At 42.1% G+C, this 138,405-nt stretch overlaps 1 protein-coding gene across 1 annotated transcript; it reads right to left on the minus strand.

The window, feature by feature from the left end:
- Positions 1–59,296: 59,296 nt before the first annotated feature.
- LOC147678569 (extracellular calcium-sensing receptor-like) lies at positions 59,297–102,985 on the minus strand. Its single transcript, XM_086945697.1, has 6 exons — positions 102,747–102,985; positions 94,167–94,437; positions 71,467–72,288; positions 64,096–64,314; positions 60,361–60,484; positions 59,297–60,267 (listed from the first exon to the last, which is right to left on the minus strand). The coding sequence occupies exons 1-6, from the start codon at positions 102,983–102,985 to the stop codon at positions 59,297–59,299; spliced, it is 2,646 nt and encodes an 881-aa protein (XP_086801823.1).
- Between the last annotated feature and the right edge of the window lie 35,420 nt (positions 102,986–138,405).

The following is a 138,405-nucleotide window of genomic DNA, read 5'->3' on the forward strand; positions in this document are numbered from 1 at the left end:
ACGACCCTCACACACCCCCAAGTCTGAAAACCAGTAATTGGTGCCCATGCCACAGAGGCAGACAGGAGCGAAGGATAAAGGAAAGAGAGATTATTAAGATGAGGCAAAAGAAGGAAAAAGTAATGAGGTCAGGGAAGTCAAGGGACCAGCCGGCACTTGCTAATCCCATCAAAAGAACGCGGAGGGCCGACAAGAAACTCAAGAAGGACCTTATAAAGCTCAGTGAGGATGACCTGAGGAAGAAAGGGGAGGAGGAGGAGGGAGTAGCTCTCCTGATTTCACTCCTACTCACAAGTCCACAACCTTAGTTAAACATCAAGATGAGAGGGGCAGCAAGCGAACCTACCCTGAACAAGCCTGGCTATCGACCAAAAATGTATACAAAGTTCTCATCTATTAAAGATGCTGGTTCAACCCTCTGTCTAAACAGCAGCAATGCAAGCAACCTGCCAACCCTGCTGCAACCCAGCAAGGTCCCTTGAAGCAACAATCACAGTTGGAGTCTAGGAGAGAATCAGTTGAAGCCGGTGAAGGGGGGAACAGCGTAGAAGGGGAACTTCACGCAAGCAAAGGAGAGCGTAATAAGGGACTGCAAAATGCCACTCCACTGAGCCCAAAGATGCAGGACCAGGAGCAGGCAGACTCAAAGCTAAAGGTTAACAGGAGGGGAAGCAAAAATGAGTGTTAAAGCGGGTGTCCAGACCCCACCACAAACTCCGGAACCGCAACATAAAAATAATGGAAGAAGAGCCCTCCAAGTCCTCCAGGACTTGGAGCAGATGAACCTCTATATGAAGGACAAGGACCACCTGGAAAAACTGAGGGACAAGAGGTACCAGCATCCAGCAATCCCAGGAACTTTATCATGATGGACAGGGGTGACACAATATTCATGGAACATGGTGATTCACTATCTCAAGTAGAGTCTGTGCGTGACAAGCACATATCTACAACGCTAGATGGCATGTTGGTGCAGCAAGAGAACAACAAGGGAAAGAGAGAACTTATTGTATCGGCTGACACGACAGAGGGAAGGTCACCAAATAAATCAATCACACTGCAATCCACAGTACGAGAATGGCTTGCACCTCATATAAATGACCAACAACTTGAGCAACTTGAGCCGAGCCAAGCTCCCAGTCAAATTCATATTCTGGGCTCAGCCACCCCAGTCACTATACCATCGCATGCTATGGATTCCGAATCCTCATACCTCACTCCAGAGGAGTGGGAAGAACTGGTCCCCCATGAGAAACCAACAGGCTTGAATAACAGTGCTCCAAATTCCAACCCCGGCAAGGAAACACCACAAGTGAGAAAAGACATGGACTTATCTTTTGCATACAATGAAAATGTCCGTAAACGCCATCCATTATCAATCAGACAAGATGGATTTCCGACTGTCCTTCCTTAATTCACTTTCAATCTTCATTACTAATATTGATGACAAGCTAGCAGAGCTCATTAACCTGGTCAGAAGGACGCAAGCAGAGACACAACTCACACAAACCAACTGCTCCTGCATAACAATTGTGGATAAGCTAGCAACACTCCCAACTGCAATGAATAATCTCCTCTTTGACATTATGGAGGCTGCAAAAAATAATCCATTGAACAGATCTGCTCAGACGAGACGAGAAGTAAAGCTTGGCCAGGGACCCAGACCTACTAGGTTACTCTGCGGGGAAGGACCCTTGATGCAGAAAGTAAATGGGACTATTACAAACACTGCTACAGGTACGTGTTGTAGAAGCTGCTCATGTCGCTGCTAATTCTGTTGGGCCATTTTTATGTTCTTTTCTCTTCCTTTGGGCAATTGTTGTCTACCATTTTGGCATCTCCTCTGCTGCTAACCATGCAGTGTGTGACTAAAGGGCTACCCTATGACCTCCTGAGGCCCCCAGTGATGCACTTTGTCTCCCAAAGAGGGGTAAGGGGGGACTACTATGGATTGATGGATTGAGTGTATGATCAACCACAATTACTGAGACTGAGCACGCACAAGTACGTGGATAGTGACAGAATGCAAGTCATGTCGCCACCACACTACATTCACCACCTAGTCAGATGTGGTAATATTATATTGTATTATGTTCACATACCAGCTATCTGCCCTTACATAAAAGTCAAGAAACAAGGGTGGTTGGGCCCTGTGGGAAAGAGGGTAGGTCGGGCCAATATAATTAAAAAACAGGGGATTTTTACCTAAGCCTCTCAGGATTAATTCAAACAATGAATGTTCTTTGGATAAACGTAACTTTATTTGTTTACCTCGACAGTCGATTTTGTCTTTGGTTTCTTTTGATTTTTACCAATTTATCTTATCTTTTATACACAGAAAAAGAGCGCCATCAACCTCACATATAGCCATATGTGATATACAATACAAATATGTATATATTTACAAGAAGTGAATGAAACACAAAAATATGTGAAAACATTTACATCACAAAGGTGCTCATAATTATAACAAAAACATGGACAATGAAGTAACCATCAGAATTAGAAAAAACACATCATTTATCAGTATATGGGCTCAAGGGTAAGAGCTTTTCAAATGTGACCCCTGGCCACTCAGGCTGAACAAATCAGAATGTTTAAAGAGAAAATCCCATTTCATGCATCAATCGCTTTAAACTCAAATATCAAATACAGGATAAATGCCAAGATACAAAGCCGACGCGTTTCGAATCCTGTTTGGGAATTTGCAGGATTCTCATCAGGGCAGTGTAATTCTAATCCATGGACACTATTTACAAAATAAAGGAAAAGTTTGTTTTAATTGAAAGGGGTCCTCAAGCCAATTGTCTAATAAAATTATTAACATCACTAAAGGCGGCATACCTTGTGTGAATTATGTCCAAGGTTGCAATTGTTTCGGAAAAAGTCGTCTATGCCGTGAAACCGCGCTGAAACAGAACGGAGATTGGTTTAACCGGCAATTTAGGGGGGCAGAGAATAGTTGCCTGGATATGAGCGCAGTCAACAATGTTACCTGAAAACTTCTTACTCCGGCGGCTGGGCTGCCTGTGTCCGGAAAATAATTTGCGTTGTCCGAGTTACATTTCTGGGGGATTAAGTTTAAAAACGCAATGAGATCAGGGATTTACGCTGCTTCAGTGTAGTTTATGCAGGCACTCGGGGGACTTACTTGTCTGATTCAAAGGCGGCGCATAACATCCGCTCCGGGTTTATATATTCTTTCTGTTTGGAAGAAGGGGAAAGTGTCACTGCACTGAATCATGTGCGTGCATGTTTGGAAAAGGGTGAACGTCTTGCGGAGCTGAGGCTTACCAGCGTTGTTAGAGTTCTGACTTCTCACGTTCGCACTGCTGCACGGCCCACTCTGAATGTAGGTGTCCGCGGCTGTGCCTGGAATGAATACAACGGGGGTGTGATTCATGGTTAGCCAATCAGGGGCATGTTGGTCTTGATCGTCTGCAAGTGCCTTATGGGATATGGAGTTCCCAAATTGGGTCTCGTCTCTCAAGCCCTGTTAATTTCACTGAGACTATTTAAACCCTTGTTGACGCTGTCAAATTTTAATATGAGGTATGCCTCTTTGCGTAACAGCATGTTGTCAACATCGGACTGATGTTTTGAATCTATCTTGGCCAGTACCGTCCACTTAAAAACACTTTCACTGTGATTCTTGTCCATGAAATGGTCGACCATTGGCGTGGACAGGACTCTTTTTTTGATTCGGGAACGGTGTTGGGTTATTCTGACATTGACTGCTTGGCTCATTTTGCCAATGTACACTCTGTCGCACGGGCAGACCACAGCATAGACGACATTTTTCGTTTTGCAATTTGTAAATATTTGATGTTTCCATTGTGTGCCATTATGGGTAAACACACTGCCTTCAAGGGTAGTTGGACAAGAAACGCAATTACCACATTTGTGGTGCCCACATATTGGTTTAAGGTTCCACTGTGTTCTTAAATCACTTTTTTGTTGCGGAATGTAACTGTCCGCTTTTATGAGCTGTTGCCCTATGCTCGTGTTCTTACCCATGGCAAAAATTGGTTTGGCTAGGGGATACTCCAATGTTTCTAATAGGTGCCAATTTTTTAAAATAATGTGTTTGACAAAATCGACTGTCGAGGTAAACAAATAAAGTTACGTTTATCCAAAGAACATTCATTGTTTGAATTAATCCTGAGAGGCTTACATAAAAGTAGCATAGGGACCTCCCTTCTACAGCTTTTTCCAGGGAGGACTTGTTTCTGTGCCCTGAAGAAAGTCCGGGTCCTTTCTGGTGTACACTGGACTGAAACATGTTGGCATTTGGGTCATAGGACCATAATACTCCCACTGACCCTTTTTATTTACTTTTAATATTACTGACAGATCTACTAATAAAGAGACACGAGGATCTGTCTGAGGGTTTTTAATCTGTATACTCCCCCTGTATACTCCCCCTGGCCAAATCCCACTAAGAGTTCCCTGGAATATGGTCGAGCCCACCCTGACTTCTAGGCATCAGGGTGGCCCGATGATAAAGCATGCAAAAACCACAGTTGATGGACAGAATGCAGAACAATGTCATACATTCACCCCAGTACAGAGATCTGGACCTGAATACATAGTTTTTTGCACTCCACACCACCCCTGTTCAGTCATGGCCATATGCAAATCAGTCTGACCCTGTGCCTCATGGGATCAGTCCAGCCCGAACTACCAAGCCATGCCTTCCCTGGACCGGAAACAAGCTTCCGAGGACCGGTTTCTGGCATTCCAGCCGTCTTCACCCAGGATAGCTTGAATCCAGTGGTGTGGAGTGCATGGGACTCACGTCTGAGATCTGGGCCTAAATCTATCGTTTTTTTGCTTTTTTTTGGGGGGGGGGGGATTTAGTCCCAGATCTCTGTACTGGGGTGAATGTATGACATTGTTCTGCATTCTGTCCATCAACTGCGGTTTTTGCCGATGATAAAGCATGACACCACTAGGGTGTGTAAGGGTAATTAAAACAAAAGTTACCCTCCCCACTAGTGGGTACAGATTCATGTCTTCACTTATTGGCTACACTCTCTCAACTTACTTTAGATCGTGGACCTCTGTCACATTGTCGTGGAGTATTTTTTGTGGTTTAATACACAGAGGGTGTCATAATTAATATTATTCTTTTGCTCTGTCTGGTAAATAGTGACACCAGCACCAGGGATGGCTGGAAGCCAGTTTGGCAGCATCTGGAGAACGGCCGTGGAGTTTCATCCTGATTACTGCCCTCTACGGAGATGGATCAGAATCCAACTTGTAACCATTCAGTGAGCTTAGAATAGCTCTATTTTGCTTTTAAAGCCAGCATTTGGAGGGAATTGTTTATTTCGAGCACAAGCCAGTAAACCTCAAGCAACACGTTATATTGCATACATAAAAGCATGATAACTTTATGACCTCCCTTTCTTGTTTTGTGTTGCTTTTCTAACACGATAGTGCACTTCCAAAGGTATCAACCTGCAATCGAACCATACGTATTGTTGGAGCCCTGCTTGCTGTGGCAGCCTCCTGCACATACCGGTGACAGCAGTGTTGTCTAGTTAGATTAATATCAGTTTTGCTGATTAGGTGCTAATATAAGTGCACTTATTAGAGAGACTTACATAATCCCTGGTTTCCTCAGAGTTTATGGATTTCACACTGCTCTACAGACTTCCAGCAGAAAACAAACAGGCCCAGAGTGCAAGAGACAGTCCCCCACATGCATCATTGTTTCATTTTGCACTTCCTAATTTGCGATTTTTAGGGAATCGCAAATTAGGAAATGCAAAATGGGATGTATGTACATTTTCGGAAAATATTTGAGAATCGGTAAAAATCGTAATTTTTACCGATTCTCAAATATTATGCAATTAGCAAAGTGCGAATTCGCAATTCCCATTCATTCCTATGGGCTAAAATGCCCATAGGAATGAATGGGAATTGCGATTCTCCTATTATCATGCCTAGAGAATCTAGATTTCATTAAAGACACGGAGGCTCACATTATGCAATGACTTTTAATTGCAGATCCAAGCCAGTCGCATCACAATATAAAGGTTCCAATAAGAACACTGAGATAAAGTAAGACATTACACATAGCAATCATCAGCCTCTTTTAAATGCGGCTCCAAGCAGATAAGTAGCTCATTATCTTCTCTAAACCTACTTTCTCTAATATTGTGTTTTTGGTAACAATTTGGATTTATATTGGGGTTTATGTGAAGGGTGGCTTTATCCCCCCCCCCTCCTTCATGATCTGCAATTTATGGAGGTCATCCCCTCCCTCTGTTTGGATAACCTCTATTTACCAGGTTGTTGTTTAATAACGTGCATTTGCTCAGTGGTTTCGTTCAGTATGCCTTAGCCCAGGTAGTTTACTTTACTTTCCTTATTTTATTGTACATCCCGCTGTTGTTTGCCTTTTTTTCTGTCCAAAACCTTGTTTGAATAATGTATAGATATCAAACGCTGTATTCCTCATACCGTCAGCTCTCACAACGAACTGGCGTTTATGTAAATTAAACCAGCGTTGGTCTACTCACCCTGTTTCAGCCTGAAACTCCGCTCTTAATCTATCGGTTTTGTAACGCTTTTGCGTGCTTAGGACAAGCACTACCCTTCTCGCGCTCCCACCGAGTGATCCCACGCTCACCTTCTATCTTTGAACAAGCATTCAAAAGACAAGCGTTGTTCCGAGTTACTTGAACCTCTCCCCCATTTGGCCCGCAGTCTCCGTCCTCAAGGAAATGATATGTCATGCATTAGAGGAAAGTTCCTTGGCGAGAGCCACGCTTCATGCACGTTTCGACTAGAAGCTTTCCTCACTCTCTGACAGTTGAACATTAGCTGTTTGACTGCGTTTGTGAGGATTTATCGAACGAGCACTGGATACACTATAATTTAGCGAGCGGGCACTATATACATTATTTATAAGAATTACCAAATTAATGTACAATTCATTCTAAAATCTGGTTTTGGCAAATTGCAAAAGGGCCCCTTAACCCTAGGCATTTATATTCAGCCCCTTATAATTTGCCCTTGAGGGGAAAACTATCACTTATATTAACATATTTTTAAAGTGAGAGAATACATAGGGCGAATAGTTTTTTTACCATTTCTCTTACCTAAAAAAAAAAAAAAAAGAAGGGCAATATGGAAAATGTTTCTGACTCAGATTCAGATATAAACAATGCTACACTCCCTAATTTTAATAAGGAGGATTTTCGCATTATGATCCAGAAAGAAATGAAACCCTGTTTTAGGGAGACCTTTGCTCAGTTTGCTCCTTATAAGAGACCACTTCCTTCTCAAAAGATGTGTCTGCTGTTTTTATTCATGATAAAGTTGGAGCTAAACGTACCAGGAAAAGCAACCACACTGCTACCGAGACGCATGTGAGCACGGGAGGTCCTAGCACCTCTGATATTATTGGTGGTCTTAGCACCACAAATTTTTGGATGGTCTTCGCACCTCAAATAATAGAGATGTCTTTTATGACACACTTCATTCGGGTGCCCCTTACGGCCCAAATACCTTGGATGCCCCTAGCGGCTCATTGCTTTAAAGTGCTCAGGATTACCATGAGGGTTCAGATGAGGACGAGGATATAGACCCAGACGAATACGTTCTGCATTTAGATGATGAGGAAGTAGGAATTTTTGAAGCGGAGGATGAAACCCCTTCTACTTCCAAAGATAGTATTTTAAACCCCCTGGGGGAGGAGATGTTCTCCCCCCTAAATCTAAAACATCCCGTTCCTCACAATGGTCTCCCCAGGACCATGTCTCTAAATTTATTAAAAAATGGATTTGATTCCCTCTTGAAAGAGGGACAAGGAATATTCTAAGGGCTGAGTGTTCAAGACCCTCAATCGATGAGAAAGCTTGTTACACCCCTAATATGGACCCCAAATTAATTAAGTACCTTTTTAGACTTGGGCGCGACCCTAGGAAAGGTCTCGAAAAAAACTTTAAGGGTTGCCAAGATTGCCTATTGGACGTACTTGGTCCATTGAGCAGAATTCTTGACTCCGCTGAGGAATGTTACCTTAAAGGTACCCAGCTTGATACAGATCTAATAGGAGGTTGGAGTCAAAGAGCCCTCATTCTCCTAGGTAATGCTAATACTAGCATTAATGCTGAAAGGCGTAGGCTCAGCCTTTTTAAACTAGACCCTAAACTCAAAGATATGGCTGAAAAGGAACCTTCCTCAAATCCAAAAGCCCTGCTCTTTGGTGAAGAGCTTATAAGATCTTTAGGAAAGTACGTCTCAACTTTTACTGCTCTTGATAAGGCCCAAAAGAATATGAAGAGAGTATTCAGCAATAACGTTTTTGGAAGGGCCCGGAAGAAGGGGCCTTCCTTCCGGCCGCTATAACCAAAGACCCTACCAGAGATCCCGCCCCCCGCACTTAGAAAATCACAAATCCTGATTGCATTTCAAGGGTGGAGAGGGGGGTTCAAATGACCCCCCCTGCACCCATGAAATGTTGTTTTCGCATCATGTTGCACACACACATGTCCTAAGGACATGTGTGTCCGTAACATGAATGTGTAAAAAATGTGTTTGCAGCGTTTTTTACATTTTTTGCAAATTTACCGAGTTTTTCAACCACTCGGTAAATTTTACACCCTAATTGCGAATTCGCAATTATAAAAGTAATCATGCATTGCTTTTAAGAAATCGCAAATTTGCGATTTCTTAAAAGCAATCGCATTTTTAGAAATCGCAAAAATGTTGCGATTTCTAAAAATGCTTGATGCATTCCAAAAAGCATTTTTGGAATCGCAAACGGACGATTTTAAGGAATCGCACCGTTTGCGACTCCAAAAATGCTTGATGCATGTGGGGGCAAGTGAATAAGGCACCAACATGGGGAAAACGCTGCTACTGTGCTGCTGCCTTTAAAAAAACATCCTCACAGATGTGCACTGGCTGCCTTCAGGAAAAAAATTATAATGTTTTCACATGAGTGTAAACACACTGACCAAAGCAGATAGAGTTTAATTTTTGCACAAACGCAGTGTTCGAAAAACACTAATTCTCCCAGACTAAATAGTAGGTTTATAAACAAGGAAAGAATGCCATAAAGTGTAATGGCTCTGACTAGTCATTGAATATTCATCCTTACAATACAACTGGAGTGAACCATCTTGGGGCGTGGGTGTTTTCTTAGCTTTAATTAAGTTGCATTAGAGAAGCAAAATGTTACATTATAGAATGTGAAGTACTAGGAACATTTAAATAGCAACAAAATACAACATGATAGAGCATCACAGCTCGACATGAAAAAGTAACTATTAACAGAAGAAAAATATCAACGAACCAATATGCATGTTTACTTGCAGATTTGATATATGTGCTGTTCTAGGTGACTTTCAAACCAGCAGACCTTGCAACTGTGGACTGTTGTGGCTGAGGACTCATGCATAGTCAACAGTGCTTTTTTACATTGACGACAGCGGACCGTGCACAGTACTAGGTCTCTGCACCACCATCGTACATTGCTGCTGTCACCCTTGTTAATCACTGAGGGCTTTAGGGCTTCCGGGGTTCAGTTGATACAAGTATGTAAACACTGGGGTAGATTTACAAGCCCCATGCTCTGCCAGTACGTGACTTTTTGTGACACGCTGGCAGTGAATTTCTCTGCCCAATATTTACAAGGACAGGAAAAGCCACCCTGCGTGGCTTTTTCTGTCCTTTTGAATACAGCCCCTTTACACACAGCACTTTGTATGAAAGGGGCGCTCCATGGGTGTTGCTGTGGTTGTTCCACACACCAGATGAATCGTAAACCTGGAAATGCATCGGTATGGTACGGCACCCTAGCGGTGGCGTAGCGAGGCGCAACAAGAAGAAATGTTTTCATGTCTCCTCGTTTTTTTTCTCTTTCGATGCGTGCTGCATTGTACAGCACACATTGAAAGAGGGAAATGCCTGTAGTGATTGTTTTCATGCAGGAAGGTGGCACTTCCTGCACAAAAAAATCTCCCCATGGCGCAGGCCTCCTTGCATCATGGTGCCAGGGTGACAGCGCAGGTGCATGGCAGCTGTTTGTGCTCCAGCTCAGGGGAAGGCACAGGAATGCAACATATTATTGTAAATATGTTGCATTCCTGTGCTCTGAAAGTGCTGCAGTGTGGCACAGCCAAACAGCTTGTGGTGCCGCACTACAGCACATTCTTGTAAATTTGCCCCTGTGTTCACTAGTGAGTAGTAATGGACTTACGTCTGGCACCGGGCTGGCTCAGGTTCTTCTTGGAAGGTGATCTCCTTCTGTACCACAGAAAAGTGTACCGTGAAAATCCCAGCGATCAAGATGTCTCCTTTTCTTGAAAATCCAATTGCATTGCCTCTATTGAACTGGCACCCGGGCACCATGCTGTGGGCATCATACACTGGCATCAAGCAGGAAAAGAGGAGGTACAAGACTGCACAAATGCCCAGAAGACTGTTGATGAAGGCCATCAATGTCATAACTCTGCTTGTAGGAAAAAATGTGTTGTCCATTTTTTTGATAAATATGTCATTTAAAACGCTGCTATATTGAAGTGTGTTTGTGGCATTAAAGTTGAGGGTACTTGTTTTACCTCTTGCGATGGCTGTATGCCTTCTCATAGCACGTTATTGCATCATCACATTCAACTCCTGGCAATTCTCATACAATGTTATTACCAAACTAGAGGCAATGTGATGTACGAATGAATTGAAATGTATGTTATTATTAGAAATGTGTGAGTGGATGTCTTAGTGTGAGTGTGTGTTAGTATTTGTATGAGTGTCTTTATATGTAAGTTCATGTGTGTTTATTAATTTTAAGCAAAAAAGGGTATTTTCTTCAGTGGGTGATGTCAAATAGAAGCTGCAAATATCAATACAAAATCTACAGTCTAAAAAAGATTTTACTAATACTGTGTAGCTGTTCTACCTCACAGAGCGGTCATTTCTTTCTCTGTAAGGTGTTGTATGTTCTTTTATACCCTACAGTGCTTCCAAGAGAGACTGGAGTGTCCACAGAGGATGGTGGTAATTGTGTTTATTAACATGAGATCTTGAATGGTTGTTAAATCTCAAGTGAAGAGGTGTTCACTGAACAAATTGGAGTTGTGACATTTGCTCCCCAGAGTCTGTAATAGGTTCTGTCACTATTACACACACATACCTTCTTTGACCTGTGATCATTCATTCAACTAATTTTAGACTGAATGCAGAGAAATTGCCAGGGTTGAAAGAGGTAAGGCGGTGTATGAATTACAAAAAAGTATTTAAGTAGAAAATGAATATTAAACATATATTTCATTACTGCAATTTCTTTTTATATATTAACTTTAAACGTAGAACAAAAAAAGCTAGAGCACTATTAAATCAATATTGAAAAAAATGTTAATTCATTGAAATATACTAAATGAAATAAAAATTATTTTTCTAAGGTTTACATTTATACAATTAATTATCTTCTAAAGAAAAAAATAAATATTGTTCCACCCCACCCTACTAATCTATCCCTGAACAACCCACCCCACTCCAATCAAAACCACCCACTCTAATCCATTCCACTCCAATCAACCACACTCCAATCCTTCCAACCCACCTCACTCAAATCTGCTCCACTCAAATCTGCCTCCAACTCACCCCACTACATTCCAAAACAACCTGCCCCACTTCAAAACAATCTTCCACACTCCAATCCCAAAAAACTTGGTCCCACTCCAATCCGAAGCAATGAATCTCACTTCAGTCTGCCCCCTCCAATCTAAAACTGTACCCCACCCCAACATGCCTCATTCCAATCAAAAATAGTCTTCCCTCCTCTAATCGACCCAGCTCCAATCTAAAACAATCTTCCCAACCCCAATCTGCCCAACTCCAATCCAAGAAAATCTGCCCCACTCTCATCCAGCACCTTTCAATTCAAAGTAATTTGCCACACTACAGTCTGCCCCTCTCCAGTTTGCCCCATTCCAATCCTCCCCACTTCAATCCACCCACTCCAATCCCAAACAGTATACACACTCTAATCAACCCCACTCCAATGTGTCCTACTCCAATCCAAAACAAACTGCCCACTCCATAATGTGCACTCCAATTTGCCCCATTCCAATCCAAAACAATTGTTCCCATTCCAATTCATTCCACTGCAATCCAAACAATCTGACCCACTGCAATCCAAACAATCCGCCCACTCCAATCTACCCACTCTAATCTGCCCAACTTCAATCCAAAACAATGTGACCCATGTCAATTCAAAACAATCCGCATCTCTCCATCAGCCCCACTCCAATCCGATTTACCTCACCATACCCCAATCGAATCCACCTCACCCCAATACAATCCAACCCACTCCAATCTAATTGCTCAAACTGCATTCCAATGTAATCCACCCCTCCACACTCCAATCCAACCCAATCATGACAGATCCAATCTACCCCACTCCTATCCACTCCACCTAAAGCCAATTCACCCCCAATACAGTTAACCCTACCCAATCCACCTCACTCAATCCAATCCACCACACTCAATCCAATCCACCCCACTGCAATACAATCTAATCCAATCCACGCCTCCACCCCTCCCCATGCCAATACAATCTACCCGACTCCAATCTACTCAAATCCAATTCTCCCCACTCCATTTCATATCACTCCATTTCACTCCACCCCAGTTCACCCCACTCAATCCAATTGACCCCACTCTATTCAAATCCACACACTCCGGTCCCCCTACCTTACCCCATTCCAGCTCACTTCAATCTAATCCACCCCCCCCAGTCCACTCCACTCCAATCCAGTCCAGCTCATTCCACTGTAGTCCAATCCACACCACTCTACTTCAATTCATCCCACTCTACCCCAATCAAATCCAACCCAGCCCAGTTCAGTCCACCCCACTCAATCAAATCCACATAACCCTCCATACTTCAATTCACCCCAAATCAAATCAACCCAACTGCAGTCCAATCCACCTCACTCCTTTCCACCCCATTCCATTCCAATCTAATACACCCCCTCCAGTCCAGTCCACCCCTTCACTTCACTTTAATTCACCCCACCTCATAATCCAATACATCTAGCCCACCACACTCAATTCCACCCCTCTAATCCAATCTACTCCACCCCACCCCACCTCACTCCAATCCAAACTGTTCCACTCGTATCCACCCCACTCTCCACTCCAATCATCCTACTTCAATCCACTCCACCCTCCCCTGGTCCAAGCCACAACCATCCACTCTAATTAACCTACTCCAACCCACTCTATTCTAATCCATTCCACCCCACCCCACCCCAATCAAATCAACCCTACTCCAAAGCAATCTAATCCACCCCAATCCTATTCACCTCACCCCTTTTCAATCCATCCCACTCCAAGCCACCCCATCCAGTCCACCCACTCTAATCCACCCCACTCCACTCAATCCAACCCACTCTACCTCAATCCAACCCACCCGAATCTACTCCAATCCAATCCACTCCACTATCTCAATCCACTCCATCCTATTCCACCCCACTCCACTCTATGCCACTCCACTCTACAACACAGCGCTCTATGACACTGCACTAAACAACACTCTCTGCCACTGAACCACTGAAATCTACTCCCCTCTACTCAACTATACCACACTTTACTCCCCCTACTCCACGCTACAACACTATAATCCAACAAATACCCCCACTCCACTCTAGGAGACTCCATATTATTAACTTTGAGCCATGCTGAACAGCAGCCACACTGGTGTACACCATGGTAAAAACACATTGTCAAAGCAAATATCCCTTGCATTGGCGAGACCTAATGGCTTCGCCACAGCTTGTTTTTATAGTAATTGTATTTGGGAAAGACGTAAACTCACATGCTATAGTAGCTAAAAATTGGTCAATTGTAAGCCCTCATTTAGAATTTGACTTTTCTCTTAATAGCCATGCTCATTGGTTTTATATATAGGCAGACAGGTTTCTGGATGGATGAGATGATCTCTGAATGTGCAGTAAATGTATGCGGGCACAAGGTAAACAAAATGTGCAGGCTGAAAACAAACCCTGACAGCAGTATTGAGACACCAAAGCTACCATCCTGGCAGTCCTGTCTGCGAGACATTTTGACTGTGTTGGGGGAGAAGAAGGTCACTGTTGCAATTTGACAAACAGACTTTGAATTGTACATATTCTCACAGGATGTGTAGGTGTTACCTGTATCCGCCAAGGGCAAACAGGTTAAGCAGCAAAATATTGCTGTATTCCTCAGTGCTATGTTCTAAGGTTTTTGAATCGAAAGTACCTATTTATTACTGGAATAGGTATACAAAGAGAAACTGGCAAGAAGTAAATATCCAATCCCTGATTTGGTTGCAGAGGCATGCCTTGGGAAAAGATTTGTTTTAGTAACTCAAATAATGAGGCAAACTGGTATGTTCCTCACATACACTTATCATAAACTGCTTGAACAATGATGTTACATTTTAAATAAAGTGACTTCGAGATAGTAAAAACTCTGCATGGGGTCGTGGCTGTCAATCGGGATATATCTCATCAATGGTTACTACATCAGTGCAGTGTGTACAGACACACTACACCAGCTTCCATTTCATACCCATCCGCCGTGAAAAGAATCTGAGAACATTATTATGTCCAGGAAAATATGTGGTTAATAAAGGAAGCCTGTGTGAAATGTTTAAAGACTATGGTAGCAGTGCCATCTTAAGGATGTTTGGGGCCCAGGTTCAAATATATCTTGGGGTCACCTGTTCAAATGATCTTGAGCCAATTGAAGCCCTCTTGATGCCAATAATCTAGTGAAATTGCACTAAAAGTAAGCATAAACAAACATTGGTAAAGCCACATGTTGTTGTTGGTCTTATATGTTTGTCTTACAGTCTCTGGATAGGCAAAATTCAGTGCCTAACCAGCTATCCCTCGAATTTTATTAAAGCCACAGTAAGAGTGACTTGATGGACATTAAGGTCCTGCAAGCTACTTTACTGCACTGTGCTGCATGAAATGAAATGCACCTTATTTCACATAATACAATGGAATCCTTTCCTTTCCTAGTGCTGTCGCACTTTTGGCTGCCTACTGCCAATGCAGGCACAGTTCCTTCATGGTGCAAGGATACTTGCGTTGTAGGCAGGATTGTTTTTGTGCAGGAAGGATCCCTTTTATGCACAAAAAAATGCTCAGAGGCCTTTTCCTCTTTCTATGTGTGCTGCAGAATGCAGCACATGTAGAAAGAGGAAAAATGAGTAGAAAGAAATATATTTCTCCTTGTTACATCTCACCTGGGTAGACGTAGCATTTTGAGCATTCCCAGATCTACAGCTAATGGTAAATCTGGGAATGCAACACAATCCATGGTTGGATGTATGGGAACACCCACGCTCCACTCATGGAACTCCTTCCTGGGGCAGAGTAACACAAGGTAGCAATTTGCGCTGCCTCGCATTTCTCCAGATTTACCAACCCACACAGGGCCACACAAGGTGGTGTTGCCTGACATGATAATTTTCACTTAGGTTTTGCATTGCTCATGCGCCACCTTGCATGGCCCAAGCGTGAAACAAAACCTTGATGAATCTGCCCCTAAGTGAATAGCACATCATAGACATACTGCCATAGGACATAGAATAGAAGCATTATTTGCTGGATATTCATAATCACAAATATATCCCTGACATTCTGATTGCAACAGTGAAGATCAAAGCACTGGTCTGAGGATTGTCACCATTCCATAAAGTAAAATCTGGGAATTGTTATCCTAATTCTGTTGCCTTGTCTTGCCTCTCATTTTTTCTTTCTATTTCTACAAGTCTCTTGTTAGACACTGGCCTTTGGCTCTACTGAACCAGCAAAATGGGGGAATGGGGGTGCAAGAGGAAGCAGCAGAACAGAGAGGTAAAGAAAACAAATTTTGACAGATAAAGAAGAGAGGAAAGGGATGTAGAGATTGAGTTGAGTTAGAAGGAGATAGGTGAGAGATGTAAGGTAAAGATATAAAGCTGAGGTTACCATAAAGAAAAATGCAGAGAGGTGTAAAAATAAAATGTAGTAAAAGTGGGCGAGGGAGGAAGATTGGTACGTTTTAGAGTGAATTAGAAAGAGCTAGAGATAGACAGAAGGGACGGTAGAAATAGGGAGAGTGGTAGGACATACCAAGGGGTATCAGGGGGTTGCTTAGACAGTGTGGGTCCTTGTTGATGGCCCACGTTACTTTATCAGGGTGTTTCTTAGACAGTATGGGTCCTTGGTGATGGTCCACGTTACTTTATCAGGGGGTTTCTTAAATGGTATGGGTCCTTGGTGATATTCCACGTTAGCCATGCTTTAAAATTGCTCGGTATGGACAAACTTTTCTAAGTCTTTGAGTCTATTTGTGACTAAGTAAGGCAAAATATTTGTGTATGTCTCTATGCAATAAAGCAGTGCTTTGCTCCATACATAGGGGCCGATTATGATTGCGGTTTTGTCCGCATCCTCGGGCCGGCGGAAGCCACCGCCGGCCCGAGGATGCGGAAAAACCGCAGCGGACTGACCAAGGACCCACCGCCACATTAGGATGGCTGGTGGGTCCTGGTTTCTGTCCGCAGCTTTTCCGCCGCGGTCGGCTTACAACCGAGGCGGAAAAGCTCTGATATGGTGACGGTGTCTCTCAGACACCGTCCGCCATATCAGGATGGGCTTTAAAAAGTGCTTTTCCGCGGCGGGTTTTCCGCCGTGGAAAAGCATACGGATCTTCACTGTGGGGACCCGTTGCGGGCCCCCTAGGTGAAGGGGGGTAGGGGGTGCACATGGGGGGTACCTATGGTACCCCCCTTCATTTGCATGCAAAAAGCGGCAGGCACCGCGCTTTGCCTGCCTCTTTCTGCATGCAAATGCAATGCGTGCATTTTTAACATTGCCGCGGGTGCAGCTTGAAGCTGCACCCGCTGCAATGTTAAAAATAGAGGATGTGACCGCCAGGGTGGCGGTCACATCCTAATTGCACAGGAGGGAACTCCGCATGCCATGCGGAGGTTCCCTCCTGCTCTGGGGTCGCGGACGGACGCAAGTCCGTCCGCGATCCTAATCGACCCCTTAATGTGCAATGTATAGGTATCCTTGTGTGCTTGGGTGTGCATACATGTGTATATGAGTGAGCAGGCATATATTAGCATGTGGGAAAAAGACACATCTTGATAAAAACACTGCAGAATATGGAGAAAATGAAGGCGGACACCACATGTGCCACAAATGTATACAGGATGATTAATTCTGACTAAATCCATCAACCTGTGGGTGTCAATGACCAGGCACCTTATTATTGATAAAAGCGATACAAAAGGGGATGATGGACGGAGCGTTTGAGCAAATCAAACACTCACCCCCAGTCACTGATCTGGGTTTAATCCATCACCATTCTTTAGCCCACTCAGACACCCCAGTTTAGACATGGCCATATGTTAATCAGTCTGACCCTGTGCCTCATGGGAACAGTCCAGCACGAACTGCCAAGCCATGTCTTCCCTGGACCGGAAACAAGCATCCTGGGACCGGTTTCAGATTCATAATCCTCATCAGCCAGGCTATCTTGAATCCAGTGGCCAAGTGAGCAAGGGACTCACGTCTGAGCATACCCTGCCAACTTAGGGCGAACAGAGCGATACAAAAGGGGATGATGGACGGAGCGTTTGAGCAAATCAAACACTCACCCCCAGTCAACTGATCTGGGTTTAATCCATCACCATTCTTTAGCCCACTCAGCCACCCCAGTTCAGACATGGCCATATGCAAATCAGTCTGACCCTGTGCCTCATTGGAACAGTCCAGCCCGAACTGCCAAGCCATGTCTTCCCTGGACCGGAAACAAGCATCCTGGGACCGGTTTCGGATTCATAATCCTCATCAGCCAGGCTATCTTGAATCCAGTGGCCAAGTGAGCAAGGGACTCACGTCTGAGCATACCCTGCCAACTTAGGGCGAACAAAGCGATACAAAAGGGGATGATGGACGGAGCGTTTGAGCAAATCAAACACTCACCCCCAGTCAACTGATCTGGGTTTAATCCATCACCATTCTTTAGCCCACTCAGCCACCCCAGTTCTGACATGGCCATATGCAAATCAGTCTGACCCTGTGCCTCATGGGAACAGTCCAGCCCGAACTGCCAAGCTATGTCTTCCCTGGACCGGAAACAAGCATCCTGGGACCGGTTTCGGATTCATAATCCTCATCAACCAGGCTATCTTGAATCCTGTGATAGTCAATGTGTTATCAAGTAAAGAAAAATGTTTTCCCTATGGGAGATCCAAGAATCTCAATTCTGAACAGAATTCAGAGGCCTGTCTCACTCAGTCCACATCACTCATTCATCTATCAACATATAGCTCAGGGAACACTCACCAGAAAAAAACCAATGTTTATGTAAAAATATACATTTTATTTCAATAAAAACATATAATTTCCTATGTAATTCTAAATTAAAAACACATTCAATACGTCATAAAAAACCACCTAATGTGGAAATGGAGAAAGAATTGGAAAAGACATAAACAATTATCTTAATCTTGTTAATTCGAACCCCTGTCTGACAACACTGGGAAGGATTTCTTTTCCTTATAACCAATAAGTTTGTTGACACCACCAAATTTAACAATTTATAATTGCGTTGACGCGTTTCGGAAGCCTTGAATGATTATTGCCTCCTTCCTCAGGACAGTATCAATAGTTTTCTCCACACTTTGTATATCACCTATGCGAATGCATCTTGGTGAATTATATCAAATGTTTTTCTGAATATATATCTCTGTGGTCAGTGTTAGGAATTCTCACAATTTTCTGCTTTCCCAAAAATCCTCAATGTTTAAAAACGATGAGAGGTATCAAATGCGGTGTTATTCAGATTTTTACACTCGTTTTCATTTCTTCATTTGAAGACCTCCAGATATTCATATGTGGCAATGCTCTTGTCCACAAAGACGGGTATCCTTCCTGCTTCTTGTTCTGTTTTTTAAGATTAGTCCATATGTGTTTAAAATGTCTTGGTGCACCCGGGTAATCTACGTTCGTGGCTTGTTTTAAAGTACGAAACGTATTCCCGTAGTATTTCGCAGGCGTCAGTGCACCCGGGTAGTCTACGCTCGTGGCTTATTTCAATGCGCGGCACGTATTCCCGGAGTGCTTCACAGGCGTCAATCAGATCACCTTTAAAGCTCGAACATAGTCAATGTGTGTCATGCTATCATATGCTAACACCATTCTAACGCTTCCTATTGCACTTTTTGTGGTTGCAGAAACATATGAAAAAAATTCTCAAAGGGCGAGATGTATCAAGCAGTAAAAGGCCTTTTGGGATGTATATTCTCAAAAGGCATTCACAAAATAGGGAAGTGCCATTTTGCGACTACCTATTTTGCAAATGCATTTAAGGAATCGTAATTTGCGATTCCTTAAATGCAATGCAGGAAGCAAAAAAAGATTGTGACCTGACTTTAAGGAATCGCAAATTACCACCAACTTCACGTTGGTGGTAATTTGCAAATTCCAAGAAAAATTTACTTTTTTGCATTTTTCTAGGTACCATGTGGTGTACATACATGCCCTTAGCGCATGTATGTGCGCCAAATGTGCACACATGTATATTTCAGGGGTGCACCAGTGTGTCCAGTGTGTCCATTTGGCACCCTTGAAATTACATGTGCAATTTGCGAGTACCTATTAGGTACTCTCAAATTGCGCATGCAATTCCTATTAATTCCTGTGGGCCTCTAGGCCCACAGGAATGAATAGGAAGCCATTCTTTATTTGCGACTCGCAATTTGACAGCCGCAAATAAGGAATGCGTAGGAATCGAAATTTTATTTGCAAAACCTACATACATTGCATTTTTGAGAGTCGATAATAGCGAATCGGTAAAATTCGCTATTAACGACTCGTAAAATACAATGTTGATACATCTGGCGCAAAGACTTTTGAATGAAGCATCATGGCAAACAGTGGATAGGTGGCAGTGGGGAGTAAGAAAGTACTGGGACTGATTTAAAATATATGTAACATGCATTTTAAATCTACCTGTATTTCTTTATTTAACAGTGATACCGCACAGCTGCTCTAGAACAGCTTTAAAGTGCTCTTCATAGAAAATGTTTTGTGTTACACAAGAAAATAGCGATGAACAAATAAGAGATCCAGGGCTGGCGGACGCTCCTTCCAAGTCCTTGCTGCTAAGCTATGGAATTCCTTGCCTGTCCATATCCGGGCCATCGAGGGGCTCCTCGCTTTTAGGAAGGCGGTAAAAACCTTCCTTTTCCCCTTGGCGCCTTAGTTCTGTTGTTGTTGTGTTTTCTTCTGTTCGGTCCCCTGGCTTTTGTCCTCGCGCCAGGACGCCCCTTTGCTGGGGCAGCTGCGCGCGTAATAAATCCAGTTAACATAACATAACATAACAAAAGAGTGACTAATTCTATAGCATATGGAGCAGAGTTCAGTAGATTGGCTCTTGATCATTTGAATGTACAGAAAATGTCATGAATAATCCGAAGAGGGGAGTTTTTAAATATTTCCTGGAGGTGATGGGAGAAGGTTGGGCTCCTGGAGGTCTAAGTAAAAGTGAGTCTTTGCTTCTGGTTTCCTTAAGGTCTCCTGAGATTGTGAGTGGGTTTGTTAAGAAGGGAGGATTCTTTAAATGAATAGCTTTTGTAAAGCATGCATTAAGTTCCTGAATTTCTTTTCTGCTTCTATGAGTACCCTTGCTAGTGGTAAGATGGTAAGGCACAGTTGTTTTTATGTAGCCGGTCGAAGTCTATCTGTGGGGTCGATATCTGTTTTCAATGGGATGAGAAATGACTGGTTTAAAAGGGCATTACCAAAATCAAGGTGAGAAATGAAAAGTGTATGCTATAGTTTAGGGGTGTATATAACAAACAATGGTTCCTGTGGAATGATACTATAACCTATACTGGTAAAGATATGCACAATCACAATGAAAAAAGGGTTATGATGATGCCAAATTAAGAAGAGACCACTCACAACTCAGTTTCTATTTACAATATTTGTTTTATATGCTTCAACCAATTGCTCATATATATACAGAGAAGAAAAATAGTAGTGGGTAGTGTCCCCAGTGAAAACAGAACCTTTAAAGCAAGAGTGACATATTTGTGACATATGTAAAAAGGTTTCTACAATCTCCTAAAAGCCACCATCAATGAATCCACAATAGGAGCCACCTCTGTGTGCAATAATCAGGGCTAGTAAGAATGGTTTGCTTTAGCTGTCGACGACGTTTCGACCCTTTGTGCAGTGTAGTGTCTCTTCAGGACCTAAGGGTTTAGGGACATCTATAGTTAAAAAGGAAATACTATCACTATGGATACATAATTACGGCAACTGTACTTTGAAAGTAGTCTAAGGTGTCATCGGGAACCTGAGAACGGGGTTGCGCAGCCGCTTCAAGGAAGTGAAAGACCGGTCAAGTGAGCAAGAAATAGAAAGAATACTCACACGGGACACAGGCGGGTGCTGCACATGTGAGAAGGAAGATAAGAAAGTAAGAAAATACATTGAGCAGAGGAGCATATGTTAAAGCAGGCTACTATTGTCTGTAAATGGCTGAAAGAGGTTTACCCGGGTGTTACAGTGGGGGTGGGAAGGCTGGCGGATAAGGATAAGCACAACACATTGGGTGGCATTGGATGGGTAAAAGGGTAACCTGGAAACTCGGCCAAGAGGCGGTCCGAGTGGATATCCGTGGGTAAAAAATTGATCATCATTATTGCATATGCAATCATTCATGTACTTACACAGTACAGTCTCTAAAACTCATTGTGCACAGCAGAAAGGTTCCTACCAGAAAACAGGTGGTTCAATAGCTCCAATCTGTGTGTATAATGTTCAAACCGAGGACTCAATTAGTCCGTCGGAGCGAGTGTGGAATCTAAAGAATTTCAAGACGTGCAGTTAGTTTAAAGGAGCTAGGGCTGTGCATAGTAACAAAGTTAATTTGTAAACCAATTTAAAGTCTGGGCTGCGGGGATTCTTCCCTTCTAGTGAATAACTGATAGAGATCTGTAGCATGCAGCGGTAGAACTGCAAGCGTCTTGTGTGCCCTAACAGAGTGAGCTGGCGGTTACAGCGCCCTTATGTAGGCTGCGAGCATTTGCGAATTGGTTCTCATGACAGGCATTACTAGTGATTGCCGCCTGAGATTGTCATCCATTTGGCATGTGGTCAAAAGACAGAAAGAGAGAAAAGGTCGGATGGTATAAAAAGGTCAACAGTGAAAAAAAGAAAGATATCATAACAAAGTTTGTAAAAAGGTTGTTGGTGCTTCAACATTCATCTATTGTGCTGCGACGCAGGTGATCTCAAGGGCAGTAATAGGACACAACTTGAAGGGTTCGAAAAGCATGAGGATACAGATGCTATCCGTGTGCCGGTTTCCGCTGCAATTAATTCAGTCCCTGAACTATGGAGTTAGTCCTTTCTATCCAACGGCATTCCATCCACTGTAGGATTTGCGTACGGTCCCCGCCTCTAGTTGGGATATTGGCGTTTATCAATAATGTGCCACTTTATATCATCTGCAGTGTGATTGCACTCAGCGAAATGGGACGCCAAGGGGGCATTTAATGACAGACCGTCTTATGCAGCTTCTGTGATGTCCAATGCTTGCCTTGATCGATTGTTGTGGGGTGGTCACAGATGGGTACATGAATGATCATTTTTAAGGAAGTGAAGATGCTGATTGGCAGCTTCTGCTTTGTTCCTGTTCTGGAAGTGATGAAGCAATTGTAAGGGAATAGCCATTTACCTTTAGTTTATTGAGAAATGAGGGATAACAGAGTTTTTTATGTCTGGGTGTGGTGAGTCAGAACACATTTTTTTTGTGAACTTGACATCAGAAAGTTGTCCAACATTCATGTCTGAAGCTTATAAAGCATGAATAAGGGATGAGTGTGATATTGATGAAAGAGGTTGTCAAGTAGATTTTTGTCAGATAGACGGACAACATTACTTTATTCGGTTAACTAGCAGCCCGTCCCGACGTTGTCCGGGAGCAATTAGGCTTCAAGGCCCCTGGGTCCCCCGGAGCCTTCCTCCATATATTGCAGTATTATACCTCTATGTTTACTTTGTACGCTTTTGTAACCTGCACACATAACTTTTTCCTCCTGTAATGCACCGTTTGGCTCACTTTTTTAATGCTCCGTTTGCTTCCTCTTGCTACCTGCACACATCACTTTTTCCTCCTATACCTCTATGTTTGCTTTCTACGCTTTTGTAACCTGCACACGTAACTTTTTCCTCCTGTAATGCATCGTTTGGCTCACTTTTGTAATGCTCCGTTTACTTCCTCTTGCTCACGATGTACGCTTTTGTAATCTGCACACGTAACTTTTGCCTCCTGTAATGCACCGTTTGGCTCACTTTTGTAATGCTCCGTTTGCTCACGATTTTCATTTTTGCTTCATTTTTTGCCGCCCACCGCTCCTAAATAAATAAATAAATAACCTACCTCATCTGCCGCTCACCGCTCCTCCCCGCCTGTCCACCGCTCCTCACCACCTGTCCTCCACTCCTCACTGCCTGTCCGCCGCTCCTCACCGCTCCTCCCCGCGTCATGTCCGCCAGTCCTCCTCGTGCTGCTGGACGCCGCTCCTCCCCGCGCTTCTCACATCGGGCACGCACGTCGCGGCCGGCGTGTCTTCCAAGGGACTACTTTTTTTTCGGTATATTTTTTAAATAACGTATATTTATTACGTTTATAAAGCCTATGTCCATCTGCACACCCTGACGATTACAACGATGTATCGGGTGTGTGGATTGGCGCTGTGGTTCCCGAGTTTACCCACCTCAAAGGTTCTAAGTTCTTCCTTTATAATAGTAGTATAGATTAAAACCATAAAAGCATACTACAAAAAATTCATTCTAAAAACAACAACAGGACATAAGCAGCAAATATAATAATCTTTCAAACATATTAAACCATCTGATACACAGCCTTAACATGATTAAAATGGTAAAAATAACTAGAACGCAGTAGTTAATCAAGATCACATATAATTAATTACTATTTAACAAAGAAAAGGTGGATTTACTCATGCCAATTCATAGGGTTCCTCTTTTTTCCTTTCTCTGACTCCCACAACCAAAAAACTAATAATATTAAAAGTTTACCAGGTGTTGTTCAGCATCTGTAAGTATCTGTAAGGTCTAAGCTGCAGAAAGCCTTTGTCCTTTAAAATTGGTAGGATGAAACGGTTACGTAAGTGAAAATAATGGTCACAAGACATGATAAAGTGCAAAGCATCTTGGATGGCGAGATTATCGCAGAGGCCCAGATCCTTCACCTTTCTACACCCCTGAGGTTCTGCAAAAAAAAAATGCAAATAGTTAGGTCTGAATCTAACTAAAAGGAAACGATGATGGGGCATAGTTACTACCTCTAAGTAGGGTTCTATAGTGCAACTTGTTTTCATTAGTTGATGGGCTTGTACCTTTGGTTTCATCAACTCCCAAGCCTCTCTTTTAATATTTGTCCTATATAAGTAAGATTTCTTGACCCACAAAAAAATCCTCCTTTACTAATTTATTTGGCAAATTAAACAGCTCAGGTATCCTAATTGCATTGCTGTCCCTTTTACATAACTCGCCCAGGGAATACTACATGCTCTATCTAGGGCTAGGTAATCACGCATGATCTTACGGTTCATTTCTAATTCAGGGTTAATCCAAATTGTAATCCATTTGACTAAGGGGGCCATTCCAATCAATTCTGACACAAAACCAGTGCCAGTTTCCTGGTGGATAATATAGGGGGTGTAGATTGCGGAACTGATATCAAGTTTCTCGAGAATTCATTTTCCACTATTTGAAGATCCTTACCTTTCTAAAACTCCCAGATTTCAGAGCCATGATTTAAGATAGCAATACATTTCGCTCTGTATATATTTAGCATTGCTTGCACTGGTTTCACCCTAACCTATGTTCAAAATCAAGAACTGCTGTGTAGCTATAGCATTTCTTTTGCCTTTCCTATGTGGTACCCATGTGCCCCTATCATCAAATAGGGCCCCTGAATACGGAAATGTAGTTATCCTAGATAATTTCTTTCCTTTACAGAACTGCGTTTTGAGTTTTTTAGGTTTAGAACCCATAATCATCATATGAGATTTAGCAAAATTCATACATAAATCTAATGTTATGTTATGTTATGTTAACTTTTTGGTAAAGCGCAACAGCTGCCCCAGCAAAGAGGCGTCCCGGCGCTAAGGAACCACAAGGAGCTCTACAGAGGAAGAAGAAGAAGACAGACAGGAGACCTAAAGAGGGGGGAATAGGTGGGTTTTGATGGCTTTCCGGAAGGCAGACAGATTGTCCAAGGAGTGAATGTGCAGTAGCAAGGAGTTCCAGAGTTTTGCTCCCAAAACCCTAAAGGAGCGACCGCCAGTACGGCAAAGTTTTGTACGGGGTACAATCAGTAGGTGCTGGCCTAGTGAGCGCAGGTTGCGCTGTGGCACATACGGAGTTAGGAGTGGGCGTAGAAGTTCTGGGCATCCGGTTTTAAGGATTTTATATGTCATTATATGTCATGATCTCATGAAGTCTTCAAAAGAGTTTATGGGACATTGTAGGCAAACAGCAGTACAGGCTAGCAAGGCAGCATCGTCCACATAGAGGAGAGCTGGTATCAGACAATCCCCCATGCGTGGGATGTCCCTGCTAGCTCCACCCAATACAACATCTAGAATATTAATATACAGGGTGAACAGTAGGGGGGCTAAAATGCATCCCTGCCTCACTCCTCTAATGATGCGTATGCCCTGTTTGAGATTGCCCCTTTGATCAATTCTTACTGTGGCCGTAAGGTCCCTGTGCAGATCCGATAAAAAATGTACAATGTTCTTGCCCATACCCAGTTTAAGTAATAGAGCTCGCTACAAGGGAAAGAGTCGGTGCCCTGATTGTGGATGGTTGCCACAGAAAAATTTGGCACCTGTATTAGACAGAGAGGCAGATAATGTCAAGCATCTCTGTCTGCTTTTAAATACCCGATCTCTCAGTCGGCATGCTCTCGACGTTTATGATCTTTTGGCAACAGAAAAGCCTCTGTGCCTGATGCTGACTGAGACGTGGCTGGGGGAGTTCTCTAATCCCGATATTGCTGCAGCTATCCCTTCTGACTACAATATCCTCAGGCAAGATAGGCTGAAAGGGCGAGGGGGGAGGTGGCACTTGTGGTGAACAAACGTGCCACCTGTACTATTGTTCCTATGCAGGCCATTATGGGTTGTGAATCCCTTGCTTTCTCCATAGTATTAACGCCCACCAATCTTTTAAAGGTCTTCTTGTCTATAGGCCCCTGGGGCCGACAGGCACCTTTTTTGAAGAGCTCCAGTCGATAATGTCTACCTTGGTACTCAGATCTGAGCACTGCATATTGTCCGGCGATTTCAATATCCATATGGATGATGAAACGGATGCAGACACGATTAAAATGATGGATGTAACGGCTCCTCTCGGCCTTGCTCTTTATCACTGCGGACCGACGCATGAAAAGGGCCATATCCTGGATCTGGTCTTCTCGACGACCTCTATAGAGATGTCAGTACCTTTACAGGTGCTATGGTCAGATCACAGGCTGGTCAAATATTCTGTGTCGGAGGCAGGGAAGCCATCTAGTGCTCCTCCCCGGCAGTGTTGCCAAGGATCAAGGGCGTTCCATCACGTGACTCCAGAACTGCTGGCAAAGGCATGTCTGACTCACCCTTGCCTTTTGACAGGGGATCTAGAAAGGGACTCAGAGCTGTTGCAATTGTGGCTCACGGAGAGGTTAGACGACCTTGCCCCAGTGAGGCCCCCTCGCAATATTGCAAAACGGGCGTCCGCCCCCTGGTTCACCGAAGCTCTGGTGGTCTCACGACGGCAGTGCAAGGTGGCAGAGAGAGCGTGGCGTTCACAATACGATCCGGTGGCAAAACTTGCCTATAGAGCCTCTGTCAAAGCATACCATCGTGACATTCTCTCTGAGAAAAGAGGCTATTTTTCTAAGAAAATTGAGACTGCCTCCAATTCATGCAAGGAGGTATTTGCTATTGTGAGGGAATTCATGGCCCCTCGTGCCTCTACGACTCAGGCACCCCCCACGGAGGCATGGGTGAGGGCCCTTGCCAACTTTTTCACCTCCAAGATCAAGTTGATTCAGGACTCTTTTCCCGTGAAGAGCCCGGAAGTCTCTTACCTTTCAGAGGGTGTCTCTGGTTTAACAGCTAGTGCAGACCCGACTCTGGCAGACTTTCCTCCACTTTCTGCCTCCTCGTCCTTGAACCTTATGGCCTGTCTTAAATCGGGATCACCTCTTGACGCATGCCCTGCCAAATTTTTGGCTAAAATGGCTGAAGTTGTTAATCCCATCGTGAATCCTCTTTTAAATCGCTCTCTCAGTGAGGGTGTAGTCCCTCAGGCTTGGAAGCAGGCGATGATCATCCCTCTGCTTAAAAAGCCCGGTTTGGATTCGGAGGTATTGGCCAATTATAGGCCTATCTCGCTTCTGCCCGCCTTTGCCAAGATCCTCGAGAAGCATGCGCACAAGGTGCTCTCCGATTATCTGGAATCCCATGATTTACTGCACTCCACTCAATCCGGCTTCCGCACTAATTTAAGCACCAAAACAGCGCTTCTGGAAGTTTCGGAGGCAATTAAGGAGGTGCTGGACGCAGGAGGCAAAGCAATGCTGGTGATGCTCGATCTGTCGGCTGCCTTTGACACCGTCCCCCACGAGGGTCTCCTCGTCGGACTTTTTGAGATCAGTCTGAGGGGGACGGTGCTCAGCTAGTTTCGATCTTTCTCGGCTGGTCGCCGACAAACGGTCTGGGCCTTCCCCAGCTCCGCCGAAATGCCGCCTTTGGGTGTCGGAGTCCCTCAGGGCTCTGTGCTGAGCCCGACTCTTTTTAACATCTTTATGACCCCTTTGGCGGCACTGGCGGAGTCTTTCGGGGCCCAGATCGTTTCCTATGCCGATGACACCCAGCTCCTCTTTACTTGCGGGAAAGGAGCGGATTTTGATGGAGAGAGTATCCGGGGTTGCCTTGGGGCTGTTTTTAATTGGTTCTAGCTGAACAGCCTCAAGTGCAACTCGGATAAATCGGAGGTTCTTTGCTTTGGTTGCAGATCGGACCCAGACTGGCAGGAATGGTGGCCTGTGAATATGTTTCCTCCTGCAGGCTCCTCCCAGTTAGCCAATACCCTGGGCATTAAGATCGATAATGGTTTGACACTGCGATCCCTGATTCTTGGTCTCACCGGCACCTGTTTCGGTCTGCTCCGGATGCTCCGTAAGTTTCTTCCTATACTATCGGAGGATCATAGGAAGATAACAGTTCAGGCTATAATTGGTTCGAGAATGGATTACTCCAATATCCTTTATCTCGGCATGCCGGTGTATCTGCTGCAATGACTGCAGGTGGTCCAGAACTCGGCAGCACGGGCCATTTTTGGATTACCCGGCCGTGCTCGAACCTCGGGCCTCCTGCAGTCACTCCATTGGCTTCCCATTCGGAAGCGGATAATTTTCAAGGCCTTGACCTTGACCCACAAAGCTCTGAAGCAAAATATCTACAAAAAAGGCTAGCTTTTTACGATCCAGCTAGATCCTTGAGATCGGGTTCTTTGTTTCTTGCCGTGGTCCCTCGGATTAAAAGGGCACACATAGGAGGTCGTTCTTTTAGACTGCTGGCTCCGCAGCTTTGGAACACTCTGCCAGTGACTCTGCGTAGCACTGCAAATCTTCTGGCTTTTAGGAAGGGCCTTAAAACCTGCCCACTTTTTAAAAACTGTTAGCTCCGGCCTTGTGACTCATTCCACACTATATTTGGTGTGATACCAACATTTTTTCATTAAATTTTTCCAGCATCTTTGGCGGCTTCCCTCTAATTCTTGCCTTGGCTGCCGGTGTGCTGCTGTTGATGTGCTTGCTCCGAAATGGCTGTACTGTCTGTGTCAAGAGACATCCAACCCCGGCTGACCCAGCTTCATAATCGAATGCTTGAACACTTTGGAGTACTGCCATTGGCCACATTGAGCGTTGCATATGTATTATCCTTCTGCTTTTAATATTTTACTTCTGTAAAGCCTGTGTTCCATTGCCTGGATTGCCAATTTGAATGGGCATTAGACCTCTGTCTTTCCAATATGGTGTTTCCTGCTCCAGATTTTGATCATCTAATGAGTCCCTTAGTGGCTCATGAGTTGGCCTGTTCTGGAATTGGGATTATGGCCTGCGCGGCGGCGCACAGAGTTTTGGCAAATTGGGACATATGTGCGGCTGCGCATGACTTCCTGGAAAGAAGTTATCTTGAAGAAAACGCAAGTTATCCTCTGATTGTGCTAGAAGCTCCTGCATTTGAAGAACATGTATGTTCATTTCCGTTTCTAAATTGGATGGTGGATGGTGGAACTCTTTGCTGATAATAACAATAACTTCCTTTTGGAGGCTGTTGCGACATACTGTGCATACACGCTGGTGGATTAAGTTGGCAGTGCTCCAGCATGTGATGCTTGCATCACTCAAGATTTTTTCTTCTCCCTATGGTGAGTTTGTTTTTCCGCCTGCATTTTTTCTTTTTGAAGACGTTCAATTATATTTTGTCCCTCATTTCCTGTTAACAAAATTGAACTTATTTCTGTCTCACACGAACTTGAATTCTGCGTTCTTATTATGCTTCTTTTCGTGCGTGGCACGATTAAGGGAGGCTGTAGTGAAGATACGGTTCATCCTGCACACATTGCTATGTTAGCAGTTAGTTGTTCAAACACCATTATCCCGCTTTTGCACATGACACTAGGGGGCTCATTTATGAGAAGTGATGCATCGCTGCATGAAAGCAGCGATGCTTCACTTCTCAGTGCGCCCTCCTTACGACATGATTGATGCGTCATATTTACAATATGATGCATCATGTCGCAAGGAGCTACAGATACGTCAGTATTTCTGACGTATCTGTATGGCGCAAAAGTGACGCATTGCTGGAGTGTGTCACAAAAGTGACGCAACTCCAGCAATGTGTCCTTTCACATGGGGCAAGCCCCATGTGAAAGGGCCTGCGTCAGTCTTACTCCTGCTGTGAGGCAGGCGTAAGATATTGACGCATTTGCATCCTAGAAGTGACACAGTGAAATCTCATAGATTTCAATGCATCACTTCTACAACCCTTTCTTGCGTCAATACACCCCCCTTGCATACATTATACCTGGCGCAGGTATAATGTGGCGCAAGGGTTTACAAAGTGAATCATCTACCTAGATGCGTCACTTTGTAAATATGGCGCAACAAGGCGTATTTTTTATGCCACTGGTACGTCACAAAAAGTGGCGCACCGGTGGCGTAAAAGTGACGCACAGCCTCATAAATGAAGCCCTACATGTCTCTTTTTTATAAAGAAAATCTGCTTGCTTTCACATGAGAACGGTCTGTTTTTTACATCTCTAGACTTACACTGTGACCTCAAGTCTGCACAAAGTATTCAAGGTTGAATAACAATGTATGCTGTTTATGCAGGTTGATCGCCCCACGCTCTAAACACAACAATCACACAGCTGCTCATTTCTGAAACTCGGGTGCTTTTAATATTGCATTGCATGCATTAGACAAGAACTGCAGAGAAAATCTTTCCATCGACGAAGAGCTGGGCTGATGTGGTTTACTTCACCTGCTCTTGGAGGTATGGAGGTTCCCAGTTTTTAACCTAGAGATCTTCTATTATTATAATACATAGCTCCAGGCACGGGGAGGGTGGTACACAAGGCACTATAGACCTGGTTCCACTATCATTATAAGATGATTTCTCCCTTTTGTATTTTATGGAATTGTAACAATGCTGATTGTATTGATTTTATCCATCTTTTTACTTGTGTTAGCAAAGATACTGCATCTTAGAGCACATAGTTAAAATAAACATTTTAAACTATACTATGTCGCTGATTACTCACGTTGTGGACATTTATGAGAATAAAAACAAAAGAGGGTTCTTGATTCCGTTCCTGAGAGGTTCCTAAGTCACTTGTTCCAGGTTGTCTAATCATTGGTAGCTTCACTGTAGTACGGAGAACGAATGAGACACTGATGCTAGTCGAATGTGGTTTCTGGGCAGTGAGGTGGGGTTTTGGTACACCATAATACACTGAGGTCCTGGTTTCCTGTGCATGAGCAGAATCCCCGCAACACCCTAATCCGCTTTGAGTGACCATATTCAAGGAGACTGCTCATTACTCTGGACACATCTCTGGGTGGGCACATGGGAAGAAGGGATGCTCCATCTTGGATTATGAGAGTGTGGGACACAGTGGGACTGTTTGCAGTAGGGTAAACAGGACTTGCTGAAAAGGTGGGTAGGGTTTCCCCCAGGAACGTTACCCTATTGGTTATGGAGTGTTCAGATGCCACCCTCACCCACTGTAGTGCCACACATAAATGCGGCATTCAAAGGCTCCCCATCAAAAGTTGCCTAGACCTGGAAAGATCAGAAGAGGACTGGACCTGCTGCCTGTGATCTGAGAGATAGGCTGAAGAATTAAACCTGCTCATTCTTGCACCCAGGACAAAGACATAGTTTCAAAGGGTAATTTGGTTGATCTCTGTACCAGGAACACCACAGCTGCTAGAGCCCTTTTACTGCAAACTCCCAGCTAGGCAGTGACAAGTGGAATTTGGATTGGGCATTGCTGACGGCCTCTGCCTGACATCCTGAGAGTCTTGAAGTGCCCCTGATGTCCTGGTGGCTTGGAAGTATACTTCTCTGATTGTTTGGGGAGCAAGAACAACTTTGCAAACTTTTGAAAACTTTCATTCTGGAGCTTCAGAGTCAAGGGGAACTACCACAAGAAGTACCCGACCAGATTCACATCATCTGACTGAATTTCACATTTGTTTCCCTGAAACGCGTCAGCGCTTTTGAGTCCCATTGTAGTGTAGTTCCTATATCCCTTATAGGCTCTGTGCATTGGCATAATATACACTATAGTTTTTGCATAGGACTAAGGTCAGTATGATCCTATCGAGTATATTAAACTTAATTACTTTGTGTGGCAGCTAACTCAGAGATCACTAGAAACTTCTTGAATGAACAAGAAGGGATTCGTTTCTGACAACTGCACAAACATAACAACTTGGTTTCCCTCAGAATCAAAACAGTCTCAGAATTTTGGAAACAATAGATAACAGTTTCACTCAGTCAATCGTGCAAGCTTTCAGCTAGATTCATGAAAGGAAATTGCGCTCGCAAAGGGCCAGATTCTGAGAATCTGGCCCTTTGCGAGCGAAATTTTTGCATTTGGGATTCATCATCCCAAATGCAAGAATCGCTATTTGCGAAATCGCATATTTGCGAGGAATTGCATTTTAGGAATCTCTATTAGAGATTTCTTAAATGCAATTCGTTAACCAATTTTAAATTGCGAATTGGCAATATTTGGCCGCTATTTACCACGAAGTCTGACTTAAAATAGAAAAATGCACTTTAGTGCATTTTTCTCTGTTGCATGTTACACACACACATGTCCTTTGGACATGTGTGTGCGCAACACCTGTGTAAATTTGCATTTCAGGGGTGCTACAGGGTGTCCTTTGGACACCCCTGGCACCCTTGAAATCGCTATCTTATTTGCGATTAGCAAATTGCTAATCGCAAATAAGGAATGTGTAGGAATCGCAATTTATTTAGCGATTCCTACATGAATCCCGTTTTGCAAGTCCTTAATAGCGATTCCTTAATAATCGCTATTAAGGACTCGCAAAACGGCCCTTTGATGAATCTAGCTGTTAGTTTCTCCAGAGTTACACAGAAATAGATAGATGGGTATTTCAATAAAAAGGGTTTATTGAACAGTCTTATTTCTCATGCAAGAGATATGAGCTGTTACGATCGCAAGACAATATGTGAAATATAATAAGTACAGAGTGAGCAGTAAGAAGAAATAATACAGCAATAGCATGGTCTTTTAGCTATGATATATATTCATATAAATACACATAAATAACACATGCTAAAAATGTGAATACTGATCTGATGCTTCTAAATAGTTCTGCCCCAGTGTAACTAACCTAAGTGTAGTACGAGGTAAGAAGTAGGTGCTGTTTTTCAATAGTATAGTTTTGCTATAGTTTGTATTTGACAGAAGTCCCGCTAGGTTCTAGTCTGCTCCATACCTTAGAATGAGAGAGGTTGGAATCTCTTTCCGGGTCTCAATCTCTAACTCTAACACCGCATGAAGGGAGTTAGAAATACTGGAGCTGGATTCTCTGTGAGGAGGATGACAGCGTCTGGTCAGTGCGTCAGGCGGGAACTCAAATTCCTTCCAAACTTGCTGTGGCGAGCTGTATCAAGCTGTGTATCCGAGCCGTGGTTTGCCATGGTAAGTGAAGGTATATTTATACCTGGAAGATACTTCAGAATGCTAGCACTGACGTAAAAGTCGGGCAGACGAACGTCATAAATGAATCCCTAAGGAGTAGTTGTTCATGCATAAATCAAATATCCAAGCAGGGAATGTCCTATGGTTTAAGGGTTTGGTTTCTAAGAACTCGTTGTGACGTGGGATGGACGGATGTAGGTGACCATGTCTGTATTTGGATAGCATGGCTGATGCCGAAATATGGACTGGGATTCTATGCCTAAATAAGGGCAATGTGAGTTGTGCCTATAAAAGGGCATGATTCGGAAAACCTATGTGCGGGTCGGGGTCTAAATCGAAACACAACACCATTTTGTGTTAGTCCTTCAAAGGATTTTGACCTGGAATATCAAAAGCTGCAGAGTCAGTGGGATCAACCAACTATCTGGCCTTCAGTTCTATTGCATTTGTTACAAATTTAGCCTGATACCATTCTTCAAAAAACTGCAAAGTCCCTTTAAATAGTTTTTGATTTTCATACTTTCACCATACCAATCTACTTGGTGTAACTAACTAGCCAGCCTCAAATCACATCTAGATCTACCACAGCCATGGACTACCATTAGAGCTTTCGGCTTTTTGGCACTATTTTCACTTAAATGTTCAAAAAACATAAATTTGGTTCCCCTCATTGAATATTTGGCATATTGGTGTCAGTTTGTTGATCCAATTTTCCGTTATATTTCAAATCGTGTTTATGATTTTTTTGTTTCTTTGTGTTTTGACTTTATTATTGTTTTGTTACTGCATAAATACTTTATATATTACCCTAAGTAAATCATGGCTAATAAGTTACATAGCTACCAGGGTTGATTAGGTTACTTTTATTGTACATTTATTTAAAACATAACAAATGTAGCTAAAAAGATTAAAATAACATTGTTAAATGAAAGCATCCAACTGTTTACCTATTATGCCATAGAAAAAATTAACTGAGGAAATCAGTTCATGTGCAAAGAGTTCTCCATTGGGTACTGATTTCATCCAGATGTGGTTATGCAAAGAGATCCAAGCCAATCCTTGATTGTTGGAAGCAGAAGAATATCAATTCCACCCAACTGTGCAAATATTGCAGGACTATTTATTGCTAAATACTTGCAATCATAATAAGCCTATTACATTATTGTGATATAAATACTCTGGTTAATGTGGCTTACTTTAATGCAGTTTTCTAGGTTAAACTGCTATGTGCTATTTGAGATAACCTAATGCTGTATGGTTCAAGTCTGTTTTAACCTCGTCAGGTTGGCTTCAGAGTTCTGGTCACAGATTTTATGTTGATTTAACTGCTTTGCAGTTGCAACATACTTAAGAATCGAACAAAGCAGAAGTTTAATTGTATTGAGTTTGGATCGAAACAGGCCAATACCACCGATCTGCAGGTTCAGATGCCTCTTTGATTGGAGAAGGGACGAAGCATTGATCGTTGCTTCTCCAAAAGTTTTGTGCAACTAAAAACTATATGCAGAAGGTCTTTGTGCCCGCTCCCACATGAGCGGCAGGAGGACTTTGTTGTGTTCAGCTTCCAAGGGGGTAAATGTGGTAGCAGAAGTAGCATGCCTAGACAATATTGCAAAAAAGTCTTTATTTTGGTTGAAGCTTATGCCAAAATATGGTTGCAGCCTTTCTGTGCCACACATGTTCAGTACAAGCCAGCCGTGAGACCTGGCTGCTAGTGCTGTCTTATCCTCCATTAATGAGGTTGTTTTGATGATTTTCGTGATGGTTTTTTTTAAGCTGATGTTAGTCGCTGGGATCTCTCACTGAGCCTGTAGTCCTAGCTGAGCTATAGAGTTGTGAAGATCTTTCTTGTGACATTACTTCCACCCTGAGCTGATAGTTTAATGTTTTCTGTTGAGCACCTTGTGCCGGCATTTGATGTGTGCCCCCTTTTGGTAATGGATTGTTTTTGAAGGGCATTTTGAAACCTTATTTGTGCAAGGGAGTAGTACTTTGGGGGGCCAAAGATCACCAAATATGCCCCAGGGTGGATGCATCTCTCTCATTTAGTGGCTCATACGTGTATGTTATTATTGGCAGGAGTTTCACTTGGTGTGCCTGGAGTAAAGGAGTTTAGGTGGGACCTGCCAATTTCTTCTTCAAAGATCTCAAGATCAGTGTTACAGTGATACCTCTTCTTCGAGGGGCTTCTTTCTGAGGCTTAAAGGATCCCTTTTCATCTATGATGACTCTTAAGTATTTTTATTCTGCCACAGTTTCCAACCAATGTCTTCACGAATACCAATTTAGTTTTTATCCAGGTTAATTTGCATGACATTTCCAGCAAATACTCTTGAGTTGCATCAAGTAGATGTTGTAATCCAACTGGTGTGCGGCTCAGTAGCATTAAATCTTCACATATTGAAGACTTGAGAGGACCATATTGCCCAATTTTGGAGCATGTGAATAGAAATTATCCAGTCTCGTTGTCAGGTGGGCTATGAAGAGGTTGAACAGAGTGGGGGCAAGGATGAACCCCTGTTTTAGCCCTTTGGTTGTGGGGATTCGTCTTGAGAGGTACATCCCGGCCCCCAGCTTGAATCAGGTATCAATACGCAGTAGGACTAACTGCTTTTTGAGGGATGGCGGAAGGCTCGAGTTCCTCATCTTCTCCCACAATTTCCCTTGGTTGATGCGATTGAAGGAAGTGCATAAAGACAATGGTTGCTTTGTTGCTTTGTTTCTTTGGCTGCTTTAATCAGCAGGGATAGGCGGGCCCATTAGGTTGGTGGTGATTCCCAAGAGCTCCTGCCTGGTATTTTGCATCATTATCGATCAAGGAGACAAGGCGATATTTTTTTGCTTTACTCTTGTCACCCTGCTTGTAGAAGGGGAATATTATGGATCCCTTCCATGAGGCCGGGATCAATTCTTCTACCCAAATCTGTTTTAATATGGGTTCTATGATTTCAGACCAATGTGAAGGATCTTGCTTTAGGCTGACAGACAACATTACTAGTGGAATCCCATTGAGTTCAGGGGCTCCCACCCACCTCCCTTTGCCTACCAGCCTCTTTATTTGCTGTACCCTTGGCCTGACGCAGGCTCTCCAAGTGGTTTGTAGAGTCTAATGTTCTTGGGATACCTTGTCAGTTGTTCTAATCTAATTTATTAGACCTAGGAACACCTCAATTATTGGGTTTACACCAAGAGCTGTGTACTTTTCCCACTGCTCAGCACTGTTGAAATGCCCAAACAAGAACTTGGCCCATGTTCCCTCTGAGAGATGAGTTTATTGCTAAATGAGCCAGGCATTGAAGGAAATTAATCATTCACCTGAACCATGCGCTGACATTGTACTTTGTGTTATGAAGTAGCTTTGCCCATATAGATGAATTTTCTTTTTTTTCAGGGACCAATTAAGCTTTTTTTATGGAGGCTTTATGATATCTCAGTTTGCACTCCAAAGTAAAATCCCAGCCTGGAGGGTGCCTTTGCTAGTTGTACTGATGGCAAATATAGTGTTTAAAGTCTTGGTACAAGTCTCCCATAAAGCAATGGGATTCATGGAATTGGGTTGCTTCTGTTGAAATAAGTTTCTGTCTGATTCCATAAGATTGTACATGCAAGAGGAAGTGCACTTGACCTACCTATAGTTGGTGGTAAACACTAAATTGTGGGTTTTGGTTGTAGAACTGAGAGGTGTGGTAAAGTCTTTGAAAGTACCCTCTTGTGGGAGATGATCACTCATGTCTGTCATTCCCAGATTGAAAGAGATGATTTGTGAAACATGGGGAGGGTGATAAATGTGTAATCGAGAACTGAGCTGAGGAAACCTGAATGATATTGGTGCAGGCGGTTTATTATCCTGAAATCGTCCGTTCAATGCCTGTAGGCTAAGATGCTCTAGTCCCTTTAAGAGTTGCATAGCTATCTTGGTGTGCTTGCCTCCTTTGCTTGACCCCTGTTCCGGAATGTTCCATTGCGCTTACTGGGGTGCATCAAGTCTGCATCTGTTGTTGTTCCCAAGAGGTGGATCGAAGTCCAATGTTAATATGAAGTTAGTAGTTTCCTCTTCTTCTAAAAACATTAATAGTACACTGATCAGTTGTCTTTAGTCTTTGGCCCTGTCTCTGACATGCAGGTGAATATTGACTATTATTACCCTCCTTTCATCTTGGTGGCTTCTGAGTGCCATGCTACCGCTAGCATTTCACCTGGTACTATAGGGTTCACCTCCAGCTACTTAGCAGAGCCATTGGCTACTATTGAGATGTGTATCGAGAGGGCACCCATTTAATGATCCAATCTGGCTCCTTAATGTGTGGGAAGATGATGGTTCTTAAAGCACTATAAATGGGGGGTATTAAAGACAGATTCCTGTAGAAGTATGCATTTGAAGGTTTGAAAGTAGAGCAGGAATTGTGGTTTGGATATTGTATTTGCTAATCAATTGATGTTCCATGAATATAAGCGTATTACTGAGGGAGCTGGATATAGGAAATCTTTATTTTAAGGAAACTATCTACGGCATTGAAAAATAAAACTCAAAAAAAGATGAGTATTTGGATTAAAATACTAAAAAAGGACAAGAAGCAGGAATCCTCTAGTAAGATTATCGAGAGGTGGAAAAAAAGGGAGGATATTGAAATCAATCAACAAATTTGGGATAAAATAAATAAATTCAATAAAGCAATCTTCTGCGGCGCTAATTTTCAATGCATGCAATTTTATAATAAATGGTTGATTTACAGAACCCCCTCTTACCTCCATAATATCTTTCCCCTAGTTGCCGACAAATGTTTCCGATGTGAGGAAAAAGGGACTTGGAAACACATTGTCTGGGAATGTCCTAATCCAACCGCTCTGGAAGGAAATTGAAAAATACCTCTACTTTGAGCTAGTCCCTGTTCTAGGCTGCTCAGCAACCAACACCCAACATGACGAATTTCTTTTCATAGCTTCTCTAATAGCTAAATCACTTATACTGCAGTCCTGGAAAACTAACCAAGTACCAACCTTTCAGGCATGGAAGGCTAAATTATTACGAATCCAGGCAGGGAAAGAGAATAAGCGCTTAGATCAGGGGCGCTCAAAAAATATGAAAGGTTTTGGAGTGTTTTTGAATTGTAAAAGATACCTTCATAATCAGCAGTCTGCCTATATGTACTTTTAAGCACTTTTGCACTTTATAATTACTTTTTGCACTTTATAATCATGTCGTGGACACCTGATCGTCGATTATTTATTCATATCCATATGCCATGTACTGTACTAAAGCTTTTTACAAATGTATTCTGTAATGCTGATCTTATTTTTATGAACTCTCAATAAAAATATTAATTAAAAATAAAATTAATATAAGCGTGTTGATCTTGATTTGGGTGAAGCAGACCTATTATTTTGGATTTTTTTCAGTAGGTGTTATTGGCATAATTTATTGTGCAAGTCATCTCATTTCAATTTTGGAGCTACCAGGGGATTGAGCTCAGTTTACTTTAGTGACTTTCATGGCTTACCCTGATAAGAGTTGGGATTTCTCCACACAGCGGACCATCACCCACCCTAAATAATGATCTAATTTCTTACGGGTGTCTTCCAACAATGGGGAGGACCCTGGCTCAATTTCTCCATCATCGGCCACAACACGCTGTGCCAACATTTTTGTGAGTTGGAGTTACCATGTAGGTTCTCTTCTGGAGACACATTCTACATAGACTGGACTCGTTTACACCAAGGCCTCTTCCATCTTGAATTCTGAAGAAGATCAGAAATTGCCATTCCTAAGTCATTCTAGTGGCTCTGGACTGGGTATGAGCTACAGAAGGGGGATTTTCTAACACAGCAGCAGGGCATCGTCCTGCAGCCTGTGCTTTCACAATGCATACTCCATGTATGGGTATTGAGCAGCAATAGTTGACTGCCATCAAGCTGTAATAGATGGGATTCTAGCAGCCAGGGGTTCCTCTATGGTTGGACTTTGTAGAGGATGGACGTTAGGAGATGTTCGACTTTTTTGTGCTGTCTTTAGCCTAGCAAGGCCTTGTCTTTTAACGCTTACCAGACTAACTATCCTTATTTACATAACCTGTTGTGATACATTTTATTAAACATCTAGGGCCAGATGTACAACCCTCCAATTTATGACTTGCAAATTACGTTGCATTTGCAATTCGCAAATTGGGATGTATAATAGTGTATCAGACACTGTTAGCTAATGGTGTGGTAAATTGCATGCTTCATGAATAATAATGGGGTTATCGTAATTTGCAACCCCATTAGGAATGGCTATCACTCCCAGGGATGGTGGTCAGCAGACCACCATGTCTGAGACTGCTTTTAAATAAAGCAGTCTTTTCTTTAAATGCAGTCCATTTTCCTTGAAGGAAATGGGATGCATTTATTAAAAAATGAAACTTTTCCTGTTTTATTTTTAAGGTCAAGCAGTGATCCCTGGGACCACTGTCTTCTCTTAAAAATATTTTCTCACATACTCACAAAGGGGAAAGGATCCCCAGGGGACTCCTTGCTGTTTGCAAGCGGTTTACCACCTACTTGAAGTAGGTGGTAAACTGCAAATGTTTTTCTGCAGCAAACGAAGTCGAGGCACAATTGTACATGGCATGGTGACTCTCTATTAGGAAGGGACGACCCTTCCTAATAGTGTTGCGTGCTTATCTAGGTTCCTGATCGATACTGTGACCTTATGCCCCTATTCGGCTATAAATCCATTTATTCCCTATATTGGCATAACCGTTCAAGTGCGATTTTCTGAAAAGTCATCTCTGGCCTCACACGAACAGAGCCACATTCCAGCATGACTCTCTGCTACTTCCTTTGCGACCAATTAGTGCAATGACAGAGCAGCAGTCACTATCTGATATTCCTAGATAACACTCCGAGTTCTTCAACAAGATAAAAACTTAGCAAACCTGGAAATCCCCGCTTGCTATGTTTTGATTAGTAATGGAACTCTAATGAGCAACTGATAACTGTCACTTCCTAGTGACATCTTTAATTGACGTCTTATGTCCAGCAAACTTGCGTCAAACCCGGCACCTGTCAGGTATAAATATTACCAACGTTGCCTTAAGCAATGAGCGAACCTGTTGCTGATGCCAGCTGCCTGCATGACCCCGTGTTGGTAAAAACTAGCACTCTGTCGCTGCAGCCTGCTATCCTGTGGTGGTGAAGCTACTGATTACCATTATCGCCGCTACAGCGCGAACTATGGTTCAGTACGCTTGAGGAGCCGTGCAGCCGTCCTCTGCGAAGACATCCAGCCCAGCTGCCCGCGGACGCTGTCACCCCTCCTTCCTCGACGCGCTGAGAGAAGCCGCTGCCTTTCTCGTGCAGAGAAATCCAGTCCCGGCGCTTCCAGTTTACCCTCGCGGGTGACTGGGATATCGAGAGAGACCCCTGAAGGAGATACCAATCCTCCATCATTCTATTCAGAGGTATGGTGTTGACTAAACCCTTAGACGAGAATTCTTGCAACAAACCTTGGCAAAACCAACTTAACTTAAGCTACTTACTTACTCCCCTTCTCACGTGTTAGGCTTAGGTCAGGCACACTGGGGTAGGCTTAGTTAGAAGCACCAGTTGAGTATGTTAGCCTAATGTATATATGACTGTATATATGTTTTATTACTTTTAAACCATTGTATGGCTAAGAAACCATATCAATGCTTTTACAGTTCTATTTCGCAATACTTATCTTACTGTACGTACTTTTCATAATAACAGTTATTGCAATTGTGGCAATACATTTCTCTTGTACGAGAAGAAAGACTGTTCAATAAATGTTAACCCTTTATTGACTAAACGCCCGTCTCTCTATTCTCTACATCTTGTGAAAGTAAACTGCACTAGACTGACTGAGTGAAATCTGTGTCTATTGTTTCACACGACCCTAGAGATCGACTCTTGATCTGAGGAGCAAAGTTGTCATGTTGCACGGTTGTTGGAAAACTGAATCCCTTCTTGTCTGTGCCAAGGAAGCTGATCACTTCCTATGCAGAGAAGAAAGTTTCCAGTGACCTCTGAGCTAGTTGGTAACACAACCCAATTAAGTTTAGCATAGTCAGTGGAGGCCTGGAATATCCGCAGTTCCACGTCGATACTACTGTTTATGTTATTCCAATGCGCAGGGCCTAGTGGGAAACTAGGAACTACACTACATGGCGCCCAAACGTTTGGTAAGGCGATAAACTAACGCAAGACTTATAGAGTAACTCAGTCGTGCATATTTCACACCCCTTTTCTCCCGTAAATACTCCAATAGACGTCTGGAGTGGGTGAAAGGTTAAAATCCGCCCGACCTTAGTAGGAAGAGATTCCTATGTAAAGCTCTGGTTTATTCAACGTTGAAGGATACAGTGTTCCAAAATATTGTGCATCTAATCTTTATCTCCTTGGAGACCTACTCTGCAAAGCCTGCATTTCTAAAAAATGACAGACAGTGAAGAAGAAAGGGAAGCAGTTAGGCTGGCTTCCATACTAATAGAGGAGGACTCGAGTCTCCTACAGGCAGACCCGGATGCTATTATCATCCCGGTCCAGTTAAGAAGATCTATAACTTTAAAACTTATAGAAAACGGACTGCCACCACAAGGTGGTACAGTAATTTTCGTGATAGAGGCTCACGAGTATCGGCAGACAGAGGTATTCTATTCATGGATAAACTTTCCAGAGGTAAACGCTATAACACAAGAGTTTCACTATTACAAAATAGAGGAACCTCCGGATGAGTACGCCCCTTTCGAGGAGGTTGAAATTCCACTTAAATTTCAAGAGCACCTGCTCTGGTTTAATGGCGCCCTAAAACACAATGATCACATAACTAGGCTCGGTCCACTAGGTAGACCAGGAGCCACGTGGCCGGTTCTAGCCAGCTACACACCACATCCTGACATTGCAAGAATGTCTAGAGAAGAGCTGTTAGCACAGCTAAACACATTAATAAAAATACATAGGCAATTAGTCCAATATGTAATACGGACTGCAACAGTCCAGCCAGCTGTTAATACACCACAGCTGACCCCTCATCAGGGGAACACAAATAAAATTACACCACAGAACATACAGTCATGTCTTGGTAAAACACCCGTAAAACGGGAACAAATTCCTTTCTGGTTAGCCCAGAAAATCACTCAAATAGAGGCAGTATTTCCTGATACTACCCCTATTGAGAAACACAGAATCTTGACCATCTGCCTTCCTATGGGAATCGCACCACACGTGGAGGGCTGTGACACTTGGGGTACAGTCTTTGCTTCCAGTTACACAAAAACACACGGTGTTCCGTCTATGGCGGTAATACCAGACGTGCTAAAACAGATTCAAAATGAATTCGGTCCAGAGCCCGCTTTAAATCTAGGTATGAAATTACTGAAAGATTTCAAGCAGGTCACGGCTATATTATTAGCCAACGTAAAGGGAGAAGCAGCATCTGTGGCGATTCGCCAGAAGTTGAAGGAAACAGATATAAAAGATCCTGTTGAGCTTGCAAAAATCATAGAAAAATGCTATGAAGAATTAGGTAGAGACAGCTTGGGTGGAAAACCAGTAAAGCCCCAACTGCTCGAAAATCCTGAAAAATTATTTATTAAAAATAATTTAAATACTCCTAAAAAGAGCTGGGATGGAAATAAACAATCCACTCCCAAGGAAAAAGTTTTCCAGTCCAGAGGAAGGTCTCCTCGACGGAGGGAAAGAACTCCGACTCGAGAACGCCAGTCTCCCCAGAGGGAGCCCTCTGAGAAAAGATATAACCTTAGAAATAGGGATAATCTAAAAAAACCTGATAGATATCAAAGTATTGATACACGTCCCTCTCGATCTTTTCCACAGAATTCGGAAAGAAGAGGACGGTCAGACCCAGGAGAGCACACCAAGTCCAAAGACAAGGAACCTGCTCAAAATAAGAAATCTCAATTTCAGAAAAAGAAGGTAGCCAGTATTAGAGTAATCAACCATGCCGAGAATACTGAGGACACAGTTGAAAAACGGGGAGTGGGCATTGACAATGTTGGACAGTGCAGCAGAGATCAGTATAGCGCGCAAGATCTTGATGAGTCATCTGGAGACAGTGGACACGAATGAATTCATTCAGGTTGAAACTGCCGACGCCAGACTTAGCGAGCCCCATAAAATATACGAAATAACATTGCGCATAGAGGGTGATAAGACTAGGAAAATTAAGGGTCTATTTTGGGATAAGCTCTCAAAAGGCTATGATATTCTGTTAGCTGAAAAAGATTGGCCCCCGGAGTTTGTCAGGGAGTGCCCTCGTGGCGAAGAAGTGATTATGCCTGCCTTCTCGAATCACATACCGATTCATAAAAAATATACATATGCAAGGAAATGGGCAGTAGCCCAGGCACCTGCATTATATAAAAATCATGTAGGATGGGATGAGGATTCTCCTCCTCACAAAATCCAACTAAAAAGTGAACCAACTGCCCAACGGCAGTATCCCATAAAGCAAGAAGCTAAAAAACAAGTCAGGGAGATCTTAGATCAACTTGAGTACCAGGGGGTGATTGAAACATGCACCTCTCAAATGAACAATCCTTTGTTTCCTGTCTCCAAGCCAGACAATTCATATCGTCTAGTTTTGGACTACAGACATCTTAATACATGTTGCAAAACTTTTGCAGTACAAAACTCGCATAGTGCAGCCCTAATGAATAATATAGTTAGGAAAAAATATAAAACGACATTAGACATTTCTAATGGTTTCTTTTGTCAAAACATTGCACCAGAAAGCAGGTACTTGACCGCTTTCTCCGCATTTGGGTCACAGAAAAAATTCTGTCGACTCCCACAGGGGTTCAAGAACAGCCCAGGACTATTCTCAGCTAGGGTAACAGAGTTACTACAAATCTATGATGATGAAGCATTATCTTACGTAGATGATATTTATCTCACAGACGACGACTTGGATACTCACTTGAAAAGAGTGAACACCATTATACTTGGGTTCGCAGCAGAGGGTTACAAATTCAACTTTAAAAAGTCCCGAATTGCCCATCTGACAGTACTGTTCTTAGGGTACGAATTATCAAGTGAAGGGAAAAGCCTAGCGGACAACTTCTTAGAGAAGTGCGCTGTACTCCAAGCACCAAAAACGCTGAAGAATTTACAATCCATTCTAGGTTTTCTGAATTTCGGAAGAACTTACATACTAAATTACGCAGAGAGGGTTAAACCTCTCTACGAACTAATAAAACCTGATTTAAAACAAATCAATTGGACTCAAAAACACACAGAAATTTTGAGATCACTGCAAACAGACATGTTAGCAAAAACAAAATTAGATACACGTGACAACACGATCGATCTTGTAATCCGAGTCATCCCAGGAAGATGCGGATTCACGTACCTAACCTCTAATGAGGGAGAAAAGGTACCGATTTCAATTAAATCTCACTTGTACACACAAGCAGAAAAAACATTCAGTCACACAGAAAGAACTGTGAACGCAGTGCAAATCGCATTAGCAAATGAACGAGAACTAGCACACGGCAAACGGATTAATATCCTTACAGCGGAATCCGCCTTCGAGGCGCTATTCAGCCCAGTAAACCTGCCTACGGTGTCACTGGATCCGAAATGGATACAGTACATAGATTCTCTAGGAGCGGCGGACGTGAAATACTATTTCGCCCCGCAATTTGAAGAACTGAATGATTTAGAATATGAAGAAGAATATCCTCTGCCAATCGAGATTCTGCCTCTCCCACAATACGCCTGTATAATCTATACAGATAGCTTTGTACAGCATTTTAATGTAGAGAGTAAATCCTACAATGCAGCATGTGCGATCATTAAAGGTCGTTGGCTGTGCGGTAAATTCAGACCGAAAGTAACAAAAACTGAATCTGTAAGAAACTGTTCGGTTCAAAGAACTGAAATCAGATCTTTAAAGATGGCGCTCGAAAATGCAGAACGTGAATTCCCGACACTTATAGTGTGCGATTCTCATTTTTGCGTCAACTCTTACAACAATAAACTGCAGAGTTGGATCGAAAACGACTACAAAGATGACACAGGTGCCACGATAAAGCATAAAAAGCTCTGGAACGAGGTAGCTCTTTTACACAAAGAACTACAAAAGACTCACGTGATTCACGCACAGAGTCTTCAACGTGATGGCGTTCACGTTGCAGGGAATTCATTGGCTAATACAGCCAAAGCGGAAGCAACTAACCCGGCTTCCGTAGCCACAAAAAAGCGTACAGATAAATACATAGACGGGGAAACCATGCTAGCAGTAAAAACGACCGTAAAAGGCGACTGCGCAGCACTACCCGTAAACTATCCACTCAATTATGCATACATAATCGATGCAAACTCCGTTCCTTTTGCTCGAATCCCTGGAGTGGGGGATAGAGTAATTCCAAACATGAACAGGAGAATATTTTTAATAGCAGACGCACACATGGGTTTGGGTCTACGGCACAGAAAGATCAAGGAATCACTGACTGAATTACAATCAGTATTCTGGTGGCCGGGAATGAGTGTAGAACACCAAATATATGCAAACAACTGTGAAAACTGTAATAGGGATCGCAGTAGCGAACCCTGCTACCGGCTACCAGTCAGAAAGAGCGTAACGCTGCCTACACCCCACCCTGCGTCCTATTAACAGTTAAGGCGAAAAGCACTTAAAAAATGAGGTCCCCAGCGCTCGGCTGACGCTAGAACGGTTATAAAAGATTTGCGAGTCTTTATCGGCATATACGCAATTACCACGTTCATTCTGACCAGGGTCCTGCTTTCAGCTCTCGAGCCTATAAGGAGGCCATGGCCAGCATGGGAATTGGGTTGCGGTATTCTTGTCCGTCGCACCCCGAAGGGAATAGTGTGGTAGAAAGAAAAAACCGGGACATAAAGCAATCTATAACAGCGAAGGTATTAGGTTCAGGCGCTGGGTGGGTCAAACATTTAATAAGTGTCCAGACTAGTCTTAACAACATGCCAAGAAATTCTCTAAAAGGTTTCAGCCCATACGAACTATTGTTCGGAATTAGAATGAACGTTCAGGACCTCGATAGTCAGATGTCAGTGGTACAAGAAGAAACAACGCACTTTGATGTAAAAGACCGTTTGGCTGTTTTACAGGAACTGAATGAAACAAGAAAATCATTAAGCAACATAAAGTTAAAGCAACAGCCAAAGACCACTGACGAGGCACCACCCGCAACAGCCCCAGCAAGGCCTGTCTGGATTCCAAAGATTGGGGATCTAGTCAGAGAAAAGATCGCGGTTAAGAAGGAATTTGGGCCTTCTTACAGAAAAGCAGTACCTGTCTTAGCAGTCACCGGAACAAGATCAGTTGTGCTACCGCCCCTTGCTGGTAAAAAGGAGAACAGAGTCGTGTCTATCGATCTGGTAAAACCACAAGCATGTGGCCTATAATCAACAGTAGGCCCAGTGGACTCCCAAGAAACAACAGAATACCCAAACTTGCAACAATCCAAGAGGTTCAAACTGAAAGACTCATCACATTCGATCAGCCTGCAGTGCACAATGAAGGACTATGCAATAATGCCATGGAACTCGTGCCTCTTGAAACACAGATTGAAACAGTTCGTCAAGAAACAACACCAGTCTACACTAATGTGGCATCAGAAAGTGCTACCGAGAGACAGATTGAAAAAACAATCCCATCAATTGACAGAACTGCCTCTGGTTATTTCATCAACTTCGACAACTTCTCTGAAGATTTTAACGACCCCGAAGTGATGCCAGAAACAAAAAAGTATTCTAAAGAAAATAATACAGGACTCCATCAACAAATCAAAGAATTATATCTGGATACACCGTTGATTGAGCATTGGATTATCTCAGGGGTATTCATACTCCTACTATGCCTAATTTTAGTTTTAATTTTAGGGAAGTTCATTACAATTGAATGGACACAGCAAGTCAGAACATCAACCTAGTCTTGAAACCACACAGATCATCCCATGTGAAGAAAAGAGAACTGTCAACAGTAAATGTCACAGCAATTCCAATACCTGGTGGGGTAGTATGGGAGAAAACAGACTATGAGATCTATGGTCCGGTCGAAATCCTGAAGTATCCTCATCAACTAAAGGTTTCCTTAAGTGACTTTGTGACACCAAGTACATTCTCTGATGATTGGGACTTTAACAGTATTAATGACATGATGTCTGATTTAGTAATGTCAGCTAGATTCACAGATCATGATTATTTACAAGGTTCATCTAGTTATGAGCAGTTATTCTGTTATACCCACTATGGGGATCATTACTTGCATAAATCTGCACAGCCTAGAAATGTTTTTATGTATAATCAATGGGAACATTGTTCTACACCACCTAAAAGCAGTTCTAAAGCATTTTTTGAGAAATTCAAATACTTCTCAGGGTTTAACACCAGTGATGCAGAAACGTTTTATTACAAACTGTTAGATAAAACAGGAATGAAAACAATGCTGACAAATTCTAAATTGATATATTCAGAAGCATTTTATGACAAAATGATGACATTTGGTTTTGATTATTGGAAAAATAATATTGAAACGAAAACAATTTGGGGTACAAAAGATTGGCAGGTGCAAGGCATAGAAGCACTGTTTAGAACCTGCATGATACCAGAACAAATGTTATTTTTAAATGACACTGTACACCAAACATCTTGTCTTGGCCTAGCTAAGATCAAAGACCTTAAAACACCGTCTATACCAAAGCCAATACCTGAAAATATAACAGCTGATATTGAGTTAGACGTGTCACAAATTTTACATTTCAACAGAACACATCCTGATTGGAAAAAGTGGTTAATCTGGCCTACAGACACAAATAGCTGTCAAGATAGGTTCCTGAATAAAACACAGGGTTTACAAATGACCAGATTAGACCCTAGATACTCCCAGAGACAACATCCAGGAATTATAACAACATACAGTGTAGGGAAACTCTGCCTAGAATGGCTAACTACATCCACACTGGCTGAAATTAAGCAACACTTGTCTTTATTAAAAGATGGTGCTGATTTGCGCGATTTCATTCTTGGACCACGCAAACAGCGTCAAAAGCGTTTCATAGCGACCAGTATCTATGCTGCTTACAACGAGGCTTGGAAAGTAAAGCAAATTGAAACTGCTGAAAAAATACGAGAAATTGATCGTATTAATTTGGAGAAATCACTTTCTGTGGTAGACAATGGGTTAATGACTCTGTCTTCCAGAATATATTCTTTGGACAATATTGTATCCTCTGCCTTTGATGTGATAGACAGAGATTTGCTAATGTTACAACATGGCCAATCTCAATTACGCTCTATTATAGAATTAGGCTGGACGCTGCAAAATCTTCGTTCAGGCTATGTGCCTTGGCGTTTAATCAACACAACGTCATTATTTTCCATTTTTAACCTTACTGATAAACAGATCAGTTTGGCACAGAAAGGAGCAGACTATACAATCTTGAGCATCGAGAAACTCGAGAGATTATCATTGACAATGTCAGAGAGTCCTGTCATTGAATGGATAATACACGGAATTATCACAATTCCGATAACAACTTTCCGATTTCATAAATGCCTTGAGTACATACCTGCTGGCCAATATGAACAATTGGGTAAGGGATATGTTAAATCCGAATGGAAATTACCATACACTCATTCTTGCTATAGTGACAGCGACAAAAATGTATTTCTTAGTGGTGACAACTGTAAACACTCACTAAGCGGTATACTTTTGTGTCAGGGTATTAATTTACACGGAGCATGTGATGGAAATTCAAACAACCTCTCATGCCACCAGCTAGTCACACCTGCAACTCAGATAGAGCCCTTCTTTATGCAACTCGCAAACGGGAGTTACATTCTTAGAACGGATCACAGGTGCTGTGGCCTCGCGCCAGGGAAAAGTTATCTAGTACAAGTAACGTCCATGGTCAAATGTTGTATGCAAGCATTGTTTCCAAGCGGGCCTCCAGACATAGTGACTCCCCTCTGGCCTCGTCTGAATCTCTATTCTATACGAATTGATACATTAAGCAAAATGAAATCTGTGCTTTTACAGACAACAGTGCCTATAACGTCATCTAAAGAGACGTATGATCTTCTAGTCGCAAGGACGGCTACTGAAGTCCATGACCTTTTATCAACAAATTGCCCCGTGCATTTCGTAGAAATGTTCAGCCAACTCCTTAACATGTCTAGTGCAACAAGCATCCCAGGCATATTTAAGACAGTCTTTACGGGACTGCTAACACCCTTCCAGGCAATTTTGGGAATCTTTCCTAATTTTGTGCACTCCATTTTTGGCGGCATTCCACTATTTTTGGGACTCATCGCAGGGATTCTATTTTTGACCATCCTGCTACGTTATGGCAAGCCTCGGCTCAGACATAGCTCCCATGGGAATGGAAGAGACAATCCTAGCAATGCGCTACAGGGACAGGATAACTAACGTCCTCGGATTGGCCAGGCTAAGAGATCTAAACATGACCTGGTTCCTTTCATTCAGACCGATATGGCAAAATTGCATTTTACCTGTGCTACGGTGTATGCTTTGCGGCGAAGAATGCGTGTTGGACATCTGTCTTTCACTTCCATCAGCAGTACCAATGGACGTCGATACTTTGCTAAGTCCAATAACGGCTCACGCATTGTGTTGTCCCCAGCGGCTACCAATCCTGATGACGGCATTCGTGGAGACTCCTGTACTACAGCCAAGTGGTATCAGTGGAGCGAGTGACAAAAGCAACATCATCCAGGTACAACGTTCTGTGAGCATTGCTGGTCCTGCCTTCGATGACAGCAATCATTCTCACACCTGCCAAGTTACAGCGCTATCTACTTTGGTTGAACTATCACCTGATTTTGTAGACCAATTCTTTGCGAGCCTGTCTGATACGATGTTCTCACCCATAGAGAAACAATAACTTTTGAGAAGCTTTCCGACACACAGCGTTCCCATGAACTCTGAATTCGGCCTTCAGTTTTGATCAACAAAAACTGCCAGGAGCTTTGGAAATCTATTTTCTTTGAATTGGACAATTTTTTTAATATTGACCCTTTTTTGGCACGAACAATTCTTTGCTTAACGTAAAAACTATTCTTAGAGAACAGAAGCTTCACACTTCTATTTCTAAACACATCTAGAGACATAACAACATAACACCAGCCTCTAGCACACATGTTATTACAATGCATCTTTATGTGATGACTTATCTCGCATTTCTTCTGTCAGAGATACTTCATGTGTAATTCTTTTTGCATAATCGTTCATTGATTTCATATGCAATACCTTTTGAATGGTTACTATGCTTAAAAAAAAAAAAAACGTACAGTACCTAAATTCCATGTATTACAAGTACGCCTATTTCGAATGCATTTATGTATTTTGGGGTGGGCAATGTTACACATGCATCTTATTGCTTAGTTTTAGTAATTTTGATGGACATGAAAACGTGGAGTGGGTGTTGCGTGCTTATTTAGGTTCCTGATCGATACTGTGACCTTATGCCCCTATTCGGCTATAAATCCATTTATTCCCTATATTGGCATAACCGTTCAAGTGCGATTTTCTGAAAAGTCATCTCTGGCCTCACACGAACAGAGCCACATTCCAGCATGACTCTCTGCTACTTCCTTTGCGACCAATTAGTGCAATGACAGAGCAGCAGTCACTATCTGATATTCCTAGATAACACTCCGAGTTCTTCAACAAGATAAAAACTTAGCAAACCTGGAAATCCCCGCTTGCTATGTTTTGATTAGTAATGGAACTCTAATGAGCAACTGATAACTGTCACTTCCTAGTGACATCTTTAATTGATGTCTTATGTCCAGCAAACTTGCGTCAAACCCGGCACCTGTCAGGTATAAATATTACCAACGTTGCCTTAAGCAATGAGCGAACCTGTTGCTGATGCCAGCTGCCTGCATGACCCCGTGTTGGTAAAAACTAGCACTCTATCGCTGCAGCCTGCTATCCTGTGGTGGTGAAGCTACTGATTACCATTATCGCCGCTACAGCGCGAACTATGGTTCAGTACGCTTGAGGAGCCGTGCAGCCGTCCTCTGCGAAGACATCCAGCCCAGCTGCCCGCGGACGCTGTCACCCCTCCTTCCTCGACGCGCTGAGAGAAGCCGCTGCCTTTCTCGTGCAGAGAAATCCAGTCCCGGCGCTTCCAGTTTACCCTCGCGGGTGACTGGGATATCGAGAGAGACCCCTGAAGGAGATACCAATCCTCCATCATTCTATTCAGAGGTATGGTGTTGACTAAACCCTTAGACGAGAATTCTTGCAACAAACCTTGGCAAAACCAACTTAACTTAAGCTACTTACTTACTCCCCTTCTCACGTGTTAGGCTTAGGTCAGGCACACTGGGGTAGGCTTAGTTAGAAGCACCAGTTGAGTATGTTAGCCTAATGTATATATGACTGTATATATGTTTTATTACTTTTAAACCATTGTATGGCTAAGAAACCATATCAATGCTTTTACAGTTCTATTTCGCAATACTTATCTTACTGTACGTACTTTTCATAATAACAGTTATTGCAATTGTGGCAATACATTTCTCTTGTACGAGAAGAAAGACTGTTCAATAAATGTTAACCCTTTATTGACTAAACGCCCGTCTCTCTATTCTCTACATCTTGTGAAAGTAAACTGCACTAGACTGACTGAGTGAAATCTGTGTCTATTGTTTCACACGACCCTAGAGATCGACTCTTGATCTGAGGAGCAAAGTTGTCATGTTGCACGGTTGTTGGAAAACTGAATCCCTTCTTGTCTGTGCCAAGGAAGCTGATCACTTCCTATGCAGAGAAGAAAGTTTCCAGTGACCTCTGAGCTAGTTGGTAACACAACCCAATTAAGTTTAGCATAGTCAGTGGAGGCCTGGAATATCCGCAGTTCCACGTCGATACTACTGTTTATGTTATTCCAATGCGCAGGGCCTAGTGGGAAACTAGGAACTACACTACAATAGTGGGAGACGCAAATGTTATTGCAAGACATTGGCTGGCATAATAGCATTTGTACATGCCATTACCCTATTTTACGGTCGCAAACGGGAGGATCTCCCATTTGCGGCCGCAAAAAAGGGTCGTGCATCTGGTCCTTAGTGCATAACTTTCAAACCCAAATGTTTTTGATGCCACAGTGGGAGCTTAATATGCTTCTCATTTTTCTTATGTATTCTCTATTTAAGCCAATGCAGAGCTATCCTGTGTGTCTCCTAATTGTCAAGATAGCCTTCCTTGTAGCAATAACTTCAGCTCATTGCATGAGTGAGTTACCAGCTCTATCGCTTCATCCACTGTACACCACTTTTTACATTGACAGACTAATATTACGGACTAGGGTGCCATTCTTGCCAAAGGTTGTGATGCCTTTTCATGTCTGTCAATTCACCACCCTTCCTGTACTCTTTAGTCCACCACACCCCTCGAAAGAAAAGGAATGGCTCCATCATTTGGACCCATAAAAAGCTTTGAGCTTATAATAGCTCTTCCATGGGACCAAGTGGTGACAATCAGCTGTTAGTGAGTTTTATTGGGGAAAATAACATAAGGCAGCGCAAAAAAGAACTATATCAAGGTGTATTGTCCTCTAGAATAAAATGTGTCATGCATTGGCAAGGAAACAGACTCCAGAAGGTCTGAGGGCTCATTCAACCAGAGCCAAAGCTTTTACCAATGTGTTGGCCTGATCTGGCCATCTGTCAAACTGTGCATGGGTGTCAGGCCACATCCTTATGAAGCAGTGCTGTCTTGATTGGCAGATCCCGCAGGAAGTGCATTTTGTCCAATTGGTGTTGCAGAGACTTTTTTGTATGAGCTATTCCAAAGACCCACCACCGTGGGAGGTACTGCTTTGGTATCTATTGACAAGGTGAGCAATCTGTGGTTACAGTTTCCACCAGAAGAACAAGTAACTTACCTTAAAAAAATATTTCTGGTGGATACAATATCTAAATGCAGATTCTTCACCACCCCCCACCTCCGTATTCTGTGAAATGCATTATCCTATCCATCTAAAAAAGGTCCCTAATTAGAAACCTGCACACTGTCATATCTTATCACTTATAAAGCTCTATGTCTGCAGTCGCTCTTAGAATAAAGAAAGACAAGGATGTCAGCATGCAGAGGTGGTGCTTATATATGGCTACAATGTCACTTCCAGGTCAGTATGAAGCCAGCACAGAGCAGCATGACACCATCTACCAGTGTGCAGAAGCAATGCAATGAAAAATGTCCAGATGCAGCCTGACGGTCAGTTGGAGTATGCACCAGAATACCATTACCAAAGTTACTAATTGTGAGCAACTAAGGGCCAAAATAAGATTGTGGCAGTCGTACTGCCGGTCTGCACTGGCAGCAGTCCCAAGTACTCCATTGAGTTGGCATCTGTCTGCCTGCTGTTTTCAGATGTTGTAACTAGAGACAGAAGCTAGCCACGGCTGCAGTCTTCTCTACTGGCTAGCAGTACTCCATCCCCATCAGGCCAGTGGTATTACGCCAACCTTATTTAAACGATCCCACTGTGCTGGTGGTCTACAAGTGACTGTTTCTTGGTGGAGTGAGGTCCTGGTACAGTGAAGACAGGTAAGTACAACATTTTAATTTGGTCTAAATACATAGGTGTCATGTTGCATGCATGTGTAGACAATGTGGTATATCCCTTCCTTCACAAAAACATTCAGAAGAGGCTTTTTCCTCTTTCTATGTGTGCTGCAGAATGCAGCACATATTGAAAAAGAAAAAACGAGGAGAAATATAGGTATTTCTCCCTGTTGTGCCTCCCTTATGCCTTCCCTAGGGAGGCACACTTTTGGCGCTGCATCAGATTTACGATTTCTCATAAATCTGGGACAGTGTCAAAAAGCTTTGTATGCTACTGGGAACACCCCCAGTAACTGTGTTAAAGGGAACCATATTTATGAGACAGCATTATGCCAAAAAGAAAATGGCTTAGTGTCGCCTCGTAAATATGGACCATGCTCCTACGCCACCGTAGCGTCACAAAAAGTGACCTTCTGGCAGCGCAAGGGGCCTCATAAATGAGGCCCTAAATTTTAAAGGAAGGAGAGTTGGTTGGTGAGCCATCTTTTCATTTTACATATATTATATTGCACTTAAATGTGATAAATGTGGCTAAATGCTGATCCATATTCACTGCAACAGATGCTGTCTTTTTATGAGCTTATCATCTAAAAAATCCACTTGTTCACATTTTTTAATCCATTAGATATGTTTTTCCATTGTATTTCTTGTAGGTTCTCATTTTTTCTAGAAGGGGTGTGGTGGCAAAATCTAAAATAATAATTCTTCAAAAGTGGGTGAGGTTAAAGGAAATGTAAGGGATTGTATGGAACGGACATGATAATGCAAAACTTGCAGCAGCTAAAGAGCAAGATTATTGCAGCTCACAAAATATGCTTCTGAAGGTGCGACAGTGCTAATTTTGCCAAAACATGCTTAAATGTGGTCCAGCCTGTACTTGCAGTAAGTCATGCACTACAGTAAACTATCACCACAGAGGAACTATTGCTGTATTAATCAAATGAAAAACATATTATATTTGCTTTTAACTTTGGCATTGTCTGATGAATCAACATGAAACTTTCCAAAGAAATTGTGTGTCCACCTCAGCTCTTTCCTGGAGAGTTTTAGGGTGATCCGTCAAGCTGGGGTTGGGAAAAAAGGTAGGTCTCAAAACCAAATTTCCCCATACATTTTCCATCGACTGTTATAGGCAGCACTACTGCAAAAACTACTAAACAAAACTACACTAAATTTGTCAGGAAGCTAGATCTTGGTCCAGAATCCATTCAGTAGTTTTTGAGAAATTAGGGTAAAAAGATATTTGTATATCTGGACGTTTGGATTTCAGGGACTCTCGCAAGAGTCCCTCGTACCCAATGTCAGAAAATAGAGCATTCTGATTGACGTAGGGGTCTTTTTTTCCCTTGGGTATATAAGCGAGTGCTCTGATTGGCTGTCTGCAATGTGAAGAAAAATGTTGTAGGCAGCCATTTCAGGGCTCAAGGACTTAGTCCCCTATCCTGCCTTTAATAGTAAAAGTAAGGAGGCAAGGTAGGGATACCCTGCCTCGTAAGCCTTTTAGGGGGGCAAGGGTCCCCTCCACCCAATATATATATATTTTGTTTTAAACGCTGTGACTCCTGTGGGACTCCTATGGGAACACAGCTTTTGTTTTTAAACAAGAAAGTGCCTGTATGCATTTTGTATATGAAGAAACTGACCCCTAGGGTTTGCTCGGGTCTTGGGGGCTTCTGTATAATATATATTTGTGGAGGTGGCTAAGTGGGCCTGGCTGGGGAATCCAATCCAGGAGCCAGTCAGGGCCCCTAGACCCTTTTACCTAGGGCTCAATGTGCCAAAAAAGGGGAGGGTGTGTGTGGCCTACCTCCCCGAGCTTCAGTGATGCCCCAAAGACCCCATTTCCCCAGGGTAATCTACAATTGAAGGAGATGAGGCTCATCCCTCCTCCATGAGTGTGTAAAACCCTCAAGGACCCAATCCCCCGGGACCCAGCTCAATTAATGTATCCCCGGGAGCTCACCCGTGGGACACAGTCGTTTCCCTGAACGCAACAGCACAAGTAGGGAAACATATGTTTTCTCCCACCTGGAAGGAGAACTTTTAAAGCTTCTGATGGGTAGAAGTAGACATGCCATTCCTGCTTGCAGGAACGTGAACAGGGAAGGCATCCCTACTGCCAATCAGCATGAACTTTCAAAATAATCCCCCCTTGGTGGAAGCACATGTTGGTGTCCATGCCCACACCTTACTTATGATGCATCCCATTGCTAGATGGTAGAATCCCCTGATGAACCATGCAATGCTTGGGTGAGGGTTCTATCACCAATCTGCTAGGCTGGGAGTAGTAAAAGTACCTACCAAATGCACAAATAAAAGAGACCACTCTACCTCAGACTGCAATATAAAGCCGATCATGTCAACCACCCTCCATCCAAGAGACATGTTCACAGCCTATTTACTACAGTGAAATCTGGTCAGATACATAGGGGCATATTTACAAGGAGCTAGCACTGCCACAGCCTCATTTCTTTTAATGCAGCAGTGGCGCAATCAGTGCTCCACACTGCTCCACATCAACTGTCACATTGGACGCAATGTGCCAATTTGTAGAGGCCTGCGTCACATTATACCTGGACGTTAAAAGCAACATAGAACTGACACACTAAAATGTACAACTTTTCACTGCGTCACTCTATGACTGGACTGCATCAAAAGCCTCACACCTTCTTAAACCAGGCATAATGATTGACGCAGTGCTTTTAACATGGGGCCTCTTTGTTCTGATGCATTGCTGGGGTTGCCGGAGTCTTACGATGAACTCCAGCATCTGTGAATCCTTGTGCCTTGGAGCACTGTATTGTACATATAGCACATCCATGTCATCCTAAGGGCATTTCCAGCAGGAGCGACAAATCTGACGCATAAATACTGCTGTGTCAGTTCATATAAATATGCCCCAAGTGTCATAGGTTACTACCGACAAATGCAGTAATATTGCCCAGTAAATATTAAAGAATATATGTATTTCCTTAATACAACTGAGAGATAACTGTGAGCTAATAGTTATCAACTGTGCATGTCATCCTCATTAGTTAAGTTGAAATTGGTTCAGTGCAGACAGAAATAAGGACTGTGTCATTTATTTATGTTCATTACTTCTTAAAAATCACTAATGCATCCCTATCTGAAGTCTAAAATTAGCAGTTCAAAGGCATCTCTCATCCGAAGACCGAGGTTTTCTCAACTTTTTCAGTGTGTGGGGATGCAACAGTAGATCATTAGAGCTCTTGGTAACACTATGGGATACATCAGGACAATGAAAACTCTGGCTTTCGAGGGTACATACATTACAAATAGTTTGTCAAGGACAAATGCCTGCAAGGGAATACAAACTGAAATACAAGATGCAGAAGAACATGTTGGATTTGTCTATTATTCTAATAACATCTGTGGAATTCAGTAGGTAAAAGGCAGGGCTTAGCTGGAGCAATTTCTAAACCACACTTAGAGGTAATGTTAGGATGGAATTGATGCCAATGGCCATGCAATCCTGACACATAGGGCATGAGCATGGTCATTGTGAAGGTTTCCTTAATCTTCACCAAGAATATTAGATTGGCTATCAGGATGCAAATGACCATGTTTAGTGATTATTGTTTTCAGCAAGGTATTACACCTGGCTGCCGCAGTGGAGAAGAATCAAACCCTTGACTGAAGACACATATATAGCAATCATGAAGTGTGTTTGTGGGGAAACAGCCATTACAACGCAGCTGTAACAACGCAGGATGTGTTACAGCGCATGCACTGTTATCACGCACAGCCATTACCACACATTTTTTTACAATGCATATGCCTTACCACACATGCCTTAACAACGAATTAACATTGAAAAAGTATGAATGGTAAAGACATATACGTTGCACTAGTGTTAAGGGCATATTCCGGTAACGGTGGTAAAGGCACTGGTGTGGTCGAGGCTATCAGTATTGCTAAAGGAAACAGAGAGACCCATCGGCTTCCTCTAGACAACCTGTGCTGCACCTCGCATCGGAAGAGCAGCCTCGTTATCCTGTAGAGGTAAGGGAGATTGGGCCTCGGGCGGGGGTTACGGATTTAGGGCTTTAAACTGGGGGTGTTTTTTTTAATTAAAAGTTCCAGGGAGGCGTGCCTGGTTTTAGGGCTCTTAGCAGGGGTGGGTTATATTTAAAAAGGGCAGGGGGTGAGTACACTAGGGTATACTTTTAGGGCTCAGGGCAGGGATGGGTATTTTAACAAAGGCTAGGGGCGGTGGGGTAATGGAGACGGGTTGAAGGGCAGGGGTCAGGGAAAACCTTTAATACGCATAGGCCTTTAACAAACATGCCTTTACAACACTATTAATTGTAAAGCCATGCATGGAAAGGCATATTCATTATAAAAAATGTGTGGTAAAGGTTATGCTTTGTGAAGGAATTCACGTGGTAACACGTGTGCCGTAAACATGCGTTGCATCTTACCGTCATACATTGGTGTTTGTGCACTTCAGGAGACAGCCCTCAGTGACCCATTCTGACAACTAAAGAAATATCAACTGGATGATATTGACAGTCTGATTTCAGAGTGGTCCCAAGAATGGACCATGTGTCAACTCCCCTCCCAACAGTCTGAGCACAAAGGAATATTAATGACAACATTGGACAACTTTGAACTTGTCCATGATTAGGCCAAATGGTTAAAACACTCACAGGTTACAAATCTGGAAATGAATAGGGTGAAAGATGTCTGGGAACTATGTTATGTCACTGCTTCATAATCTGTCCTTGCAAATTCTTCAAAAGCAATAGGTTCCAACATGTAATTTTGTGGTACACTTTCTAAACATATACAGTGCTTAATTGACTAGGCATGACATCAATAAAACTCAAAATATGATATAATAACAATGCTATATTACAACGAATAAGAAGTTTTGAATGTAGTATGCTATGGGATAAGAAATTTGATATCATATTATTGCCACCTGCCTCTTACCTATTAAATACTCTTAGAGTTTTCTATATGGTCCCAGCTGAAAATGGCATATATTATTCTACAAAACAAATCAGAAATTGGAGCCAAGCACTGGGGAGGGTAACCATGTCGCAGGTAATCAATTTAGACCTCATTGAAGGAGGCTTTATTTTAGAAGCTGGTTCTGTTCAAGTGGGTTTGGGCTAATCACATTCACAAGATATTGGGAAGTCAAAAGCCAAACTGTGCCATGGCTACAGAGGGGGCCTTGTCTGAAACATAGATGTGGAACAGTGTTTTTGCTTAGCTGATTGATCATCCACCCAACCTTCCCATACCACAGTTGTGTTACTTGTGCATGTCACTCTTCCTGGATCAATCACTTTTAAAACCAATTCCTTCATCGGGGACAAGCAATTGTCAGTATTGAAGCTTCTTGCTTTACATCCTTTTTCACCTTCATGCTCTTGCCTGTATCCCGCCCCATCAGATATTCCTTTGTGTTTATCTCTGATCTAAACAAGATGATGTAGCATTTGGGGAAGAATAAACAGGAAACCAAGGATGAGCTGGAAGATAAGATAGCAAAGATCTCCATGGCCACCATGTACTTGCCTCGAGTGCTGAGATAGGCTGGAATAAATGAAAGCCATACGCTGAGGAAAGCGAGCATGCTGAAGGTGATGAATCTGGCTTCATTGAAGCTGTCAGGCAGCTTCCTAGCCAAGAAGGCCACAATGAAACTAATCGTGGCCAGAAAACCAAGATATCCCAGCATGCACCAGAAAGCAATGGGAGATCCTTCATTGCACTCAACTAATATCAGCCCAGGATGAATGTGAATGTTATATTCTGAGAAAGGGGGTGCAAAAACCAGCCAAAGTGCACAGAGAACTACCTGAACTAGTGTACCAGCAATTATGATCGTACACGACAGATGGGTTCCAACCCATCTTTTTAAAATACTGTTTGGTTTGGTGGCTTTGAAGGCGATGACCACAATGACGGTTTTGGCCAAGATGCAAGAGACACAAAGTGCAAAGGTAGTGCCGAAGGCCGCCTGCCTCAAGAGGCATTTCATTTCTGTGGGGCAACCAATAAAAGTCAGTGGGCAGAGAAAGCACAAGGTGAGGGACATGAGCAGGAGGAAGCTGAGGCTAGTATTGTTTGCTTTCACAATGGGCGTATTCCTGTAGTGAAAAAAGAGTGATATAATGATAATAGGAATCACTGAAGAGAAAATGCTGCTTGCTGCCAAAATAGATCCAAAGGTTTCCTCATAGGAGAGAAAGTCAGTGTTTTTAGGAATGCATTGATCTCTGTCATCATTGGACCACTGATCCCAGGGGCATTTAAAGCATTCAATGGAATCTAGAAAAGAAAACATGGAGAAGTACGTAAGAGCACTTTACTTAACAAATGTAAGATTTTAACAGGAGGTCATTCTTGTGCTGGGCATCCTACCTGTTACGTTTGATATCTCCCCTAATCTGCATGGAAAGCATTGAAAGCAACACACTGACTTTCCTGGTCTGATGGCTTTTCGGAATCCTTTTGGACAGCTGGGAGAGCAGACAGAGACAGGGACCTGAAAGGAGAAAATAGATCCATGTTTAACCATAACGAATAAGATTGACTGAAGCAGTGTTGAATATTGTCGGGGATCTGTCTACAAAATATCGGCAAGCTACAAAAAAGATGAGGTAGGCATAAATAATGGTAGTATTTGGTATTCATCTGAAGAAGTTCTGCTTATTTTAACTTCACATAATGAGAACAGATGTATTGCAAATGGTACCGGCTATTTTCACAGGTGACATTGATGTTGATGCTGTCAGGTGAGTGATCAAAGCTTTTACAATTGATGACAAGGAACAAGTTAGAGCGAGTCTAAAGATGCTCAGCATTACAAAGTTCAGTCATTTTTTGAAACCATTGATAGAGAGAGGGAAATGCATCATGGTAGCCTATTTGCCATGTTTGCTTTCCCAAGTGTCTCACATTATGCTGATAAGTTGGGGGCTTAAGGCAAGTGTAAAAGTTATCTCAAAGTCTTCCTGTCATAGACAATGCAGTTCAACATGATGATAAAGGTGGGCAGGTAAGAGAATGGTGAGTTAGAGTTAAGCCAAGGGTGTGACTCTTCTCCGTGAGTCAAACCGTGACTGAATGGTGACCAGGTTATATTTCTTTGGAGTATGACCAAGTATAACACAAATAATTTCGCATGAGAGGTTTAACCTGTTTAGAAGCAACCTCCGGATTTCCCAGAGGTCAGTTATTTGGTCTCATTATGTTTTAAGATGGTGAGGGATGTGCACCCAGGTATTTTGTACTTCCCTGGAATCTCATGGATATATTAGTAGGCTTCTCACCCACAGGTACCACTAGCGGCATGCTTTATCATTGGATCTACACCAACTGCACTTAGTGTGAATGGGTGGGCTCAGTGCAGTTTGTAAGAGCAGCTCATTGTCTAAGGAACAGCCAAAGCAAGTTAAAATCACCTTCAGGTTCCTAAATCCTATTTACTAGCAATGCCCTTTGTGGAGAATAAAAGCAGTGAGATGTTTATGGGCATAGTGATCCCTAACATCAATGGATCTACAAGTTTCAGACTTTATCTAGTATCACAAATGGTAAATAGTCTTTCTTCAGAACCAGAAAAGTACATAATAACCCTATGACATATAGGGCCAGATGTAGGTAACGTCAATTTAGCGAGTCCTTAATAGCGATTTTTACCGAATCGCTATTAAGGACTCGCTAAACTGAATGTAGGTAGGAATCGCTAAAATATTAGCGATTCCTTAATATTCCTTAATAACAAATCGGTAATTGAGATTCTTTATTGAGGAATACCTAGCCTTTCATTCCTACAGGCTAGGAGGCCCATAGGAATGAATGGGAAGATATCCACTATTAGCGATTCGGTATTACAGAATCACAAATAGCGGGAGCTATTTCAAGGGTGACTGGGTGTCCAAAGGACACCCAGTTGCACCCCTGAAATGTGCATGTGTGCACATGTGGCGCACATACAAGCCCTAAGGGCATGGATGTGTGCCACATGGCACATTTAAAAAAGTGCTTTTTGAAAGGAAATCGCTACTTACCACCAACTTGAAGTTGGTGGTAATTAGCGATTGCTTAAGGGCGAAGTACACTTTTTTTAGTGCTACGTACATTGCATTTAAGGAATCTGTATTTCCTATTCCTTCAATGCAAGAGCAAAATAAGGAATTGCTATTTTGCGATTCCTTATCTTGCAAGTAGGTTTAAACTCACCTACATTGCACTCAGCCAAATACTGGTCGGTATTTGGCCACCTACATCTGGCCCATAGTGGGTAACTACCAACTCTGAATAGTAGTTTATAGAAACATCATGAAGCATGCAAACATAGAGACCAAAGATGACCTTTTCCTGTAATGGTCTCCGAAACAAAAAAAGCATGATTGTATTTCTGTAAGGGGGTAATTCTGATTCCTTCATATTATATTGGCTCATTCTCAGGCACACCTTGGTTGACGTGTATGACAGGGCATGCAGACATTTGACTTTACCTTCCAAAACATCAGACATGATATATACACATATAAAAGCACACACGGAAAGGTGAATAAAAACAAATCATATTTAAGATAGTGTTCATCATGCACACATAAGAAATAAAGGGGGAATATTTACTTAGATTTTGCACCGAGTTTGCGTCACAAAAGTGATTCAAATCAGCGCAAAATCTTTTTTTCCCAATTTACTATCCAGCCCCAAACCTGTTTAGTGCTGGAAATAACGGAAAAGTCATGTGAAGCAGTGCATAGTTTGCACCATGGGGGGCGTACCAAGGGTGGTACATGGGCATTCACATGCAACCATCCAAGGTTCCTCAAGCTAAACCCAATTAACAAAATAAAGTAGATTGGTTTTAGAGTGAGAAACTGCACCCTTTTCAAGTAGGCACAAGGAATGAGAAATTATTTCATTGCTCCTTCCTTTTTTGACTTTGCATGCATGCTGCACTTTACAGCACACATACAAAGTGAGAAAATGGTTAAATTAAGTCTGTGCATAGTATTGTGTACTGTAAGGGAAAGTCACAAGGGCTAGGGAGGTAGGGGACTGAAGTTTCTCCACCTGGTTACAAAGGGATAAATGCAGAAACAGTTTTTTTGGGGTACTGTATATATAGGGAACCCACAGAAAGGAAATTGCTGAAATACATACTTGGGTGCCTAAAAACATGCTAAAAAAAGGAAAACCCCATTGTGAGGTTGGCGCAGTGAGTTCTAACAAATACAAAGGTGAAAAAGACACAAAAGGAAAGTAGTTTCTTGCTGCTTTCTCAAGACATTTTACTAGGTATACATGGGATGTTTGTCTATTACAGTATAAAAAAGAAGATTTCTTGTTCCTTCATTGACTTGTTCTAGGGTGACCCACTTGAGATCTATAACAGTGTGTCCAGTGAATATGTAATGTTCCACCATTTTTGTAGCTTTGTGTTTGCATCTTATAGTGCTCCTGTGCTCAAATATCCCGGTGCTTATTTTTCTCCTAGTCATGCCTACATTTAAGATTGCATGTGCAGGTTAAGAGGTATATCACTTGTTCGTGTTACAGTTTGTATGTTTTCTCCATTGTCAGGGCAAGTGTAGCCCTGAATCTATTTCTTTAGAGGGCGCAGTCAGATGGAAAACATTAGTTTGGCTACATGACTAGTGAACTACTACTCCTGGGCCAACACTAAAAGATGATGGATAGAATGCTGAACATTGTCAAACACTATCACTCACACTCAATACAGAGATCTGAGCCTAAACTGCACCCATTCCATTAGGCGCTATGATAGAGAAATGCTTCTATTTCTCCTTCCTTTTCCGACTTTGCATGCAAAATGTACCGAACCTATGCCAGACTCTTGGAGACCCCTTTGCACTATGGTCTAAATGTGTGTCCTTGGAGCACAGCTGCACATTTCTGCATCAGCTTTGAGGAGAGGGGAGGAGAGTGGCACATTTCTGTAACTATGGCACTCTCTTGTACTCTCCTTCACATGCAGTGCAGCGCATCATTTGCAGCTGCTGCACTGCGCTGTGTGATAAACTATTAAATCTGGGCCTTCGTCCCCAAATATGGCTGATAACAAATAAGATAAAGTAAGCAGATGTATGAAATTTCCTCCTGAAATTTGCCTACCTGTCTGTTCGTTGTTGTCCATTGAACAGCGCTAGTGTTGATCGTAAAAGTGTTCGCTGCACTGGAGTCATAGGTGCCCACTTTCATGTGCATGATATTCCCTTTGGGATCCTGCTGCCAGTTTACAATGTCATACCGTGCTGGTGGGTTGCCATTTTCATCAAAGAATGCTTCTGTGTCTTCGCTTCTTAACCTCAACTTCTTGATGTAGTAAAGGAGCTGGGAATAAAGCAGGGTGGAAGTGGGTTTGAAGAATTCCTCTGCAAGTCTTGCTCCATTAAGAGTGCACTTTTGAACCACCCTTCTTCTATTCCTATGATGCTATTTTTATTAAGGAGTAAGAATGTTTAAGAACAGCATAGCTTTATAAAGTTCCCTAAATAAAATCTTCCTCATGGCATAATTAAGGGAAGCAGACATCTGAAACTCAAAGCACTGGGATACAATAATATTGCTTTTATATGTTTGATGGCAGTCTTAGAGCCCACTGTTTGGGAGCACAGAGATGGTGACGCAGCAAGGACAGATTCTACACACCTCGTTGCTACCTACTTCATAACAAAGCCGCATATGTATGCAGGTGATATGTTATTCAGTGACTAGCATGTGTACAAAAGCATGGGAAGGGTGAGAGTGCTCAGACTAACCACCATGGCACTGAAGACACAGACACCTCTGGTGCAATCTAGTAGCGTTCACCAAGAGATAATTAAGGCTCTAGGTTTGCAAAAATGTTAGGGCTTCTCAACAGCCCAAAATCCATCTGCCAGATACTTAGCTTAACTCATTATCTATCCCAAAGACATACTCTTCTTATAATTAAGGTGGTAAGAGCTGCAGACGTTCATCAATACTCTCCGAAGAAAATTCACCACATCTCCCTAGAACATCAGAAAACCTCTGTTCCTTCTCAGAACATTTTAAGAATTGACTTTGGATCCAGACTACTTATAAGGCTTTACCAAGCATCACTTGCTCTGCTGAAAGTTGTACTACAATCCACTGTTGTATTGATTCATTCTACAAATACATTTAACCATACATACAATATTACTTCTGCTGGCTCCCCATATCTGCCAGTATCAATTTTACGATTTGCTTCCTCATTCATTAAGCTATTCATGGCACATCCCCTCTGCATCGGACCTACTTAAAATCTCAGAAGGTTCAAGAAATCGCAAAAGGTTCTGTTTGCCTGACACTAACATATCCCGTTACTAGGAAATTGATCCAGAAATTCATATCTACTAGGTATGAATTCAGAGAAATCAAACCACCTGAGCTGTGCCTAACAACAAGAAACTGAAACCTTCTACCTTCCTCAAAGTCCCTGTTCTTTCCTGAAAATGTAATGAGAAAAGCCTCTCCTTGACACCATTCTGGATAAATTGAATTTATACATCACTATCACAAGTCATCATCCCAAATTGCCTTTCAGCTGGTCAAGCCATCACCCTCCTGAAAGAGTCAGTGGTTGATCTCAAACAGTTGGACAATTATCAACCAGTAGCAATTCTTCCCTTCCTGGCCACGGTCCTGAAAAACTGTGTTAAAATCCAACTAATGTTGTTAATTGCCCATAAATGTCTTCTTGATGCTGTCCAGTGAGGCTTTAGAATGGGTTGAGGCAGTGAGATTGCAATACTTCAAACTGTAAATAATGTACTCCTGGACAAATTGACTTCTGTCTTATCACCCTCCTTAATCTTTCTGTGACACTCAACACCATTAACCATCCCTCTTGCCTTAAGATTCTTGATGAAAGGATGGGTCTCAGTGAATTGGTATTAAAATCATACTTCTCATATCTGTACAACATCTCTGAATCAATAAAAGTCCTAAATAAACACTCCAGCTTCATGTATCCCCAAATATGCGTATCCTAATGTTCTATAACCTCTACAGTATGAAATCATGCATCACTTTGCTAATACTCCAAAGTCTCCTAACATTGCAATTTAGATGAGACAAAGGTGTATCTGAGACTAGCTTTAGACATGCAAACAAATGCATTCTTGGACAAAAAACGACAATCTCAAATTGAATCCTTCAAAAACTCCAACGGATTTCAATGCCTAACTGCTCAATACCAGGGCAATGCTGGCTAAATGCCCTCAATATCCTCGACTTTCAGTTCTTCATAATCCATTGATTAAAATTCTTGGACATCCACTAAAACAAGTATGGCAGTCTTTAAACCCACATCAACCCCATTTCAAGGTGCCTATTTATGAATAAGAATTATTCACAGAATCAAAACCTTCCTGCCAGCCAAATGCTAACCACATTGTCCAATCCCTGGACTTCCCTAGATTAGACACTTATAACTCTTTGTTAACAGTTATACAAAGGCTTCACCTCTCTACCCTGAAAGCTGCTCTTCGTGTAGCTCTGGGGCTCATTTAAAGCACCAGCAAGTTTGGCCATATCACACATATCTATATCTCTTTGAACTGGCTCACAGGTGAAGCAAGAAGTATCTTGAAAAGTGACTGACTAAAATATTTAAATAAAGAAATATGTGGTCAAAAATTCCTAGTAAGAATCTGACAATATTGAGGACAAGAAAATTGTGAAGGTACATTTCTATGGGTAAGCACAGTTTTACTAAGTTTAACTACAGATATATTCACCTTGGTGACAAATATGTATTGTCAAGAAGCTTAAATGTGGAGCTAAGAATAAAAAACATACACCTATCTATTTGTACTCACCTTCTCGATACTCTTTTCCCCAATCTTTTGGCCACACTATATTTTTGTCCTAGATATTCTGACAGGCAATCATCTTGTAATTCACTTGCATTATTAATGCATCTTTCCACTCTAAGACACTGAACTATTTCTCTAAAAAACTTGTACCATACTGCAAAGATCCTTCTGTTGGAATTCATTGTCTGAAGAGAGAAAACAAACCTTTAAAGAATCCTTCACTGGATGGATACTAAAACTGCAGAATTCAGACCCGCCCATTAAGAGGACAAACTCAATTTTTAAATTCTGCGATAGCTAACTGAACAAAAAACTATAATTCAAGGAATAACTAATTAATGGCTTCTCTTTGGAACAGAAATGGGCCAACAAATCTTCCATGTCTGTGAAACGGACTAAACTTGGCAAATAGATCATACCATAATGGTCCTAATGTAAATTGTACACAATACAATTTTTTGAAATATTATTGTCATTTAACCATGGACAGATGAACCAATGCCTATCATACCTTTCACTTCTCTACTTCAGGTTATAAATAATTTGAACCTTTTGGTATTTACATGTATCTTATCTCATTCTTATACTAAGTGAATGTCCTGTTTTTGTTTATACATCAGAATCTCTGTGAAGGGTTTTTACTTTCCTTTGGTTTATTACATGAAACGCAACATCTGCAATAAATAAATACATAATTTAATTAACTGTCAATATTTCAAAACACAGGCACATAATGTTCCTTTTTTTGAGGCAACATTCCGTCACTGCTTGAAATGTTTACCTTCCACTGGTATTCTTAATAACTTTCATCACCTGAGGGAGTTATTTCAATTAATATACGTGCTATTTACAGGCTACTTGGCAATAGGAATATAAAAATTGGCACCAGCAACGGTATTTTTTTTAAGCGAATATAAAATAGATATTCATTACGCCACAAGGATTATCAGCAATATGGCAGTATGAGCTACAACAGCGGACTTACTTCTCTTCCTATATTGTATACCTGAAATACGTCTCTACTCATAATACCAGGATTTGTTTTTTCTGAGGTATTTTTGTACAGTTTCCTTGATATTTGTATATTTTTGAAGGGGCCTTTGCTTCTTGATCTCACCGCGACGATATTACTATTATAACAAATGTTATTTTTCTAGCGGTGTGGTGACTCTTTCTAAGTATCATAATGGCTTATGATACTCATTCTGCTAGATCTTCAATTTCCAGTACTAAACCAAAACGTCATAAAAATTATCCACCTTCTCCCATTCACTCTTCTCAGAATCCTATTCTGGACTCTATCCTAGATGAAGTCCGTGGTCTTCAACCCTTTATGATCACGACCAATGAAAAGTTGAAACAAATTGAGGAGAGATGGATTGTTATGGAGAATAAGGTTCTGGAATTGGAACAACGTGTGAGTAACCTACAAGATGTATCTACAAAGATCCCTTTACTAGAACAAGAAATTCACAAGCTCAAAATCCATACAGAGAATCTTGAAAATCAAAACTAATGAACAATCTACGCCTTTATGGACTTCCAGAAAATATTGAAGGCTCAGATATGGTATCATTTCTACAAAAGTTCCTCCCAGAACTTCTAGCTCTTCCAACTTTGATAACTCCTCTCAAAATACAAAGAGCACATCGTTTGGGTCGTCTTACTTCTAATGCTACAAAGCCTCATGGAATAATAATGCTTTTTCTTGAATTCACTGAGTTGATGCAGGTTTTGAAAGCTGTAAGACTTAAACGACGTCTAACTTGGTCTGGACATAATCTCTTCCTTTCTCAGGATATTTCCAATCAACAAATGCGTGTCGCAAAGAATTTCTTGCTTTACGTCCTCTGATGAGGCATTTTAATGTCCAATATAGTATCCTCCATCCATGTTTATGCAAGATTACCCATAATGGTTGATCTTGGTCCTTTGATGATCCGGAAAAACTGAAACTGTTTCTTCACAACCTTTCTTCTAATGGAATAGACACTAATGTCTGACATTTTTCTTCACTAGGATTGCTATTTTGATCTCATCATTAATGTTTACTCAATGTTGTCAAGCTCTTGGTTTTTCCGTTTACTCATGAGGTTCTTTTTCTTCCTCGTTCTGTGTGTTTCTGAGGTCTGTGCCCTCTGGCGTCACTATGCTTCTCCTTCTTCGATTTCTTTTGTTATTACAGATCTGGATGCTATTCCTTGATATGTCTTTTTCCTCTTTCCTTTTATTTTGTTTACTTTTCTCTTCTGTCTCCCCTCTCCTTCTCCCCTTTTCTTTTTTAATCTCTTGTTCATCATTGTCCTTTGTCATTGTTTTATTGTTAATGCATCTTGATAATGTTTTTTTTGTAGTAACCTCCATATGTAATTCTTTCATGTGGTGGTTTTTTTTCTCCTGTAGTTATATCCTTGAAGTATGTGAACTCCACCTACGTTTTACACTCCTAGCCCTCCAAGATGTGTAAAATTGTCACGTGGAACATTCGTGGTATTGGGAGTCCAGTCAAAACACAGAAGGTATTGTCTCGTCTATCCAAACTTAACTCTCAAATTTCTTTTCTTAAGGAAACTCATTGGACTGATGTAGAGTCTCTTAAGTTGAAAAGGCAATGGGTGGGTCAGGTTGTTTTTTCTCCTACATCCAACAAAAAGAGGGGTGTTGCTATAGTGTTTCATAAAGCTTTGGCAGTACACATTATATCCACACAGAATGATGATGATGGACGATGGGTAATGGCAAAGATTGTGGTACAAAATAAAACTTTAGTTTTGTTACATATTTATGGCCCTGTTAAGCCAGACCCAAAATTTTGGAATGGTATTAAAATTCTACTTTCTTCAGTAGACTGTCCTAATAATATTGTCGCTGGTGACTTTAACCAATGGTTAGACCCTTTTTCCGATATATTGTCCAAATGCAAATTTCATCCTGACAAATCTCATATAGCTTTTTTTTCCAATGTTCACCGCACCCACTCTAGAATTGATTATATACTGGTTAGTAAATCTCTGCTTCCTTCTATTCAAAGCTCTGAAATTGGATCTATTTTTATATCGGACCATGCCCCTGTTCACGCTGTATTAGACCTTTCACTTACCTCCTCTCATTTTAGTCGATGGAAACTCAATAATTTGTTATTATCAGACACGGTTTTTATTAAAGAAGCTACCACTTTTATTAATGAAGTTTTTAGTTTCAATAACCCATTGGACACTTCTGTTCCTAACAACTGGGATGCTTTTAAGGCTGCTTTTCGTGCCTTCACCATGTCCTATGTATCGAGAAAAAAGAAAGCCACAAGGAAAAATTATGAGGATCAGCTACACAAACTCAAAGACTTAGAACATGTGTATTTTCTTCTGCCCATCATGATTCGATTAAAGCAAAAGCTGAACTTAATAAATTAGCAACAATTGGAGCATGTAATATTTTGCTTAAAATTTAATCTAAATATCATTGAGGTCAGAATAAAGCGGGTAAGATGTTAGCCAACTATTTGAAAATTAAGTCTGAACGTAAAAATATTGGCCCTGTCCTTAATGAATCTACCAACAAACTAGTCTCATCAGATGAGGACTTTCATGAATATAATAAATCTCTTTACTCTAATGATACATTTCCCACTAATCAAAATTTAAACGCCTTTTTATCAAATCTCCCTTCCCCACCATCTTTATCTGATGAATTTGATGCATTAGAGAAAGATATCACTCTTCAGGAGGTAACCAATGCTATCAAATCTCTAAAAGAGTCAAAAGCTCCAGGACCTGATGGTTTGTCGGTAGAATTTTACGACACCTTTATTTCCGTTTTTTCACCAAGCTTCTGACACTTTTTAACTCCTTTATTACAAACACCAAAGCATCTGGATCCTTTATGGATGCCTTAATTGTTATAATACCTAAACCTGATAAAGACCATTCTTATTGTAAAAATTACCATCCTATATCGTTGATAAATTAGGATTGCAAAATGTTTGCCAAGATTCTTGCTACCAGACTTGAGTCTATCATTCCTCTGCTGATTAAAACTGTGTAATGGAGAGGGTGCTACCCAGTGGTTTACAGTGATATGTTATAGTGACTAGATATTTTAAGGCTGCGAGACTTTCCAGGACTGGATGAAATTACCTCATAATGTTAATGCACACAACAGCATGCAATGACAAGGGCTATCATATAAGTAAATACAGCGGGCCATCATTTCCAGTGGCTGAGCTTCTGAATCAGCACCTGCCAAGGAGCTTTAGTAGCATCAAATCAGCTTGTTATCAAACAGTGCAGTGGCTAGCTTTCCTGGGCCCCAATGGTAGTCAGGTTAAAATGCCAAAATGTGCAGTTAGCTAAAGTGATGATTACAACAGCTTTCTTCAGAGCGCTATGAATGCAAACCCACCATCTGAATTTAAAGGTATGATAATTAAAGATGTTATCCTGGTGTTCCAATGTCATGGTGGAGGTATTACCTATTGCTTTTTAAGCATAATGTATGGTCACTCATTGGGGCCATGGTCAGAAAACTCATAAAGAACTGTGTTCCCTTATTTGTAAGTAATAAAAGGGTACATATTGGTGGTGGAACTATCTGTGCTATTTCCCTTTCTCTTCCTCACGTAGAAATGAAATTTCCTTGAAATATACTTTAAATGAAAACATACCTGCCATGGGTGGAATTTTGAGATATTTGCACAGGTCCCGTCAATAAAAGGCCCTTCACCCTTTTTGCACATTGTCAGATCTTTTAAAGCCAGTACTGTGGCATAAACTGCTTTGTAGATATTGTAGGTGATTCTAAAGTTCATGGTGCTGCTGATTGGCAGGCTTTCTAGTTTCTCATCCCCAGTGCATTTCTTTGTTTTATTGTCCTTTATCGCAAATGTGTCCTCATCTGACCACTGACAGCCAAAGGTTTCTTCCCAGAACCTTCTGACAAAGATGTCCTCTGGAGTTTTAGAAGGATGGATTCTCATGAAGTACTCTTGAAAGCCCACCATCTCTCCACTGTATATTGCAAATCCTATGGTGCTTGCTAGGATTTCTGAGTATTTCTCAAATGGGGAGAGGAAATCTGTTGACCAGGCTTCGCTGGCAATCCAGGTCTTCCCAGTTACATTTTGCCTCACCAGCTCATCGAAGAGAGGAATCAAGAACGCAATAGAGGAAAAGATGATAATGGCAGTGGCAGCTGAGTTTTTGATAACTTGGGCAATATGAAAAGCATTTTTGTCCACTCTGCTTAAAAGAATATTCTCAGTGAAGGCCACACAAGCCCCATTGTTGGTTATTGATTCTTGCACTATTTGACTCCCCAGCTGTCCATAGCTGTCTTCTGCGGCTACAATGCCCACCCAAGTCCATCCAAAATGTGTTACTAATTGGGCAAGTCCTCTGGACTGAAAGTCATCACTGGGGATGGTGCGGAAAAAAGAAGGGAATTGGTTCCGGTCACTTAGTAGAGGACTTGATGAGAGAGGGCTGACCTTTCCCAAAGTAGAAAAGACACATTTTAACACAAGATTACTTCAAATGCACACAGTCTCAAAGGTGAACTGTATCCTAAACCTATACTTAAACTAGATACCTTACACACAACAAGAAGCATTGACAACAATAACTTTTAAGATGTTGCAAGTGGTAAAATCAATTAAAGGTGGAGCAGGAATATTAATTAAAGCAGGGGAGGAAATCCAGCTTAGGTACAAATTGATGTATGTTTTTGGGATTCATTATCATAAGTCAGTTGCAAAGAACAATGACAAACTGCTAATAGTGAAAAATTGCAAACAGTTAAATATTGTCTGAGCCATTACAGTACAGCAGCCATATTGTCTAAAAAATTGATATAACCCCATTAACGTGTAATGCTGCACAGCTCTATAGTAGAACTCCTAAACAGGATTACATCCTAAAGCAATAGTCCCTAAAGCAGTTTAAGACAAAGTAAACCTCAATAGGCATTTTTTTATTACATTGATGGGGCATTCTTTCATTTCAAAATGATTGACAAATACCATCCACTATCTTAAAGATAATCAACAAAACGCAGGGGCTACTTATTTTCTTCATGAGTTCAGAAAAACACATGAAGACCTATTTCTGTGTTGAGTTCTTTTGGTATGATCATGTATAGAAGACGTGTGTAGACTTAACTGTCTGTTACCTCATATTGTATTTACAGCTTCTTTAGAAAGCTGCACCCCATTCAGTGATTTGATTCTACTCTCCAATCATTCAGAAAAGTGGATGACAACCGGTTAACTAGCATCCACATTTCCTATTGCACACATGTGTTTAAAATTCTGAACTTTCATTGGGGCAAGAGCTTCCTCAATATATATCTATCCGCAAGGACAAATCATAGCCCAGACATCACATTCAGTAAATCAATTAATAAAATGTATAATCGCAAACGATTTTGCATCAACAGCATTTTGAACCTTCCTAAATGTATTGACTCTAACAAGGCACATATCTTTACCTGTTTCAGATGTAAATTTGAGTTCTATCATTCAACAGTCGTTATCTATCTTATTTGAAAATTTAATGTGTGCTACAATGTCTCGAATAGACTGAGATCTCTCATATGAAATACACAGAAAGGCTGAAATACAATCCTTCAAATCAGAGGCAAGGGGTAATATCTTCCTATGTTTTATAGTATTTACTTGGATATTCCTGATCATTATATTACATATTTCTTTGGTTTAGATGAACAGTCCCTGGGACTCACATGAACTCAAATCTATGAGGGAGAGGGAGCAGAGGAGAAACACACTAGGGGCTGAATCTTAATCTCCCAGAGTTTAGGATTGCATTTGGTCTTTTCTCTCTCTCTCTCTCTCTCTCTCTCTCTCTCTCTCTCTCTCTCTCTCCTCTAACTCTCACAATGAGTGTAGAGAAAGGTAATGCAAACACCAGAGGAAAAGCAAATCTGAATATTGACTTCTGATAAGTTCAGGTGTAATAAAACCAAAACTGATAGAAGAAACTTCTTTGCAGGTGAAGCAAGAGAGTGAGAATAAAACAAAATGCAGGAAATGCAAATAAAGTTAGTTGAATGAGCATAGGAAAACCATACAGTCAAGATGCTATAAGTGAATTTGTTCCCCATGCTAGTTAAATGACCCTGAATGTATTTCTTCCATTGTAGTCACTTATCTTTTTTCTCTAACTAACCTGGATGATCCGTATATAAATATATTCGCTCCACCCACCATATTCCGGTCTTCCATAGTCTCTAGTTCTCTGATCTTGATATTTTATTGTATGCCCATGCTGTTCTCATTTCGTGTCAGATCTTGCATTTCACATTGTCAAATCATGATTCTTGATTTACATTTGGCTTATTTCGCTCAGCAAAATATTTTGTTTGTCATACCCAAATTACCTTAATATACATATACTCAGATAGATAAATGATACACTAAACCTTTACATTCATCAAGCATGTAAACAAATATTGTGGGCTAAATCAAGCCCTTTTCTTGTTTTGTAACCTTAGTTTTACTCTTTTCTTGTGACTCTGTTCTACCGAGTCACAAGATGGCTGCCAACTCTTCCTGGTTGAAAGTGTTGGCAGCCAATCAGAGTGAAGCTTATGTTGGGTGGGTTCGCGAACCCACTGCTGCCCCAGATATTGAAACTTTTTCTTTTTCTAATTTCTCAGGAACTACTGAATGGAATTACACCATTTGCCGAATTTCGTGTAATTCCGTTTGGCAGTTCGGGCTGTAGCTTTGTCTTAAGTTTTCTATGGAAAATACATAGGGAAAACAGGTTTTGGTACCCCTCTTTGTCTCGGACCCCACTTGATGATTTACCCTGAAACGTTCAAGACAGGAGCTGACCAGAGCACCCCACTAGTTTTGAAAATTTTACAAAGATCCGTCAACTGGCGCCAAAGTTATTGGAAAAAGAAAACTCACTTTTTTAATATAAACAAGGTCCTAACTATAACTACCTAATATATATATATATATATATATATATATATATATATATTACTCAATACTCCATCTTCTTATTATTTCTTAAAAGAAAACTGGAATGGACTCCACTTAATCAGTGCTTCATTATTTTGTTACATGCTTTCTCGCTGCCATGACGCGTTTTGGGCTCCTCAGACCCCTTGATCACATGACATGCTTTGAGTGTTTCTCCCATATTTAAAGTGACAAAGTGCATCGAATGGTGATGAACATAAAAAACAGACTTTTTGTTGGTTTTCTGTTTTAAATAAAACACAGATTGATACAGAGTAATGTACACATTATCTATTCATATAAATAATTGTTAAGTATGTCAATACATACACTATCATTCAATAAATAAATACATAAATAAATATTTCAAATTTCGAATATTTACATGTTTGAAATATGTAAATGTTACAAGTCTGTTGCAAACAAAGTTTCAACATCACATCATTTTTGTATAAATACCTAAGAATGTTTTATATATTGGAAAACATCTCTTATGGTCCGGATGTTAATATCTGCGTAATGCCTACAATCCAATGTGTACCATACATTTTTCTCCGGGTACCAGTATACATTCTTTTAATAAACCCAATCAATTTGTTAAAGCAAACCTAATTCACAAATTGCCTTGTGTAATACCACCTAATTCCTGATGTGATATATAAATACTTATATCTTTGTATTACAATCACAATTAGTAGCGATGTTTTGCTCCAGACTATCGGACCTTTTATACCTTTTTTGATTTCAACTGCGTTATATTCTCCATAATTGTTTTACTGTGTAAAACCTAGTGCAAATAGTGCCTAATAAAGTGCTATGTGCCTCATGCTATCCAGCATGTTTTTATAAAAAGTGTAACTGTGCTTGTAAACTTAGTTGGTTGTGCCATGAGCCCATCTGCACACCTAACTGAGAATTAATCCATGTAGGGAAGAGGGGGGCTTATGATAAGATAGAAAATATATATGTAAAAGATGTATATATTAAAATGGGTATGAATCAGAAGATATTTATTTACTCAAAAACGTGATCATTAATATAATACCTGATTTCAGAACCGAACGTCGAGTTTATAACCAAGTGTATAAGTCCTCTCTGATATTCAAACCATGTGGACTTTTGCTATCTCATTCTAAAATATGTTTAGTTTCATGCAGTCTCAGTGTTGCATCCCTGTTCCCACCTCTTATAAGTGGGTAACATTGTCAATTACGTAATATTTCAATTCCTTTAAGTTTATAATATGGAACTCATTAAAGTGGGGAGGCACCGGATATGTGGTTTCATTATTTGTTATGGCCCTGAGGTGCTGTAAAATTCTTTTGTGGACATGTAACCGAGTACTTTCCACATATCTTAGTCCACATGTACACTCTAGAACGTAAGCTGCAAAGTCAGATTTACAAGTTAAAAACTTGTCTATTGTTACTGGCTTGTCGCCGTGCACTTAACGAAACCTTTGCGTTTAGTTAGCCATCTTGTATTTTTAGATAGTTCAGGGTTACTACTAACCAGATAGTCACTGGTACTATATGCTCTTCTAAATGTTATAGTTGGAGATGATGTCATTTTCTCCCCTATTACAGGATCGCTTTTTACTAGATGCCAATTCCTTTTGATTATTGTTTCGATGTCATCTTTTTGTTTGTTGTAAGTTAAAATCAATCTGGGATTTGTCGCTGTGCCCTCCAATTCTATGTGTTTTTTGAAGGTTTTGTGAGTAAATCATGACGTGGGATATCTAATGTTCGCTGTATTTATTTGTCTATAATTCTTTCACAATACCCATTAGCCAGAAAATGTTGTTTACATTCTTTGTGTAAATCAGCTTCCTTGTTAGAAATTCTGCGAATCCTTAATGACTCTCCATATGGAACACTGCAAATTGTGTGTTTGGATGGAAGCTTCTTTCATGTATTATGGGGTTGCCAGCCGTGGGTTTGTGATGTAGATGTGTATGCACTGTGTTATCTTCAACATATACCTTTACATCAAGGAAACATATACTACTTGCACTTATATCACAGGTGAAAAAAATAATATTTAATTTACAGATGAACTCTTCAGCGCTTTGTTTATCCACTTTCCAAACAATACACAAATCATCTATATACTGTGTCTATTTGATGTCATTATTATCCCACTGTTCTTTGTGCAATATTTTCATCACTAGCTCTTCCCACCATCCCATATGGAGACAGACGTAGCTGGGCAAAAACCTTGCGCCCATAGCTACGCCTCTCTCCTGATGGTATACCTGCTGTTGAAACATAAAGTAGTTGTTATATAGGCAGAACTTAGTGAGATCTATGAGCATTTTATTGTGGGCATAGTATTAAATGGGCCTTTTGTTTAAAAAATATTCTAAGGGCCTTATCCCATCTCTATGGTGGATCGACGTATATAGATTAGATACATCCATTTAGATTAACAAATAATCATTCATCCATTTGAATTCATTGATTTGCCATAAAAAGTCTGTGGTGTCTTGTATGTAAGATGGGATGGCGTTAAGGTGTTCTTGCAGAAAAGAGTCTATGTATACTGAGATGTTTTCCGATAGACTTCCTTTGGCAGATATTATGGGCCTTCGTGAGGGTCACAGTTTGTCTTTATGTATTTTAGGGATTAGATAGATGACTTGCATTATGGGGTAATCATTTTTGGGAAACTTAGTTCATCTTGATTGATTAATGCCAAGCTTTTCTATGCCAGTAATTTGTTACTTAGTTCTTCTTGTGCTGTTTTGGCCATTATGTTTTAGCTTAGTTTGTAGCAGTCCCTATCTCCCAATTGTTGCTGTGCTTCCTCCATATATTGTTGTTTCTCCCAGATTACTATATTACCCCCTATCTGCATTGTGGATTATTATGGAGTCATTGTCTCTCAATTTTTTCATTAGTTGATGGGACTTTTGTAAACATGGGTTATATTTTTTCTTTTGTTTTTGAGTTTTGCATGAAGTTTCCTTATTTCTGTCGTAATAGTTTCACTGAACAAGTCTATAAAGTCTCATGTCATTATAGGTACAAATCTTGATTTTGGTTTGAACTGTGTACTTGAGCAACATTGTTTTTTATGCCCATTGTTTTCATCATTGATTGTGTTGATTCATCACAGTCATTTTCTGGCATTAAAGTAGGTGACATATTGTTCTGCAATGAATTGACTTCTCGCAAAACTGAAATATCTGCTAATTCCAAATTTGAAGTCATGTTCGTCTGTGTTGTCGTCGGCTCTGAAATGGATACTTTGTTCAATTGATGGTATTTTTGAAGTTTTAACTTTCTAATATATTTATAAATATTGACAGGTTACAGCTTTATATAATGCATATCGGCATGTCCCCCTTCATCAGATAGTGCTGGTACCCTGTTGTCACCACCTCCCTCCTCTGGACTTATTTCCTATGGCGCTCCCATTGGTGGGAGATCAGCTGATCCTGCTGCATTAAGGACAAAACAGTCAAATGTGAGACTACAGTTCCCAGCGCATCAGATGAGGTAAGTGCAGCAGGATTCGATGCTGTTCATGTGAGTGCTACTGTTTACCAGGCAAAGGGGCGGCCGTGTAGCAGCTGGTGATCATGTAGTTAATGGTGTTAAGGGCTCCCTTAAGTCCCCTCCTTCCAGCCCCAAAATTGAAACAAACCGGGCAGTGAGGTAAGCTGGAATCCCGCTCACCTCCCTGTGCAGTCAGAGGCTGCCATTGGCAGCAGCCACTGGCGTGGTTCTTCTCGAGGCGGTCCTGGATCAAGCAGTCACTTGATTAGAGAACAGTCCATATGCCAGTATTATCCAGGACGCATGTGACAAAACATCTCCAAATGACCACGTCATTAAAAGCAATCCACAAGGACACTGGCGAGAATTTTTCTGGAGACTCTTTATTCACAGATTACAGCTTTGCATAATGTATTTCTGCATGTCGGCCTTCATCAGATGCTGCTGTTACCCCGTTGTCACCATCTCTCTCCTTTGAACTTGCTTCCTATGGCGCTCCCATTGGTGGGACATCAGCTGATACTGCTGCATTAAGGACAAAACCAGTCAAATGTGAGACCACAGTTCCCAGCATGCATCAGATGAGGTAAGTGCAGCAGCAGCATTCGATGCTGCTCGTGTGAGCACTGCTGTTTGCCAAGCAAAGGGGGGGCATGCAGCAGCTGGTGATTATGTAGTTAATGTTGTTAAGGGCTCCCTCAAGTCCCCTACTTCCAGCCCCAAAATTGAACAAACCGGGCCGTGAGGTAAGCTGGAATCACGCCACCTCCCTGTGCAGTCACAGGCTGCCGTTGGCAGCAGTCACTGGTGTGGTTTGTGCTCGAGGCAGTCCTGGATGACTTAATCACTTGATTAGAGAACCGTCCATATGCCAATATTATCCAGGACGCTTGAGAGACGGGTCCTTGTCTCACGTTGCTGACAGGCGCGACAGAAAATCTACAAACGACCATGTCATTAATAGCAATCCACAAGGACACAGCTGGGAATTTTTCAGTAGACTCTTTATTCACAGGTTACAGCTTTGCATAATGTATTTCTGCATGTCCACCTTCATCAGATGCTGCTGTTACCCCGTTGTCACCATCTCTCTCCTTTGAACTTGCTTCCTATGGCGCTCCCATTGGTGGGACATCAGCTGATCCTGCTGCATTAAGGACAAAACCAGTCAAATGTGAGACTACAGTTCCCAGCGTGCATCAGATGAGGTGAGTGCAGCAGCAGGATTCAATGCTGCTCATGTGAGCGCTGCTGTGTGCCAAGCAAATGCGGGCATGTAGGATCTGTTGATCATGTAGTTAATGGTGTTAAGGGCTCCCTCAAGTCCCTACGTCCACCCCAAAATTGAAACAAACCGGGACGTGAGGTAAGCTGGAATCAGGCTCACCCCCCTGTGTAATCACAGGCTGCCATTGGCAGCAGCCACTGGCGTGGTTCATTCTCGAGGCGGTCCTGAATGAATCAATCACTTGATTAGAGAACAGTCCATATGCCAGAATTATCCAGGACGCTTGTTAGAAGGGTCCTTGTCTTGCATTACTGGCAGGGGCAACAAAACATCTCCAAACGGCCACGTCATTAAAAGCAATCCACATATACACACACATAGAAAAGGACACACACACACACATTTATACATATGTATACCACCAGTAGGTAGTTAGAGTTAGGACCTAGTTTCCATAGAAAAATCGTTTTTTGATTTGCCAATAACCAATCTACCTCTTTCATTTCTATAAATCTTCTTCTATGCTTCTGACATATGGGGCATAAATGTCTTGATTTTAATGGCGCTTGCCAGATTGAAAATGCTGCTGTGCAGCCAAAACGCGTCTCTTCAGTTGTGTGGTCGAAGGAGGCCCAATAAAATAAAGATGCATTAATTTTGCAGCCCTCGTGTGCGTGCCTTTTTCCAGTGTATTGTTATTCAGTGTTGGCTGTTGATGATGTTGACACATCACCAGTGTTTTTTTTGGGCTCTTCATTTCGACTGCAGTCAGTTTGGAGCAGCCTGGAAGTGCTATGTTGATGAGCAACCGGAGATTCTGCTGGGAATAGGATTGCATTAGGACAGGGGTATGGGAAGCAATGATCTCGGTGGGAGGCAATCTACCGACTGCCAGCACAGGATCGACGTTTCCCTGGTCTAGAAATGCCTAACTCAGCAGTCCGGCGTTTTTGTGGTGACTGGGTACCGTGAAAGCCTATGCGGAAGCAGTGAGGACTATGCAGCTTAATCAATTTTAATAAATTGGTCTCCTTCGACCGTGCGTTTTGCTCATTATATTTGTTATGTACGTGCTGCGGTTTAAATGGAGACTGTATGACATTCAACTCTAGCAGACTTTGACTTTGAATCACTGGTCCATTTTTTATCGCTATCACTTGAATTGAAATTTTGGGATACAGGGGACAACTTGTGTTATCTTCGAGGGATAAAACTGTGACTTGATCGAGAAAGGCTGCTGTGACAGTCGAAACACGTCTCTTCAGAAGAAGCATTAATTTTCCAGCCCTTGTGTGCGTGCCTTCTTCCAGTGTGGAGTAGTAGTTGTTTTTTTATACATATATTCACAGAAAAAAACACAGGTTTCAGGGATGTTACAGTTAGTTGGACATTTCACTTGTACAAAACCAGAGAAATTTGGCCGTTATAGTTAGTTGAGCTAACTATACCTCGCTCCTCCACAATGCACATAGTATATTATTCATGACATGGTCAGTGACATCACTGATGACATCACTGTTGACATCTCAAATGACATCACTGATGAAATCACTGATGACATCATCCAGTGACTGTATGTTTCTATAAAGTTTAAATGTTTTTATATATATGTATATATGCCAAGATATATTGAGGTATGAGTGGGTGTATGAGTGTCTGAATAGATGAATTAGTAGGTGTGTGACTGACTGTATAAGTGAGTGATTAAACTTGTCTTACTGAATGCATGGGTTAGTGAGTAAACTTTGTAAATGACTGTATCTGTCTGTCAGTTGGTGAGGAAGTGGCTGCATGGGTTGGAAAGTAGCTACATGAGTGTCTACATGGGTTGCTAATTGGTTGTCTGAGTATCTGTATGGGTGCCTGAGTGTCTGTGTGGGTCTGGTCTTGGTGTGTCAATGGTTTTGAAAATGGTAGTCTGTATTTTACAGTGAGTGTATCAAAGGGTATATTAAAGTGTGAGGAGGTGCATCAGAATTTCAGGTAGATGATGTTGTCAGTGATGTCATTTGAGATCTCATCAGTGATGTCATCTGTGATTTCACTGACCATGTCATGAATGATGTAATATGTGATGTCATCAGCAGTGCATTGCGAGGGCGCGAGTTATAGTTAGCTGAACTAACTATAACAGGGGAATTTCTATGGTTTTGTATGAGTTTGTTTAGCTCTATCCTTGTAGCCTTTGTATCTATTCTAAACTGTTTTTCCCGAACGTTGAGACCTGAGCAACATGGCTGATGCCCGATGGAGTTGCTAGACAACTAATGAGGAGATTGGACTTGGTTTTCCCCTCGACCGTCACCTACTCAGCCGGACATTGGTCACAGTTCTTCCTCATCTTCGTGCTATGGCTCCTCCCCTCCATTCCTATAAATTCTCTCAACCTTGTTGTTTGTTTACTGTACCTTAATACGCTATTGTAACTGATGTAATTTTTAAGGCAATGTTCCCCTGTTATAGCGCTTTAATACCTACAGGTAAAGCCAGCGCTTTATAATCCTTTTGATGTGCCTTCTAATTCAATGTTCCCCTGGTTTTGCGCTCTGATACCTCCGGGTTTAGATAGCGCTATATAAGCTTTGCAAATCAAATAAACTAAAAACTGTTTTTTCCTGAACGCTGAGACCTGAGCAACATGGCTGATGACCAGTGGAGCTGCTTTACAGCTAATAAGGAGATTGGCCCTGGTTTCCCCCTTGACCGTCACCTACCCAGCCAGACATTGGGCTTTGTTCCTCCTCGTCTCCCTGCTTTTACTCCATCCTCCCTTCCCTCCTTCGAATTATTGAAACCTTGTTTATGTGTATTGTACCTTACTATGCTCTTGTATCTGATTTAACTTGTAATGCAACAATTCTAAATGTAAAGCGCTCTGATACCCTCTTGGGTCAAGTTTGCGCTATATAAAACTTTATAAACAAAATTTAAAAAAATAGAAAAAAGTAAACAGTGGTAGAATATGGGACCTGCACTGCGGAGCGCAAAAGGTGCAAAAAAACATAAAATGTAGTGTGTCCTGGTCTGAAAAATTGTCGCAGGGACAGGGTTTGAGCGAACCAGGCTTCGAGTAGCCTAGGGGAAATGCCAAGAGCCAAGAGACCAGATTCAATCGAAATCTTGTCACTACAAAGTGGTGATATGCTTTGTTAACTAAGTTAAATAATGCTGCATCTGTGGGCTCATGCTCAATGTAACTAAACTCCTCACAGACAGTTTTACTAATTACACCTCATTCCTACGCATCTGCCTGCTTCTCCAACAACTTTTTTTAAGTGCTCTAATAGTAGTTTTGCTCAGTACCCCTGGGTTCAGGAACTGATCAGGGCAGCCAAACCATCCTGTCTGCTCTTTTATGTAATTCAACCAGGGGATACGTAAGGCCCCATCCAGACTAGAGCAGTCGCCAATTATGAGCTGATTTAGATTTGGTGCTGGACACGCCCAAATTCTAATGCTACCAGCTCCACTGGGTAATCGTACCCTCCAAGGAGGACAGCACTCCTTGTGTTGTGCGCGAGTCAGCGCGAGTACATGCCTGGTGCGAGGTTTCCCTCGTGTACTCCTCACATGGACTCGCGCCGACTCGTGCTATTGTTTTTATTCAATTTGGTCTCGAGTGTTATTATTGTTCAATTGTGCATCACTCGAGACCATCACCAGTTGGTTGTAATTGTACTGTTTGCTCTTACTGTATTGTGATCAGTTACCGGCGATCTTCTCAGAGATTGGAGCTGTATGCAGGGAGTGCTTCATTTGTATGAATAAACTTATTTCTACAACTTCAATTTGTTGATATTTACTCAACAAACTTGGCGACGAGGGACGGAGCTTTGAACCTGTTCCAGAAGGAAGCACTTCCTGTCCGATTTTAATACTCATTTACGTATTTTTTTTCTTTTCGGATTTAAAAAAAAATAAAGCATTTTAACGCTTTCACTTATGCTTCTACTTACATGGAAAGCGATGTACAGTCTCCTGAAGAACTGATCTTTCTGAAGATTTGAAGAGTTAAATTTCCATCTGAAGAGCCGATCTCATTTTATTTGCGTGTGGATGTGCGCGTCTTCATTCCTTGATCGCGCTAGCTAATCCTTCCTGTACACGCATTGGCTGATGATTAAGCGGAACTAACTGCTACATTTCGTGCGCATTGGCTGTTTGGATTAAACGGAACCAATTGCTGCATTTCCTATGAAAGTTAGAGACGCCGCTCTTCATTGGATTGCTATTTTGGGTGAAACTAACAAGGTGACTTCGTTTTTCTTCCTCTACTGAAAAAACGGGGAGATTTATTCGAATAACGGAGTGAAAACGGAGTGAGAACTTGAAGGACAGAAATGGATGGTGATTACCAGAGAAATGGATGGTGATAAATGAACACAGGAAATTTTTTTATTTTCCACTATTCTTTTGACTGTTTTTTTTTATCTCTCCAACAACCAAGTATTTCCTTACTAAAACTAAGACTATTTTTTTGTTATTCTATTTGCTATTGGTATTCAGTGTAAAGTATCCTGTCTATTTGCTTATTTCTGTTACTATGTGTGCTCAAGGCTATACACTTTCGCCTCCACAAAGTTATTGGTCAGCTGGTAGTTCTCCTTGTATGCCTTGGATTGAATGGAAAGCTTACTTCTTAAACTATATTGAGACTTTAGATGCAAATGGCAAAATGAAAGCCCCAGAAAAAAAAGGTATTTTCTTACACTGTTTGGGACCTGAAGGACTAAAAGCCTTCAATCAACTTCCTACCTCACAAGCAAGTGGTGACATGAATGTATTTGATAAGGCTGTATATGATTTTGATAAGTACTGTTCTCCCAAAGTGTGCATAGGAATTTCTAGGTTTAAGTTTTTTCAAAGAAGACAATTAAGTGAGGAGACTGTAGATAACTTTGTTTCATCCCTGAAAACATTAGCTTTAGATTGTAAATTTGGTAACCTACAAGAAGATCTTATTAGGGATCAAGTAGTGATGCACTCTAAAAATGAGACCATACAGGAGAGACTTTGGATTAATGGTGATGAGAACTTAGATTTTGTTTTATCCATTGTCAGAAAAGCTGAACTTTCCTGTAGAAGCGCACTACAAGTTAAAGCGAAGGAAACTTCCGTCAGTAAAAATGTTGTTGCCAAAATTAATCAAAAATATGACAGTAAGAATAGGGATGCTCTCAAAAAGAAGCAAATATTTTCTTCCAAAGCTAATTCTGAAGTTTCAAAGAGTAATCTTAAATGTTTTAGATGTAACAGCAAATCACATTTAGCAAATGATAAAACTTGCCCTGGTTTGAGGCAGAAATGTTCCAATTGTGGGTTAAAAGGACATTTCACTTCTGCTTGCAGAAGAGGTAATGTTAATCAAAAAGTAAAGTGCATTGAGTTGAATGAGAATAGTGATGAGGATGATTTTACAGATGACTCCAATGACTGTTCATTTGTTTTGAGCATAAAAGATTCTGCTGTTTTAAATGTAAATGACCGTTCCATCAAGAAAAAGCCATTGTGTGACATGGTTATTGGAGGTGTAAAGATTAACATGTATGCAGATTCTGGATCACCTTATTCTATAGTGTGTGAATCTGTCTGGAAAAAATTGTTTGTACCTAGACTTGGCAGTCACTTAGAAGAAAGTGATATTAATCCTGAAGGATATTCTGGTGGAAGGATAGATATCTTAGGATTCAGAACTTTAGTTTTCAGATTTAAGAACAGAAAGTGTATTGCAAAATTGTATGTTTCAAAGAAGGGTCCCTCAGTCCTTAGTTGGTTTGACTTTGGCAAACTTGACATTGTACTGGATCCTAATAGTCCTACTCCAGTGATGTTGATTGATGAGCAAAATGGCATTTCTTCTTTGATGTTAAGTAAATTTCCAAATGTTTTTTCCAAAGACATTGGAAGGTTAACCAGCTTTAAACATGAAATCTGTTTAAAGGATAATGCTTGTCCTAAAATACATAAGGCTCGTAATATTCCCTTTGCTGTCAGAGAGGAGGTTAGGAATGAATTAAATGCTTTAGTGGAAGGAGATATAATAGATAGAATAGAGTCCTCTGAATGGGTTTCGCCCATAGTGGTTGCTAGGCGAGCTAATGGCAAGGTGAGATTATGCATTGACCTTCGCCACCTTAACAATAATATTGTTGTAGATCAATTTCCTCTTCCCCGCATTTCCGAAATGTTATCTGTGGTTGGGGGGTCTAATATTTTTTCAACAATTGACCTATCTGCTACGTATCACCAGATAGAGTTAAATGAAAAGAGTAAGGACTTGACGGCATTTATTACACCATTTGGGTGTTTCAGATTCAACAGGATGCCTTTTGGGCTGGCGTCCGCAGCGGCAATTTTCCAGAGGGTCATGCAAGATATTTTGAAAGACTGTAAAAATGCCATCTGTTTTCAGGATGATATTTTGGTGTTCAATGATGACAAAGACAAACATATTATGGCTTTAGAAGAGGTCTTGAATGCACTTAATGTACATGGCCTTACCATTAAGCATGAGAAATGCAAATTTGGTGTACATTCTGTAAATTACCTAGGCCATGAATTATGTGCAGAGGGTATCAAGCCTAAACCTTCACTTTTAGAAGCGATTAAATCGGCTCCTCACCCTTTATCTAAAGACGATGTAAGGTCCTTTTTAGGGTTAGTTGAGTTCTACGCTAGGTATGTACCTGACTTCTCGTGCAGAACATATAATATCAGGCAGTTAATTAAAAATAGGGTTGTTTTTGAATGGACTAGTGAATGTGAGAAGGAGTTCTGTGATGTGAAGAATGCAATCTGCTCAGCAAGTGCATTATCCTGCTTTGATCCTTCTCTGGAAAACATTATTACTACTGATGCTAGCGCAAAAGGACTAGGTGCTGTGTTTTCTCAAAAGAATAAGGAGGGAAAAGAAGTTATCATTGCACATGATTCAAGGGCACTTACTCCTGCTGAGGAAAAGTATTCCACAATAGAAAGGGAGACTTTAGCGTGCATTTGGGCTTTGGAACATTTCAGAGTGTTTGTCTGGGGTAAGGAATGCACTCTTAGGAGTGATCATAAACCGTTAGTACGGCTACTTACTACAGAAGGCATGTTAAGAGCTTCAGCCCGAATTGCACGAATGTCCATGCGTTTGCAGGATTTTATTTATAATATACAATATTTACCGGGAAGAGAAAATGTGTCTGCTGATTTTTTGTCTAGGATGCCTTTACCTATTCAAGAGGATTTGCATAATGAATGGGACGATTTCCAGATTGCCATGATCCATGATGAGGGTCCCATTTCTATTGATCAGACCTTGTGGAAAGAGAAATTTGAGGACGATGAGATTTTAAAGAATGTTGCCAGTTATATAGTTGGTACTTGGCCTGAAAAGAAGTGTTTGAGTTCAGAATTGAGAAGCTTCTGGGAAGTAAGGTCAGAACTTTCATGTTGCGAGAACATCATTAAAAGAGGTGAGCGCATTGTACCACCAGTGGGTGTAAGGAAAATTATAGTTCTGCAGGGTCATGAAGGTCATAGTGGCATGGTTAGAACCAAGCAACAAGTTAAACATTTATTTTGGTGGCCAGGGATGGACATGTTTATCGAAAGATTAGTCAGGAATTGTGTGGTATGTGCCAATTCAGATAAGTCTTTAGTTACTTTGAAACCCAATATGGGTACACATAGTATTCCAAATAATCCTTGGGAAACCATTGCCATAGACATTATGGGTCCCATTGGCTACGAATCCAAGTATGTTATAGCAGCCATTGATATTTTCTCAAAATGGCCTATTATCAAAATTGTCCAGAAGATAGATACTGATTCGGTCCTGTGTTTCCTAGATAAAGTTTTTATTGAAGAAGGGTTACCAGTAAGGATTATAGTGTGTTGTGTTGTGCGCGAGTCAGCGCGAGTACATGCCTGGTGCGAGGTTTCCCTCGTGTACTCCTCACATGGACTCGCGCCGACTCGTGCTATTGTTTTTATTCAATTTGGTCTCGAGTGTTATTATTGTTCAATTGTGCATCACTCGAGACCATCACCAGTTGGTTGTAATTGTACTGTTTGCTCTTACTGTATTGTGATCAGTTACCGGCGATCTTCTCAGAGATTGGAGCTGTATGCAGGGAGTGCTTCATTTGTATGAATAAACTTATTTCTACAACTTCAATTTGTTGATATTTACTCAACAGGATACGTAAGGCCCCATCCAGACTAGAGCAGTCGCCAATTATGAGCTGATTTAGATTTGGTGCTGGACACGCCCAAATTCTAATGTTACCAGCTCCACTGGGTAATCGTACCCTCCAAGGATGACAGCACTCATAGGCGGGAGTTCCAAAGGTATTATTCACCAAAAACTCAGGGCATACAGATGCGTTTTGGCAATCTGCCTTTGTTGATGTTTGCATGAAACGCCGAAGCCGCCATTATTTTATATATACATTTCCTTTAAACAAACATTGTCAATTACTGGGTAATCGAAACCATCAAAGGATTAATCTACATACCAATACTATGCATGCAATGAAAGTGGCTTTTACGGAACTTTGGTACTCATCACATTGCTTGTATAAGTTCATGAAACACTCAAAATAATGCCCTGCATGGGCCTTGAATGATAGGAACAAAAAGATTTTTTTCAACTTTCTTCATAATATCGCCCTGGATGGTCCACGTTCCCAATTGATATTACCCGAATGCAATTTTGTGTGTATAACATCATTCCTCAGTTAATTAGAAAGCAACAGCATCCAACTAGACTTTTTTCTGCTCGAAGGAGTGCATAACTTTCACCTCATAGGACTGAACATGATGGATCAAACATATTCAATACCCAAGTGGTACATGCACATGAAGGGAAAGGTTAAAAGAAGAACTAATCAACTTATAAAGCATGTAAGTACAAAACTCAAATGGAATGAAGATAAAAATCATGAATATCATAATCAGTCTCCTAGATGTACTGCTAGCTCTTCACTACTATTAAGACCAAAAGAGCTCTTACTTTGGAGATCTATAATGTAGCGCGATTCTAAGCACCTCAGCCTCTGTATTCTATCCCCTCCCCTGGGGTTGAGTGGTATGCGATCCAAGCAGTGGTGTGAAAGGAGATCTCAAGTGCGATTATGTTCTTTATTAAAATGTCTCGCAACAGGGTAGGACTTGTCGGCATTTGCAATAGCCCTCATATGTTCCAGTATACATACTGTCACAATGTGATTCATGCTCCTGATGTATCGGAGCCCACACGGACATAATAAACAATATACCGTGTAAGGGGTAGTGCAGGTGCGAAATGTCATGGTTTTACTTGGATTACTTAAACCTGGAACAGTGTGAGACAAAACGTGTTTACTTCTTTTACATGCCTTGCACTTACCGCATGGAAAAAATCTGTTAAGTGCTTTCAAGGCTGTTCTTGCTATTTCAATATTGTGATAACTGTGAACCAAATTGTCTCTTAAATACCTGGATTTTCTAAACGTGACTAGGGGGTAAAAACAGAAATAACCATCAAACCTGCTGACAAAGGCAGAAATATAGTAATTCTGAACACACAAGATTATATAAAGGAAGCTATGCAACAATTGTGTGACACAAACCACTATTAAAAATTGGAAACACATGCAATAAATGATCTAACTCCTGACTTAGGCTTGAGAATCCGCAATTGGCAAAAAGAGCGACTACTGAATGATGAAGAAGCGCTATTCTTAAACAATGAGAATCCAGTCATGCCCACTATGTGCTTTCTGCCGAAAGTGCACAGAACGCTTATCAACACTCCAGGCAGACCGATTATTCCCAGCTGCAATTCCCTTGGTAAAAATCTTTCAATCTATGTTGATCATTTCTTATAGCCAATGGGCACCAACTTGAGCTCATATATCAATGATACTGTGGATTTTTTAAGAACACTCACCCAAACTGGATGGCAAAATGGTTTTTATTTGGTAACCATAAATGCGGTGTCATTATACACCTCAATCAGTCATGACTTGGGTTTAAAGTCTATTGAATACTTTTTAAGACAACAAAATAACTAAGAAGTAAAACACACAAAAATTCTCATGCAAATGATTTAATTGTGTCTAACAAACAACATCTTCCTCTTTGATCACCAGATCTATGCTCAAACAGGCAGAGCTGCCGTGGGAGGTTAATTTTCTTCCAGTTATGAGAACCTCACTATGGGCTGGTGGGTGAAGTTCATAGAGTTGAGAGAGGAAAATGAAAAATACACCGGAAAAGTAGAACTGTGGTTGAGGTATACAGAAAACCTCTTCTTTATTTGGAATGGCAGCAAAGAGGACTTCAAAGAATAGTTTGTGACCCTGAACAATAACTCAATTAGTTTACAATTCACATACAAAGTGAGTAAACAGCAGATTAAATTTTTGGATGTGAGTGTGTACATCAAAAACAACCAAAGTCACACCAAACTCTACCAAAAACCAACAGCCTCAAACAGTAATATACATGGTTTGAGCTTTCATCCAACTCAACTAATGAAAAGCATTCCGTATGGAGAGTTTGTGCAAATGAGAAGGAACTGCTCTGCAGAAAAAGTGGTGCAAGAAGTCTTCAAGGAAATTGAACAACGGTTTTTGAACAGAAAATACAAACATAGAGATATAAACACTGGCCACAAATGGGCTCAGGAGTTAACACATGCCTCAACGTTGGTCAATATATATAAAAACATCAAAAACAGAGAAGACCAGAACAATATATAGCAAGGAAAGCTACAAGATCAAGAAAGTTCTACAAAAATATTGGTCTGTCCTTAAGAAAGATCCTGATATTGGAGGTGCAATTGTTGAAGGACCTATGATAACTTACTGCAAAGTACTTTCACTAAAAGACAAACTTGCCAGAATCCATTTCTCTAGAGAGAAATCCAGCAATTGGCTCAGCAAAAAACAAACAGTCCTTCATGCATTGCAACAAATGCAAAGCCTGCAAAATCGGCTTGGACATAAAAGAGGTTAAGGACTTCAGAGTAAGAATCTTCGAGATTGGAGACAAAAAAACATGTGAAACATCATATGTTGTTTATATGATCGAATGCTGAAGTGGCCGGAGGTACATTGGAAGCCCGATTTTCCCCTAAAGAAGAGAATCCTCGAACATCTAAGGGAGATCCAAAATAAGGACATGAACTACGCAATCTCCAAACATATAACCCAACAACACACAACTGATTGGCGTAACATCAAGTATTTTGGAATCGCAGCTGTAAAAAAGAATGAGAGAGGTGGTAACCACACTCTACAACTAAGAAGACTGGAATCATGGCTTATTATCAGATTCAAGATGAAGATTCCATTGAGCTTGAGCGGGGATGAAGAGTTACATATTCATTCATAATTTTGAGTTTATAAAAATGGTAGAGATACTACAGAGCACTGAGTATACCAGCAAGATAATATGCTGATTAGAGAATCAAAGACCACTATGGTTTCAAATGCAGAAAGTATGCTGAAGTAGAAACAGAATAACGAACACTATGTTTTATAAGGTCAAATATGGAGACATTTGGAATATCTCGCCAAGTATGGAATATACAAGAATATGTAATTACAACCCTCAACAAGAGAATGAAGTCTTTTTAATTCCCTTATATGTGAAAATAACATATAAATAACATACTCTTAAAAGAACAAGAACACATGTTTCCAGAAATGGACTTTGGCAACTGAGAATTACCAGTCCCATGATGCCTCATAATGGGCTAATATGGCAAGTTTATATAAAGACAGTGGAAGAAGGACTCACGTAAACTGTGAACAAGACCATTTCTTGCTCAAAACATTGGTGGTGGTGATGGTGGTTAATACACTGAATAAATAACATGCTGATAACTGGAGGAGTGCGGTGATTCTTTATTAATTAATGAACTACGAGGGTAAGTCTGACCTCGAAAACCATTGAAATTCCTCTGTTATCGTTAGTTGTACTAACCGTAACTCTTGCACACACAATCCACTGGTGATGATGTCACATATTACATCATTCATGACATGGTCAGTGACATCACTGATAACATCACTGATGACATCTTAAATTACATCACTGATGATATCACTGATGACAGTGCAACTGGTGGGAGCGAGTGAGGAGACAACTCCAAAGCCACAGTTTTTAGCAAATACTCTACAGTCTGCAGCCCCGCATTTGATCTTGCCTAGTAAAATTGTGTTTGGAAAAACTCATTTGGAAGAAGTTTCTGTAATGGTTGATTCGGGGGCCACAGGGAATGTTTGTGCTATCCAATCTGCCAAATCTTTAGGAATTCAATTTGAAAAGAAGTTAAGACCAGAACCAGTTCGAGCTGTTGACGGCACAAATTTGTCCTCTGGGCCTATAGCCTATGATATGGAATTGATAACCCTAGTGGGTCCAGGAGAACATCGGAGTTACATCCGATTTAATCTCAATGATGCTCCCCAGTTTCAGCTTATACTGGGTTTGCCTTGGCTTACCGAGCATAATCCACGGATAGATTGGTCCCGACGTACTGTAGAAATGAGTTCAAATTTTTGTTGTGAGCATTGTTTTCAGTCAATACCAGAGACCACCAGTTCCACCATGTCATTAAATTTGGCCAATCAAACTCAGATGATTTGTGCTTTGGAAGCTCCTGTGATTCCAGAAGAATATCAAGACCTGAAGGAAGTTTTCAATGAGAAAGAAGCTCGAAAATTACCACCTCATCGAGAGTATGATTGTAGGATTGAATTGGAGCCGGGAGCTTCTCTGCCGTGCAGTCGAATCTATGCCTTTTCTGAACCAGAGAACATCCATCTGAAGGACTACATAGAACAAAATTTAGCCAACGGTTTCATCCAACCCTCACAATCTCCTGTGTCTTCGCCCCTTTTCTTCATCCCAAAGAAGGATGGAACTTTGAGAACCTGCATCGATTATCGGGCCTTGAATTTAGTCACAAAAAATATGTATATATATATGTATGTATATATATATATATATATATATATATATATATATATATATATATATATATATATGTATATATATAATATATATATATATATATATATCACAAACAACCTCAATGCAAGAAAGAGCAGAGACCGCGTTGGCGGAGAACAGGAGCACACCTTTATTTCAATTCTGCAGGCAAATGCATTTCAGCCATCTCGGCCTTCGTCAGCGCCAAATAATTAACAGGGGGCATTTTCAACAGCCGCTTTATATGTGTCCCTCCCCTTGCAGGTAGAGCAAGGTTCACCTCCTCCTTAAAGTTGTAGCTCACCATCAGTAGCTCACGCGTACTTCGTGAACTACCAGTCCCAGAAAACATGTGGTTTTCAGGTATATATATAACCTACTGGCGGTCACCAGTGGGTAGTTATAATTCGGACCTATTATCCATTGGCCATTGGAAAAGCATTTTTTGATTTGCCAATATCTTTGGCACCTGTTGCCGAATCTTCGCCAAATTTTGAAAACTACTGACCCGATCCGGTCAGCGCCTGGCTTCAAGTTTCGGGGTGATTCGTCAAGCGGGGCCGAGGAAAAAAGGGAGGTCCTAAAATGCATTTTCCTCATGTTCAATTCCATTTGAACTTTAGACACGTCTACAGCCCGAAATGCTGAACGGAATTTGGCAAAAAGGTAGCTCTTGGTTCAGAAAGCACCCTTTTTTTAATGGTGTAAATCCATTCAGTAGTTCCTAAGAAATTTTAAAATGAAAAATAGCGATATCTGAGCACCGAGGAGGAGTTGCGACTCCTCCTGAAACTGAGCTGACTTCTGATTATCTGCCAACACTTCAAAGCAGAATATGTTGGCAGCCATCTTGTGACTCTGTAACTGAGTCACAAAAAATCTGTAGAAAAAAGGATTACAAAAATGAAAAGGAGGCATGGTAGAAACAACCTGACCGCCTAGGGCCCAGAAAGTATTTTTTAAAATAATTTCATTTAAATTCACGCCGGGTGCGCAAATCCAGCCGAAATTATTTCCCGCGATTCATTTGTTTCAGGCTCCCGGGTGGGCCAGTTCCAAGGGGCAATTAACTGCCTAGGGACCGCCACCTCCCTGTGGCCTTGTTTATCGTATGTGGGGGGCACACAGCCCCCTGCAGCGCTGGAGACCACAACCTCCACAGGCCTTTTTCATAAAAAATACGTGGGGGGTGCCTGCCCCCCAACCTGCCCTGGGGACCGCCCCCTCCCTGAGGCATTCCTAATTATGTGGGGGGGGGGGTCTTGCAGGCCCCCCTTGCCCCAGGGACTGCTACCTTCTAGGGCATTTAATGATTTTGACAGGGCTCGCCGGCCCCCAAGCCCTAGGGACCACCACCTCCCCTGGGATACATGATTTAAATGCCGGTGCCACCTGGCCCCCTGCAGCCTTGAGGACCACCACCTCCCGGGGGCTATATTAAAAATAAAATTATGGGGGGCTTCTGCCCCGGGGACCACCACCTCCCCGTCTGCAACCCTCCAGCCTCTTTATGTTCTCCTCTTGGCCTCTTGGCTCTTTGTGCACCTCTCCTACTTTTTTCTGCAACTCCGTCTACTGGTGGAGCCGATCTTTTACCGACGAGTTGGTCTTGGGTATCTTCGGACATTCCTTGACAAAATGGCCCGACTGACCACAATACATGCACAGCTTGCCTTGACGCCTTTTTTCTCTTTTTCATTAGAATGACTTTGGCCTTCTGGGTTCTTGACCAACTCGGGCCTGGCCCAATCAAATCGTGGTGGGAGAGTACGAACATCCCTCCGACGTTCATTTCGTCTTTCCGCCTGCCGCTGATCAATCTGCAAAACTACATCAATAAGTTCAGATACATCGGTGGGTCTTTTTGGAATCTGAGCCAGTCCATCCTTCAATTCATCTTTTAAACCTCTGTAAAAAATTGCTGCCCTCTTGGGTTCAGGCCAACTGGTTTCAACAATTAATTTGTTAAATTGTGCTAAATATGCCACCAGGTCTCGATTTCCTTGCTTCAACTCCAATAGTTCATTGTCTGTAGTTTGTGAAACGTTTCTTCGATCAAAGATTCGCAAAAATTTGGCCTTGAATTCTTAAAATGTATACAACACCGGATCATTACAAGCCACCAGGGGCAATGACCACGCTGCTGCATCGCCACTCAGGTAGGACAGCACAAACGCCACTTTAGACTGATCCTCCTTAAACAAAATGGGCTTGCAAAGGAAATGCAACGAACACTGTGTAAGAAAAATTTGGGCCTTATGGGGATCTCCCTGAAATCTCTCGGGGGGGCAATGGAATGGTAGGGGACATAGCGTGCACAACCTGTGTAGTTAACTCTGTAGATGAAGAGGAGGAGGGAGAGGAATCAAAAGCTGATGACTTAATACTCCCAAAATTTGGACGCGGACTCAGAAAGTTCTTCAATTCTCTGATGCAAGTAACTAGCCTCCTGATTGGATTTCCTAACTTCCTCCCTAGTTTCACTCAATTGTTTCTGTAATCCCTCTAACACCGAAGCCAAGGTTTTGACATCCAACCCTTCAACCATCTCGCCCAGATGGAAGGTAATTTAAGGCACTTCAATCTGTCAGAAGCAGTACCTGAATTATCCTGATTTCCGTGGGAGCAAGTTGCCAAGGCTTCTATGATGAATATTTCCAAATTCCCAATCACCCCTGCACCCGGATTTCTCCAAGCCCAGGAATGGAAGGGAAAGGGGAAGTGGATAACAAACAACAAAGAGAGACTTCCACACCGGTGTCTTCGTCACTACCTCTTGAATTCGAGTAGCTGGTGAACACCTGATACAGTTAACAGATCATTACTAACGTTCAAACAACATTGGGGAATTCTACTCTCTCTCTCTCTCTCAGTTCCACCTCTCAATACCTGTTACTGTGTGGATATTGCCTCTCTCTTGTAGAGCCCGCTACCAAAGGTTCTTAACTTGTTGAATAATAGGACTCTTGTTGATGTTAATGTCTATTAGATAGTTGAGTAGTAGAGGTGGTAGACAACAGTATTACCATATGCATATAATGAATACTCTCATTTACTTGTAGAAGTTCGTAGACGCTGTTTAGTTGAATTACAACACAAGACTTCCAAGGCTCACTGAACTCTAGATAAAGGCTGAATCACTAGAGAGTCTTTACTGTTTCTCAATTGCAAAATTGTCTTTAATATACTTGCTCGAACCTTGACATTGCCGGCAGAGTCCGTAAAGCTGAACTACTCTCCCTGACAATGATGTCACTGCCACAGGAAATATTCAAGAATTTCGCTAGCCTGAATAAGCGCCACAAGAAGTCTTAAATGAGGAAAGAATATTCTTACCGCTAGTGTGCTGAGGTGAAGCAGAAGAATACTTGCCAAACGGAATTGTCCACTGATAAATGCTGCTGACAAGATTTCCAACCGACTCCACTGGACCCTTGAATAGCGGAGCTGCGGCTGGATACCGAATGCAGAAAACAGATTGGACCAGAGACAAACTAGCTCTCTAAGCCCACAAATGAAGTCTTTTGAGTTTCTGACTGAAAACGGGCAGAAAACTGGAAATTCCTAAGTGACTTAACGGGATCCTAAATCGGGGCGTCGAACTGCGGGAAAGGAACAGTTGAAGTGCGCCACATAGAACGCGCGGGATAAGGAAATGGCGGGCTGAACTGGAAAGACTAGAACGCTAACCCTACACCTCAGCGGCACAATCAGGAAGCGTTAACCAACCCTCCCTCTGACTGCGGACATGAACTAGTTTCTGGATGGAGCCCCAGATTGGAAACTGCAACAATGCGTTAACTCTTCCTTTGACAATGGGGACTAACGGGGGCCTCATGACGGAACCTGGCATGGACCTGACACGCCCACTGAGGCGGGACATTTAAAGTTGCGCTGTTGGTGCGTACGCTGCCTTTCCCCTGCTGCCAGTGAACAAGAGCGGTGTTGCGCTCGAAACTCGTTTGGCTCGAGATATTTGCTAAGAAGCAGCTGATCTGTTTGTCCTGCATTTCGTGAATAAAAGGATCTACTTGCCGTGGTTGTGGCTTCATTCTAGAGGCAACTTCTGTGTGTTGTGTTAAGCGGAGTGCCCCGCCACGATGGAGCACCAGTGCTAACATGGCGGGCCTACAGTGACAAAAATCATAGACGCTGTGGGGGCGGTGAGTCCGCTTCGTGGATGGTGTATGGGCATGATGAAATTCTGGACAACTTCAATGCAGCCCACTTGGGTATTTAATATTTTTGAACATTTTTTGGGGCCAGGCATGCAACCCACTTGGGAGCATATTTGTTATGCACCACAACTACCAGCATTCTTAGCGCAGACGCCCAATGAGGCGGGACATGTAAAGTTGCGCTGTTGGTGCGTACGCTACATTTCCCCTTCTGCCAGTGAACAAGAGCGGTGTTACGCTCAAAACGCATTTGGCTCGAGACATTTGCAAAGAAGCAGCTGGTCTGTTTGTTCTGCATTTCACGAAACAAAGGATCTACTTGCCGTGGTTGTGGCTTCATTCTGGAGGCAACTTCTGTGTTTTATATATATATATTTATATATTATGCTCCAATTCTTCCGTTTTGTCAAAGAATTACCCACACTCACTGAGTTGATATTTGCAAGGTTGTTTTATTCACAGACAAGACAGACGCCCTCGCGTTTCGGCACACAGCCTTTCTCGATGTCGGTAGCCATTAGACATCGACATGTTTTTAAACAATCCTCACAATAAAGGAAGGACTACTGGCGTGCTGACATTCACCAGCGCCATCTTTGAGTGGTATAATATTTACAGAGATGTAATCAACTTATATGCATATTGTAATTTAAACAGGCATTTTAACCACTCATTGCACAAGTAAATCTAAACTGTGAAATGTACATGAATTATAAACACTCCACTCATACAATTTTTTGTACTTTGAATCGAATTACATTACTTGATTTACAAACAAAAATTGAGCCGTGTATCAGCCATTATCCTCCCTTAGATGTTGTTCAGGTCTGTTTTTCAAATCAAATCAACCATAAACATTTAATTATCTATACTCATTTTTATATACTATTTTATCCTATATCAATTTCATACTTCATTTTTTCCTCTTATCTTAGTTCATTTAGTCAAATTCATGTTTTGCGGTCAATGGACCCTCCAAGGTATATCTCATAACTTCATATCAGATTTCAAAAAGTCACAAATCAATCATAAACCCAAAAGAAATATATATATATATTCACTGAAAAAACCATCGGTTTTAGGGGTGTTATAGTTTGCTGGACATTTCACTCGTACAAAACCATTGAAATCCCTCCATTGTAGTTAGTTGTACTAACTATAGCTTGCACGCCCGCAATCCACAGCTGATGATGTCACATATTACATCATTCATGACATGGTCAGTGACATCACTGATGACATCACTGATGACTTCTCAAATGACATCACTGATTACATCACAGATTACATCATCCAGTGAATGTGGTTTGGTTCGACATTTAAAGGTGTATTATATATTTAGCAATCTGCATTGAAGAATGAGTGGAAGTATAAGCGTGGTGTTTGTATAAGTGTGTAGCTGAGTAAATATAGGTATGATAAATTGTTTGCATAAGTGAGTAGGATGACTGCATACATCAATAGGATGTGTGCTGGTGTGTAATGTCGATGTAGGTGATGAAGTATATTTAATAGTGTTCTATTGATCTTTGTTAGCATGTATGAGTGAATCTATAGGTAAGTGTTTAGATGTGTGTGTAGATGGAGGAATCACTGAGTGGGTTTTTAGAAACTTGTATTGGTGTGTCAATGGTTCCAAATACAGAACTCCTTGTTTTATAATGAGTGTTGAAAGGTTATACTAGTGTATGATGAGATGTATCACATTGTCACGTGGATGATGTCATCAGTGATGTCATCAGTAATGTCAATAGAGATGTCCTCAGTGATGTCACTGACCATGTCAAGAATGATGTAATATGTGACATCATCAGCAGTGGATTGGGGGGGCGTGCGTTATAGTTAGTACAACTAACTATAACGGAGGAATTTAAATGGTTTTGTACGAGTGAAATGTCCAGCTAACTATACCACCCCTAGAACCTATGGTTTTTTCAGTGAATTTCAAAGGTTTTTTTAAATGCTAATTCCTAACTATAACATGTCTGAAACCTATGGTTTTTTCAGTGAATTTCAAAGGTTTTTTAAATGCAAATTCCTAACTATAACATGTCTGAAACCTATGGTTTTTTCAGTGAATTTCAAAGGTTTTGTAAATGACAATTTTTAAATGTATTAATTGTTATATTTATTTTTTTGATACTGATTTACTCCTTTTTTTAAAACTATTTTTAGATATGTTATTTTTTAAAATACATTATAATTACATTATAGATTACATTACAAAATATACTATCTCAGAATTAATTACTTTAGTTTAAATTCTTTGCAAATAAGCAATAGACTTTTAAGTACAGTAGTTACAGTTGTTGCAATTGGCAACACAATTTCAAACACAATGCAACATTGAGGTCAATGTGAATTTCTAGTTAAATGTAATTAGTTACTTTATGGATTACTTTTCTAACCACAGGACTGGATCCTAGATTCAGTCCTGAGACATCTCCTGTAAACTGTGGAGTAAAAGCATTTTGGTTACTGTATTGATTTTTAAGGAATATTATTTTATTTTATAAGTTTTCATATAGAATCACCAATATTATTCTATGGGAGGAAATTCACTTGGCAGGTAAGTAGTGTTTTCATTACTGTTCCTTACTCAGTGGTGTATCCTGGATCCAGCACTGGTGCATCTCCTGTAAACAGTTGAAAGAATGTGTTTAAGTCATACAGGCGATTCTTAAGGAATATTTGTAGTTTGTGAAAATCGACACTTAGAAACTTTTCTGGCAAAGAACAGACAATGTCTTCAAAATTTCTTTTAGCAGTGCTAAAAGAAATTTTGAAGACAATTTCCTGAGAAGGAAAAGCTCAGTGGGGAAAAGCAGCCAGTGGTATCCAAAGAGGAGACATCATCCTCGGGGAGCCGCTGGACAAAGTCATGGTGAAGGTTTCTGCACTTATACTTTGTCACTTTAAAAAAAAAAAAAAAAAAAAACATCTCCAATCTAATAGCTGCAGGCTTTAGGCGATGAGGGCTCCAAGAAGCCAGATTCCTTTTTCAAGATTCCCACCTGAACAGGATATTCTGCTGCCGAGAGGGTCTGGGTCTGCTGTCGGTTCTCAGGCCATTTTTCAGAGACATTTTTTTAAGTCACACTTTTTGGCAGAAGAAACACCTTCAAGGTATCTGAGCTTGTTATGTCCCTATAGCCCACAGAAGAGCCCAGTGGACTAGCCCTTGGAGTCGCTCTGATAGTCCTGGGCTAAAGTAGATAGGCAGGCCTCACACAGCAGCGCAGGCCTCCGAGAAAACAAGGCAAACTTCAAGCGGTATGGCTGTCCTCTGGTACTAGCAGGACAGTCTTGTGAGTTACAAGGCAGGCCTTGAGCAGCAAGACAGACCTTTGAAGTACGAGACAGTTTTTCAAGTGGGTCTCTGTAGGTCCAGGAGTATATTAAAGAGTTGGTTTGAAGGGCCAATATTTATACCTAGTGCCACTCTTTGAAGTGGAGGATATTTCTACCCCTCCGAACATCTGAATCTTTGAGGATCCTTCCTTAAAGAACCAAGGCTCCTGGAAGTCTGTGGTGGCAAAAGGCTGGTATCAATTTTCTTTGTGTGTGAATTTGCTAGAAGCAGCCCTTTGAAATGTAAGTGGAGCTTGGAGCAGCTCTGCTGCACCCATCCTGCCAACACCTTGTCCCCATTGTCTCACTTTCAAGACACAGGCTCCAGGCACCAACCTGTTAGGACAAGAAAATACCAACTTTCAAAAATTTGTTTTCAGGAACAGGGGTTGGGCCAATAATGTGTGAGCAAGGATAGGCCACAATAAACTATGACAAAACTGCAATTGCCGGTGCTGACGATCCTTTCACACATTCAATGTTATTCTTTGTGATTACATGAATGAATTCCTGCTACCACTGTTTATTTTCTTTATATTCATAAAAATTAAATATTTTTACCACAACACAACCCTAGACAGTTGACCAACAAACATAGAAAGCACTATATAAAATTCTTCAAGGTGGGTCACCCACATAACATTTAAAAAAGCATATGACTTGTACATGAACATTTTAACAAACAAGATACTTCAAATGTGTATATAGACAAAACAAAACCTGTATCCTGGCTCTTAATTTGACAACCCACTAGGTGTAAAAAACAGGGATTAATCTTGAATGCCATTCTTTCTCCCTATTCCCTATGCGCTAGTGATGCCCTGAAAATGTGCTCTCTGTTGTTTAATCATTGACAATGTGTTTCAAATCAAATGCTACTTGAGGGTTCTCCTCAGGACTGCTGGAAACTCAATGTGAACTATTGAACAGATAACTGGGTCTTGCAGTTCTCCCTTGTATATGTACTTTCTGAGAAAATTAATTCCAAATGGCTGAAGACCCACTGACATCTGTGGGGGATCAGTCTTTTTCTGTAAGCCGGGAAGATGCTGATTTGTCCCTGAAGCCTTTCTCTGGATACTTTCAATTTACATTTACATGCCACTTGGTCTGATTTTTTACGTGTGGTAAATCCATGTCATTTAATGAAGCCTTTCAATGGAGAATGTTAGTTTAACTGAGAATGTTGCTCGGTCGGTTTTCTATGAAAACATGCAAAGAGCCTATCACCTTTCAGTATGGAGCATGAGGCAATCAGGTAGGTAAGATGTGCACAAATGAATTGAATGTGTGAAAGGATCGTCAGCACTGCCAATTGCAGTTTTGTCTTAACTTTCTAAAAGGGAAATGTTCTGAATTGTGACTCAAAATCCAACTTTACCATTAAAGAGCATTTTAAATTACAATTCTTTAGAAGCCAAACATGACATTTCTACCTGTTCCCAAAATAAGGTCAGCTGACCAAAGCAGAGTTTTTTTTGCACAAACGCAGAAACACTGATTCTCCCAGATTATAAATAGTGGATTTATAAACAAGGAAAGAATGCCATAAATTGTAATGGCACAGCTTAGTCATTGAATATACATCCTTACAATACTACTGGAGTGAACCATTTTGGGGCGTGGGTGTTTTCTTAGCTTTAATTAAGTTGTATAAGAGAAGCAAAATGTTACATTATAGAATGTGAAGTACTATGAACATTTAAATAGCAACAAAATACAACATGATAGAGCATCACAGTTCGACATGAAAAAGTAACTATTAACAGAAGAAAAATATCAAGGAACCAATATGCATGCTTACTTGCAGATTTGATATATGTGCTGTTCTAGGTGACTTTCACATCAACAGACCTTGTAACTGAAGACTATTGTGGCCAAGGACTCATGAGTAGTCAACAGTGCTGTTTTACATTTAATGACAGCTGACCTTGCACAGTATTAGATCTCTGCACCACCATCTTACATTGCTGCTGTCACTGTTGTTATTCGTCAGAACACTGAGGGCTTTAGGGCTTCCGGGGTTCAGTTGACACAAGTATTTAAACATTGTGAGGCAGATTTACAAGCCTCTTGCGCTGCCAGTATGTCACTTTTTGTGATGCACTGGCAGCGCATTTCTCTGCCCCATATTTATAAGGACAGGAAAACTCACCCTGCGTGGCTTTTCTTGTCCTTTTAAATATGGCCCCTTTACACACAGAACTTTGCAATAAAGCGGCGTTCCAAATAGTTCCCAGGCAACACCCATGGAACCAGACACATTTCTAGATTTACGGGGAATCGTCAACCTGGAAATGCGTCAGTATGCTACGCCACCCTGGGGTGTTGTAGCGAGGCGCAACAAGGAGAAATGTTTTCATTTCTCCTTGTTTTTTTCCTCTTTCAATGCGTGTTGCATTCCAGAGCACACATTGAAAGAGGGAAATACCTGTAGTGATTGTTTTCATGCAGGAAGGTGCCCCTTCCTGCACAAAAAGAATCTCCCCATGGCGCAGGCCTCCTAGCATCATGGTGCAAGGGTGCCTGCACCGGCGCATGGCAGCTGTTTGTACGCCAGCGCAGGGAAGAGCACAGGATTGCAGCATATCATTGTAAATATGTTGCATTTCAGTGCTCTGAACGTGCTGCAGTGTGGTGCACCTACATGGCTTGTGGTGCCACGCTGCGGCACTTTCTTGTAAGTCTGCCCCTGTGTTCACTAAAGAGTAGTAATGGACTTACGTGTGGCACCGGGCTGGCTCAGGTTCTTCTTGGAAGGTGATCTCCTTCTGCACCACAGAAAAGTGGACCCAGAAATTCCCAGCGATCAAGATGTCTCCACTTCTTGAAAATCCACTCGCATTGCCTCTATTGAACTGGCACCCGGGCACCGTGCTGTGGGCAACAGACACTGGCATCAAGCAGGACAAGAGAAGGTGCACCACTGCACGTATGCCCAGAAGATTGTTGATGAAGGCCATCAATGTCATAAATCTGCTTCTGGGAAGAAATGTCTTGTCCATTTTTTTGATAAATATTTCATCTAAAACGCTGCTATATTGAAGTGTGTTTGTGGCATTAAAGTTGAGGGTACTAGTTTTACCTCTTGCTATGGCCGTATGCCTGCTCATAGCACGTCATTGCATCATCACATTCAACTCCTGGCAATTCGCATACAATGTTATTACCAAACTAGAGGCAATGTGATGTACGAATGAATAGAAATATATGTTATTATAAGAAATGTGTGAGTGGATGTTTTTGTATGAGTGTGTGTTAGTATTAGTATGAGTGTCTTTATATGTAAGTTCATGTGTGTTTCTTAATTGTTAGCAGAAAAGGGTATTTTCTTCAGTGGGTGCTGTCAAATAGAAGCTGCACTATCAATACAAAATTGTCACAAGCTAAAAAGTCCACCGTCTAAAAAGTATTTCACTAATACTGTGTAGCTGTTCTACATCACAGAGCGGTCATTTCTTTCTCTGTAAGGTTCCTTATGCACTTTTATACCCTACAGTTCTTCCAAGAGAGACTGGAGGGTCCACAGAGGATGGTGGTAATTGTGTTTATTTACACGAGATCTTGAATGGTTGTTAAATCTCAAGTGAAGAGGTGTTCACTGAACAAATTGGAGTTGTGACATGGTGGCTTAGGAGATGACAAGTAGATAATCAGCATTTTCTCCCCAGAGTCTGTAATAGGTTCTGTCACTATTACACACACATACCTTCTTTGACCTGTGATCATTAGTTCAAATAATTTTAGACTGATTGTAGAGAAATTGCCAGGTTTGATAGAGGGAAGGCGGTGCATAAATTTAAAAAAAGTAGAAAATAAATATTAAACATATATTTCATTATTGCAAATTCTTTTTTATATTGACTTTAAACGTAGAACAACAAAATGCTGGAGCACTATTAAATCAATATTGAAATAAAATGTTAATTCATTGAAATATATTCAATGAAATAAAATATTTTTTTCTAAAGTTTAAATTAAAACAGGTAATTCCCCTCTAAAGAAAAAATAAATATTGTGTAGTGTGAGTTAACAATTAGTAAATATGATATACAGAATTGATTAATTTAATGAAATGTATTGTCACATCGTTTTTTAAATTCAAAATAGGTATTTCAAATATTTTATAAATCAATATTAAACATGTACCATTTATATATAAAATTAATATGTTAAAACAAATTTGCATCTATTTATGTTTTTAACTATTTCAAATAATTTAATTTTTATTTTTTTCATATGGGAGGGTATTACAGCATTGGTGGTTGGCCATGTGCAGTGCTGGACTTACTACTTTTTAGGATCGAGCCTTCAAGAGCATGTGTAGGAGCATGCGTTTTGCTTGCAAGACACTGCTGTTAACAAAAGGCTTGGAGGCTGTCCGGTGCTTACCATTTGTTGGCTTGCATGGCAATTTTCTTTACAGCCTCATATTTTGTCATTCAAGCCTACCATCATTTCTGTGCCTCTCTGAGGAGCAGGGATCAAGCACTGACTGATTCATACTAATCAGGGACTGTCCACTGCTCCTGATTGATGTACATTTTTTTTTTACTTTTAGTGCCCAGCAAACAGAAGGTGTGTGAATGGCAAAAATGTGCACAACAGGACAAACAAAATGTCAAAAATGTATTTTCTGTAGTTAACTTTCTTACATTTTGTCAAGTCTTCTTTCTCGCATTGCACTCATGTTTTCTTTTGTTTTTGCTTTTGGGGCTGTTCTCAAAAGATGAGGATTATCTTATTGCATAACACCTATGTTTTTTTTCTTATGTGTAATTTCTCAAATGATGTTTTAACACATAACCGTTCAGTACACCCCAATCCACTCCGCTTCAATCCAGTAGCGGCACTGCTGCTAAGGCAGGGGAACATCGTCTCACTGCTTTAGGAGTAGTGCAGTGGAAAAATAAAATGATAATAACCTGAATATTATCATTTTATTTTTCACCAATGGTTGGGTTAGGGTGGAGCGGGCTGAGGTTATGCAGAAAAAGTGGTTTGCCAACTGCAAGTGTGCATGACTGCTTGGCTGGCTCTCTTGGGCTGGCCAAACAGTCCAGCACACTTTGCTTCTTTCTCACAAGGCTTGCAAAACCTCCTAGTCCCCATAAGAACACCAAACCAAGGTTGCTCATATCAATCACAATGCTTCCTTCTGCTATGGAAGCAGAGGAGAAGGCAGCAGAAGAAACTGAAGGGCAGAGACAGCTGGCCGGCCAGCCGGTAAAAGGCAAGTGGATTTTAATTAATTTTTTGGTCTCCACCTACACCGCCCTGCCAGCCTTGTCCCTTGCCAGCTGCCACTACTCCAGTCTGTCCCACTCCAAACCACCCCACCTTAGCAATCTATCCCAGACAACCCACCCTGCTCCAATCAAACCACCCACTCCAATCCATTCCACTCCAATCAACCACACTCCAATTCTTCCAACCCACCTCACTCAAATCTGCTCCACTCACAACTGCCTCACTTCAACTCACCCCACTCCATTCCAAAACAATCAGACCCGCTCCAATCCAAAACAATCTGCCCCACTTCAAAACAATCTACTGTGCTCCAATCCAAAAAACTTGGTCCCACTCCTATCTAAAACAAGCTGCCACACTCCAATCAAAAACCATGTATCTCACTTCAATCTGACCCCTCCAATCTAAAACCGTACCCCACCCCAATATGCCCCACTCCAATCAAAAATAGCATGCCCTGCCTTAATCTTCCCCGATCCAATCAAAAACAATCTTCCCTACTCCAATCTGCCCCACTCCAATCCAAAACAATTTGCCCCACTCTCATCCACCACCATCCAATTCAAAGTATTTTGCCCCACTCTAGTCTGCCCCATTCCAATCCTCCCCACTTCAATCCACCCCAATCCAATCTAAAACAGTATTCCCACTGTAATCAACACAATCCAATGTGTCCTACTCCAATCCAAAATAATCTGCCTACTCCAATATGTGCACTCCAATTTGCCCCACTCCAATCCAAAACAAGTGTTTCCACTCCAATCCATTCCACTGCAATCCAACCAATCTGTCCAACTCCAGTCCAAAACAATCTGCCCACTCCGATCTGCCCACTCTAATCCAGCCCACTCCAATCTGCCCCATTCCATTCCACTCTATTCCATTCCAGATCACCACACTCCAACCCACCTCATCCCAATCCATCCACTCCATTCCAATTTACCCCACTCCAATCCACCACAGCCAACCTCAAAACAATCTGTTTTACTCTAATCCACCCCACCTCAATCCAAAACAATCTGCCCCACTCCAATCTGTCACACTCCAGTCTGCCCCACTACAGTCTGTGCCACTTGGTCTGCCTTGCTCCAATTCACTCTACCCGAATCCAAAACAGTTTGCCTCACTCTTATGCATCCTACTTCAATCTGCCCTACTCCATTCCAAAAAATCTACCCACTCCAATCCACCAACTCCAATCTCCCCAACTCCAATCCAAAACAATTGTCCCCACTCCAATCATCCCACTCCATTCTTTCCCACTCCAATCCAAAACCATCTGCCCATTCCAGTCTGTCCCACTCCAATCCAAAACATTCTGCCCTACTCCAATCCACCCTACTTCAATTCAGCCCACTCCAATTACCCACTCAAAACATCCCACTCAAAACCACCATATTCCAATTCACCCCACTCCAATTTGCCCCGCTCCAATCCACCTCATTTCAATTCACCATACTCCAATCCACCACAAACCCCAATCAAATTCAATTCACCCCAAATCAATCCAATCCACTGCAATCTAATCTACCCCAATCCAGCCCAATACACTTTACCCCAATCCACCCCACTCCAATCCCAAAAAATCAGCTTCACTCCAATCTGCCCCAAACTATTCCAAAACAGTCTTCTCCACTCCAATCTAAATCAATCTGCCACACTCCAATTCAAAGCAATCTGCCCTACTCCAATCTGCCCTACGCCAATCCAAGGCAATCTTTGCCACGCTAATCAAAAGCAATCTGCCCTACTCCAATTTCCCCTGCTCCAATCCAAAACAATCTGACCCATGCCAATTCAAAACATTCTGCACCACTCCATCAGCCTCACTCCAATCTGCTCCACCTCACCATATCCCAATCCAATACACCCCACTCCAATCTAACTAACCGAACTCCATTCCAATCTAATCCAACCCACCCCATTCCAATCCAACCCTGTCTTTCCAGATCCAATCTACCCCACTCCTATCCAATCCACCTAAATCCAATTCACCTCCAATACAGTTAACCCTACCCGAAACAACTCACTCATCCCAATCCACCACAATCAATCCAATCCACCCCACTAAAATCCAATCTAATCTAGTCCACTCCAATTCACCCCTACACCCCTTCCCATGCCAATACAGTCTACCCCACTCCAATCTACTCCAATCCAATTCTCCCCACTCCATTTCACCTCACTCCTTTCCACCCCAGTTCACCCCACCCCACTCCACTTCATCCCACTCAATCCAATGCACTCCACTCCATTCAAATCCACACAATCCGGTCCCTCTACCCTACCACATTCCAGCCAACTTCAATCTAATCCACCCCACCCAGTCCACTCCACTCAAATCCAGCTCACTCCACCGCAGTCCAATCCACACCACTCTACCTCAATGCATCCCACTCTACCCCAATCAAATCCAACCCAGCCCAGGTCAGTCCACTACCTCAATCAAATCCAGGTAACACTCCACACTTCAATTCACCCCGAATCAAATGAACCCAATTTCAGTTCAATACACCTCACTCCTGTCCACTCCATTCCATTCCAATCTAATGCACTCCCTCCAGTCCAGTCCACCCCCTCACATTACTTTAATTCACCCCAGTTCAGTCCACCCCACCCCACCCCAGACAATCCAACATATCTAGCCCACCACACTCAATTCCACCCACTCCAATCCAATCCAATCTACTCCACCCAACTCACCTCACTCCAATCCAAACCGCTCCACCCGTATCCATCCCACTCTCCACTCCAATCATCCTACTTCAATCCACTCCACCCTCCCCAGTCCGAGCGACGACCCTCCACAACACTCTAATTCACCCCATTCCAAACCACCCTACTCTAATGAAATCCATCCCACCCCAGTTCAGTCCACCCCACTCAATCCAATACATTTAGGTCACCACACTCCAACCCAACCCATGCCTCCAATCCATTCCACTCACCTCCAATCCAATCCAATCTACCCCATTCCAATCCACTCCAATTTAATTCACTCCCTACAGTCTGATCTATACCCTCCACCTCACTCTAATTCAACCTACTCCAAACCACCCTATTCTAATCCAATCCACCCCACCCCAATCAAATCAGTCCTACACCCAAACAATCTACTCCACCCCAATCCAATTCACCTCGCCCCTTTTTAATCCACCCCACTCCAAGCCAACCCATCCAGTCTACCCACTCCAATCCACCCCACTCCACTCAATACAACCCACTCTACCCCAATTCAATCCACCCCAATCTACTCCAATCCAATCTGCCCCCTACCTCAATCCACTCCAAACCACTCCACCCTATTCCACCCCACTCCACTCTATGCCACTCAACTCTACAACACAGCACTCTATGACACTGCACTCAACGACACTCTTTGCCACTGTACCACTGAACTCTACTCCCCTCTACTCAACTATACAACACTTTACTCCCCCTACTCCACGCTACAACACTATAATCCAACAAACACCCCCACTCCACTCTAGGACACTCCATATTATTAACTTTTAGCCATGCTGAACAGCAGCCAGACTGATGTACACCATGGTAAGAACGCATTGTCAAAACAAATGTCTCTTGCATAGGCGAGATCTAATGGCTTCACCACAAATTGTTTTTATAGTATTTGCATTTTGGAAAGACTTAAACTCACAGGCAATAGTAGCTAAAAATTGTTCCATTTTAAGCCCTCATTTAGAATTTGACTTTTCTCTTAATAGCCATGCTCATTGGTTTTATATATAGGCAGACAGGTTTCTCGAAGGATGAGATGATCTCTGAATGTGCAGTAAATGTATGCGGGCATAAGGTAAACAAAATGTGCAGGTTGAAAACAAACCCTGACAGCAGTATTGAGACACCAAAGCTACCAGCCTGGCAGTCCTGTCTGCGAGACATTTTGACTGCGTTGGGGGAATGAAGTTGATGAAGTGAGCTCCAGAAAAATATTTTATTCTGACTCATGGATTCAATCTCCCATAACATGAACTAATTTATTAATGAGCTGTTGCACGATTTGTTTGAATTAATCAACTTAGGTTAAGTTTGCACCACACATGAACACGCGGGAACTAATAACATGTGCTCTTGTTGCATTTGCGAGTTTGTTTTGTAACATGTGATTAATATTGTTTTGTTTGTCATGTCTGTCCTATTGTCTTTGTCATTATTAATATGCGGCAGATTATTCATGGCATGTGCTTTTTATATGTGCTTACATGTTTGTCCTATGTTGTGTTTGTCCGTCTGTGTATCATTTAATCATCTTTTTACTCTTTCTGAAACTTAAAGCTGGATTTCATGAAGAATGGTAGATATTTTATGTGCTGCTTTATTTGTTTGCTCCTGCTAGATGTCTTTTATTAGTGGGTTAATTAATAATTAGCAAAGGTCGGGTGGTACAGAAGGGTTTGCTTTACCTGAATTAATCACTTCTTTTGTGTTTGTTTAATACTAGCCCGAGAATGATTTTGAGGCCTAATACTGGTTCTGAAAGAAAAGTTGGTCGGCCTGTACGTGAGCAGAGAAGGAGTCAAGTGCAGTCATCTTGGAAACTTTCCATGGAGAATTGTATTTTGTGCTTTACCTTTGAAAAGACTGTGGCTCTGACAAAGACTTATTCATGAACTGCTCTGGATGTTCTTTTTACAAGGCCGAGGAAGTGACAGGGAAAGTTTTTACCGAGCTTTGGTGGAAGTTAAAGAAGCAACTTTTTAAATTGTTGCAAAGACGCTCGGAAGTCATGTCACTCTATAGCAACGAACAATAGCATGGTGACGTTCATACCCTGGAAGAGGTGGCTTTGGTGGTCTGACAGCCATCAACCAATCAGAGTGCCGAACTTTTAAAAAGAAATACATTTAGTTAAAATAATGTGCAAAAATGATATAAAAATTGGGCCTCTTGTAAGGAACGGGGCTGACTGTTTCCTGAGGGCGAAGTGCTGTCCGATTTCCTTTTGATCGTAAGCATTCATCTGTTTGTTAATTTGTTTTTCTTCCAGGTCAGAAAGCTAACTTAGGTTTATATTTTCTTTGATTCATTATTTTGAGCAATGCTGAATTGACAGTTATCTTTGAGCCAATGATTGATTAATACATTAAACTGAATTAATAAACTAAATGTTTGATTCTAATAAAGAGAGTTAATAAAATTTTGCAATTATGAATTTTAAATAAACTTTTAAAATGACAAGCTGGTCTTGTTTATTGTAGATAAATATACAACATATTAGATCCATTTGCCTCATGATTCAGCTGCTCTATTGTTTCTTATGGGCCTGGTATTAATTGGTAAGTGTGGTAGTGGATTGTGACGTTATTTTTATAGGAGCGCTGGATCAATTTTTGGTAGCAGAGGATGGTTTCGATCCATCGACCTCTGGGTTATGGGCCTGAATATTGAAACTGGAGATCGAGGTGTTGATGATGATGATCTGCTTGAAAAAGAGTCTCTGAAAAATAAGGGAGATTCAGAAGAAGCAGAAGATTCGGAGAGAGACAAAAATCTGAACCAGAGTATTGAAAGGTGAAAAAGTAACTCTGTAATCAAGAGCAAAAAGCCTGAGACTGGGAAGCTGAAGGTGATTCCTAAAGAAGAAGAAGAATGATCAAGTACCAGTAAAGGTATTGTTTCGAATGGAGTGAAGCTGCCGAGTAAAGAAGTTCCTAGGTACAGATTTGAAGTCTCAGATACAGATACTGATGAGAGTGATGAAGAATCTGAAATAAGGAAATTCAGAAAAAGAGCTTGGAAAGCTGAAAGTAACGAATGTGTGCCAAAGAAAAAAGTCTTGAGAAAAGGAGACATTTGGCCTGAAGACAATTTGAAATTCAAACTAGTGAAGAAATCAAAAGATCAAATCAACGAGGTTTCTAGTCAGGGAAGTGAACTTGAAAAGAAAAACGAGAACGAAAACAAGAAAATAGAGGTTATCTCTCGAAAGACAAAAAGAGTAATAAGGCCAAATCAGAAATATAAGTCCCCAGAGTGGACCTATATAATTATTCCACCAATTGTTGAAATGGAGAGTAGCAGTCAGGAAGACTTAGAACTCAGTGATAAGGATTGAAATTGTTAGAAATTTAGATGAAGGGTTTGTTTCCTGGCATAAGGCTGAAGAAAGTTTGTTAGGGTAACTCTAGGTTGAGTTTCCTGGCATAAGGCTGAAGAAAATTTGTTAGCTGACTTTAGGTCGAAGAAATTGTGTTTAGTTGGAGTGCACAAATTTATGTGACACAAGGTCGAAGAAAAGCTGTTTAGGGTTTTTATTCTAAAAAAAAAAAAAATGTAATAGGGGGATATAGTTTTTGAGTTTTGATAATATAGTAGATACTCACGATACTTACATTTAAAATTTTTGTTTTGAATTTTGTTCTAAAATTTTAGAATAATGCCGAGATCAGATACTTCTAGATGTTCGATTTTTAAGAGATGCTGTAAAATGACTTCTATTTGTGTGATTTTATTAATCTTACTTTGGTTAACTTTAGCTGTGGTCTATCCGTTTGATGTTAATAAGCAAAAATCCAAGACTAATATAACAAGTAAAGTAGAGCCTAAACATGAGAAACATGCTAGCAAGTCTAGTAGAGTTATTAATCATGATCCTGAGTCTCATCAAGATAGATCTATTGGAGATTTCTCAAGCAATTCATTTTCAAGGCTTCTGTCTGAATATGTCAAAGTAATGAATGTCAAAGATTGTTATGTTTGTGTGATGTTGCCTTCTCTGTATCAGAGGGAGTTACATATAATATGTTACCTCTCACTTATGGTATTACTTGCAGTGTAATAGCTAATCTGTTTTATCAAACTGGTCGTCTGGAATATTATTATTCAGATTTTGATGAGGTTTTTGCAAATCTCAAAGTTGTAAATAGCTTGAACAAAGTGAGACCTAGGAAACAGATGAGGGAATTCTTTTTAGTTACTAATGAACTCAATTATGAATATGCTTATAGAAATAATTTAACATGCAAAATGAGAGCTGAAGAAAAGACTTTCCTGAACATGGTTGAGGAGAGAAGGGCTGTTTATAAAAGAAATGAAATGCTAAAACATGCTAAATCTAAATACTAGCAGATGGAGGACGCAAAACTAAATGGTGTTAATACTAATGCTGCAATTAATATAGACGAACTAGTTAGTGGTAAATTTTGTATTAGAAGAGATAACACATTGTATGATAATTATTTTGTGGGTGCTAGTCAATGTGAGGATACATATCATATCATTGGGGGATGGGGATTTAAAGGTGGCAAGGATCCAATTTTTCCTGGGATTTATTTTATCTGTGGTAATAAAGCATATTTTAGCCTTCCAGACCACTGGTACGGGACATGTTATCTCGGCCTGGTTTTTCCAAAAAACTTTCATGTTGACAGAAATGAAGAGGGTACTTTTGAATTTGGTGAACATTTGAATTTGAATAGGTACAAAAGAGAAAGTTTCTCAGAAAGGGGACGCCTGAAACCGGAGACTGCTGGTGCCGTGGTTCGAGGGCATTTCTGGACCCTTAATTTTTGCTTCAACTACTTGCGGAACCCGCTTCGCGGGTCCCGCTGCGCTCCAGTGAGACCAGGGAGCAGGTTTGAATAGCGTGGACTGGACCAGGGCTGCGAGTGCGCGGAGCAGGACTTCTAGGACCAGAAGCCTCTGCACACCGCGCCCGCCCACCAACACCTGGCCGCTCTCCCTGTCCACCACGCCCCGCCTGCAACTCTTCAAAAGGGCAGAGTGGAGAAATCGCCGTGGGACGCCTGAAACCAGAGACTGCTGCTGCCGTGGTTCGAGGGCATTTCTGGACCCTTAATTTTTGCTTCAACTACTTGCGGAACCCGCTTCGCGGGTCCCGCTGCGCTCCAGTGAGACCAGGGAGCAGGTTTGAATAGCGTGGACTGGACCAGGGCTGCGAGCGCGCGGAGCAGGACTTCTAGGACCAGAAGCCTCTGCACACCGCGCCCGCCCACCAACACCTGGCCGCTCTCCCTGTCCACCACGCCCCGCCTGCAACTCTTCAAAAGGGCAGAGTGGAGAAATCGCCGTGGGACGCCTGAAACCGGAGACTGCTGCTGCCGTGGTTCGAGGGCATTTCTGGACCCTTAATTTTTGCTTCAACTACTTGCGGAACCCGCTTCGCGGGTCCCGCTGCGCTCCAGTGAGACCAGGGAGCAGGTTTGAATAGCGTGGACTGGACCAGGGCTGCGAGCGCGCGGAGCAGGACTTCTAGGACCAGAAGCCTCTGCACACCGCGCCCGCCCACCAACACCTGGCCGCTCTCCCTGTCCACCACGCCCCGCCTGCAAATTAACGGTCCATCTACATAAGGGAAGGCTAGTACCCGCTAGCGGGAGCGTGCAGGAGCGTCCCGGGAGAAGCCCGGGACAAGGGCGGGGCCGTCTGTGGCCGTCCGGGGCCGAAGGAGGCCAGGCTGGGCCCACTCCCAAACACCCTACATCACGGATTTGCCAAGGTACTGTTTTTAATGAGATAAAAATCGTGGACTTCTGATATTGTTTGCCCCCGATCACTGTCGCCCGGCCCATTATCTGTAGTGTACCTCCACTCTTCTCCTCGTTGCCAGACGGGGGTCGGCAGGGTTTTTCGAGCCCTCACTGAATCGCCCAGGTACAAGGTCTAGTAGGGGGGGATAAACGCTACAGAATAGGACTAAATTTAGAATATATGGTCTTTACCAGATGTTTTAGCTGATTGATCTTGCCTTACAGGTGGCTTATTGAGACCTTTTGGGATTAATTTTTAGGAAGCACATCGCACATTTGAACTCTAGCATTTTGTGTAATCGACCCAGGATCTGAGTTTATTTAATCTATAAACTGTATATGTTGTATGATACTGTCTTATCTTTTGCCTTGCTAGAACTGTAGCCTGTTGCTATCACCCTATATCATTTACCTGTGTAGTTTGTGACCTCTTAACCTATTCTCGCTCACTTGTAATTATGTCTAAAAAATCGGCCTCTGTCACCCCAGCACCACTTAAAACCCTTGACTCTTTCCTAGTACAAGTGGTTAAAAAAATAAATAACGACAGAAGGGAATCCCTAGGGTTGAGTCAATCGCCAATTTTGCTCCCACCAAGCCCTGACCCCAGTACACAAACTCTTGATACCCCAATGCCCGACCCTTCAATCCTCACAATTGATGCTAACTTAATTAATCTGGAGGCAGATGACGGAAACTCTGATTTGTTAGCTGATCAGTCAATAAACGTCACGCCTGACTCTGAGCAGCAGCAAAATACTGTTGCGGAGATTCCCTCATCTTCTTCCCCTGTTACGCGTCCTGTGAGAAACTGTAGAAAAGCTCAAGCCAAAAGGGGGGGTAAACAGTCAGGAAAGAAAAAGATTAACTCACCTCCTAGACATAAAGGAAACAACGTGGAGCGTGAAGACGTTGATGAGCTCAAACAATAGACATCAAAATTAAAACCATCATCAAGCCCCTCATTGGGAAGATTGATAAATTAACATCCGAAATAAAAAAGATGGGAGGGTTGCAAAGCAAGTTGGTGAATGACTTAGAGAACTTAGCCAGCGAAGTTAGTAAACCTGTAGTTGTCGTGGAGGGAGACCAGGGTGTTGTCCCAGGTCCTACAGATATTCAACAACAGCCCATCCCGGAAGGCCAATTACTACCACCTGCACCCACCCATGATGTACCTAGTGAGCCCCCTACGCCACATCCTATTGGCACCATCCCCATTGCACTTAGGGGATGATTCCTCGCAATTTATTTTGGAAGCCTCACCATTAGTTCTGGTATTGGCAAATGTCCCTGTTTTATCTCAGGAGCAAAAGGAATCCGCCCAAGGTCTCAAGGACAAAGCTTTATATTGGCTTACCAATAATATGCGCATGGCAGACCAGGGTGCCGACCAGCTAGCTGGGGAAATCGTCATGGCAAGGAGGGTACCATGGATTGGGAACAAGACCAAGAAATTCAATGGGGACTGTGTCATATTAAATTTTGCTAGCGCAGAAGTACTCCCTAACATTCTTGCTAACATCCTCCCACCGCAACGCAGAACTGGATCCATAATTCCACTTACCCTGAAATTTTTTTACACTGAGACCCAGATGGCGAGTTTTTCCAATATCATCAGGCCTAGAAGGAACGCTAGAATTGCTCACTGGGGTGGGGAAACTAGGCCTAGATTTATCAACAACCATTCTCGCCCCTTGAGTAGTCGGGGTTTAGGGCAACACAACTTCCCGCATGGGCCAATGGCAAGAACACCAGGGCCACTTTGGCCCAATATAAATAGGTGGGGACCAAATACTCCAGGCTATGATAACAGAGGCCAGGGGAATGGGTTTTTGTTTAGGCAAGGGAATGAACATTTTATAATGAGACCTAATACTCCCCAGCCTATGTGGAATCCATCAGCAAATGGATGGGGTCAGGTGCCTACTCCATTTGATTGGGGACTGGGTATGGGAAATAGATACGGGGTTCTGTCGGGCCTAAACGACTGTGACTGACATATAGAGGACACGAACCAGGGGATAGACGTCACAGCCCAACAACTGGATCAGACTTACCCCCAGTCAGTGCACGAAGGTCATTACACGATTTTGAACGATTACCCAATACCCATGTTTCATCTGCCCGACCACAGTCCGACCTTGGGTTGGGGTAGTGTGAACCTGCACAGTTCTTTGGACGTAGGATTTAATGAACCAAACCAAACACCTCGAGAGCCTAAAGTGGCATCAGTTCCGTGCCTAGCACCTGAGACATCCATGGATTCCTGTAGGCTAATGAGCTGGAATATAGCGGGGCTATCTGGTAAACGTCAGGATAAATCCTGGTCAAGCTTTGTCCTAGGCCACCACATTATTGCGCTTCAGGAAACGTGGGACACTTCTGACAATTTGTGGTGGGACGGTTTTATCACTTTTACCAAAGCTGCTGTCCATAGTCGCACGGGGAGGGCCAAGGGAGGCCTTTTATTTCTGTTTTCTTTAGACTTAAAGGGTAGCTGCAGGCAGATCGACACTGACTCCCCCAATATCCTGTTGGTCGAAAGAGTGATCACAAACACTAGTAGGACTATTTTCATAAATTTTTATAACTCAGGGAACAGTGATTACAGAGGTCGTAATATCAGTGATTTGGACACTATTTTAAACATGGTCAGTCAGAATAATACGTTTGATACAGACTATATTTTATTAGGCGATTTTAACATTCATCCGTGCAACCTAAATTGCAGGAGAAGTAGTCTCGATGGGGATGATGGGCCTGAGGGACCCCATTTTGAACATTCTATTGAGGGAGAGGAGTTGGAGGATTTTCTAGCCAATTTCGACCTCTACGAACCAGATGGAGGCATTAGACAGCCAACCTTCACCGGTATCCCTCATGGTACTATCATTGACTATATATTTGTATCCCTAAGCACTCTTACTCGGGTCAACGCCTACCGCACCACACAATCACACCTTAGTGACCATAACCCTGTAGAGTTAGAAGTGGCTTGGGGAGGCAATATAGGACCATCCCCATTGAAAGTAACCACCCATCCCTTAAGGACAACCGGCCAAGGAAGACGCCTGAAATGGGCAAAGGTGGTTCCAGAAAAATGTTATGCCGAAATTTTTTTAAAGATCAAGGGGCAGGTGGAGGTCTGTAAAAATCCTGGCGCACAGGGTCAAGAAGTTGTAGAGGCCTTTGAAGCCATTTGTGTCCAGGTGTCACAGGACCTCTTGGTTAAGACTAAAAACGTAATCCCAGGAAATAAGCGTTGGTTTGATTCAGAATGTTCTAAAAAGCATAGATCATTACTAGTAGCTTTAAAAAGTATCCCCAGGGCAAACGATGAGATCACCAGACTCAGGAAAATCTACAAATTAGCACTAAAAAAACGAAAGGACACCATTAAACAAGAAGCATGGGAGGACCTCCTTTCGGCGGCAGTCCTGAAGAATAGTAAAAAATTCTGGGAAATTATTAAACAGCCCTTCTTCTCAGATGTTGATAATGACATCATGGACTGCGTTATCCCTGACGAAAAATGGTTATCTCACTTTAAAAATGTTTACGGGGATACTGCTGACGCAACTACAGACACCATGTTGACAAGATCAGTCACATGCTCCATTATCTTTAACCAAGATGGGGTGGAGAAAGCCATTAGGTCCACCACAAAGCACAAGGCACCTGGCCCTGACGGCGTGCCTGCCGACTTTTTTATGTATTCCCCAAAACTGTGGGCTGAGGTCTTGGCAAATGTGTTTAATGCAGTGAATGATAATCTTATACCTGCATCGTGGAATACCTCTACTATTGTCCCCATTTTTAAAAAAGGCCAGCGGGACGATCCAGGCTGTTATAGGCCTATATCCCTCCTGGATTCCTCGGTAAAAATTCTAGGCAGAGTCCTCCTATCTAGGCTGAGGGAGAACGTTGAGGGCTGTGGTGGATTGTCCGAAATCCAATATGGATTTAGGGAAAAAAAGGGTACTATCGAACAGTGCATTAATTTACATCTGCTCATCTCCAAATACACTATTGCCAAGGAGGGGTCTTTGTATCTTGCATTCATGGACCTCTCCTCGGCTTTTGACTTAGTCAATAGAACTAAGCTGTGGTCCATCTTGTTGGAGATGGGCATAGATGAGGCATTGGTCACCTTTATGTCCTCCCTGCACCAAGAACTCTTCTCGAGTGTACGCGTGACCAATGAGGGCAGGTGTACCGCTCTGTTTAGATCCTTAAGGGGCGTGCGGCAGGGCTGCATTTTGGCCCCCTTACTCTTTACCATCTACATCAATGGCCTGGGTGCGCACCTAGAGGGGCAGGAAGCCGACGTACGGGAGTTGGCCTCCAGTGCCTATTGAATGCCTTTGGCACGTTTATGGACCAACTAGACCTTAAAATAAACGTAGCCTAGTCACACACTATGGTGGTGGGCCTAGAGAGTCATAGGAAGAGAACTAAAACATTCATTTGTAGGGGGGACTTGGTCTCTAGGGTATCCACATTTCCCTACCTAGGCATACTGTTCGATCAGAAAGGGACTTGGGGACCACAGGTTAGAGCTAAGAGATTGGCCGTCACACGATCATCCTCAGCAATTCTGAGCTTTGCTGGTAGGCTAGGAGCCAGGCCTATGGAAGCCATCTTAAAAATCTACAACAGCAAATCTGTGGCCATCGCACTATATGGCTCCGCACTGTGGGGATACGCAAATGTGGAACCAATACAGAAAGCAGAGAATGGATTCATCAGAGCCCTGCTCTCTGTACCTCAGTCCACTCCAACGTATTCCATACATAAAGAAGTTGGCCTCCAGTTCCTCTCAGATAAGCTGAGCATGGCCCCTCTGATTCTTTGGTTAAAAATATGGATGAACGAAGAACTCCCATTAAACCACAAGATCCTGACCGATGTCTTGTCCCTTGACAAATCTAACAGAATCCCCTGGTTGGCCTATCTGGCAAAGGCTTTTTCTGATCTAGGACGGCCGGAGCTTTTTACTTCTCCGGAGTCCATTAGGATCCAAGATCTTGACTCAGTTAAAAAGTCTTTTATGGGGAGGAGGGAGATGTGCCGTGAAGAGAGTGAACTAGCAAAGCCGGCAGTGAGGGATCATTGCCTGCTGCTTACTTCACCTTCACTGGCACCATACCTGGGTTATGTTACACCCCCTTTCCATAGGTTTCTTTTAACCAAATTTAGATTTAATTTGCTGCATTATTATTTAGGCTCTTTTAATAACTGGCAGAAACCAGAATCAGCCCCGCCCTGCAGGTGTGACCAGTTCTCAGTCCAAGATACAATGCATTTTGTTATGTTTTGTGGTTTTTATTTAGAGCCTAGGAAAAAATTCTTGTTGCCAACTCTCAAGAAGGCCGGCTTCACGCAGGTGAGACCGGCTTTGCTCTACTTACAACTACTACCTAACCCTCACATTACTTTTTGCGTTGCTAAATTTCTGGTTGCCGCCTCAAGGGCGAAAGCTGCCTGCCAAGATTTGATTAGCTATTAATGTTTAACATGTTTTTCTTAAACCGTTTATTATTATTCTTAAAACTGTTGCTAAATTTCTGTATCATGTGTATTATGATAAATCTTGTATGAAATGTATTTTATTGTTCATCTCTTTGTATGGTTTTTAATAAGCCGAATAAAGATATTTTGACTGACTGACTGACTGTGACTGTCACTGGTACGGGACATGTTATCTCGGCCTGGTTTTTCCAAAAAACTTTCATGTTGACAGAAATGAAGAGGGTACTTTTGAATTTGGTGAACATTTGAATTTGAATAGGTACAAAAGAGAAAGTTTCTCAGAAATCCTGGGAGACATCTTTGGTGCTATTATTCCTATGGTGGGAATTACCATGAATTCAATTAAAATCAGAAAAGTTTCTACAATTGTAGATAGGTTGTCAACTGATACTGCAAGTGTTTTCCAATTAGTTAATACTGAACTTGTTGCTACTAGAAGCATGGTTATGCAGAATCGTCTTGCTCTGGACATTCTGCTTGCAAAAGAGGGTGGAGTCTGTGGGGTCTTGCATGTCCACCATTGCTGTACTTATATACCTGACAAAAGTCGGGATATAGAGTTACTTGTTAGAAACATTACACGTTTTCATGAAGAAATAGAACCCATGGAGGAAGAAAGTTTTACCGAGAAAACTGGAAAGAGAATGGAGGCTATCAAAGAATGGTTTTCTGAACTTGGTAGTTCAATTATTGGCAAAGTGCTCTATCCAGTAATTGTCATTATTATAGTGATAATGCTGCTAAAAATTAGTTGCTTGATTCACAAGAGGAGGAAGCATCAGAAAGAAAAGAGAAGGATTTATAAACTCAGAAAAGAACAAGAAAAGGAATATGAGTTAGAAGAAATGCGAAGGGTTCAGTTTGAGAGAGATGCTCAGACATCTGAAACAGGGGTTTAGGGAGACTAATATCGAGAGAATTCAGTGTGTGTTGTCTCAAAAATGGGTGAAAATTTCTAAAATTTTTGGGGTGTTATTTGGTGATTTTAAAATCACCAGATGAGGGAGTTGATGAAGTGAGCTTCAGAAAATATTTTATTCTGACTCATGGATTCAATCTCCCATAACATGAACTAATTTATTAATGAGCTGTTGCACGATTTGTTTGAATTAATCAACATAGGTTAAGTTTGCACCACACATGAACACGCGGGAACTAATAACATGTGCTCTTGTTGCATTTGCGAGTTTGTTTTGTAACATGTGATCAATATTGTTTTGTTTGTCATGTCTGTCCTATTGTCTTTGTCATTATTAATATGCGGCAGATTATTCATGGCATGTGCTTTTTATATGTGCTTACATGTTTGTCCTATGTTGTGTTTGTCTGTCTGTGTATCATTTAATCATCTTTTTACTCTTTCAGAAACTTAAAGCTGGATTTCATGAAGAATGGTAGATATTTTATGTGCTGCTTTATTTGTTTGCTCCTGCTAGATGTCTTTTATTAGTGGGTTAATTAATAATTAGCAAAGGACGGGTGGTACAGAAGGGTTTGCTTTACCTGAATTAATCACTTCTTTTGTGTTTGTTTAATACTAGCCCGAGAATGGTTTTGAGGCCTAATACTGGTTCTGAAAGAAAAGTTGGTCGGCCTGTTACTGAACAAAGAAGGAGCCAAGTGCAGTCATCTTGGAAACTTTCCATGGAGAATTGTATTTTGTGCTTTACCTTTGAAAAGACTGTGGCTCTGACAAAGACTTATTCATGAACTGCTCTGGATGTTCTTTTTACAAGGCCGAGGAAGTGACAGGGAAAGTTTTTACCGAGCTTTGGTGGAAGTTAAAGAAGCAACTTTTTAAATTGTTGCAAAGACGCTCGGAAGTCATGTCACTCTATAGCAACGAACAATAGCATGGTGACGTTCATACCCTGGAAGAGGTGGCTTTGGTGGTCTGACAGCCATCAACCAATCAGAGTGCTGAACTTTTAAAAAGAAATACATTTAGTTAAATTAATGTGCAAAAGTGATATAAAAATTGGGCCTCTTGTAAGGAACGGGCTGACTGTTTCCTGAGGGCGAAGTGCTGTCCGATTTCCTTTTGATCGTAAGCATTCAACTGTTTGTTAATTTGTTTTTCTTCCAGGTCAGAAAGCTAACTTAGGTTTATATTTTCTTTGATTCATTATTTTGAGCAATGCTGAATTGACAGTTATCTTTGTGCCAATGATTGATTAATACATTAAACTGAATTAATAAACTAAATGTTTGATTCTAATAAAGAGAGTTAATAAAGTTTTGCAATTATGAATTTTAAATAAACTTTTAAAATGACAAACTGGTCTTGTTTATTGTAGATAAATATACAACATATTAGATCCATTCACCTCATGATTCAGCTGCTCTATTGTTTCTTATGGGCCTGGTATTAATTGGTAAGTGTGGTAGTGGATTGTGACGTTATTTTTATAGGAGCGCTGGATCAAAGGTCACTGTTGCAATTTGACAAACATACTTTGCCTTGTACATATTCTCACAGGATGTGTAGGTGTTACCTGTATCCCCAAGGGCAAACAGGTTATTCAGCAAAATATTGCTGTATTCCTCAGTGCTATGTTCTTAAAGGTTTTGAATCTAAACTACCTATTTATTACTGGAATTGGTATATAAAGAGAAACTGGCAAGAAGTAAATATCCATTCCTGGATTTGGTTGCAGAGGCATGCCTTGGAGAAATATTTGTTTTAGTAACTCAAATAATGAGGCAACTGGTATGTTCCTCACATACACTTATCATAAACTCCTTGAACAATGATGTTACATTTTAAATAAAGTGACTTCGAGATAGTAAAAACTCTGCATGGGGTCGGAGCTGTCAATCGGGATATATCTCATCAATGGTTACTACATCAGTGCAGTGTGTACAGATGCCCTACACCAGCTTCCATTTCATACCCATCCGCTGTGAAAAGAATCTGAGATCATTATTATGTTCCGGATACTCAGTAGTTACTATCAATCAATCAATCAGTGACACTTATAAAGCGCGCTACATACCCGTAGGGTCTCAAGGCGCTGGGGGGGGAGGTGCCGCTACTGCTCGAACAGCCAGGTCTTCAGCTTCTTCCTGAAGGAGAGGTGGTCTTGGGTCAGGCGCAGGTCGGTCGGGAGGGAGTTCCAGGTCTTGGCGGCCAGGTAGGAGAAGGACCTTCCTCCTGTTGTCGCTCTTCGGATGCGGGGGACGGCGGCGAGGGCGTGGTTGGCTGATCGGAGGTGGCGTTTGGGAGCGTAGAAGTTGACTCGGCTGTTGAGGTAGCTCGGGCCTTGGTCGTGTAGGGCTTTGTGTGCGTGGGTGAGGAGGCGGAAGGTGATTCTTTTGTTGACGGGGAGCCAGTGAAGGTCTCTCAGATGTCCGGAGATGTGGCTGGTTCGTGGGATGTCGAGGATGAGTCTGGCTGAGGCGTTCTGGATCCGCTGGAGTCTCTTCTGGAGCTTGGCGGTGGTGCCGGCGTAGAGGGCGTTGCCGTAGTCCAGTCGGCTGGTGACGAGGGCCTGGGTGACGGTCTTTCTGGTCTCGGTGGGGATCCACCAGAAGATCTTCCGTAGCATGCGTAGGATGTTGAAGCACGCCGAGGAGACGTTGTTGACTTGCCTGGTCATGGAGAGGGAGGAGTCCAGGATGACGCCCAGGTTTCGTGCATGGTCTGTCGGTTTGGGTGCGGTGCCCAGGGCGGGAGGCCACCAGGAGTCGTCCCAGGCGGAGGGTGAGGAGCCCAGGATGAGGACCTCCGTCTTGTCCGAGTTCAGTTTCAGGCGGCTGGTCGTCATCCACTCGGCTACCTCTTTCATCCCTTCGTGCAGGTTGGCTCTGGCGGCGGCGGGGTCGTTGGTCAGGGAGAGGATCAGCTGGGTGTCGTCGGCGTAGGAGATTATGCTGAGGTTGTGTTTGCGTACGATGGCCGCGAGGGGGCTCATGTAGACGTTGAAGAGGGTGGGGCTCAGAGATGATCCTTGGGGGACGCCGCAGATGACTTCGGAGGCCTCTGACTTGTAAGGTGGTAGGCGGACTCTCTGTGTTCTTCCGTCGAGGAAGGAGGTGATCCATTCCAGCGCCTTGTCCTGGATGCTGATGTTGCTGAGGCGCCGTACTAGGGTGCGGTGGCAGACCGTGTCGAATGCCGCGGAGAGGTCTAGGAGGATGAGGGCCGCTGTTTCTCCATTGTCCATCAGGGCTCAGATGTCATCGGTGGCGGCGATGAGGGCGGTCTCGGTGCTGTGGTTGGCTCGGAAGCCGGACTGTGAGGGATCGAGGGATCCGTTCGTCTCGAGGAAGGCGGCCATCTGCTTGTTGACGGTCTTCTCGATGACTTTGGCTGGAAACGGGAGGAGCGAGATGGGGCGGTAATTCTTGAGTTCGGTGGGGTCCGCTGTGGGTTTCTTGAGTAGAGCGCTGAGTTCGGCGTGCTTCCAGCTCTCGGGGAAGGTGGCTGTGTCGAAGGATGTGTTGATGATGTCTCGCAGGTGGGGTGCGATGACAGCGTCGGCCTTGTTGAAGACGTGGTGAGGGCAGGGGTCGGTCGGTGATCCGGAGTGGATGGAGTTCATCGTGCGGATGGTGTCTTTGGTGCTGAACGGGGTCCAGGCGTGGAGGGTGGTGGTGGGGGGGGGTGGTTGTTCGGTCATGGTGTGCGTTGGTTGGTTGTTGAAGCTGTTGTGTATGTCCGCGATCTTGTTGTGGAAGTATGAAGCGAGGGAGTTGCAGAGGTCTTGCGATGGGATGATGCCGTTGTTTCCTGCGCTGGGGTTGGAAAGCTCTTTCACGATGTTGAAGAGTTCCTTGCAGTTGTGTGCGTTGTTGTCCAACCGGTCCTTGAAAGCTGTTTTCTTGGCGGCGCGGATCAGCTGGTGGTGTTTCCGGGTGGCAAGTTTGAAGGAGGTCCTGTTGTCCGGTGTCGGTTCCCTTCTCCAGACTTTCTCGAGGGCTCGGCAGTTCTTCTTGGAGCTCTTGAGTTCGTCGGTGAACCAAGGGGCCTTCTTGCTGCCGGGTCTGCTAGGCGGGGTCCTCAGTGGGGCGAGTTCGTCCGCGCAGTTGCTGATCCACTTCGTGAGGTTGTCGGCGGCCTGGCTGGGGTTCGCTGAGCTGGCAGGAGGGTGCTGGCTCAGGGAGGTGGCGAGCTGGTCTGCTGTGATCTTGTTCCAGCTTCTGCGGGCGGTCTGTTTCTGGTGGTGGTGGGTCGTCGTTCTCTTGAAGGTGAAGTGGATGCAGCTGTGGTCCGTCCATAGAAGCTCAGTGGCGTGGCTGAAGTTGATGTCTGTGCTGGAAGAGAAGACTGCGTCGAGTGTGTGTCCGGCGAGGTGGGTGGGGGTGGACACCAGTTGCTTGAGTCCCAGGTTGGCGAGGTTGTCGAGCAGGGTGCTGGTGTTGCGGTCGTTGTTGTTCTCCAGATGGAAGTTGAGGTCTCCCAGGAGGATGTAGTCAGCGGAGGGGAGGGCATGCGGGCTGACGAAGTCGGCGATGTCCTCGCTGAATTAGGAATAAAGGAAGCCTATGTGAAATGTTTAAAACTATGGTAGCAGTGCCATTGGATGTTTGGGGCCCAAGCCCAGGTATATCTTGGGGGTCACCTGTTCAAACGATCTTGAAATTTGTTGCCATTTTTAGCTGATTGAAGCCCTCTTGATGCAAATAATATTGAATTATATATTAGATCTTCATAAACAAAAGGCAGGAAAAACAACTGAATGATCAATCTGCCCTGAATCTTGTGAAATTGCGCTAAAACAAAGCATAAACAAACATTAGTAAAGCCACATGTTGTTGTTGGACTTATATTTTTTGTCTTACTGTCGCTGGATAGGCAAAATTCAGTGCCTAACCAGCTTTCCCTCGGATTATATTAAAGTCACAGTAAGAGTGACTTGATGGACATTGAGGTCCTGCAAGCTACTTTACTGCACTGTGCTGAGTGAAATGAAAAGGGCAGGAATGTACCCTACTTCACATGATACAGTGGATTCCTGTCCTTTTGTGGTGCTGTCGCACTTTTGGCTGCCTACTGCCAATGCAGACGCACTTCCTTCAGGGTTCAAGGGTACCTGCGTTGTAGGCAGAATTGTTTTTGTGCAGGAAGGGACCCTTTTCTGCAGAGAGGCCTTTTGCTCTTTCTATGTGTGCTGTAGAGTGCAGCACACGTAGAAAGAGGAAAATTGAGTAGAAATAAAGATATTTTCCTTGTTACACCTCACCTGGCTAGGCGTAGCATTTTGAGCATTCCCAGATCTACAGATAATGGCAAATCTGGGAACGCAACAAAATAAATAGGTGGATGTCTGGGAACACCCACACTCCAATCATGGAATGCCGTCCAGCACGTCCTAATGCTCCTACAGTTATAGGAATCTTTCTTTGTTTGCTCGCCCTGACCTAAGTAAAGCCACTATGGACAGACGGTGGGAGCTTCGTAAACTGATCGACCCAATTAAATCCATTGGGGGACAGGTTTTTCTTCAGGAACCCGCCCGTCTTAAGGTTATTAAAGGCGGGCGTACTTTCTTTTTCACTGATACAAAAGAAGCCGAGGCATTTTTATCTAGCACGAGTAAGAGCTAGGCTTAAACTGTAGTAATTGATTAGGTAGAAGGTAGAGGCGGGTATAATAGCTAGGGAGACTAAGCTTAGAAAACTTTAGGGGCTCTAATTTATTGTTACTTTTTCCTCCTAGTTCTCAGGAATAATTATTCTGATTAAAAAGGTTTTCTTTTCAGAGGAGGAGGTGGGGTCTCTACCAGGCGCTCTATCGTAGGTGCTGCCACTACAGCGGCAGCAGAAGCTGAAAGGTGGTCCCTCCCCAGCGGGGGTGGGAGATAGGGGGGTAGAGGGAGGGGGTTTTCCGTTCTCCGCAGAATGGGGGGTTTTGGGGGATGACAATTTGAAAAATTGTATTATTAAACTGATGGGGAGACATGCTATTAGGAATAAAATTACGAGCAAATATTTACTTTTGTGTGGTTTAAGGATAGAAGTTTTCCACTTGGTTTTTGGTTTGATGTATGTTTTTGTTTTGAATGTATAAACTAAGATGTCTAGCATGGAATGTTGCGGGGTTAAACAGTAAAAATAAGAGACGTCTTGTGTCAGAAGAATTGAGATTACATAACCCCCACTTTGCGTTACTATCTGAAACTCATATAGCTGGCAAGGATAAACAACTACTCTGTCAATTAGGATATGATATTGTAATCTGTTCTACTCTTAGGACCACAATTAGAGGGGTAGCAATTCTTAAGGATAAACGATTCAGGGTAGAAATGTTGCAAACTGCTCACGATAAATCAAGTCAAGTCAAATGATTTATATAGCGCACTACATACCCAGAGGGTCTCAAGGCGCTTGAAGAAGGGTGGGGGAATTACTTGTCGAATATCCAAGTTTTAAGTTGCTTTCTGAATGCTAGGTGGTTCTGAGTGAGGCGAATGTGAGTGGGAAGTGAGTTCCAGGTTTTAGCTGCCAGATAGGAGAAGGATCTACCTCCCAAGGTGGTTTTGTTGATGCGAGGTACAGTAGCAAGGGCTTGGTTGGAGGATCGTAGCTGGCGGGAGGGGGTGTAGAAGGAGAGTCGTGTGTTAAGGCAATCAGGTCCAAGTTCGTAGAGTGCTTTGTGAGCGTGGGTTAGGAGGCGGAAAGTAATCCTTTTATTGACGGGGAGCCAGTGGAGGTTTTTCAGGTGACCAGAGATGTGGTCTTTACGCGGGATGTCTAGTATGAGTCTGGCTGAAGCGTTCTGAATGCGTTGGAGTTTTTTCTGGAGTTTTGCAGTGGTACCGGCGTATAGGGTGTTTCCGTAGTCCAGGCGGCTCGTGACCAGAGCGTGGGTGATAGTTTTTCTAGTTTCGGTGGGGATCCAGCGAAATGTTTTTTTGAGCATGCGAAGAATATTGAAGCAGGATGATGAAACGGCGTTGACTTGTCTGTACATGGAGAGTGAAGAATCCAGGATGACGCCCAGGTTCCATGCGTGGTCCGTCGGGATGGGTGCTTTTCCAAGGGCCTCTGGCCACCAAGAGTCATCCCAGGCGGAGGGGGAGGTACCTAGGATAAGGACTTCTGTTTTAACTGAGTTCAGTTTTAGTCGGCTGTGCTTCATCCACTCGACTACTTCTTTCATTCCTTCATGTAGGTTGGTTTTGGCCGTGTTCGGGTCTTTGGTGAGTGATAGGATCAGTTGAGTGTCATCAGCGTATGAGATGATGTTGAGGTTGTGTTGGCGTGCGATGACCGCAAGGGGGCTCATGTATACGTTGAAGAGGGTGGGGCTGAGTGAAGATCCTTGTGGCACGCCGCAGATGACTTCAGTGGCTTCAGACTTGAATGGTGGGAGGTGGACTCTTTGGGTTCTTCCGGTGAGGAACGAGGTGATCCAATCCAGTGCTTTTCCTTGGATTCCGATGTTTCTGAGGCGCTGTAATAGGGTGCTATGACAGACTGTGTCGAAGGGTGCGGAGAGGTCGAGGAGGATGAGGGCGACTGTGTCTCCATTGTCCAGTAGAGTTCGAATGTCGTCTGTGCTGCGATGAGGGCGGTCTCAGTGCTGTGTTTGGCTCGGAAGCCGGACTGTGAGGAGTCGAGGGATTTGTTGGTTTCGAGGAATGCGGCGAGCTGGTTGTTGACAGCTTTCTCGATGACTTTGGCCGGGAATGGAAGGAGCGAGATGGGGCGGTAGTTTTTGAGTTCGGTGGGGTCAGCTGTGGGTTTTTTCAGAAGGGCGCTGAGTTCGGCATGTTTCCAGCTTTCCGGGAAGGTGGCGGAGTTGAAGGAGCAGTTGATGACGTCTCGGAGGTGTGGTGCTATGATGGAGTCTGCTTTGTTGAAGATGTGGTGAGGGCATGGGTCTGTGGGGGATCCTGAGTGGATGGAGTTCATCAGGCGGATGGTGTCCTCAGTGGAGATTGGGTTCCAGTCATTAAGGATGTTCAAGGGGGGTGAAAGTCCTGCAGAGGGTTGGGTGGGTTGGTCTCCGGGTCGGTTGTCGAAGCTGTTGTGGATGTCTGCGATTTTGTTGTGGAAAAATGAAGCTAGGGAGTTGCAGAGGGCTTGAGAGGGGGTGATGTCGTTGGAGTTGGCTGAGGGGTTGGTAAACTCTTTGACGATGTTCAATAATTCCTTGCTGTTGTGGGCGTTGTTATCTAGTCGGTCTTTGAGTGCGGCTTTCTTGGCAGACCGGATTAGTTGGTGGTGTGTGCGGGTGGCGTTTTTGAAGGCGTCCCTGGTGCTGGTGTTTGGGTCTTTTTTCCAGGCCTTTTCGAGGAAGCGACAGAGTTTCTTAGATTTCTTAAGATCGTTGTTGAACCAGGAGGCGTTCTTGCTGCCTAGCTTGATTTGGCGTTTTTTCAACGGTGCTAGGATGTCGGCGCTGTTGGATAGCCATTGGGTGAGGTTAATGGCTGCTTGGTCGGGGTTTGAGGAGTGGACAGGGGGGTTTTGAAGAAGCGATGAGGAGATCTGGTCGATGGTGATTTTGTTCCAGTTTCTTCGCAGAGTAGGTTGAGGATGGTTGTGAGTTGTGGTCTTATTGTAGCTAAAGTGAACGCAGCTGTGGTCCGTCCAATGTAGAGTGGTGGTGTGACTGAAGGAGACATGTTTGCTGGAGGTGAAGATAGGGTCGAGTATGTGACCTGCGATGTGGGTGGGGGTAGTGACAAGTTGTTTGAGTCCGAGGTTGGCGAGATTATCCAGAAGGGTGGTGGCGTTGCTGTCATTTCTCTTATCTAGGTGAAAGTTGAGGTCTCCCAGTAGAATGTATTCCTCGGAGGGGAGGGCGTGTGGGGTGATAAAATCAGTGATGTCTTCAGTGAATTGTGCACGGGATCCTGGTGGTCAGTAGAGGAGGGTGCCTCTGAGTGTGGTCTTGGGATCGGTGTGGATCTTGAAGTGAAGGTGTTCGGCGCTGGTAAGGTTGACGTCTGAGCTGGTTGAGATGCGGATGGAGTTCTTATGGACGATAGCGATGCCTCCTCCTGTTTGGTCGGTGCGGTCCTTATGGATGATCTTGTAGCCTTCCGGGATGGCAATGGTGATGTCTGGGGCAGAAGAGGCGTTCATCCATGTTTCTGTTAGGAAGGCGACGTCCGGAGAGATGGTGTCTAGTAGATTCCAAAGGTCAATGGCGTGTCTGGGACGGAGCGGGTGTTGAGCAGGATGCATTTTAGGTGGTTGGTGTCAGATCTCTGTTTGGTGTCAGTGGGTGAGGAGTTGGTCTTGGTGCCGTCATACTTGCAGGAGTTGCAGGAGAAGGGTCCATGGGTGTGTCTAGGAGCGGCTTGGACGCAGTTGGGGAGACGGCCGGGGTTTAGGGCTAAGAGGGTGGTGGCGTCGTATGTAATCCGGGTGGGATAGGTGGTACAAGGGCCAGGGGGTCTGGCGCTGGGCGCGGTCCAGGCGTAGACGGGCGTAGACGGGCTTACCTTTGGCGCACCTTCTGCGCGCATGGGGCGCGACCGCTGCGCGTGAACGCTGCACGCAAGAGCATCTGTCATAAGTGGGAGGGGGGAGGGGCGAGGGAGGAGCAGCTGGGAGGCGGGTGCGTGGTGGAGGGGGCGGGCTCTGGGCAACAACAACAACAACAGCAATGGCGGCTGGGGCGGAAGCGCCGACCGGGTCGGGTGAAACCGACCAAATAACTACGCGGGGCAGTCACACAAATGCCAATGCAGGGAGACAAAATAAACAGACAATGAAGCAATTAACAACAAACACGGGCACGCGATCTCAAGGCCGCTAATGCAGGGGTATAAACAAACAGATAAATAATGCAGCAATTAACAACAAACACGGGCACACGATCTCAAGGCAGCTAATGCAGGGGTATAAACAAACAGATAAATAATGCAGCAATTAACAACAAACACGGGCACACGATCTCAAGGCAGGACAATACAGGTGAAAAATACACAGATAATGCAGCGAATGACAATTTCTGTGGTTAGCAGGGGATCTGCGCAAACGATACCCAGCTTGAGGCAGGAGAGATCAGGGGCAGGAGGGAGCGACCGTAACTGACAAAGTCAGGACGGTCGCTCCGCTCCGCCCATCTACCATCTACCATAGAGATGGTAGATGGGCTATCGCTCAATTGAGCAGTGAAAATAATAAGTACGTCTTATGTGTGGTATACGGTTCGAACTAAGACAAACCTAGGGTTTTTGACTACCTAAATATAAAATGTTTAGACTGGGAGGGGAGCTTATTATAATTGGAGACTTCAACTGTATTATGGATTACCAACTAGATGCCACCAAACCAGAACTTCTATTTATAATATTAAGAATACCTGGCGGTACTTACATCCAAATATTCCTGGGTACACATATTACTCAGCACCTCATAAACTATGCTCTCGGCTGGACATGGCTTTAGTTAGCGATCATTTATTGAACACTAGCTTAATGGAGGTATGTCCCCGAATCTCCTCGTATCACAACCCTATAATGTTGGTATTTTCTACTCCACACACTTGTACATGTCCCAGATCATTTTCCTTTCCCAGATATTTAGTGTCAGATTCTGTTTACATATCACAGCTAAAAACACACCTTACTGATTTCATAGAAATCAATCAGAATTCTGCAACATGTAATATGGTCTGGGATGCCTGTAAGGCAAGCATTCGGGGCTTTATGCAGGCATACGTGATTAGACAAAACTCTGAACGTCGCAAACGTAGCAAATTTTTGATCACCAATATTGCTGCTCAGGAAGCACTGCTAGTTTCAGCACTACGACTAAATTCATCAACGGTTGCTGAAATAGGTCTCAAACTTGGCCAATTAAAATCTGAAACTAAGGCAAAATTCATCCAAAAAAAACAGTGCCAACATACATAAATTTAAGATCGCGCAATACGAGGGTGGGGATAAAATTGGTAAAATGTTGGCATACAAAGTAGCGGAGGATAGAGCTAGTTTTTTGATTACTAATATTCGAGGACCCGATAATAAGTTATACGATCAGCCGCACGATATACTAGAACAATTTGTGGACTTTTACAGGTCTTTGTACACTCCGGAATCTACACCAAGCTTAGCTGCAAACGGAATTATCTAGACGAGAACTCAATAAATATGTGTAATACCTCAGAAATAGACCCACTGTCTGAAAAAATAACAGGGCTAGAACTCTGTCAAGCTATTGCCGCCCTGCCTGCAGGAAAAGCTGCAGGGGAAGACACTATCCCCCTCGAGATTTATAAAGTTTGCTTAGAAGAACTGACACCCCTATTACTACAGGGTATACAATCTATTGGGTCAACTGGAAAAGCTCCCAACTCATGAAACAGGGCTAAAATTATATTTTTTCTTAAAAAGGGTAAATCAAAAGAGGAGAGGGGGTCATACAGACCCATCTCTCTGATTAATACTGATGCAAAAATATTTGCGAAAATACTAGCAACTAGGTTGGCCCCTCTTATGCCTAAAATAGTTAACCCGCAGCAACACAGGTTCGTGACTGGGAGAGACACTACCACTCACGTCAATATGGCCATAACGGCATTTGACGTGGCAGAGACAGAGTCCACCCCACTCGGCATGATTTTGTTGGATGCGGAGAATAATTTTGAATGAGTGGGGTGGGAATATCTCTGGCACGCTATGATGAAAATGGGGTTTGCTGGGCACTTCTTAAAGGGTATACAGGCATTGTATGTGTAGTGCCTTGTAGGAGGTTGTCTCGAAAAAACCACGAAGTTGAAGCTCTTTCCTGACCTCCCCCACACCGGTTCACTCTACACCAATGAAATATATATACTTGGTGAGAAGAGTTGATGCCAGTGCAAGGGACACAGGGAAACAAAACAAGGAAAGATGGGGAAGACACAGGAATCCGAAATCCAGGATGCAAAGAGAACTGGTCAGCACTCACTATCTCTTCTGACCCTCCTGGCGCTTACTTGCAGTGCTTCTACCTGTACTTGACTTCCCTTCTGTTGACTTCACAGAAAGGTAGGTAGTGTGATACATATAAAAGAAGATTCCTAATGTGTCCAGTGCCCTAGGAAGAATGACTTCCTGTTTCTCCATAAAAAGTAACTCCCACATCAATATGATAATTCCCTGTTTTGTGTTATCAAAAGAAAATATATAAATCACCCAGGAGCTCCAATTCCTTTACTCTTATGCTCCGATAAACGACTGAATAAAACACCTCTGCAGTAAATAAAGATCCAAACTAATCTCTGCAAAGAGTGTTAGCTTACAAGACGATATGCCAAAAAAATCCCAGTGATAACTCTACACTGGTTAGACACTCCTACGAGTGTTGCTCTGCAAACAAAACTAGCCCTCGTACTTATCTCGTCAGTAGGAGAGCGCGCTGAACAGAAGACTGACTCTGAATCAAAAGGGAGAATCCGACGAAGCCCGAACTCCACCACCGTGACCCGGAAGCTATGCTGAATCCCGGAAGGAACACAAAGCGTCATTGCAGCCGAAAGGGGGAACTAAATAGCGGTATCCCGCTTGCGCGAGTCTCGCGCATGCGCTCTTCTGACTCACTATCTTCCGCCAACCAAGCTTTTGCCAACCACGTCCCCCGTGGATCGGCAGGCATGACAGTATGATAATCCCTCAGTTTTTATCAGCTATGGGGGGCTGACCTCCTCAGACTTTTTAATTTCTCGGGGCACCCGTCAAGGCTGCCCCTTATCACCTTTATCATTTGCCCTTTCATTAGAACCATTTTTGTTTGCTCTTCAGGCTCAACCCCGAATTGTACCTTTTAGGTCCAGTTCACAGGTATTGAAAATTACAGCATATGCCAATGACATTGCCATCTATTCTTCCCATGTCATTGAGGCACTACAAGGGATCACCACTGAGGCTTGTAAGTTTGGGAAAGTATCAGGCTATAAGCTTAACATAAACAAGACACAAATTATAGCTAATTATGTACCAGTGGTAGCAGTCCCTGAGATTTATAAAATTGCTACATATTTAAGCGTTAAAATTACATCTAAAATGCGGGAAATTAACAACATTAACTATAACGAACTAATCAAATCTACTACTCTATTATTAAAAAAATAGCATAGATTGCCCTTGAATTTAATTGGCAGAATTAATTTAATCAAAATGAAGGTATTACCCAAATTCTTGTATCTTTTTCCCTCCATTCCACTAGCACTAAATAATTTGTTCTTCAAGCAATTAGATGGAATATTTAGCAGTTTTATATGGGGTTACAAAAAAGCTAGAAGATCATTGAAATTCCTAAAAAATAGCACGGATAAGGGTAAAGGGTGGTCTTAACTTTCCCGACGTTAAGCTATATTTTTGGTCTTCATTTGTCAGGCGCCTCCGGTCTTTACTTAATAGTGAAGACACATTTTTCTTTCATTTATTTTTGTTAAAAACTGACTCAAACATGTTTATGTTTCGAGTTAACGACCCTAAATATTACAAGAGGGTGAAATTTAGGACTGGCTGGGTACATAGTCAGGATTTGGGCTAATATATTAGCATTTTGTAAGACCTCCTTCTATCACTCGAAACTCTAGCTGTGGGGTAACCCGGGTCTTCCGGGGATTTTCAATTATGGCACGGCCCCTAGATGGTCTAGGCAGGGAATTAATGTTTTGGGAGACTTATATGGCACACAAGGGTTCTTAGATTTTCACACACTTAAAATTGTATACGACTTACCCGAAACAATGAGATTCAAATATCTACAAATGCATGATTTTCTGATCAGAAAAAATCAAATCTATGACATTTCAGACTGTGATATTTGGAATTGTTTATACTCAAATAAAAATAAGAGAGTTATAAGCAAAGCTCATAGGCATCTTTGTGCCTTTAAACCCGATGACTGTTGAAAACTAGCCGAGAAATAGCTTATTGCATGAGCAATTTACAAGCTCTATCCCTTCATCCACGTTACACCATTTTTTTCTTTGAAAGACTGGTGGTAGAGACTAGGGTACCATTCTTGTCAAATGTTGTGATGCTATTTAATGTCAGACAAATCATCCCTCTTCCTATACTCTTTAGTCTACCACACCTCTCCAAAGAAAAGGACAGGCCCCATCATTTAGACCACAAAAAGCTTTGAGCTTTTAATAGCTCTTTCCAAGGACCATGTGGTGGGAATCAGCTCTTCTGAGTTTCACTGGGGCAAAAAATGTAAGGCAGTGCAAAAAAGAAACCCTATAAATGTGTATAAACCTCTAGAATAAAATGTGTTATGCATTGTCAAAGAAACAGACTCCAGAAGGTCTGAGGGTTTATTTAACCAGAGCCGAGACTGCTACCACTGTGTTGGCCTGTTCTAGCCATCTGTCAAGCTGTGGCATGGGTGTCAAGCCACACGCTCATTAATCAGTGCTGTCTTGATTGACAGGTCCTTGGCCATATGTCTTATGGAACACCTATCAGCAACCAGGATATCTAAACAAGCAACCCCACTACTAAAACATTTTTCAGAATTACAACATAAGCAAGATGATTTGAAATGGGTGATATTGGAGAAAATTGGCAATTCTCAGGAACCCAAAAGTACAAGCGAAGAGACGTTTATTGGATACTCACACCGCGATACATTTAAGTGAGGCCTCTTTAGTGATAAACCTTGGAAGAATGCTATTTGCTATAATAGCAACTAGTTTGGCCCTTGAAGGGCCTTGGTTTTCATTGTACCCGAGGATATATATACCTTTTACTCTCCCCCACCTATATTCACTGTCATCATCTGGAGCAGTAATTGTGACCTACTTTTTAGATAGGGCAATTTTTTGATGTAGAATATTTTTATTTTTCTCTTTTTTTGCCGGCTGGTCGGATATATCTATATTTAGACATTCTAACCCGGGGTAGATTTACGGGATTGGCTATCATTTAGGTTCTCCTTTTCACTTATGTGCATAATAATTTAAGTAATGTCTATTCGAGGTGCATACTAAAGTGAAAGAATATTATCTTTGTCCCATCCAATACACGCATTTAGGGGCATATTATCAAGGGGATAATCGGCGATAATTTCATCGCCCTATTTACAAGTGCGCGCTAAGCCTTGTTAGCGCTAGTTTCCATGGTTTTGCTCCCGTTTTTTATCGCCTTGCATGCCATCTCTAATGACATGCAAAGTAGGCGTTACGAAGCAAAACAACATGGAAATAGTCACTAACAAGGCTTTGCTTTATTTACAAGCCTTCAGCAGACCCGCTTAGCGACACAAATTATAGCACTAAGCCACCTTATCGCAGTATTTTAACACCTGCTTTAACGGTGACTTAGGCAGCTACATAATGGGAGGTGGATTGCAGGGTTAAAGTCACAGGGGCATATCAGCAAGGATTTCCTTATCTCCAATTTTAATCTCGGATTTTCAAGCGATATTAACGCTTTTCGCCGCTATTGCTGGATTTCATAACGCCTCAGAGATAATCATTGTTAATAATGCGCTATCTCGGAGTTAGAATCCAGCGATAGCTGGCGTTAGAAATAATAGCGCTTACACTGTTTTGCGATATTTATCGCAGTGTGTTGATAATATTCCCCCAAGTTTGTATTTTTTTTACATTCCTAGAGTTTAACATATGCAATAGCTTAATGGCATTTGATGTGAAGCCTAGTGATCAAGCGACCTCTCTTAAAGATTCTAGATAGGTTTGAATATTTACGCAGCAATCAGGTACAGTATTATAGCGAAACTATCGGGTGATTTGTACTCAAGTGGCCTTCTATAAAGATTTTAGGGGCATATTACCGACGTTTAGCGATATTTATCGCTAATGATGCTTAGCAACACATTTTTTAACGCTAAGCATCACCGGAAATTATCGCAGAGATAACTTGCTATTAGCAAGGTTTATCTCAGAAGTGATAAAAATCCTTGCGCTAACTGCTAATTGAGAGATTATTGCTGGAAAACCAACGATAATCTCTCAAAGTTTGGCGTTAGCTTGATGATAGGGGCTAACAAACTTAGCCATTATATCCTCCTTCCATAGGATATCATGGCTAAGTCAGGAAAATACCAGTTGTAAAAAAAGCAGTGCTAACCGCGGTTAGCACTGCTTTTTTTTATCACTAACAGGGTTAGCGAAATCCTTGATAATAGGAGAAATGTCGCTTAACAACATTTCTCCTATTATTTGTCTCGGGTGTATGTCGTTACAACTCATACTTTTACAACGCATACCTTTACAATGCATTTTTTACACTGCAACATCCATTACAACGCATTCCATTACAACGCATGCCATTACAACGAATTCTTTGAAACTACCTTTACAACGCATTCCACTACAACGCATACTACATTTACAATGCATTCCATTACAACGCATACCAATGCATTGCATGTATGGTAAGTATTGGATAGCGTAGGGGTAAAAATTATTATTCTAACTCCAGGGGGTGCAGCAGTAGGGTAAGTGTTGGATAGTAGGGGGGTAAAAATTACTATTCTAACTCCAGGGGGTGCAACAGTAGGGTAAGTATTGGATAGTGTAGGGGTAAAAATTACTATTCTAACTCCAGGGGGTGCAACAGTAGGGTAAGCGTTGGATAGTGTAGGTATGCGTTGTAATGGTATGCGCTATAATGACTGCGTTGTAATGACATGTGTTGTAGTGGTATGCGTTGTAGTGACATGCGTTGTAATGGTTGCATTGTAATGGTATGCGTTGTAATGGATGTTGCGTTGTAAAAGTTTAGTTGTAAAGGTAGTGCGTTGTAAAAGTTGCGTTGTAAGTGTTGTTTCCCATTTTTCTCTGGAACGCCCCCTTTGCATTTAATTAGAGATGCAAGGGGAAGCGTAGAGAAAAAGGGTGCTAACATGCGAATTTGCATGTTAGCACCCTGTTGCTGATAGGGAGATCATTTTATCTCCGCTTTCTTGGCTTTTAAAGCCAAAAAAAGCGGAGATAAATCCCTTGATAATATGCCCCCTTAGATACGTGATACTCATTTTTTTCATCCCCTTTAGTAACAAACACTTCTCAGCGTGTTTGTTAAACTTACGTAGCAATCATGGGCAGGAACATAAAGAAGATATCTGATGGCAGATATTTGAGTGACCTTTCAGAGATTCTAGACATGCCACATTTGGATTCATTGTCTCATTTGTTTCATTCAGTGTTTTTGAACACTTACGCCACGGGCATGCACCCTGTAGACAGGAAACACACAAGGTTAGTACAGTCTAGTCATTAATTCCTCCTGTGCAGCTATCAATATTAGGTCAACGCCGATGGATTTTATTGTTCAAGACAGACTGCATTTGGAGGCCGGTTGTTCTTGTAATCATACGACCAGGACTACGAGATCACATGATATACTTATAAGGTAAGAGTGTGTCCCATAAGTTTGAGATCATGTTTTTCGATATAGCATGGTTTTATAAGTATCACTTACTCGATTCAACATATTGATTTCCACTGTTTAGGCTATTGAGACATTTGAACTCCTAAACGATTATAAGATACTTCTCTAATTTAGGCATATGTTCTGGGATTTTTACTATATTTTCGCCACTTATTTCCCCTTCCTAGAACATTTTAATACTAAGACATGCCTGGGACAGGTTCCTTTGACTCTAATCATCAATTGAATATTTTAGAAGAAGCATGTCATGTCACCCAGGGATATACATAGGTATGTTTATGTTTTTCAGATATAGAATACTTATTAGATAGGATGTTGCCATGAATAAATGACTAAATGGTATATTAGTCACATGATAATTTGAAATTACCTTGGATTCCGCATCTGTTATCTCACTACTATTAAACTATTCCAACCACGTTTTCTTGCTAATAGTTCGCCCAACCCAACAGTGAGTCAACAGGCATTCCACCCTCCAAGGGCCTCTGCAACAGACTCAGAGCCTTCTTCCATCACAAAATCAAGACCATCTATGACAACTTCGAAAACGACAATCTACATGCGGAACCCAAAACCACCATTCCCCATACCACGCTGCCGACGCATGACAGCTGTACCGCCCTTACCATTAAAAAGACACCCTGAAGACTATGAAGTCCACCCATCCAGGGCCCACACAGACCCCTGCCACACCACATCTATTACAGAGCCTTAGACACCTTCACCCCCAATCTTTGATGAAGCATCAACCGCTCCTTTGAGACCACCTCC

This window comes from Lissotriton vulgaris, chromosome 12, assembly GCF_964263255.1.
Source record: "Lissotriton vulgaris chromosome 12, aLisVul1.2, whole genome shotgun sequence".
NCBI lineage: Eukaryota > Metazoa > Chordata > Amphibia > Caudata > Salamandridae > Lissotriton > Lissotriton vulgaris.

Coding starts and splice junctions, on each gene's coding strand:
- LOC147678569 (XM_086945697.1), bottom strand. CDS start 102,985: ATGGCCTTCATCAACAATCTTCTGGGCATACGTGCAGTGGTGCACCTT. Junction 94,438..102,746: donor GAGCCAGCCCGGTGCCACAC/GTAAGTCCATTA, acceptor TGTTGAAACCAG/TTGGCCTGAACCCAAGAGGG. Junction 60,268..60,360: donor GGAGATATCAAACGTAACAG/GTAGGATGCCCA, acceptor TTTCTTTTCTAG/ATTCCATTGAATGCTTTAAA.